General features: G+C 38.0%; 9 protein-coding genes and 1 non-coding gene across 13 annotated transcripts; 5 read left to right on the forward strand and 5 right to left on the reverse strand.

The window, feature by feature from the left end:
- The first annotated feature begins 8,725 nt into the window (after positions 1–8,725).
- On the forward strand, positions 8,726–15,460 carry LOC113149540 (adhesion G-protein coupled receptor F3-like). Its single transcript, XM_026341738.1, has 9 exons — positions 8,726–8,951; positions 10,327–10,566; positions 10,723–10,863; positions 10,955–11,154; positions 11,751–11,930; positions 12,429–13,760; positions 14,163–14,204; positions 14,394–14,420; positions 14,971–15,460. Exons 1-9 carry the CDS (start codon positions 8,732–8,734, stop codon positions 15,040–15,042), a joined length of 2,454 nt encoding a protein of 817 aa, XP_026197523.1. The 5' UTR covers positions 8,726–8,731; the 3' UTR covers positions 15,043–15,460.
- A 4,544-nt stretch (positions 15,461–20,004) lies between these two features.
- On the forward strand, positions 20,005–42,650 carry LOC113149606 (adhesion G-protein coupled receptor F3-like). Its single transcript, XM_026341816.1, has 23 exons — positions 20,005–20,022; positions 20,505–20,517; positions 20,698–20,853; positions 22,012–22,164; positions 22,359–22,420; positions 22,525–22,580; positions 22,771–22,889; positions 23,607–23,834; positions 24,518–24,757; positions 24,937–25,077; positions 25,932–26,131; positions 26,366–26,545; positions 32,985–32,997; positions 33,212–33,280; positions 34,963–35,193; positions 36,083–36,421; positions 36,587–36,727; positions 36,897–37,096; positions 38,256–38,435; positions 39,231–40,556; positions 40,909–40,950; positions 41,157–41,183; positions 41,868–42,650. Exons 1-23 carry the CDS (start codon positions 20,005–20,007, stop codon positions 41,943–41,945), a joined length of 4,212 nt encoding a protein of 1,403 aa, XP_026197601.1. The 3' UTR covers positions 41,946–42,650.
- Positions 42,651–44,139: 1,489 nt separating this feature from the next.
- LOC113149607 (adhesion G-protein coupled receptor F3-like) lies at positions 44,140–57,099 on the forward strand. Its single transcript, XM_026341817.1, has 16 exons — positions 44,140–44,292; positions 47,896–47,911; positions 48,194–48,349; positions 49,502–49,654; positions 49,849–49,910; positions 50,015–50,070; positions 50,261–50,379; positions 51,097–51,324; positions 52,008–52,247; positions 52,427–52,567; positions 53,422–53,621; positions 53,856–54,035; positions 54,638–55,948; positions 56,416–56,457; positions 56,740–56,769; positions 57,031–57,099. The coding sequence occupies exons 1-16, from the start codon at positions 44,140–44,142 to the stop codon at positions 57,097–57,099; spliced, it is 3,156 nt and encodes a 1,051-aa protein (XP_026197602.1).
- A 5,015-nt stretch (positions 57,100–62,114) lies between these two features.
- On the forward strand, positions 62,115–71,669 carry LOC113149608 (adhesion G-protein coupled receptor F3-like). The gene is made up of 13 exons (XM_026341818.1): positions 62,115–62,126; positions 62,392–62,450; positions 63,814–63,938; positions 64,662–64,892; positions 65,128–65,367; positions 65,572–65,712; positions 65,900–66,099; positions 68,085–68,264; positions 68,836–70,116; positions 70,568–70,609; positions 70,855–70,896; positions 70,977–71,048; positions 71,600–71,669. The coding sequence occupies exons 1-12, from the start codon at positions 62,115–62,117 to the stop codon at positions 71,034–71,036; spliced, it is 2,613 nt and encodes an 870-aa protein (XP_026197603.1). The 3' UTR covers positions 71,037–71,048; positions 71,600–71,669.
- A 63-nt stretch (positions 71,670–71,732) lies between these two features.
- Positions 71,733–76,486, reverse strand: mep1a.2 (meprin A, alpha (PABA peptide hydrolase), tandem duplicate 2). Its single transcript, XM_026340659.1, has 14 exons — positions 76,398–76,486; positions 76,270–76,294; positions 76,131–76,184; positions 76,008–76,045; positions 75,853–75,928; positions 75,649–75,766; positions 75,344–75,519; positions 74,954–75,175; positions 74,594–74,740; positions 73,936–74,151; positions 73,340–73,786; positions 72,969–73,142; positions 72,542–72,746; positions 71,733–72,075 (listed from the first exon to the last, which is right to left on the reverse strand). The coding sequence occupies exons 1-14, from the start codon at positions 76,458–76,460 to the stop codon at positions 71,913–71,915; spliced, it is 2,124 nt and encodes a 707-aa protein (XP_026196444.1). The 5' UTR covers positions 76,461–76,486; the 3' UTR covers positions 71,733–71,912.
- Positions 76,487–79,551: 3,065 nt separating this feature from the next.
- mep1a.1 (meprin A, alpha (PABA peptide hydrolase), tandem duplicate 1) lies at positions 79,552–84,053 on the reverse strand. The gene is made up of 13 exons (XM_026341485.1): positions 83,762–84,053; positions 83,645–83,669; positions 83,507–83,551; positions 83,314–83,354; positions 82,621–82,696; positions 82,392–82,509; positions 82,111–82,286; positions 81,666–81,887; positions 81,383–81,529; positions 81,057–81,272; positions 80,106–80,570; positions 79,745–79,918; positions 79,552–79,633 (listed from the first exon to the last, which is right to left on the reverse strand). The coding sequence occupies exons 1-13, from the start codon at positions 83,879–83,881 to the stop codon at positions 79,584–79,586; spliced, it is 1,875 nt and encodes a 624-aa protein (XP_026197270.1). The 5' UTR covers positions 83,882–84,053; the 3' UTR covers positions 79,552–79,583.
- Positions 84,054–84,648: 595 nt separating this feature from the next.
- trnas-gcu lies at positions 84,649–84,730 on the forward strand. Its single transcript has one exon. It is a non-coding gene; the product is annotated as a tRNA-Ser (tRNA).
- Positions 84,731–84,780: 50 nt separating this feature from the next.
- Positions 84,781–86,271, reverse strand: LOC113148980 (protein FAM177A1). 3 transcript variants are annotated; one of them, XM_026340774.1, is made up of 5 exons: positions 86,029–86,271; positions 85,661–85,824; positions 85,517–85,571; positions 85,332–85,426; positions 84,781–85,192 (listed from the first exon to the last, which is right to left on the reverse strand). In XM_026340774.1, exons 2-5 carry the CDS (start codon positions 85,811–85,813, stop codon positions 85,004–85,006), a joined length of 492 nt encoding a protein of 163 aa, XP_026196559.1. In that variant the 5' UTR covers positions 85,814–85,824; positions 86,029–86,271; the 3' UTR covers positions 84,781–85,003. The 3 variants fall into 3 exon arrangements, with proteins under 3 accessions (XP_026196559.1, XP_026196560.1, XP_026196558.1); XM_026340775.1 differs by having other exon boundaries at positions 85,661–85,834; XM_026340773.1 differs by lacking the exon at positions 86,029–86,271 and having other exon boundaries at positions 85,661–86,021.
- A 668-nt stretch (positions 86,272–86,939) lies between these two features.
- brox (BRO1 domain and CAAX motif containing) lies at positions 86,940–93,302 on the reverse strand. Of its 2 annotated transcripts, none has more exons than XM_026341920.1 (13): positions 93,208–93,302; positions 92,606–92,725; positions 92,269–92,375; positions 91,485–91,581; positions 90,941–91,036; positions 90,733–90,805; positions 90,527–90,632; positions 90,130–90,219; positions 89,926–90,011; positions 89,712–89,793; positions 89,397–89,547; positions 88,986–89,145; positions 86,940–88,834 (listed from the first exon to the last, which is right to left on the reverse strand). In XM_026341920.1, the coding sequence occupies exons 2-13, from the start codon at positions 92,704–92,706 to the stop codon at positions 88,751–88,753; spliced, it is 1,233 nt and encodes a 410-aa protein (XP_026197705.1). In that variant the 5' UTR covers positions 92,707–92,725; positions 93,208–93,302; the 3' UTR covers positions 86,940–88,750. The 2 variants fall into 2 exon arrangements, with proteins under 2 accessions (XP_026197705.1, XP_026197706.1); XM_026341921.1 differs by having other exon boundaries at positions 93,201–93,302.
- A 317-nt stretch (positions 93,303–93,619) lies between these two features.
- LOC113149706 (alpha-1,6-mannosyl-glycoprotein 2-beta-N-acetylglucosaminyltransferase) lies at positions 93,620–96,698 on the reverse strand. Its single transcript, XM_026341940.1, has one exon. The coding sequence runs from the start codon at positions 96,491–96,493 to the stop codon at positions 95,252–95,254; it is 1,242 nt and encodes a 413-aa protein (XP_026197725.1). The 5' UTR covers positions 96,494–96,698; the 3' UTR covers positions 93,620–95,251.
- Between the last annotated feature and the right edge of the window lie 26,229 nt (positions 96,699–122,927).

Raw genomic sequence — 122,927 nt, forward strand, 5'->3', positions numbered from 1 at the left:
GCAGCAGGAAACATTAGCTGGTCTATCTGAATTATAAAAAAAACATTACACTGACCAAAGGACAGTTTTCTACTTCACCTCAGTCTATTATGTGTGTCCTGGACAGTGTAATAGTAGGTTTTCTCACCCTTGTAAATGTTTGAATTTCTCACATTTTCACTTTTGTTGGTGCTGCTCCTCTATATAAAAGAAAAAATCACGGGTGGCACAAATAAAACTAAATTAGTCGTATTAGGCCTTGTCTGGATGACAAAACAATCTTATATATTTTAGACCTGGCAAGGGATGATTTCTGACTCGAAAGTGTGCCAGGATCACAGAGGCATTCTGGATCTGGCTTGGGAATGCTTCAGGCTTGTGCTGTAAACACTACCGGAGCAAAATTATAGCAGATCACAGTGAGATGCTCCCTCCTTTACAAAGCTCTGCGCATGTGTTCTGCTTGTGAGTGATTTGATTATTTGGTTGCACAAATGACTGACAGCACAGGTGGATTGTAAAAGGGCATACCTGAGTAAAGTACTGTATATGTGTAGTATATATTGAATTTTCTTGCTATAGCAGGTCCTTGTTCCAGGTAAGTCCTTAATGATATTTAGTATATACTTCAGGAAAACTTGACAAGATTGGGCCAGAATTTAGGCTGGCATAAGACCACAGATTACACATTTTATCCATGAAATCATGTATTATCCCCCCAAAAATGCTATAATATTTCATGTTGGTAAGTAAATTACATGTTTGGTCTGGAATGTAATCTCTCTCTTTTTAACAGTTGCATTCAATGTCTTCATCATTTTTTCAGCAACAATAACTTACTAAAAATGTAAAAGAATAAGACACATCATGTTGTTTTAGGAGATTACATTGCTGAGCTGATAGTGGAGAATTACTCCACAGTGGATGCCCAGACCATCCTGTCAATTTTGAATACAACAACAAGTCTGCATGTAAACAGTGCACAAGGAGCTGACTACACAGTGACGCTCTTACAAAATGTACTGGTATCAGCTAACATGTGGAGCACTTTCTTCTTCTGGTTATGACTGTGATAGGGGAGAGAAAGTAAGGACCTTTAGCACGGCCAAAGCAAACCAGGCTGCACTGCTGACATAAAACTAATATCCTCAAACAACAGCTAAAAAGGCAGGAACTCTCTCTACAGGACTCCATATCATGTAAAGATAAAGTGTAATTCATACACCAGGCAAAAGTATTGCAAGTGCGGAAAGATTTAGAATCTACAATCCTTCCTGTTCCCACAATTAGATGTCCACCTATATAGTGGGAATGGTACAATATTTTTACAAATCATGAGCACCAGACAGGAAACTGGAAACAGTTAAATATAAAATATACTTTGTGGTCATTTATTCTGACTGAATAATTATATGCATATTGGTACCTGTACTGCACAAATTTGCAACAGCAAACTCTCTTACTACACTATTGTTTTCAAGTAGCACAAAGCCTACACAGTATAGTATATTGTATATTATAATTTTCCAGAACTCCAGAACATTCCTGACTCCTCTTTCAGAATAACTCCTACTTCATTTCTCTTCCTATCCACACCATGGTAAAACAACTTGAACCCTGATGCCTTCAGAGTTTAATGTCAGATATATTCCTTTTCTTTTAAATATCATTTAGAAACATTTTTATATAAATAGGAAGTCTTAGAGTTCTACTGCACCTTTCAAAAGGATTTTGCTGTAATAACAAACTGATATGATGCAAACACAGAAGTCCATGTCATTACCCATATGAATATGATCTCTGTTATTCATCACTTTCTTCAAATATTTAAAGCGGCACCAACGCTGATTTTCTGCAAACCAGTCTGCCAGCTACAGTTTGGGTTAACTAATTAGGTCAGTATTAGGTGATGCTGTTATGTCCTGGATTTAGATCATAATGAATCTAATAATTTTGCTTTGCTGTGTAATACATGCTTACAGTGTAGAGGAGGTTTTGAGAATATTAATGTATGCAGCCATGATACATAAGAAATAGGACTCATAATCTGTTTGTCACTGTCATGGTTCCAGCTCTCTCCGGCTTGTTTCTGGTTTATCCCTCCCTGTCTCATGACTCTGATTATTCATTGGCTACACCTCTGCCACTCCCTCACTCCTCTATTCAAGCAGCTCCATGTGCCTCTCCACTCTGCCACATAGTCTCATATCAACCTGTGGAATGAAACCACCCAGCATTCGTTCGGACTGACGTCTTGTGATTGAACCTCTGCTCCACCCTCTGTAGGACCTGGACCATCTCTTGACACCGCTATCAGCCTTTTGGATTTCCGTTCTCTTTATGGCCTATCTGACCTGGATTGTTGTTTGGACCTCGGATTTAGCTTTACAGACATTAGTGCTTGGACAGCTCTTCTGTGTATGACCCTGGATTCGTCTCTCACTCTGCCCCTGGAATTATTGTTAAACTAAGCTGTTACTGTGTGTCTCACTACACCCTTTCTGCTTATGTAACATAGCTCTTTCCTTACTACATTTCATTCCTCCTCTCCAGAAGCTCCACCATATTCTCCGGTCTACAAACCACCATCACTTCACCACTCAACAATCTACAACTTCTCACAGTCTCCTCTGGTTCACTCCTCCCTGCTTTTGACCACAACTCACCAAGACTTCAGTGAGTACTCCACTATAAACATTACCCAAGATCCAGCCAGACTCAATCGAACTCTGTCTCCTCTTCTAGACTACCATACTCACCTGATGAGAGCTCTGTTCTGCTGCAGCTTCCTGAAATTAATCCACTGGATTATTATTAATAAACCTTCCTTATCCTACTTCACTTGTGTTGTGTGGTCTCTGGCAATTGAGTTGGAGCCTAGGCTCGTGACAAAAAGCAAGTAACAAGAAGTAACCTGGTATACACAGGTACTGGTCATATAATTAGAATATCTTCAGAAGGTTTATTTATGTCACTAATTCCATTCAAGATGTGAAACTTGTGTAATTTATACATTCATTCCACACAGACTGATACGTGAAGTGTTTCTTTTTAGTTTGATTATAACTGACAACTAATGAAAACCCCAAATTCAGTATCTCAAATATAGAACATTACTTAATACAAATAAAAGATCTTTCCACACTTTAATCAGCTAATTAATTCAAAACACCTGCAAAGGCCTTTAAATGGTCTCTCAGTCTAGTTCTGTAGGCTACACAATCATGGGCGACCTCCAAGATGGCGGACGGCGGTGGAGCATGTGGCGTTGCAGAGGCTGAGGAGACAAACTGGCGAGAGACCAAGTCAACAGTAGCACTACACCAGAGTCACAAGACCAAGCCAGAAATCAAGTGTCCAGGGGCAGTCCAGATCATACACAGAGTGGTTGTACACCAGGGGCTAAGGCAGAGCATCTGAGGTCAAAACTCACTCCAGGTTATACACAGAAAACGGTTCAGAGGGAAGTCCAAAATCCAAAACAGAATGCAATCCAGGTCATACACAGCAAGCCAATCCGAGGAGAATCCAACATCCACAGCAGAGAACAGTCCAGGTCAAAACATAGGGAGGTCCAAACAGAAACGGAGCAGATGGAGTCAGAACAGTGGAGAAAAACTTTAAAACACAAGGAGCAGGCGGCGGCGGGGTCAGGTCAGGCAGATCCAGTAACAGGTAGACAAGAACAAGAAAATGCTGGATAGTAATAATCCTCAACAAGGCATAAGACTATCTGGCAAGGGAAGCCAGCAGACAGACCTGCTTAAATAGGGAGAGAGGAAGCACAGGTGAGGTGGCTGACCAATCGGTGTGAAGCAGCAAGAAGGGGGAGGAGCCAACAACATGGAGGGCAGACAGGCAGAATCGTGACAGAAGACAGCTATGAACATTTTTCAATGATTTACAAACATCTGTAATCCTGGGCATCCTGTTCAGATGCGAAGACAACTCTCATCAAAGGTAGAAATATTCTATGCATTAATTAAATAAAAATACCTACCAAGCACATATCTATTTATTACATTTCATTTGGGGAAGTTACTGCACAGCAAGAAATATGAATACAGTCACTGATTCTATTTGTCATAACATGTCGGTTATTGCTAGTAGCAACAGTGCTGTCAAGCAATAACTAAATGTACCTGGTGCTAGTACTGTAGTACCACGTGATAACACATGAGACAAATGTTCATGGACAGCTGAAAGGTTCTGCACGTGTTACACATTGAAACTGGCATTAAGACACGTGATCAATGCAAATGGGCTTTCAACAGCAATATTCATACTATATATACATACTCTGTCCATCCTATCCTAGTCCTTCTGACTGGAGCTGATGTACTTTTACTCTAATCCTGATGTCATGGAGTACAGCCAGATTCATCACTGACTGCTTACTGCAGTAAAGTTGACAATTTAAAAGATTTCAAGATAAGGTGAGAATTTTCTTTATCATCTTTATGAAAGTAATTTGAACAGAAGCTAGATGTAGTACACATGACTTTACTGTAAAGATAACACTAAGGTACTAGCATAAATGTAACAATATGATCTGACGAAATGCGTGATCTATGAAAAACGTGTATGACTTGGTTTTAAAAAACCATTAACAATTTTCTCCACAAAATGATCAAAGTATTATAAGTCTGAACTATTCATCTCACAAGAAAACAGAGAGCTATATGTAATAACTTCAAGGTGGACTGCACTGATTTCTCTCAATTGCTTCAGTGGATTTATCTACTTTATCTACTACTATCTTACATACACATTTTTATTTTTATTTTTTCACAATACCACACTGTTTACACCTGCACAGATCAGTACTGGGGCATCCCCGTATTTACATGTAGATATATTGTCAACAGACATGTAGATTTGAATATGTATATATAACAGAAGTCTAAGATCTGAGGAGAATTTTCCCAGGGTTTCTTCTTTGAGAGATCAGAAGTCCAGCAAAGACCTGGATTAGCATCTGGCAGCTTCATGTGGATGCCAAGCTGGTCCTTCCGCAGCATAAGAAAGCTTGACCAGAAATCATTGGTCATGGAAGAAAGTACAGTATAAAAACATGGAACAACCTGTTTTTTTCCCACGGATTCTCACAATAGCACACTGTTTACACCTGCACAGATCAGTACTGGGGAAACCCCTTCAGCTTACAGGATATATATTTACATGTAGATATTTGTCAGCAGACATGTATGAGTGTATTTCCTCTTAGGACCCTAAGTACGCATGCGTGTACATCACATTTTGATGTACATGCAACTGTTACACAGCCTTTCAGAAATAGGTGTGTAAAGAAAAGGGGCAGTACTAGTTTTTAATGCACAATGTTTTGAATGTGTTATAATTTGTTGTTGTAGGCATATGATGTCTTCCTGAATGTAATGACAAACGGGTAAGTAGAAAAAAAGGTCATTTATTCAACCCGGTCCAAAATACAGGGGACACGTGGAACCAATTGATAACAGAAAACAAAACAAGCATGAATATACAGTAGCCAAGCAAAGTATCAGCGTTAAGAGACCTGAAAACAACATTGGAAAAATACAAACAAAACCATAAACAGACATACAACGTAACAGGTGACTGGTCATTGGGGCATTTCGTAGTTGGTATCCAAAGCCGACTGGCTATACCAGTGATGAGCTGGCTGAGGGGGTTCGGGCCTATGGAGAACAGCAGAGGGGACAGAGCATCTCCTTGGTATATGCCGCACTTGATGTTGACTTGGGCAATTGGCTTGAAGTTGGCCTCTAGGGTTGTTTTCCACTTTCCCATTGAGTTCAGGCAAGATGAAGGCTCTTAGAGTCCTGTTGATCTTGCACAGTTCCAAGCATTCCGTGATCCATGTGTGAGACATTGAATCATAGGCTTTCTTGTAGTCAATCCATGCAGTGCACAGGTTGGTATGTCTTGTCTTACAGTCTCTGGTGACTGCTTTGTCTACCAGTAGCTGGTGCTTTGCTCCCCTGCTGTTACTACCAATTCCTTTCTGGGCACTGCGCATGTATTGATCCATATGCCTGCTCATCTTGCCTGCTATGATGCCTGACATTGAAGCTACAACACAAGTAACCCTAGTGAGCGGGGCTACATGAAGAGGATGTGGGAACTATGGACACTTTGAAAACCCATCATCAAGGCTAACATCCGCAAGTAACACCACATGTCACAACTACAGATTGGAGAGGTACAGCACAAATGCTATGGCAAGGGGGAGCCAAGACAACAAGTCAGTGGGGACATATTACAATCATCCTCCCCACAATCAGAGATTGGGTTCCAAGCCGCAATAACAGAGCTTAGTGCAAGAGTAGCTAACCTAAGATTGAAGATCATGGCTAAGATGGACACCTTGAGCCCCCGAGGCCAGTTACCAAGAATTAGTCAATTCTTTCAGAAGGTACAGAATTTGTACCTTCTGAAAGTCTGCTAGAAGATGTGAATGCAGCACTGCAGCCAATACCAACTATGACCATTACTGAGACAAATCAGCTGATATACAGTACAGCAACCGTGATCCTTGAGGTACTTGGCTATAAGATGAAACGCAAGCCATAAGGTGCAGTATCGGAGGGTGGAGGACATATATATATATATATATATAGAGAGAGAGAGAGAGAATATATATATATGGAAGAATAACAAAAATTTGTGTGTATTTCTCGACTGTCCTTTGTCAAGACCTCCTTACACTAGGCTCTGCCTGTCTCCAATATGAGAAACACACAAAGAAAGTTATGCTGGCTCAGATGTTGCATGGATTTACACGAGCTGCACCAAACTAGGACAAACTGACAAAAAATAGACCACTAGAGTAAGAACTAGACAGTCATGGACAAGACACGGATAGAACCTTTGTGCTAGTGCTCAGGGGCTTTGATAAAAACGCCTCTACAATCACCTTAATGCACTAATCCACTCTGTCAAGTCAGCACTTTGGCTTTCTAAAATTAACAGAAGTGATCTAGTACATAAAATAACAAGGAAACTGCACCTTCCTCACACATTTCTATATTTGTTTATGGACTTGTGAGTTGTTTGCATTTTCAGTCTCTATAGTTCCATAATTGGTTTTCTTATTTGTTTTCTCCAGAGAAACCATGTTTTCCAGGGTTTTCATATTTTTGATCAGAGCTGTGTACGTCTGCTATCAGGTAAAGATGCTTCTTTGTGGGTTGGATAGAATTATAACCAAGTAAATTAAATAATAACAGTTAAATAATGAGTTGAATTTCAACCATGTTTATTTGTCACACAATGGAATAAAAAAAATAGTGTATTTATATTAGACGTGAAATTACAACTGTTTGGTAGAAAGAATAATTCTGTAATCGTGCCTTTTCAGCTCTTTGCAGCAGGTAAGTTATCTTTTATAATACCTACAAAAATGCACTGTTTATGATTTTTCATTAGAACCGTGACATCATGGCATTTCAAAATTAAATGCTTTACCATATTATGTAGGTACATACGTACGCTCTCTCTCTCCTCTCACCCGCACTTGCATGAATTAAGTAATTAAACACTTTAAAAAACCTGCTAAAAATGTAAAAAAAAATAACATAAAAATACATTTTGTTTTGTAGATATCTACATTGGGCCGATGACAGCGAATAATGTCACAGATCAATGCCAGATGTATTTCTTGGGCAAAGCTTTATACAAAAAAGACTTTGACCAGAAAGGTGACTGCACACTATTCAACTTACAAAATGAGGGCTCCAGGGGGGACAGTGTAGTACAAGATACACTGCTAATAAACGTAGAACAACATACAATAAAATCCTACAATGAAACTATACAGGGCTGTCAGTAATCTGGGTGACATAAGTCATGGCGAGAGGATGGAAAAGAGGATGGAACAGCACAGAAGGCGCAATACAGTGGAACCAATATCAGCAGTTTAGCTTTATCTATATAACAATGTACCCCTGTCTGAAGACAAAGTGTACACCGTCTCAACAGAGATAATAGATGACTCTATCCTGTGTTCAAAAAAAAAATCTTTAGAAATATAAAAGAAATATATAGATATATCTATTTTACCATGTGACGTGCAACAATCTCGTCTGTTGCAACTGAAATTGCATCCACAGCAAATATGTCCTACATAACATGCAGATGATTTTGTATTATATTTGCTTACATTAGTGACTTAGTGAGTGGCATAATGGAATAACAGGCACAATACTATGTGTGTTTCTGTGGAAAAATTGTTGCTGTTTGTTGTCATTCCTTTAGTTCGTAATTATATATATGACAGACGAAATTCGTAGATGTGTATGATTTGATGTGCATGATCCCTGTAGTTTACGCTTCCCGCACTGTATTTAAGTACGTTGTGGGCCAGGGTCCAGGTGGGACGGGGGGATGGGACTAGCCATGGAACCAGTCGAGGGCTTAACTGCTCATCACATCATACACTATAGACTGACATTTGGAATTAATTTCAGGGTAATAAAGATACCTGTAATCTTAAAGTGTAGTTTTTGAGATGCATTTCAATAGATCAAAGTAGTCACAAAACCATAAAGCTTGAATCAAATATTCAAAGAGGGACATCAAAATGTACCATGGTAATCTGGCAAGAAAGTGTCTCGATATCCTGCTTTGCACTAAAGTCAAACCAGTGAACCTATAGTTGTTGAAGGCCGTACATTCCATTTCTAATATTAACACTCTATATGTATGTATTCTTTTTTTTTTATTAAATTGCCTTCACACAGGAATGGTCACCATGTTGTCCCCAAACACTACAGTGAGCTATGGGTCCAGCCCAGTATTGAAATGTACTTTTGAGGAGGCGACAGACAGAGCTAACTGGTACATCTCCCACAATGATCAGCTTGTTGAACTCTACCCTGGTACTGTGGTCCAACTGGACAACAACTGTACCACACCAAAATACAACTCTTGTACCACGCTCACCCTCAAGAATGTGACAGGTGCCTGGGCAGGCAAGTACAGAGGTTTCACATTTATGATTTAACCCTTAAAAAACTGTAAAACTGAAGCACTGATTGGTTAATTTGGCATGAATATCTTAAACACATATATTTGTAGGCCTAGCTATTTCTTAGTGATCTGTTGTTGATCTGGAGTTCTTTTATTTTACATCTCATGCCTGGATTGAGGTTTTTCAGTCAAAACCATCTCCTCAAAAAAAAAAAAAAAAAAAAGAAATTACAAATACACAAATTTTTCAGTAGCCATAAAAGAACGTCTCAAGTTGTCTGTGACATTGTAAATATCTTGAGATTTCTTCTGAGAACATTTTAAGCTTCGTGCAAATCATCAAATCATCTTAATTGTAAGTTTAACTCTAGGTGGGTACTCATTCAGGTCTACATTCCCTCCTGTCCACTGCACTCAACCGGGGAACGTCGTCTGGTGGTACCAGCACCACACAGTCGACACCAAGGAAAACTGTTCGGCTCAGTGATCCCACGATGGTGGAATGAGCTGCCTATCTCTGCACGCTCAGCCTCCTCACTTGCAATCTTTAAAAAACTGCTGAACACAGAACTCTTCTGCATCTTCCTTTGCACAAAAAAAAAAAAACTTTCTACTCTTTTGTTGTCACATCCCTTGAAACAGAAACACTTTGCTTTGATGTTTTTTCTCCTTGACTTAGATTTTGTTTGCTTGCCTTGTTCCTCACTTGTAAGTCGCTTTGGATAAAAGGTCTGGGTGTGGGCTTTTTGCTATAACTTTAGAGGGCACATCCAGGTAAATGTAGAAGACAGAGTACAATCGGAAAATGTATAGTCAAGTGTAGTCAAGTGAGAGTTTTTGATGGCCACATTAATTCCTCTCATCCTCATTAACCGAAGGATGGAGGCTGAAGAGAGAAAGTTTATATATTCTACACAAAGGAAAAGGTCTGCAGAATTGTTTTGAAAAATATTTTCTCTGACCATAGCTGCAAATATTTTTAATAATTGGAATGAAACATGACCTTTCCTTGTTGTCTGTGATTGACATAGTTTTGCAAATGAATAAGGTTTGTATTAACATTGGGATGGCACCTGTAAGAAATTAGTTTATAAATTAATAGTAATTAAACAATGATCTGATTAGTATTAGGTGGGCAAGGGTCAAAGGTCACCGTTATCTTCTGTGCATCTGTCCCGTTCATTGTTGTGAATGTGATATTTCAGAAACCCTGAAGGAAATGTCTCTAAACGTGTCACAAAGGTCTCAAAGATGAACTGACTGTTACGATTACTGTGAACTCACATCACTGTAGACAAAATCTCTGGATTAGCACGGTCAAATACACGACACTGCCCATTTCAGCTTTGGGATATGATTCCTTTTTTTTAATTTCAGGTACATATGAATGTGGATTCACCAGTGGTTCAGTAAGACACACGGCAAGGACACACCTGAGTGTGGCACTCCTCCCTGATGTGATCACCATAGTAACCAGTCCTCTTACAGCCGACTGTTCACAACAGCAGACTGGCAGTGTTAACATCAACATCTCTATCACCATCCCACAAAGTACAGAGAGCTATGAGGTTTGGTGGAGCTACAATGGTACAGTGGAAAATCCTCTGAATAACACATGTAAGACACATTTACAGTATCTCTGAAATGTATCTGTTGACTTTCTTCCTGTTTGCTCCAACACAGCAGCATGTTTCTTTAACTGATGCAGACAACACAAATGAAAACAAAATGCTTACATTTAGCTGTGAAACTAATACCCTCCTTTTATTACAGCTTATAATGATTCCCTGGTCTATACATTCACTGCTCCCATCAGTTGCCAGAAAACATCTGATGCACAATATGTTAATGTGACCTTTAAAAACACTAAAGGCCAAGAAAGAAGCACAACAGTGGACATCCCAGTGATTTATGGTACATTTAAAATTAGTTTTAAATAGATTTTACCTACTTTAATTTTACTCAGTCTAACATGAACTAATGATTGTCTACATTTATCTGTCAGCGGATAGCATATTTTGTGATGAGGTTGTGACAGTTGGAGACCTTTGGCCAAAAACCCCAGCTGGAGCTACAGTGATAAATCGGACATGTCCAGAGGGCAGAGTTGGTTATAAATCCTGCACTTGTGATGGTCCTGCCTGGCAACCTGTCTTCGACTACTGCGTCAACAAAGAGCTGAACACACTTTTAAATAGCTCAGAAGTAAGTATGGACAGATCACAGAACCAGTGGTTTAATCAGTGGCTCACCTGGTTTGTTTTAGTAGAGATATAGTATATAGTATGTTATACTATACTAGATAATAGGACAAATTTTAAACGTGCCATATTCCTATCCTTTCTTGATGATGGACTTAACTGAACTCTGGAGATTGTTTAATGCCTTGGAGTTTTTTTTGTGATGGTAGCCTGGAATACTGATTAACCAGTGACTGGATTTATAATGTCAATACCAGAATTAAACATGAAACACCAAAGAGTTTATCTTTTTGTAAGCACTGTTTAGTAGTATGCATGCACTGTAACCTAATATCTTAAGTTTTGTTTGTTTGTTTGCTTGCTTGCTTGTTTGTTTGCTTTTTTGTTTGTTTTGGAGAGTACTATATGGTGGACAAAGTTCCACAGTCAGTCAATTCAGATGAAATGAAGAATTGAACTTAGAATTTAGTTTAAATATTAATTTCACTATGAATTTATTATAATTACCCAGATTAAAACTTACATGGCCACATCTACAGCTTTGACCTATATATGTTTTGGGTGGAGATGTTATACTTTGAACATTTTTTCTATTTCTAGAACTTCCTGCAGGGACTCGGGGCTACACAGGAGAGAGCCATGAAAATATTTCAAGGACTTATGAACAACTCTGCATCTGCTTCCAGTGACAATATTGCCGACATTACTGCATCCATTAACATTCTTACTATAATGGCCAATGCATCAAACAATATTGCCTTGCAGGAGGAAGTCTTGCCTGTAAGCCACAACTGATTATCATTACCTTATTCACCCGTTGAATAGGGAGTTTTAACTTCTCAACACAATACAAAACCACAAAACTTGGGTTCTGTGTTTTTTCAGTGTTTGGATGTAGATGCTAACTTGTCATTGTAATTTTTTTTAACGACATCACCTCAGTATGAAATGTCTGTCACAAGTGAGGGGCCACACAATCCTCACATCTAAATTTAAACTAAAAAAATGTTTAAAACATAAAAGATCAGCTGCCAGGTCTCTCATCGCATCTCATGGCTTCTGATGAGCTGAGTCTTCTCCATAGCTTTTTATAACTACAAAACTCTTCCATGGCCTGAGACAGTGCTTTTTTTAAAGTAGATAATAAAATTGCATTTATTAATCACACTAGTACTAAGTGCAATTTATGGACGTAAGCAATAGTTCCTGAGAAGATAGCTATGTTTAAATACAAGAAAAATGTGTCTTAAGATTAAGTTTGTCCTTTTTTTTTTTTAGAATTTTATCAATGCAGCAAGTAATTTGTTGAGCAAGACCTGGAATGTCGTCAACACATCTACTCTTCATAGCATGTCATCTGATTATCTTCAATCTCTGGAGGTTCTCATGAAGAATATTAAGTTCAACACAAGTCAAGGAGTCAACAGTACAAACTTACAACTCAAATTCTGTTCCAGTAGTGAATGTAATTTGTCTGTGTTTGATGTTGGTGTAAATATGAACAAGACCAATGGAACACTGAAAACTGTTGCTGTGAAAAATCTAACGGATAGATTAAGAAACATCTACAGCAACATGACACCTACCAGCCTCTTATTATTAGCCACACTGGAGGACAACAATGATCCATCAGTAAAAATTAGGCTAGAGTTTCCCAATGACCAACTGAAGAACACTGAAGCATTATGTGTCTTCTGGAACACCACAAGGAAGGACTGGTCAGACGAAGGATGCAGTGTTGACACTAGTTATGAAACTCAAACACTGTGCCAATGTAACCATTTGACCTCATTCTCATTACTCATCTTCAATAATGAAAAAATTATTTATGGAAAATCTAATCTAAAATTTACCGTAACCCTGGATATAATCACCAATGTGGGTCTGGGTGTATCCATCTGTTGCTTGCTGATCTTCCTCATCATTGAATCTCTAGTGTGGTCGGCTGTGGTCAAGACCAATCTTCTACATTTCCGTCACACAGCTATGGTGAACATCGCCGTGTTCCTCTTGCTCGCTGACGTCAGTTTTTTGGCTTCTACATCTCCTGATAATCTCTCTGAGACCTGGTGCCTAGTGTTGACTGTATGTAAACACCTGTTTTATTTGGCCATGTTTTGCTGGATGCTGTGTCTGAGCGTCATGCTCGTCCACCAGCTCATGTTTGTCTTCAGCCCACTAAGGAAAAGAGTTTTCATTGTCTTCTCCAGCTTTGTGGGCTATGTTTGCCCAGTGCTCATAGTGGGATCCAGCTATTTACACGCCTACTACAAGAAAAGGGACTACTATGATGAGGAAACATGCTGGCTAGTTTATGAAAGCCTCATGGAGGGATCCATACACGCTTTTCTCCTTCCTGTGGGAACAGTAATTTTGACAAATCTCATTTTTATGGGAATTGTCATTGCTACACTAGTGAAGTCCCCTGTTCCTAATGGCAACAAGACCGTCAATGAAGAGACAGCCAAAAACATCTTGAAGGTCGTTGCCATTCTAACACCTGTCTTTGGGGTAACATGGATTTTTGGCTTTATTCAGCTCATGTTGGACCAAAAAACTCCCATGTATACAGTTGTTGAGTTCTGTTTCACCATACTCAATTCCTTTGAGGTAAGTTGACAGCAACCTACACAAACATAATGCTGATGTTAGGGATGTACCATTACAAGTATGATAGCACCTTCATCTCTAAACACCCCCACATCACTTAGATTTGAGGAAAGCTGTATTAAGCTTTTTGTAGTCTGAGGAATGTTATGATGTGAGTATATTGTTGATGTTATTTAAGTTAGGCAGTTAGACGCAAGTGAACTCTGACCCTTTGTAGCTCTGTAGCCTACAATACTGGAGTCCAAAATATTGCCCCCACTGGGAAAAGACTGAAATAAGAGCTAAGTAGATAGATAGATAGATAGATAGATAGATAGATAGATAGATAGATAGATAGATAGATAGACAAAATATTTGTCATTGATTAAACCTTTTAAAAATGTTTCTTTCTTTCTGCCGCAGGGTGTTTTCATTTTGCTGACTGGGTGTTTAACAGAGCAGAAGGTGGTTTTTTTTTTTATTATTAATATGATATTGAATTATTGATAATTAATGTCAAGTGGGCATAAAGAACAAAATACTAGACTAGCCTTGTTGGAAGTCTTACCTGTGCCACAGGAGACATGGGTTAAACTTGGTGACCCATGAAAAGCACCATGCTTTAAATTTGACTATTTGTTTAATTGATTACAGATCCAAGATGAACTGAAGATACTTATGGTGAGTTTACCTTTAAGCTCTTAACTTACTTATGGTGCAGTGGCAAAAACAAGTGTGAGAACTCTATGGAATTTCAAAGTTTTATGCATTCATTTCTCATAAAATGTGATCTGATCTTCATCTAAGTCATAAATATGAACAAATATAACGTGCCTGAAAAAAGGAAAAAGAGATTTGGACCTCTTCTTCTATTCCAAAACCCTTGAAATAATATATAATATAATAATAAAAGATATTTATCTAGTCTGGACTAAAACTACTTTGAAACCACTGATGCACTGAGCAGCATACTGTAAATAGAACAAGTCAGGTCAAAGTTTTATTAACGTCAACTGACTTAATTACCTACAGGTTCCAATGCTTTTGTTCACCTCAATTTGTGTGATCTGATACAAAAGGTGCCATCATCTCTAAACCTTAGTGTAATATAATGAGGTTTGCATAGCATTAAAAAAAGCCATTTCTTTGTTGTACAACAAAATCAAATGAATAAGTGTCGCCAATCCAACTGTACTGTTTGTTTAATACATCTGTTTGCTTCTGTCCTCAGGCAAAATCAAAAAGTGACACTTTGAAGAATCTGATTTCAGCCACAGACCCAAATGTTAAAGACCAATATTGAAGGACTCATATGGACCTTTCCACCTCATACACAGACATACATACAACAAAAAATATATTTTTACTTCACATGTATCACAGATGTGTTAGTTTGCTTGTGTTTCTGTTCTAGCTTGTTTGATTTAAAGTGTGATTTGGTCTAACAATCATTATGTAATGTTATTGCTTAAAGTAAATAAAGAGGTATTAAGATATTTAGACGTCCTCCAGCAAAAAGGTTTGCCCAGGCCATGGAGCTACTACTACTGTGAGTGTTGTAATTGGTCAGAACCAAGTATGTACGATTAATTAGGGTGTTTTTCGTGTATAAATAGTTTATCAGTTATAACATTTATCAGTTAACATTTATCTTGTCCATATTAGCTTTCTATTTCTGTATAATAAATACTTATATATGGTGATGGTAACGCTGTTAATTGTTTAACCCAAAATATATATATATATATATATATATGTGTGTGTTTTTTTTTTTGTTTTTTTTTTTTGTTTGTTTTTTTTCTTCACTGCTCGTGGACATATCCCACTTTGTAAATTTGAGCTCTGTTATGGAAGGGATATTTGCAACATTTTGTTTTGACGTCATATTCACAATTAAGGACACATGTTTATGTTTTCATGATTACTGATATTTGGGTGAATAAAACCATTAAATTGCCCTGCCTCTCCTGTGCCTGACTTCTTAGTCCTTCATATGCAAAAAACTGCAAATGACACAAATTAAACAGAAGGATTCAGACAAATTTGTTTTCTGGTAACTACTGTATATATTCATGATTCAAGATTCAAAGAATTTCCTCCAATTTCCTTTTCCTAAATTCAGATAAGACAGAGGTTATTTTTGCTTGGGCCTAAAAACCTCAGAGATACTATGTCTTATCACACACTTACTGTAGATGACTTAGTATTGACCTCAAGTAATACTGTAATAAATCTCTTAGTTATCTTTGACCAGAATATCTCCTTTACTTCAGACATGAAATAAATGTTTAACAGGATGTCCCAGAAACTCCTTAAAAGGCCTCCAGTTAATGCAAAACGCTGTGGCCAGAGTTCTGACTGGAATTAGCAAGAGAGATCATATTTCTCCAACGTTAGCTTCTCTCCATCGGCTCCAGGTAAAATCCAGAATTGAATTTAAAATTCTTCTCCTCACTAATTTAAGATAAGATAAGAGAGATAGCCCTGGACTTTTTAGCTTACCCAATGTTTGGGCATTTAAATGTTATGAATGTTTTTGTTGTGATTAGGGTAAGGTGATAGAGAATGTAATATCAATATATCGATGAATTTCTGAATTTTCTAAAGTTTAGTGTGTTTGTTTTATTATTTTTTTTTATGCCTTGGTAATGAATAAACAAAGCAGCACCATCACTGGCATTTAGCCTATGTAAAACAAGTGTCGCACAAGGCCAGAGACATTGTTGACTGACTTGCTCATTTTTTACTCACACACACAACACACATTTTGTCCTAGTGCTGTTTCTAACAGTGGGTCACTAACAACACATTGACTGCAAGTGTCCTGTTTAGCTTGAGACTTATTTTGTGTTGTTAGTTTTCACCCATTAAGATGTTTGCATTGTCTGTACTCTTTGTCAACAAGGACAGCAAGCAATCTTGATACACCAAATCCTCCCTAACTGATTTGATGGGGAAGCTGTTTCTTTCACTTGCCCCTCCCCATTCCAAGCAAGCAACCTTATAATAAAACTGATTTTTCAATGGATACTTTTGATTCCCCTTAAATAAAAATAAATAAATAAAAAGAACAAACTTTTTTTGAAAAAGGATGTTATTAATATTTTTAACATTATATTATAATAATCACAATTCACCATTAGAAGAACATTAAGAATAACAAGAGTGGTGAAAGACTGATGCACCTGTGCACTTGCTTTTTGCTACTATACAAATGTCAAACCTTTCTGTCTTACTTTGCTAAAGTAAATAAAGGAAATGTAAAAATTAGATAAGAGATAGTTAATGATTACTCTGTCTGCTTTTGACATAAAAAGATCCAGAGACTACTCCAAGTTAAATGCTCTCTACTCAGTTGCGTGTTACTGTTAGTTCCATAGTTATTAGTGTATTTTACAATATACATACATACCTTAATAAGTCATCTAACTAGTACTAGCCAGGAGAAAAGCTGTACAAAGCTGTACAACATAGTTTAAAAGTAAAACTACTACAGAAATCTGTCAGTGCTGCCACAAACTGTAAAATTATATTACTTAACAAATTTTTAAAAGTATTTGATTCCATCTACTTTGTTACTTTTCACCACTATATTTTGATCCTTATAAACATTGTTGGGTATTGATTCAATTCTATTACATGATGATTACATGTGTTCAGCTGTTTACAGTATTGGAAATTGTTTGGTTTTCACTTTTGTTTAAGTAAGCAAATAACCAGCTTTATGATAGCAGAAGATCTGCAGCATGAGGTTTTAGGAGACTGACTCAGAGAGCAGCAAACAGAAATGGGTTCATGACACATGCATCTGTTGTTTGAACAAATATCCATGGAACCTGATAGACAGCTGGTACATGGCATTAATGCAAATGGTTTTTAAACATAAGTCACAGCGTCATGCCCTGTAACAACCTCCACACACACACACACACATACACACACACACAGGCACTGTCCACTCTTTCTGATTGATGTGCTCGTTATGATGATTTAAATTTAGATGTGCACCTCCAAGGTAGAGCACAGTCCTATTCATCTTAACTGCAGCAAAACTGAAGGGTAAATCATCTGCTTCTGTACGGTGCTAATTGTAAACTGAGGTGAGAACTTTTTATATTTTTATATTTTTAAAAGAGATGTGAAATTGTGGTTAGATCTAGATAGCAACTGTTGATGATTCTATAGTTTTATCTTAAAAGATGTAGGAAAATGTGTCTGATTTAATATAACAACCATCTTCTTCCAAACGTCACCTGGCCATGTGTTTATTGTTACTGTGTTGAAAACAAATTAAAATTTGGTGAACAATGTGTCATGTGGTGTAAAACTGCTAATCCTGTTAACAAAAAGTTCAATGGTTTCTTCATCAGCAGGACCTTCGAAGGGCCAGAGAACAGAGAGCTACTCTCCTGTGTGATCAGCAAGATGATGATGATGTGACTGGCTCTGTAGATATCGAGTAAGTCAAAGCGGATTTACTTTTAGTGGTTCTGAACGGGGCTCTTGGAACAAGTTTCTGGTGCTTTTTGGTTGTTTTTAAAAAGGGCTCTTACTGGGGTACTTTATGATAACTGGAACAACTTCTGTGCTGTTGTCCACAGTAGTAAAATCAAGCAAATTCACTTATTTACCCCATTTGGGTACAGTTCTGAGGTACTTTACTTGAGAGTTTCCATTTTCAGGTAAAACTATTGTACTTTTTACTCAACCCTAATAATACTAGTTCTTACTCTACTTTATTTGCAGCTACCATGAACTTTATGGATATGAAATATACAAAATACAAACTTCAACTTGATATTGATACTTTCACTTAAATACAGGATAAGAATGCTTCTTCAGCTACTTAGCAGTTACAGTACTGTCACTGATGCGTAGCCTCCGGCATTTGATCTTGCAACTAACTAGAGGGTCAGCTTCTGAATACAAAAAACGAAATGCAGGTTGACAGTTTAAAACAAAAATGTTACATCATTTATTAGTCTTTGCTTGAAAATGATTCACTTATTAATAATTTACTGGGATTAACGTGTCATATGAGGGGGAAATTAGAATCAGGCTTAATCCTCTGGGTCTCTCTCTGTCTGTGAATTTATGAAGTATCCCTACAGGAACTTGAGATGTACTTCTCTTATGTGCAGTTGGCCCTGTCAGACCCTACCAGAAGCAATTCATGAGAGAAAGCCAATCAGCACTTCTGAATTGAAGAACTTCTTTAAAGAGTAATGGACTAAAATACGTCCAAGATAACAAAAAATAATAATTAAATATTATATTAAATATTTTGTGCTGCAATAGGGAGTCACACCAGTTATTGAAGGCACAGGTTCACATTTGTCAAATTGGATTCTCTTTATCTACTACTATCTAGTACTATCATGAAAATATGATTGTGTTTTATATACAGAAGGTTCTCATTTGTGCAGGATTGAACAACACACTGTTATGAGGAGCAACAAAGAAACTACTGCTGGTATTCATACTTGAAAATGCAAAGTGATGCAAACAAATTGGATTAAAACATGAGCTCCACGTGCTGTGTAAGAAAAAACAGATAGCTGATGATAAGATCTATTATAACAATTAATAAGACAAATAAAACCATATGACACAAAGACTGTTGTCAAGTGATCCAGACATGGACGGTTTGTATTACAGTGCTCGTCTAATAACTTGTTTAAGACGTATTTCATTTTAAAGGCATTTTAAGGCGCTATATATAATTAATACAGGTAACAGGAGTATTCACTCATGAATAATGACAGACAGTGTTATAGTAGGAGGATGTGTACCCAGTGTTACATTCCTTCACATTCTCCTTTACGCAGTGGTTCATGTGAATCATTTTTAAAAATGCTCCATGTAGTTCCCTTTTCTCACCCCTGTAATAGTTTGAATTCCTCACGCCTTGTCTCTTGTTGCTGCTGCTCTTCTCTGTGAAATACAACATAACGGGTTGCAAACATAAAACTGAAAAATGAATCGTACTAGGCCTTGTCTGGGTGACAAAACAAACGTATATATTAGGTTATGCTTCCTTCATAGCCAACTTGTTACAGCCTAAAACTATTCAACTTGTTCATCTCTTCAGAAGTGAGCATGCAGCACATATTCATATGGTTTTCAAAAGGCATCTTATTACATTTCAAAATGAATTTTTACTTTACTTTTTTGACAAAAAAGTGACCTTTCAAGCTTCTTTACTTTTGGGAATCCCTTTTTGACCTGGCAAGGGATGATACCAGACGAAAGTGGATGAATTAGGATGTGGGCAGTGTTGCAGGTGTGGATATGCAGGTGAAGCCCGTTGTGCTACGTTCTGGTCTGTTTAGGTTTTTGGTAATTTCACTAACAGTTGTAATGAAGTTTTTCTTCACAGCTGTCAGTATGCTTCTTTCATTCACGCTTTAATTCCTTGGCTGATCGTGTTTTATAGAATACATTTGTATTTCAAATATAGTAAGAGATGCTACTAGTTGGTTATCTTTCATATCTTTCTCCCCACAGAGAAACAATGTGTTCCAGGGTTTATCTGTTTCTGTTAGGAACGTTGTACATCTGCTGTCAGGTAATAATGCTTCTCAGACTGTCCTATGTTTTTATAGCACATAGAGTTATAGCACACTAAAACTTTAACAAGTGAATGTTGTTAAAGTTTTAGCTATGTGTATTTCTTGTGCTGTAGATGTGTTAAATTCAACATATATATTTTACCCATGAGACCGAATAACTAATTCTGTTGTTTGCATTTTCTTGCTATACCAGGTCCTTGTTCCGGGTAAGTCCTTATAATATAATATAATATATCATGTTGGTAAGTGAATTGTATGTTTAGTCTACAATGTAATCTCTCTCCTTTTAACTGTTGCATTCAATGTCTGCATCAATTTCTCAGCAACAATAACTAAATGTTAACTACTAAAAATGTAAAAGAATAAGACACATCATGTTGTTTTAGGAGATGTCTACGTTGCTGAGCTGATGGTGGAGAGTTACTCCACAGTGGATGCCCAGACCATCCTGTCAATTTTGAATTCAACAACAAGCCTGCATGTAAACAGTGCACAAGGAGCTGACTACACAGTGACCCTCTTACAATATGTACTGGTAGCAGGTAACATGTGGAGCACTTTCTTCTCCTAGCCCAATCAAAGAAAACCAGGCTGCACTGCTGACATAAAACTAAGATCCTTTAAAGAAAATCGACAGCTAAAAGGCGAGAACTCTCACAACAGGACTACAAATCTTTTAAAGACAAAGTGTAATTAATACACCAGGCAAGTGTGGAAAGATGGAGGCAAAGAGTAACACATCAAATTTAGAATCCTTCCTATTACCACAATTAGATGTCCACCTATATAGTTGAAATGGTTTAATATTTCCACAAATCATGAGCACCAGACAGGAACCTGGGAGCAGGTAAATATAAAGTATGCTCTGTCTTCATTTGTTCTGAACCAGCTCACTAATTCTGCTCTGTTAAACAGACCCAGGTAGTTTTGTTTGCTGGTAATTAATATGGTAATTAACATATGTTCAACAGTCAGCTTTTAATAACTGTTTGTACGTAGACAAAATCTAAAATACATAAGTCTGACTACATATTGGTACCTGTACTGTACCACAAACTTGCAACAGCAAACTCTCTTAATTTACTATTGTATACAAGTTGCACAAAGCCTACACAGTATAGTATATTGTATATTATAATTTTCCAGAACTCCAGAACATTCCTGACAAACTCCTCTTTCAGAATAACTCCTACTTCATTTCTCTTCCTATCCACACCATGGTAAAACAACTTGAACCCTGATCCTTGCTGCCTTTCCACCTGGTCTCCTGGACATACAGTATGTCCACCTTTCTTCTTTGCAGTATCTTAACCAACCCTGTCATAATCTCAACACTTAAAGTCCTTCCTGTCAGTCCTGCACTCCTGCCTTTCCTCCTCTCTTTCTGCCTACTAACGCGCCTTCCTCCTCTGCTTGTTCAATCAACATTAGTCCAGCTTTCCCTGGTACCCTGTAGGTCAACAGCAGGGTGGTTGTTGTTAACCCGGGCAGTAATCCGGCATGGAGCTTGTGTTGATGATTTGCATGTTTGGTTTGGCAAATGTTTTACATCAGATACCCTTCCTGACACAGCCCTCTGCATTTATCTAGACTTGGGACTGGATTGTGCCCCCTTGTGGTTGTATTATTTGTGAATGATGTTGTTAAGCATGTTAAAACCTAGTTCTCAGGGACTTTTAGGATTGTGCTTTTCTTTCTAGATTGCCTTATTGATGGAAATGTCTCTAGCTGTAACTGCTCTACTGGCTACACTTGGAGCAATGATGTGTGCTACAATTACAGCTGTTGCACTGAAACTACTTGCACAGCTAATGTGTCCCACATCACACTGCTCTGTGTTCACAAAGTCAATGGTAACAGTTTATTTCCCTCTTTTTTGTAACATATTGTATGTGCTAATATCCTCTAACAGGCACAATAATCTTTGTATTTCTGCTTTCTACTGTGTTGTCAGATATTAGACATGTTCTTAACAGTTTTCCTGTATGGATAAATATAAATAAATATGTCATAACTTTAACTAATTCCAATATTTGTCATCACATAGTTCAGATAAGTGGATCAGTTAAACTGAGTTCAGGCACATGGGATACAAATAAAAATGCCCAGGTAACATCTTACACTCATCATAAATGAACACCTAAATATTCTGAAGATGTTTGCTAGTGTAACAACTCAAATTTTACAGTATGATTTATTGCTCTTTTTTAAAGCTTCAAAATGCCTTACAAGGACTAAACGGCTTACAGTACCTGAACATAACAAACAGGTATTGTACTTTGGAGTACTTTGAGGGGGGGGTTAACATTTTAATACAAAAAGGAAGTATTCAAGTTGCACCTGTCAAATGTTTTTGCTGTAATAACAAACTGATATAATACAAACACAAAAGTCCATGTCCTTAACCAAATGAATATGCTCTCTGTTATTCCTCACTGATACTCGTCAAATCTTTAAAGCGGCACCGGTGCTGATTTTCAAGCCGCAGTCAGTGTCCGAATGAGGACTAAAAAACTTCAAGACATAGTGAACACTCTGCAAACCAATCTGCCAGCTACAGTTTGGGTCAACACTTCAGGTCAGTATTAGGTGTTGCTGTTTTATCACAAATTTAGATCATAATGATTCTAATGCTCTTTGTAGTTTACAGTGTTGAGCATGTTTTTAGTATATATTAATGCATGCAGCCATGATACATAAGAAATAGACTCATAAACTGTGTTAACTAAGTAATCTGAGAAGTAACCTGGTAAATGTAGATCTGTATATACATGCAGCAGCTCAACAATAGGATTTGTTTGCTGGGGATAAGTTGTGATTTGTCTGTATAATTATTATAATTATTGTGTTTTGGGAGCAACTGAAATGCCGTCAGAGTAAAGAAAAGCACAAAGCCAGGAAATATCAAAGCACTTACAGTTAGGCTACATTGTGTTTCAAGTCTGACATGAACATAAGAATGCATGTAATTAATCCTGTTTCCTTCCATACACACTGCTATCACTCCACAGCCTGTGTTGAGTCAATGTCCTGCATTTGTGCACATACAAAACACACCTGGTACACTAACCTGGTTATGTCTATATATGGAGGAAAAGTGGCATCTGTTTTATTAGAATCACTGTGATCACTGGAGCAGTGAGAAATAAAAGAATGTAAAAAGCATGAGTGGTCACATTTTGGTAGTCATGGAAAACCACAGCAGTGAATGTGTCATAGAAAGGCTGTACATCCTACAGCTAGATTAATCATTTCTACTATTTTCTCATTTGCTCATATTGTGTAATTCACACAGGAATGGTCACCATAGTGTCCCCAAACACTACAGTGTGCTATGAGTCCAGTCAAGTGTTGACGTGTATTTTGGAGGAGGCGACAGACAGTGCTGGCTGGAACATGACCTACAATGGTCAGAACTTTGAACTCAACAATGGAACTGTGGTCCAACTGAACAACTGTATCACACCAGAATATGACTCTTGTACTGCACTTACACTCAAGAAGGTGACGAGTGACTGGGCAGGCAAGTACAGAGGTTTCAGACGATTTTTTGCTTAACTTAAAAAAAGCTGAACAGTTCAGGGACTGGCACATTGTACAATTATGATCAAAGATGTTAACCCACTCATTTTGACCCACACCATTTTGGTGATTGAGGCCTTTAATTGTTGCTCTGAAATTCTTTCTTTCATTCTTTCTTCTTTTTAATCTCACTGATGCCAAGTCAAATTACCTCTACCCCACACCTCCAATCTGGTTTCATTGACTGCCTCCAGGTTTGCTAACCTGTGATTCCAAATACCCTTTGTTGTTGTCATCAGCCAGTTCACAAACTTTTTTACTTTTATTTACTTCACTTTTTTTTTATTATGTTTGAATTATCTATTCAGTTTGGAAAAGAAAACACATTGATTTCTGTATAACAACAGATGTAAGACACATTTTGATTATTTAAAATATATTGAGTTTAATTATTCTTGTAACTTGTGATGTGTCAATATTTTAAGATAATGTTATAAGTAAATGTGGGCAATTCCAAAGTGTCCTTTTTCACCACTTTAATTCACAATGTAGTTTGTCCTAGGTCATGTCTATAACTCCAGAGCAATTGTTCAATTGATTTATGAGCTGAGTCATTTATTAGAGAGAAAAAGTTATATTCGCCCATTTTAGCTATAGTCTGTAACTTAACAACTTTTTTTTTAGGTATGTATGAATGTGGATTTATCACTGAGTCAGTGAGACACACGGCCAGGACACACCTGAGTGTGGCACTCCTCCCTGATGTGATCACCATAGTAACCAGTCCTCTCACAGCCGACTGTTCACAACAGCAGCCTGGCAGTGTTAACATTAACATCTCTATCACCATCCCACAAAGTACAGAGAACTATGACGTTTGGTGGAGCTACAATGGTACAGGAAAAAATCCTCTGTATAACACATGTAAGACACCTGCAGTATCTATTGGCCTTCTCTTTTTTATGTTTCTGTTGTTAGCACAGAAAATTGTTACTTTAATTGATACAGCCAGCACAAATTTTAATTTACTACATTCCTTCAAAATAAATATAAAACCAATCAAAACCATAACCCCTGAAACTAATACCCTCCTTTCATTACAGCTTATAATGATTCCCTGGTCTATAAATTCACTGCCAACATCAGTTGCCAGAAAACCTCTGATGCACAATATATCAATGTGACTTTTAAAAACATGGAGGGGCAAAAAGTAACTGCACAAGTGGATATTCCAGTTATTTACGGTACGTGATTTAAAAATAACGTGTAAATATACTACATTAGTTCTGTTAACTTACTCTTAAAAGAACACTTTAAAAATAAATCAGATCTCAATTTTGAAAGAAATCATGATGGATACCTATACTGATATGGACTGGGTCTATGTCACATCCTTTGATGGAAATGAAAAATTTCAACCTACAGAGCACTGAAATTTAAAGACAGCCCAAAAATGAACGTGAAAAGATTCTGTGGCAGGTTAGTCCATTTGGCTGAAATTTATTGCAGCAACTCAAAATGGTAAATAATCGCTTGTATGGCCTCCACATGCTTGTATGCATGTTGGAGTATGCTGCTAATGAGAAGATAGATGGTGTCCTGGGGTATCTCCTCCCAGATCTGGACCAGGGCATCACTGAGCTCTCTTCTCAAAACATAATGTCCCAGAGGTCTATCGGATTTAAGTCAGGCTAGCGTGTCTCTAGGAACTGCCTGCTTACTCTCACCACATGAAGCCAGACACACTGCACCAGGGTAGGGTCTGACAGTAGGTCCAAGAATTTTATCTCAATACCAAATGACATTCAGGATGCCGTTGTCTAGCTTGTAGACAGACCCTTTCACATCTGCCATGTGCTCAGGGTTAACCCCTCTAGTTCACCTGTTAGTAATTTCATTAACAACAAAGGAACAGGAACTAATTAACAACCCTCTGCTACTAAACTATTTCAGAAGGTTAATTGAGTTGATGCTACACTTTTAAAGTGTTCCTTTAATTCTTTTTAGCAGTTTACAATTTCCTGACTGTCAGAATACGTCATTTCTTTGTTTAGAGATACAAATGATCACTAACTAAAGATTGTCTATATTTAACCAGAGGATAGCACGATTTGCAGTGAGGATGTGACAGATGGAGACCTTTGGCCGAAAACCCCAGCTGGAGCCACAGTGATTATTAACAAATGTCCAGGTGACAGATTTGGCTATAAATCACGCACTTGTATTGGCCCTGCCTGGCAACCAGTCTTCAACTACTGCTTTAACCAACAGCTGAAAACACTTTTAAAAGAAGCAGATGTGAGTATAGACTTACAGGTGGCAGTGATGTGTGACCTTAGAATCCTTTAGAATTTAAATGAAATGGCAAAGGTCCCTGATATTTGACCATTAAAACAGAACTTTACTAAATATAAAGTGGAACCATATAATTCCAGGGTCATGTGAGTTAAGAACCCATCAACATTTTGTGTGAATATTTCCTTTGTCCTTTTGTTACCCATTATATAGAGTTACTGTGTTTTCTGTTTCTAGGACTTCCTGAAGGGACGGGGGGCTTCACAGAAGACAGCCATGAACATTTTTCAAGGACTTACGAACATCCCTAATTCTGAGCACAGCGACAATTTCGCTGACGTTAGTGCATCCATCAACGTGTTAACTCTCATACAGAGTGCATCAAACGATTTTGACTTACAAGAGGAAGTCTTGCCTGTAAGCCACTATCTGTTATTATCGCTTTTACTGGAAGCAGCTGTCATGGAGATACTTGCTTGATATCACACATGCAACATAAAAGATCAGTTGTCAAGATCCTTTAATACAGAGTTTAGCATCTTTTAACTTTGAAATTCCAACTGAAGGTAGTAACAAACCAGGTGGGAGCCAGGGGAGCGATAGGGACTGGCTGACTGCCACCAGCTTAGGTAGTGCAGCAAGATCTGGGTTCAGATGCAAAGACAACTCTTATCAAAGGTAGAAATATGCATTTGCATTATTTAAATAAAAATAACTACCAAGCACATGTATCTGAACCAATTTAATCCGTTCCAGTCACTGGGGAAATTACTGCACATCTTCACTCCCACAATTCACCATAAATGGAATTAGAAACTTCAGCGTGCATATAAATATGTCTACCATCATGTATCATCTTGGTTACCTTCTGTGAAAATTTTTTTGTAGTTAGTTTTGCAGAGATGCAATGGACAGTTTCTTTTTTTTTTGGCAATTCAGACATACTGTATAAGACAAACATGTATTATATATGTCTAAGCCTCAGCATTTATTTTTTCATTGTTTTTCTTCTGTTTCAGAATTTTATTAATGCAGCGAGCAATATAGTGAACAACACCTGGAATACAGTCAATGATTCTATTCTGCATAACATGTCATCAGCTTACCTTCAGTCTGTGGAGGGTCTGGTGAAGAATATCAATGTCAACATGAGTAAAGGAGTCAAAAGTCCAAATTTAGAACTCAAATTCTGCTCTAGTGCATAATGCAGTGTATCTGTGTTTGACATTCATGTGAATATCAAGAAGACGAACGGAGCACTTAAAACTGTTGCCGTGAAAAATCTAATGGATAAATTAAAAAACGACTACAGCAACATGAGACCTACTGGTCTCTTATTATCAGCCACACTGGAGGACAACAATGATTCATCTGTAGAAATTAGGCTAGAGTTCCCTAATGACCAGCTGAACAACACTAAAGCTTTATGTGTCTTCTGGAACAGCACAGCAGGGATGTGGTCAGATGTAGGATGTAATGTCACCACCAGCGATAAAAACCACACATTGTGCGAGTGCAACCACCTGACTTCATTTTCTGTGCTCATGTCAAAGGGTGAAGTACCTGCATCTAGTAAAGTCCTAGATATAATTACCAATGTGGGTCTGGGTGTATCTATTTTCTGAGAATGCCTTGCATATTTCTGCACAATGCTAAAGTGACAACCACATGGCTTTGTAGTAGAAGAAAGGCTCTTTTTACACAGCAAAGCTGCCATATTGGTGAGACGTTGTCCCCTTCTTTGAGGTGCCCTTGTCCATTTACGCTGCACTTTTGAACGCCAGTGTAAAAACATTCCTGTGTGTGTTTTACACAGGTAGCCAGCACTCCTACTTTAGCGGCGTGATGTTTAATGTGACATATAACTTGGACGTCAGTTACATGTCACCTTCAATACATTACTGGTGAATGAACCGTTAGGTGCTTTTTCTAGTTTTGTTAATGATTTGCTCTCAAAACACAGTTGATGCACATCGACTACAACATGAGTATAAACTAGGATGGTCACAGATTCAGTTCCCTGCAGCAACATGTAGGTGATGAGAGGCTAGAGGAGAAACATTACTATGTGCAGCTGTGCAGCAGGAAAGAATTACAGGATAAAGCTCGAATTGGTTAAAGTTTGAAGATTTTAAAATGCTATAAAATAAGAGTAAAAAATGAAATTAATCACTGACCAGGTGTTGGTTTTTATGTATTTCTAATAGTACTTCCAAATTGTGCTTTTATTAGGCCCTATTTTCCAGCATGCACAATGCCAAAGCACAATTCTAGTTAATATACAGTACACATGAAAATATATAACAAAAATTACCAACATAATTATAGTTGTAAGTTGGATGCTGTGGCATTGATTGATCCTGTAACATCAGCCCAGCCGTCTTAAAAAGTGAAATTATTTTTTGTGAGTTTTGTGAACCCAGTCTACACTAAATATTTGTCATCTCTATATTTCAGATCATGTTCATGTGGTTCTACTATATATGAGAGGCTGTAGTAGATCTTTTCTGTGTTAGATTATATTTAGACCTTGTGTTATATTATTTATCCTATACAGCTCCAAATATGTAGGATTGGTAACTGGAACTGAACTACAGCTACAGCTGATTAAATATAAAACTAATTTATGCAATTTGTTTTTTAATTCAATATTATAATATACACAAATCAGCCACATGCCTGATATCATGTAGACCCAAAATAGCTCTGATCCAACAAGGCATGGTCTCCAGATATGTAGCACCAAGAGCTCCGTTGTGTCAGTTGTGAGGTGGAACCATAGTGAATCTGGTACCCTTCCCTGGTAAACGACGCACACACACCTGCTAGTTCACGATGTAAATGAAAACCTGATTCATCAGACCTGATTGCTGCCTAACATGACAGATGGGACTGTAATGAGAAAATCTATATTCACTTAACCAATCACTTGTTTCTGTGGTTTGTGGCTGATCAGTGTATACATATTAATAAAATAAGTAGATGTTTGAACGTTAAGTTGTAATAATTCTAGTAATTTTTTACATTTGGGTATGTTTTTTTATATCAAGGACAAAGCAAGTGCAGATTTGATCTATATCCAAAATTATTTTTTATTATTGGGATCACCACAAACAACTTCTGAGGCTTGCTTGTTTCCCTCCATAATGTAGTGTGTATTTCAGATGTAACACTGTATGATTTGCATACTGTGGTTTTGTTTTTGTCCAAATAGCGTCAATGTGAGCAACAGTTTGCTTGTTAATGGAACAAGTATACATGTGAGGCATGCAATAACTCACAAACCTGGAGTGCTGTAGCTGTTACAATAAATATATGAATCAGATGTGACTGTTCTAAATGTGTTCACATTAACATTTGGGGTTTTTTTATTTGTTGTTGCTTTTTTCCTAGATAAGTAAAATAATTACATCTCTAAATTTGCTCCAACAGTGTCACAGTACAAACAATAGATTGTGTTACAACATACATACAGCAGACCATGTGAACTGTCAGTTAAAAAAAAAAAAAAAAAAAAAATTCATAGGTAAAACGTTTTAGAAGTACTGCACATGTGCAACCCAATGTGTCGTCCTTAAAGTTTTTGCCATCTCAAGTGTCAAAAAATTCTAATTATATTCATTAGCATGTATTTAATGTAATACAGCTACATTTAAGGTACCATGAGTCCAGTGCATTGTTCAGGGACACTTGATATGTGGCCAGCTGTAAGGGCTTCTAAATAATGCAGACCTATCTGAAACATTAACATGCACAAGGTTTTATTGCACCAAAAAGGGAAAGGGATGGCAGCGTAGAGAAGATGGAACCAGGTTTAGACACCAGGACCTCCTGTCCAGTAGGTGGAGCTCAGTCAGGATCAACAAGGGAGACACAGGTAAGAACATAAATCAGGAACCACAGAGGATTAAGCTGAAGGTAAGTAGAGGAACTTAGGTGCCAGTGCGGGTGGTGAGGTTGGACTCAGAAGGGGAGTGCACAAGCAATGAAAAAAGAAATAGGAGGCCGAGTGGAGTGGAGGGCTGAGAGTGAGACACAATGGTGGAGATGAAGAAAAAGCAAGAAGGTGAGCCCCTGGGTTGGCGTCTACTGCGTTAAAAAAAAAAAAAAAAAAAAAAAACAAGGTCTAAACACAGAGCAGAGATCTAAAGCCAAAGACAACAGTGGGATCAGAGGCAGAGGTTTAGAGTCAAACACAGAAATGATCAGAAACTGTCTTACAGTCAGACTGAGCAGGAGTCAGAGCTGGAGAAAAACACAGCAGCAGACCTTTTGTGACCTTTTTTTTTCCCTTATTAATTGTGGGGCTACTAGTACTGAGTACTAGTACTGAGTACCGGCTACTAGTACTGAGTACTAGTAGCAATAGTGTTGCAAACTAGACTGACGGGGACCAAACAGGTAAGAACAAAAGGATATTAACAAGAGGGCAGGGGACACAGGGAACTAACACAAACACTAACAAAGTATCAATGTAAAACACTGCGGTAACGCAGGCACAAACTCAAACTGAGAATCCAACAAAAACCTACAAAGTAACAAAAGTAACAAAACCCTAGACAAACATACAAAGTGACAACTGAACGCTAATGGAACACAAACAAAACTCACGAATAAGAAATACAAAGTAGCAAACAAAAACACTGCAGAACGCAGGGTAAACAGGGACAAACATACTAAGCAAACAAGACAAAGTAACAACGATGGGCAATATTCAGTATCACGTCTTGTAACACCCCAACACACCCACATACTCTGTCCATCCTATCCTAGTCCTTCTGACTGGAGCTGATGTACTTTTACTCTAATCCTGATGTCATGGAGTACAGTCCGATTCATCACTGACTGCTGACTGCAGCAAAGTTGACAAGTTAATCTTTGTGTAAAGCGTATAAAGACAAGGTGAGGACTTTTTTATTGTCTTTTTATTTTTATATGAGTAAAGTAATGTAATTTGAACAGAAGCTAGATGTAGTACATGCCACTTAACTGTAAAGTTGTATCCCTAACACTAAGGTAGCATAATATAAAAATGTGATGTGATGAAATGTGTGATCTATAAAATACATGTGTATGACTTGCTTCTTGAAAAAACTTAACAATTTTCTCCACAAAATTATCAAACTCTGTATTTCAAGTATGAACTATTCATCTCATTACTGCTGTTGTGTCAGAAAGAACAGTTCAACCTTTATTTAAAAAACAAAAACAGAGAGCTACATGTAATAACTTCAAGGTGGACTGCATATTGAGATATCTCTCAATATGTTATTGCTTCAGTGGCTTTATGTATGTGAAAGAGTGATTTAGTGACTCACATCATGGTATTTTTTACATTTTAAAGTTGAATTAATTAAAAGTAAATATTTTCTCCTTTTAAAATGTTGCAAAATGTTGATGTATATCATCCTGAATACATACTACATCGTGAGAATATCTATATATATATAAAAACAAAAAAAACACACTGGTCATGGAAATAACAGTGTAAAAACAAGAAACAGCCTGTTTGTTTTCATTGATTCTCACAATAGCACACTGTTTATCAGATCAGTACTGGGGCATCCCCTTCAGCTTAAAGGATATATATTTACATGTAGATCTTTGTCAACAGACATGTAGATTTGAGTGTGTATCCTCTTAGGACCTGGCATGCGTGTACATCACATTTTTGGGGTTCTTGTGTGTTCTAGCTGATTGCAACTGTTAGACAGCCTTTCACAAATAGGTGTGTAAAGAAAAGGGCATTGCTAGTTTTTAATGCAAAATGTTTTGAATGTGTTTGTTTGTGTTGGTTGTAGGCATATGATGTCTTCCTGAAACTGTTTGTGAGAAGATGATGCTTAGTTTTTATACTTATTAGGTTCCAATAAGCCCAAATAGCAAAGAGAAAAAAAAAAAATATATATATATATATATACAGTACAGACCAAAAGTTTGGACACACCTTCTCATTCAAAGAGGTTTCTTTATTTTCATGACTATGAAAATTTTAGATTCACACTGAAGGCATCAAAACTATGAATTAACACATGTGGAATTGAATACATAACAAAAAAGGTGAAACAACTGAAAATATGTCCTATTCTAGGTTCTTCAAAGTAGCCACCTTTTGCTCTGATTACTGCTTTGCACACTCTTGGCATTCTCTTGATTAGCTTCAAGAGGTAGTCACCTGAAATGGTCATGAAAACATTTTTGAAGGAGTTCCCAGAGATGTCTGCTAGGCTCTGCCGATCTCCAATATGAGAAAAACACATACTTATGCTGGCTCAGATGTCGCATGGATTAACAAGGGTTGCACTAAATGTTGTGGAACTAGGGCAAACAGACAAAAAAGACCACTGGAACAAGAACTAGACAATCATGGACAAGACACATCACAACCTTTGTGCTAGTACTCGGGACCTTGCTAAAAACACCTCTACAATCACCTTAATGCACTAATCCACTCTGTCAAGTCAGTCTTCTAAAATTAACAGAAGTGATCTAGTACATAAAATAACAAGGAAACTGCACCTTCCTGCATTTCTATTTTTGTTTGTAGAGTTGTGAGTTGTTTGCATTTTCAGTCCCTATATTTCCATATTTGGTTTTCTTATTTGTTTCCTCCAGAGAAACCATGTTTTCCAGGGTTTTCATATTTTTGATCAGAGCAGTGTACGTCTGCTATCAGGTAAAGATGCTTCTCAGGTTGTGTTGGATAGAATTATAAACAGAATTTCAACCATGTTTATTTGTCACACAATAGAATAAAATAACTTATTATTATTAAATACTCATTTATATTAGACATGAAATTACACCTTTATGGTAGAAAGAATAATTGTATGTTTGCATGTTCTTGCCTTTGCAGATCTTTGCAGCAGGTGAGTCTCTTGGCTGTGCCAGTAAATCTATTATAATACCTATTAAAGTGCACTGTTTATGATTTTACATTAGAACCATCATATCATGTAATTCCAAATGAAATGCTTTAATATATTATATAATTAGATACTCTCTCTTCTCGCCTGCTCTTACATGAAAAAACTTGCAAAAAAATGTAAAAGAATAACATAAAAATACATTATGTTGTTGTAGATATCTACATTGGGCCGATGACGGCGAGTAATGTCACAATGTCACCCAGCGTGAACTATACCAACAAAGGTAACTGCACGCTATTCATCTTACTAAATGAATGAGCCAGGGGGCGAGAGTGCAGGACAAGATACACTGCTGATAAACACATTTGGCAGAAATTTTCTGTATGTCCCTGATGTCAGAATGACAACTAGAGGTGACAGAGCTTTTTCAGTTGGAGCCCCTAAACTCTGGAACAACTTAAAATCAGCTGACTCAGTAACATCTTTTAAATCTCTCCTTAAAGCATACCATACAGAGAGTGGTCAGTCATGTGGGTGACATTATGAGTCATGGCAACTGGAAACAGGATGGAACAACACAGTGGAACCAAAATCAACAGTGTAGCTTCATGTAAAGATCAATGTAACCCTGTTTGAGTACAATAATGTACACCTTATGAACAGAGAAGATGGATGACTCAAGAGGGCCACAAAGGGAACCATCTAACCTGTGTTCAAAAGAAAAATCTCTCCTCAGACACAGTCTACCTCTAATTTATCACACTGCACTTTCATCGATCGGCAGGAACAGTAAGACCACTTTGAACCTAGCACTGAGCAAGTGTCCTCATGGTAACTCTCATCTATAATTATATCCTTTATATCCCCCCCAACAGGCCTTTTTAGATCAGGTGATAAGTGAAACCGAGCTGGAGGATAAAAAATTACTTGAATAAACTCTTGAGCTGCCTGCATTTTACTGTATTTAAGTGCATCGTGGGCATATTGTGGGCAATTAGATCAAAAGTGGACAGCAGAGACATCCCAGACCACATCAGCGAGTGGTGATTTGAGTCATGTGTTCACGATTGCGGTGGGTGGTTATTTATACTTCATTCATAAATTCTTATTAGTATTATTAAATTAACTAATAGCTAAGTTAAATGTTATTTATTTGCAGCATGATGTGGTTCTACTGTGAACTACAGTCAACAGCATCTTCCTGCAACTAGCTGCAGCTGGTTGTGTGGCATTGGGTTATTATTGAGTCAAACTTCTCAGGTTGTTATAATACATATTTTTCAAGTAGGTAGAAGAAATGCAATCAGTGAAGTTGCTCACATTTGTGTGAGATGAATGGTCTCGAGAGAGCTGGCATTGGCAAGAACATGAGGTCACAACCAAGTCTAATCTTATTAATCAGATCAAGAGGACACTTGGTGTTGGTGCGGAATCTTAAGTAATTCCTTCATGCTGTTCCTGTCATACTGTGTTGATTTTGAAGGACCTCAGAACCTTAGTAGACATTTGTACCAAATTTGGGGAAATTCCCACAGTAACCTTGATCTTTGACCGCCAATCAGGTTATTCTTTATTTTTTAATAATGAGTACTCCTTGAGGAAATTTGTTCAACGTAGAGTCAAGAAAGAATTAATTAGATTATGGTGATCAAATCACAATGGCGTAAAATACATTTCTTCAAATTCAGCACAAATATCCACTATGTTAAAAATATTATTATTTATTTTAGGCAGCTGCAGGTGTAGTGGGGTTTGTGGAGGGCACCATCAGGCCTACAGGCAACAGAGGGCATTTGCTGTCTGGTCACTTGTCATGCCCTGGGAATCACTGCAGTGCCCCTCAGGGCCACTGGGCGGGGGGATGGGACTAGCGATGGAGCTAGTTGAGTCGCTGAAAGGCTGTACCTTCAATTCCTAGTATAATCACTGTACATGTATGTATTCATATTTTTTGCTTTCACACAGGAATGGTCACCATGTTGTCCCCAAACACTACAGTGTGCTATGACTCCAGCCCAGTATTGAAATGCACTTTTGAGGAGGCGACAGACAGTGCTGGCTGGTACATCTCCCACAATGATCAGCTTGTTGAACTCTACCCTGGTACTGTGGTCCAACTGGACAACAACTGTACCACACCAGAATACAACTCTTGTACCACGCTCACCCTCAAGAATGTGACAGGTGCCTGGGCAGGCAAGTACAGAGGTTTCACAATTATGGTTCAATGCTTTAAAAAATAATTGTAAAACTGAAGCTCTGATTTGTTCATTTATTGAGACTAGCAGCTTCCTCCATGGACATCATGTCTGCATCAACACCATCTCCTCAAAAAAAAAGTGGGCACAAATTTTTCAGTAGCCATAAAAAAAGTCTCAAGTTGTCTGTGAAATAATAAATATTTTTATTATCTAGATTTCTTCTGAGAACCTTTTAAACTTCATGCAAATCATAAAATTTTAATTGTAAGTCAGTGATTTCTAATAAATGTATTTATGTATCAATTCCTTAATTTATTAATTTTATGATTTATTATCTTATGTCATTGCACAGACAGCATTCTGCTTCCAGAGGTTAATCTTCCCTGTCCAGTATCATGAGTCAGGTGCTGTAGTAACACAGTTGAGACTGAGTAAGAGGTAATTGTATAAGGTCGCTCCACAAAGGGACAGGTCTGCAGAATTGTTCTGAAAAATGTTTTCTCTGACCATAACTGTAAATATTTTTAATCATTGGAATGAAATACTGACCTTTATTTGTTGTGTGTGATTGACGTAGTTTTGTGAAAGAATAGCACGAAGCCACAACTCCAACACAAAGGTACTGTAAATCCAAAGGGCCCTTTATTTATACCTCCACAAGTCAGTGTATTTTTGGCCTGCCAGTCCATCCCGTTCTTGTGAATCTTGTAACTTATGACGGCTGTGATGATTTGTTTTGTTTTTTCTGTACAAATGCTTGCTTAGATAAAATAATGATCTGATTAGAATTAGGTGGTCAAGGGTCAAAGGTCACCTTTATCTTCTGTCCATCTGTCCATTATTATTGTGAATGTGATATTTCAGAGGTCAATGAGCATAATGACTGCAAACTCACATCACTGTAGACAAAATCTCTGGATTATCAGGCTCAAATACACGGCACTGCCCATTTCAGCTGTGGGATATGATACTTTTTTTTTCAGGTATATATGAGTGTAGATTCACCAATGGTTCAGTGAGAGACACGGCAAGGACACAGCTGAGTGTGGCACTCCTCCCTGATGTGATCAGCACAGTGACCAGTCCTCTTACAGCCGACTGTTCACAACAGCAGACTGACAGTGTTAACATGATCATCTGTATCACCATCCCACAAAGTACAGAGAGCTATGAGGTTTGGTGGAGCTACAATGGTACAGTGGAAAATCCTCTAAATAACATATGTAAGACACATTTACAGTATCTCTAAAATGTATCTGTTGACTTTCTATGTGTTTGCTACAACACGGCAGCATGTTTCTTTAACTGATGCAGACAACACAAATGAAAACAAAATGCCAACCAACATAATACTAACATGTGAAACTAATACCCTCCTTTTATTACAGCTTATAATGATTCCCTGGTCTATACATTCACTGCTCCCATCAGTTGCCAGAAAACATCTGATGCACAATATGTTGATGTGACTTTTGAAAACACCAAAGGCCAAGAAAGAAGCACAACAGTGGACATCCCAGTGATTTATGGTACATTTAATGTTAGTTTTAAATAGATTTAACCTGCTTTAATTTTACTCAGTCTTCAGTGTAATATAACATCCTTCACAATCACAATGCTTCTTTACTTTGTTTAGAATTAAATTAACTAGTATTGTCCTCTAACATGAACTAATGATTGTCTACATTTATCTGTCAGCGGATAGCATATTTTGCGATGAGAATGTGACAGATGGAGACATTTGGCCAAAAACCCCAGCTGGAGCTACAGTGATAAATCGGACATGTCCAGAGGGCAGAGTTGGTTATAAGTCTTGCACTTGTGATGGTCCTGCCTGGCAACCTGTCTTCGACTACTGCGTCAACCAACAGCTGAATACACTTTTAAATAGTGCAGAAGTAAGTATGGACCTACAGCTGACAGTTTTTTCAGGCAGCTACAGAAAAATAGCCCATTATCCACTAATCACAGGATCTGTGGTTTAATTAGTGGCTCATTTGGTTTGTTTTCTATGTTATCACCATTCCGTGGCTGTTTTTAGTAACACCACCATAGATACTGTACAGCCCAATAGGGGCCTGCTCCAAATTAAAGCAACAGAGACTGTTTAATTTTCTTTATAGTATAATCTCTGTTATACTATACTATGACTATAGGTCATTATAATGTGATAATGTGCTGCTTTGTCGCTTGGTTTTAGCACAAATACACACTTGGTTTGGCTTAGGCATAAAATTGGCCCGCCAGATCTGGAAAAGTCCCACTTATATTGTAGGTTTAAAAGTGCATACCCTATTTAACTGATTGACTGCTCACTTTAACATAACAGATACTCAATATTCAGGAGTGGACAGTAGATTCAGAATTCGCGAATAGAAAGGCAAACACTGATTTCACCTTACATGTTTTTATTTAATTGACATTACTTTGTAGAAATCTGTTTTCACTTTGACATTAATGAGGTATTTTTCTGAGATGTTTTTGTCGCTACCTTTTGTAATGTTATAATAACCACGCCTGGCTTATTGCAACGAGGAACTTTTATTAACAGTGCTGCTAACATACAGGTACTGCCTTGGCTGCCAGACTAACATGCACAGATACCTCAGAGTACACAAAAGCTGACACCAAATCACTCCGCTGCATTAACCAGTACCTCCTGAACTCCTCACATTACACTTTTTATTGACCATGATTGATTTATAATGTCAATACAAGGATGAAACATGCAAGGGGGTGAATATTTTTTATAAGCACTGTATATAGCAGTATGCATGCACTGTAACCTAATATCTTAAGTTTTTGTTTGTTTGTTTGTTTGTTTTGGAGAGCATTACATGGTGGACAAGGTTCAGGTTCAATTCAGATGAAATGAAGAATGTCATGAAGTGAACTTCTTCTAAAGAGAACTTAATTGAATATTAATTTCACTATGAATTCATTACAATTGCCCAGATTAAAATTTAAGTTACATAGCCACATCTTCAACTTTGACCTATTTATGTTTTGTGTGGAGATGTTATACTTTTATAGAGATAACATCTTTTCTGTTTCTAGAGCTTCCTGCAGGGACTCGGGGCTACACAGGAGAGAGCCATGAACATATTTCAAGAACTTATGAACAACTCTGCATCTGCTTCCAGTGACAATATTGCCGACATTACTGCATCCATTAACATTCTTACTGTAATGGCTAATGCATCAAACAATATTGCCTTCCAGGAGGAAGTCTTGCCTGTAAGTCACAACTGATTACCATTACCTTTAATGTGGTATATGAAATTTTAATTTTTCAACACAAAACCAAACTTGGGTTCTGTGTTTTTTCGGTGTTTAGACGTAGATGCTTATTTTTTTTGTTATGACATCACCTCTGAATGAAATGTTTGTCACGCAACTATTTGAGGTGCCACTTAAACCTCACATCTAAATTTAAACTAAACCAATGTTTAAAACACAAAAGATCAGCTGCCAGTACTCTCAACACAGAGGCTGGCTCCTGGTGAGCTCAGTCTTCTTCATATACCAGGTGAAGTTCTCCATAGCTTGATAAAGCAACAAAACTCTTCCATGGCCTGAGACAGTGCTTTATTTAAAGTAGCCAACAGAGACTGTTCAGTTAGGATTATTTGTTGGCTCTGTTGGCTAGGCACAAAATTTGCCTTTGTTAGTTTTAGAGTCACGGTAAACACAATAAAACCACTTGAGCTCTGACTCTTCTAAGATTAAAGACTTTAACAACACACCGACATAAAATTCAGACCTAAACTAATATAAGATGGTGGCCATTATCATCTTCTTTAATGAGGGTATTTACTGTACCATAGTGGTATATTTAGCCATTGCGGGGACGAGCCAAAAAACAAAAGTACAAAATCTTTCTTAACAAGGATTTAACATAGGTCTTGCAAGTATTGGCTCTGTTAAACTTATAAAAACTCTGAGAAAATTCAATTGCATTCATTAATTGATAGTTCCTGAGAAGATAACTATATTAACATGTAAGAAAATGTGTCTTTTTTTTTTTTTTAGAATTTCATCAATGCAGCAAGTAATTTGTTGAGCAAGACCTGGAATGCCGTCAACACATCTACTCTTTATAGCATGTCGTCAGATTTCCTTCAGGCCCTGGAGGTTCTAATGAAGAATATTAAGTTCAACACAAGTCAAGGAGTCAACAGTACAAACTTACAACTAAAATTCTGTTCCAGTAGTGAATGTAATTTGTCTTTGTTTGATGTTGGTGTAAATATGAACAAGACCAACGGAGCACTGAAAACTGTAGCTGTAAAAAATCTAACGGATAGATTAAGAAACATCTACAGCAACATGACACCTACCAGCCTCTTATTATTAGCCACACTACAGGACAACAATGATCGATTAATAAAAATAAGACTGGATTTCCCTAATAACCAACTGAACATCACTGAAGCTTTATGTGTCTTCTGGAACACCACAGCAGGGAACTGGTCAGATGAAGGATGTACTGTCATCACAAGTGATGAAAACCACACATTGTGCGAGTGTAACCATTTGACCTCATTCTCATTACTCATCTTCAATGATGAAAAAACTTCATATGAAAAATTTAAATTTACCTTAACCCTGGATATAATCACCAATGTGGGTCTGGGTGTATCCATCTGTTGCTTGCTGATCTTCCTCATCATTGAATCTCTAGTGTGGTCGGCTGTGGTCGAGACCAATCTTTCACATTTCCGTCACACAGCGATGGTGAACATTGCCACGTTCCTCTTGCTCGCCGACGTCAGTTTTTTGGCTTCTACATCTCCTGATGTTCTCTCTGAGACCTGGTGCCTAGTGTTGACCGTATGTAAACACCTGTTTTATTTGGCCATGTTTTGCTGGATGCTGTGTCTGAGCGTCATGCTCGTCCACCAGCTCACCTTTGTCTTCAGCCCACTGAGGAAAAGAGTTTTCATGTTCTTCTCCAGCTTTGTGGGCTATGTTTGCCCGGTGCTCATAGTGGGATCCAGCTATGTGTACACCTACTACACCAATAGGCCCTACTATGATAAGAAAACATGCTGGCTAGTTTTTGAAAGACTCATGGAGGGATCCATACACGCTTTTCTCCTTCCTGTGGGAACAGTAATTTTGACAAATCTCATTTTTATGGTAATTGTCATTGTTACACTAGTGAAGTCCTCAATCCCAGACAACAACAAGGCAGATGATAAAGGGACGGCTAAAAGCATCTTAAAGGTGGTGGTTATTCTAACACCTGTCTTTGGAGTAACATGGATTTTTGGCTTTATTCAGCTCGTGTTGGACCAAGACACTCCCATGTATACTGCTGTTGAGTTCTGTTTCACCATTCTCAATTCATTTGAGGTAATCTGACAGCAACCTACACAAACATAATGCTGATATTAGGGAAGTACCAGTCCAAGTATGATAGCACCTTCTTGTCTAAACACTCCCACATCACTTTGATTTGAGAAAAGCTGTATTAAGTCTTTTGTAGTCAGAGGGATGCTATTGATGTAAGTATATTGTTGATGTTATAGATAGATAGATAGATAGATAGATAGATAGATAGATAGATAGATAGATAGATAGATAGATAGATAGATAGATAGATAGATAGATAGAAAATATTTGTCATTGTCATGTGGTTTGATTGTTTGTTTTCATTAACTATCATGTAAAAACCTTTAAAAATGTTTGTTTTTTTCTGTCGCAGGGTGTTTTCATTTTGCTAACTGGGTGTTTAACAGAGCAGAAGGTGGGTTTTTCATTTTATCAATAGGCAGGTCAGACATGCTTTATTGTTGTTAATGTTCCAATTGAATGATTAAAAATTAAGGTCTACTTGCCTGTGCCACAGGAGACATGGACTTAACTTGGTGGCCCAACAAAACCATCATGCTTTGAACTTTTGTCAGTTATGTTACTTAATATAAATTTAACTATTTGTTTAATTAATTACAGGTCCGAGACAAACTTAGGATCCTTATGGTGAGTTTACCTTTAAGCTCTTGACTTACTTAAGCAGTATGGTGCAGTGGCAAAAGAAAGGTTGTGAACCCTTTGAAATTTCATGGTTTTCTGCATGAATTTCTCATAAAATGGGATCTGATCTTCATCAAAGTCATAAATGTGAACAGATATAATGTGCCTAAAAAAAGGAAAATTAAAGTTTGATCTTTCATATCTTGATTGAGAACAATCATAAAAACCTCATAGTGATAGACACATAAAAGTATGTGAACCCTTGGATTAATGACCTCTAAAAACCTAATTGGACAGAAAGAAAGTTATTTACCTAGTCTAGGCTAGAACTACTTTTAAACCACTGGTCTACTGAGCAACTTGCTGTAAATAGAATAGGTCAGCCATAGAAAAGACAGAAGCATTGTGCAGAACTGAGGAGAAAACCTAAGGACAACTGTCAGTGACATCACCAACAACCTCCACAGAGCAGAGGGAGAAAGAAGAATCAGAATACCAGTTTAGAATTTCAGGAAAAAAACTGTTTTGAGATGAGCCACAAAAGAAAAGAAAGAAACTGACTGAAATGAACATGTAACGTGAAGATAATTGAATTTGTAATCAAGTATAAAGTTTCTGTCATATCTTTAATGTACAACTGAATCAAATAAATACAGTTTGTTTGTTAAATCTTTTTACTTCTGTCCACAGGCAAAATCAAAAGAAAAAAGTGACACCATGAAGAATCTGACTTCAGCCACAGACCCAAATGTCAAAGACCAATATTGATGGAGTTATAGTTGACTTCTCCACCTTATAATTTTTTTATGTACACATACAACAAAAAATATATTTTTACTTCTATAACCATAGACGCTTTGAAGGTCCAGTCATACGTATCATAGGTGTATAGTTAGCTTGTTCTTATATTCTAGCTTGTTTCATTTAAAGTTTGTTCTAACAATAATTATGTAAAGTTAATGCTTAAAAGTAAATAAAGACATATTGTTTCATAAAACATATTTTGTTTGACATTACCAATGAGCTGAGATATTTAACGATACTAATGAGTTGAGGTATTTAGATTGTGTGGTAGTCCTCCAGCAAAAAAGTTTGGCCAGGCCATGGAGCTACTACTAATATGAGTTTAGAAGGAGGTCAGAACCAAGAATGTACATAGGACTAATTAGGGTGTTTTTTGTATTTAAATTGTTTATCATTTTTAACATTTATCTTTTAACATTTATTTTGTCAATGTTAGTTTTTTATTTCTGTATAATAAATACATATATATATTTGATGATATTGACTCTGTTCATTGTCTGGACAGACAGCTATATATTTTTCTTTTTTGTTGTTGTGTTTTTTCATCTTCACTGCTCATGGATATATCCCACTTTGTAAATTTGAGCTCTGTTATGGGAGGCCAGGAATATTTGCAACATTTTGTGTTGACATCATATTCAAAATTAAGTGTAATTGTAATTACTGATATTTGGGTGAATAAAACCATTAAATTGCACTGTCTCTACTGTGCCTGACTACTTGGTCCTTCACAGGCATGCTCTCTAAAAAACTGCAAATGACACAAATTAAACAGAAGGATTCAGGCAAATTTGTCTCCTTGGAACCATATACAGTATATTCAAGATTCAAGATTCAAAGAATTTCCTCCAATTTCCTTCTTCTATATTGACAGAGGTTATTTTGTTTGGTCCTAAAAATTTCAGAGACACTATGTCTAATCATATTCTTACCATAGATGACTTGGTCTTAGCCTCAAGTAATAGCTAGTAATAGCCTCAAGTAATACTTAATAATAATTAGTTATCTTTGACCACGATATCTCCTTTACTTCATACATAAAATAAATATCTAAAACTGCCTTTTTCCACCTGAGGAATATTGTTAAAATTACAATGGAATTAGCAAGATAAATTATATTTCACCTACGTTAGCTTCTCTCCATTGGCTCCCTGTAAAATCCATAATTTAATTTTAAATTCTTCTCCTCACATATAAAGCACACGTAAATCCCTTAATAATCAGGCTCCATCTTATTTTAAAAAACTCATTCCATTCTGTTCCATATTTTCCCACCAGAACTCTCCGTTCTCAGGCTGCAGGTTTATTTGTGGGTTTCCAAATGTAGAATGGGAGGCAGAGCCTTTAGCTATCAAGCCCATGTCCTGTGGAACCAGGTTCAGGTTCTGGAGGCAGACACCCTCTCTACGTTTAAGACTAGACTTAAAACTTTCCTCTTTTATAAAGTTTATAGTTAAAGATGACAAGACAGATGACTCTGGACTTTTTTGTTTACCCAATGTTTGGGCATTTAAATGTTCTTTGTTGTGTCTAGAGTAAGGTGCTAGAGAATGTATTATCAATATATCAATATGAATTTCCTCACCTTAAGATGTGAAACTTTGTGAAACAAGTTCAGTGCGTTTGTTTTATTTTTGTTTTTTTGGCTTGGAAATGAATAAACAAAGCAGCACCATGAAAGAAACAAATAAGATCACTGGCATTTGGCCTATGTAAAACAGAGACAGTGTTGACTGACTTGCTCATGTTATAGTCACACACACAAAATGCATTATGTCCTAGTGCTGTTTCTAATACTGGGTCACTAACAACACATTGACTCAAGTGTGCTGTTTAGCTTGGGATTCCTTTTGTGTTGTTTGTCTCCACCCATTAAGATATTTGTATTGCCTGTAGTCCTTGTAAACCGCAACAGTATATCTTAATACAGCAATGTGCCCAAATTCTCCCTAAATACAAACAGTTGTATTTAGTGTCAAGTCAAGTGTCAGACCAGAGAGGGGAATGTACTGAACCACTGCTACACCACCATCAGTGGTGCTTATCGTGCTGTCTCTCGTGCTGCACTGGGTCATTCAGACCACATCGTGGTGCACTTGATCCCAGTATACCAACAGTAATTGAAACTCTGCAAACCTGCTGCGAGGACATCCAAGAAATGGACCGCTGGGGCTGTGGGGGACCTGCAGGAATGTTTAGGCTGTACAAACTTGAGTTTTCAGGTCTGCCACCAATATTGGACGAGTACACGGACACTGTGATGTCATACATTAACTTCTGTGAGAACAGCGTCATTCCATCACACACTATGGTGAGTTACAACAATGATAAACCCTGGTTCACAGCAAAAGTGGGGACAAAGACAAATACAATACTTCACTGACAAAAAGGACCTGGAGACGTGCAGTCAGGATTGCAGCCGACCTTCAGTTTAATTTATTCTATCTTGTCTGCTGTTTACATAGTTTATATTTATATATAACATGTTCATCTTGTTTTTATTATCTCTCTATCCCCCTTGACTTCATATGTTTGAGTTTGTGTCTGCACCTGACATCAAGTCAAATTTCCAGTGCTGTTAAGTGTCTTTTACTGTACCTGGAAATAAACTGTTTCTGATTCTGATACACTGAGGTCCTCTACTGTCCTCTCTTCTCCTCTATCCATTTAAATGCCTCCATTGGATGTCATTAACTTCTCTCTGTCTCCCTCTCTCTGTTCTTTTCTGCAGGTATCCTCTTCCTTAGAGCTTTATATCTTCACAGTGCAGTTACTGGTCCTACCATCCTGCAAAGTGTTTTGTTGCTTGTTGTTCTGCTGTTCTTTTCTCTCTCCTCTTTCCACTTTCCCTAACCGGTCGAGGCAGATGTCCGCCCACCCTGAGCCTGGTTCTGCTGGAGAAGTTTTTCCTCTTCACTGTCGCCTAAAGCTTGCTCAAGTGAGACTGTTGGGTTTTCTACATAATTCTGTTTACAGTTATATTTTGTAAGGTTTTAAACCTTACACTTCAAAGTGCCTGAGAGAACGTTTTCTGGAACACCCTGATCAAATCCACATATTTGCACACATTCAAATCTGCAAGCTAAACTACAGTAAAACATGTGGCCACTGAGAAGCTCCACTGGAGCAGGTGAGATTCTTGCTCAGGGACACCACATTTGAGTTAATGTGGAGGGGGAGCTGTTTCTTTCACTTGCCCCTGCCCATCCCAAACCATCAACCTTCTAGTAAAACTGAGTTTTTAATGATTACTTTTGATTACCCCTAAATAAAAAAAAGGAATAATAAAAGAACAATTTTTTTAGACAATGGATGTTATTAATATGTTTGGCATTAATAATGACAATTCACTATTAGAAGCATTAACATTAAGTACAAGGGTGCTGAAAGACAAATGATCACTTGTGCACTTACAGTACTTTTTGCTACTTAATTTGTTAAAGCAAACAAAGGAAATGTAAAATTAGATAAGAGACAGTTAATGATTACTCTGTTTGCTTTTGATACAAAAGATGCAGAGACTACTCCAAGTCAAATACTCTCTACTCAGTTGCCTGTTTCTATATTATTTTTCTAAGTATTATAAAGTAATCTTTTTTTTTGTTGAAGTGTTAAACAATGGAATATTGAAGGTGGCAGGTGTCCGGTTATATTTCTTGTATCACAATATTTTGTAATAAAGAAATGTTTATTACTGGATTTTAAAATCTTAATTTGCAAACTGGGAAGTGTCAAGTTTTGGGTTGAAGTATTTGATTAAATCTACTTAGTTACTTTTCACCACTATATTTCAATCTTTATACACGTTATTGGGTATTTATTTGTGATCCACTCCTATTACAGGATGATTACATGTGTTCAGCTGTTTACAGTATTGGAAATTGTTTGGTTTTCACTTTTGTTTAAGTAAGCAAATAACCAGCTTTATGATAGCAGAAGATCTGCAGCATGAGGTTTTAGGAGACTGACTCAGAGAGCAGCAAACAGAAATGGGTTCATGACACATGCATCTGTTGTTTGAACAAATATCCATGGAAAGCTGATAGACAGCTAAGTACATGGCATCAATGCAAATACTTTTTAAACAAAAGTCACAGCGTCATGCTCTGTAACAATCTCCATACAGACACACACACACACACACACACACACACACACACACTGTCCACTCTTTCTGACTGATGTGCTCATTGTGGTGATTTAAATTTAGATGTGCACCTCCAAGGTAGAGCACAGTCACATTCATATTAACTGCAGCAAAACTGAAGGGTAAATCATCTGCTATTGTATAAAACTAAGGTGAGAACTTTTTTTATATTTATATTTTTGAAAGAGATGTGAAATTGTGGTTGAATCTACATAGTAACTGTTACTGTGATTCTACAGCTTTATCTTAAAAGATTATATGAAGATGCGTCTGACTTAATGTAACAACCATCTTCTTTAAAACTTCAGCTGGCCATGTGATTATTGTTTCTGTCTTGAAAACAAATTGAAATTAGGTGTAACAAATGTGTCATTTAGTGTAAAACTGCTGATCCTGTTAACAAAAAGTCCAATGGTTACTTCATCAACAGGACATTTTCTGAGGGCCAGAGAACAGAGAGCTACTCTTCTGTGTGATCACCAAGATGATGATGTGACTGGTTCTGTAGATTTTGGAACATGTTTCTGATGTTTTATGGTTGTTTTTAAAACGGGCTGTTATTGGGGTTCTTTATGATAACTCGACTTCTGTGATGTTGTTCACAGTGGTGAAATTAAGTAAATTCACTCATGTACTACATTTGGGTACAATTTTGAGGTACTTGTACTGTACTTTACTTGAATGTTTCCATTCTATTTCTCTATACTAATACTAATAGTAATTATTGTACTTTTTACTCAACTCTACTACTAGTTCTTACTCTACTTTATTTGTAGATACCAGTAACGTTATGAATATGAAATATACAAAATACAAACTTCAACTTGGTGAACAACACACTGTTATGAGGAGTAACAAAGAAACTTCTGATTGTAATTATACTTGAAAATGCAAAGTGATGCAAACAAATTGGATTAAAACATAAGCTCCACATGCTGTGGAAGAAAAAACAGATAGCTGATGATAAGATGTGTTGTAACAACTAATAAGACAAATAAAACCATATGACACAAAACCTGTTGTCAAAGTAATCCAGACATGGAGGGTTTGTATTTAAGTGCTTGTCTAATAAGTTGTTTAAGATGTAATTAATTTTAAAGGCATTTTAAGGTCCTGGTAACAGGAGTATTCACTCATGATTAATATAGGAACATTCTATTTTTCAGCAGCAGGAAACATTAGCTGGTCTATCTGAATTATAAAAAAAACATTACACTGACCACAGGACAGTTTTCTACTTCACCTCAGTCTATTTGAAATGAACTCAGACATTCTGATTCAGTGTGTCCTGGACAGTGATCTAATGGTGGACTATAATACCCTCCCCTCTGGTCTGTTTAGGTTTTTGATAATTTCACTAACAGTTGTTATGAAGTTTTTCTTCACAGCTGTCCGTTTGCTTCTTTCATTCGCTCTTGAATTCCTTGGCTGATTGTGTTTTATACTTTTGTGTTTCAAATATAGTAAGAGATGCTACTAGTTGGTTATCTTTCATATCTTTCTCCCCACAGAGAAACAATGTGTTCCAGGGTTTATCTGTTTCTGTTAGGAACGTTGTACATCTGCTGTCAGGTAATAATGCTTCTCAGACTGTCCTATGTTTTTATAGCACATAGAGTTATAGCACACTAAAACTTTAACAAGTGAATGTTGTTAAAGTTTTAGCTATGTGTATTTCTCTGTGCTGTAGAGGTGTTAAATTCAACATATATATTTTACCCATGAGACCGAATAACTAATTCTGTTGTTTGCATTTTCTTGCTATAGCAGGTCGTTGTTCCGGGTAAGTCACGTCGCTACAAAGTCCTTAATGATATTTAGTATATAATCCAGGAAAACTTGACAAGACTGGGCCAGGATTTAGGCTGGCATAAGTCCACAGTTAACACATTTTAACTATTAAATGATGAATTATCCCCCAAAAATGTATAATAGTATAATATATCATGTTGGTAAGTAAATTGTATGTTTAGTCTACAATGTAATCTCTCTCCTTTTTACAGTTGCATTCAATGTTAATAACTACATAAAAGGTAAAAGAATAAGTCACATCATGTTGTTTTAGGAGATGTCTACGTTGCTGAGCTGATGGTGGAGAGTTACTCCACAGTGGATGCCCAGACCATCCTGTCAATTTTGAATACAACAACAAGTCTGCATGTAAACAGTGCACAAGGAGCTGACTCCACAGTGACGCTCTTACAATATGTACTGGTAGCAGGTAACATGTGGAGCACTTTCTTCTCCTAGCACAATCAAAGCAAACCAGGCTACACTGCTGACATTAAACTAACATCCTTTAAAGAAAATCGAAAGCTAAAAGGCAAAGCAAGAACTCTCGCTGCAGGACTACAAATCATTTAAAGACAAAGTGTAATTCAAGTGCAGAAAGATGGAGGCAAAGAGTAACACATCAAATTTAGAATCCTTCCTATTACCACAATTAGATGTCCACCTATATAGTTGAAATGGTTTAATATTTCCACAAATCATGAGCACCAGACAGGAACCTGGGAGCAGGTTAATATAAAGTATGCTTTGTCTTCATTTATTCTGAACCAGCTCACTAATTCTGCTCTGTTAAACAGACCCAGGTAGTTTTGTTTGCTGGTAATTAATATGGTAATTAACATATGTTCAACAGTCAGCTTTTAATAACTGTTTGTACGTAGACAAAATCTAAAATACATAAGTCTGACTACATATTGGTACCTGTACTGTACCACAAACTTGCAACAGCAAACTCTCTTAATTTACTATTGTATACAAGTTGCACAAAGCCTACACAGTATAGTATATTGTATATTATAATTTTCCAGAACTCCAGAACATTCCTGACAAACTCCTCTTTCAGAATAACTCCTACTTCATTTCTCTTCCTATCCACACCATGGTAAAACAACTTGAACCCTGATCCTTGCTGCCTTTCCACCTGGTCTCCTGGACATACAGTATGTCCACCTTTCTTCTTTGCAGTATCTTAACCAACCCTGTCATAATCTCAACACTTAAAGTCCTTCCTGTCAGTCCTGCACTCCTGCCTTTCCTCCTCTCTTTCTGCCTACTAACGCGCCTTCCTCCTCTGCTTGTTCAATCAACATTAGTCCAGCTTTCCCTGGTACCCTGTAGGTCAACAGCAGGGTGGTTGTTGTTAACCCGGGCGGTAATCCGGCATGGAGCTTGTGTTGATGATTTGCATGTTTGGTTTGGCAAATGTTTTACATCAGATGCCCTTCCTGACACAGCCCTCTGCATCTATCTAGACTTGGGACTGGATTGTGCCCCCTTGTGGTTGTATTATTTGTGAATGATGTTGTTAAGCATGTTAAAACCCAGTTCTCAGGGACTTTTAGGATTGTGCTTTTCTTTCTAGATTGCCTTATTGATGGAAATGTCTCTAGCTGTAACTGCTCTACTGGCTACACTTGGAGCAATGATGTGTGCTACAATTACAGCTGTTGCACTGAAACTACTTGCACAGCTAATGTGTCCCACATCACACTGCTCTGTGTTCACAAAGTCAATGGTAACAGTTTATTTCCCTCTTTTTTGTAACATATTGTATGTGCTAATATCCTCTAACAGGCACAATAATCTTTGTATTTCTGCTTTCTACTGTGTTGTCAGATATTAGACATGTTCTTAACAGTTTTCCTGTATGGATAAATATAAATAAATATGTCATAACTTTAACTAATTCCAATATTTGTCATCACATAGTTCAGATAAGTGGATCAGTTAAACTGAGTTCAGGCACATGGGATACAAATAAAAATGCCCAGGTAACATCTTACACTCATCATAGATGAATACTTAAATATTCTGAAGATGTTTGCTAGTGTAACAACTCAAATTTTACAGTATGATTTATTGCTCTTTTTTAAAGCTTCAAAATGCCTTACAAGGACTAAACGGCTTACAGTACCTGAACATAACAAACAGGTATTGTACTTTGGAGTACTTTGAGGGGGGGGTTAACATTTTAATACAAAAAGGAAGTATTCAAGTTGCACCTGTCAAATGTTTTTGCTGTAATAACAAACTGATATAATACAAACACAAAAGTCCATGTCCTTAACCAAATGAATATGCTCTCTGTTATTCCTCACTGATACTCGTCAAATCTTTAAAGCGGCACCGGCGCTGATTTTCAAGCCGCAGTCAGTGTCCGAATGAGGACTAAAAAACTTCAAGACATAGTGAACACTCTGCAAACCAATCTGCCAGCTACAGTTTGGGTCAACACTTCAGGTCAGTATTAGGTGTTGCTGTTTTATCACAAATTTAGATCATAATGATTCTAATGCTCTTTGTAGTTTACAGTGTTGAGCATGTTTTTAGTATATATTAATGCATGCAGCCATGATACATAAGAAATAGACTCATAAACTGTGTTAACTAAGTAATCTGAGAAGTAACCTGGTAAATGTAGATCTGTATATACATGCAGCAGCTCAACAATAGGATTTGTTTGCTGGGGATAAGTTGTGATTTGTCTGTATAATTATTATAATTATTGTGTTTTGGGAGCAACTGAAATGCCGTCAGAGTAAAGAAAAGCACAAAGCCAGGAAATATCAAAGCACTTACAGTTAGGCTACATTGTGTTTCAAGTCTGACATGAACATAAGAATGCATGTAATTAATCCTGTTTCCTTCCATACACACTGCTATCACTCCACAGCCTGTGTTGAGTCAATGTCCTGCATTTGTGCACATACAAAACACACCTGGTACACTAACCTGGTTACGTCTATATATGGAGGAAAAGTGGCATCTGTTTTATTAGAATCACTGTGATCACTGGAGCAGTGAGAAATAAAAGAATGTAAAAAGCATGAGTGGTCACATTTTGGTAGTCATGGAAAACCACAGCAGTGAATGTGTCATAGAAAGGCTGTACATCCTACAGCTAGATTAATCATTTCTACTATTTTCTCATTTGCTCATATTGTGTTCTTCACACAGGAATGGTCACCATAGTGTCCCCAAACACTACAGTGTGCTATGAATCCAGTCAAGTGTTGACGTGTATTTTTGAGGAGGCGACAGACAGTGCTGGCTGGAACATGACCTACAATGGTCAGAACTTTGAACTCAACAATGGAACTGTGGTCCAACTGAACAACTGTATCACACCAGAATATGACTCTTGTACTGCACTTACACTCAAGAAGGTGACGAGTGACTGGGCAGGCAAGTACAGAGGTTTCAGACGATTTTTTGCTTAACTTAAAAAAAGCTGAACAGTTCAGGGACTGGCACATTGTACAGTTATGATCAAAGATGTTAACCCACTCATTTTGACCCACACCATTTTGGCGATTGAGGCCTTTAATTGTTGCTCTGAAATTCTTTCTTTCATTCTTTCTTCTTTTTAATCTCACTGATGCCAAGTCAAATTACCTCTACCCCACACCTCCAATCTGGTTTCATTGACTGCCTCCAGGTTTGCTAACCTGTGATTCCAAATACCCTTTGTTGTTGTCATCAGCCAGTTCACAAACTTTTTTACTTTTATTTACTTCACTTTTTTTTTATTATGTTTGAATTATCTATTCAGTTTGGAAAAGAAAACACATTGATTTCTGTATAACAACAGATGTAAGACACATTTTGATTATTTAAAATATATTGAGTTTAATTATTCTTGTAACTTGTGATGTGTCAATATTTTAAGATAATGTTATAAGTTAATGTGGGCAATTCCAAAGTGTCCTTTTTCACCACTTTAATTCACAATGTAGTTTGTCCTAGGTCATGTCTATAACTCCAGAGCAATTGTTCAATTGATTTATGAGCTGAGTCATTTATTAGAGAGAAAAAGTTATATTCGCCCATTTTAGCTATAGTCTGTAACTTAACAACTTTTTTTTTAGGTATGTATGAATGTGGATTTATCACTGAGTCAGTGAGACACACAGCCAGGACACACCTGAGTGTGGCAGTCCTCCCTGATGTGATCACCATAGTAACCAGTCCTCTCACAGCCGACTGTTCACAACAGCAGACTGGCAGTGTTAACATTAACATCTCTACCACCATCCCACAAAGTACAGAGAACTATGAGGTTTGGTGGAGCTACAATGGTACAGGAAAAAATCCTCTGTATAACACATGTAAGACACCTGCAGTATCTATTGGCCTTCTCTTTTTTATGTTTCTGTTGTTAGCACAGAAAATTGTTACTTTAATTGATACAGCCAGCACAAATTTTAATTTACTACATTCCTTCAAAATAAATATAAAACCAATCAAAACCATAACCCCTGAAACTAATACCCTCCTTTCATTACAGCTTATAATGATTCCCTGGTCTATAAATTCACTGCCAACATCAGTTGCCAGAAAACCTCTGATGCACAATATATCAATGTGACTTTTAAAAACATGGAGGGGCAAAAAGTAACTGCACAAGTGGATATTCCAGTTATTTACGGTACGTGATTTAAAAATAACGTGTAAATATACTACATTAGTTCTGTTAACTTACTCTTAAAAGAACACTTTAAAAATAAATCAGATCTCAATTTTGAAAGAAATCATGATGGATACCTATACTGATATGGACTGGGTCTATGTCACATCCTTTGATGGAAATGAAAAATTTCAACCTACAGAGCACTGAAATTTAAAGACAGCCCAAAAATGAACGTGAAAAGATTCTGTGGCAGGTTAGTCCATTTTGCTGAAATTTATTGCAGCAACTCAAAATGGTAAATAATCGCTTGTATGGCCTCCACATGCTTGTATGCATGTTGGAGTATGCTGCTAATGAGAAGATAGATGGTGTCCTGGGGTATCTCCTCCCAGATCTGGACCAGGGCATCACTGAGCTCTCTTCTCAAAACATAATGTCCCAGAGGTCTATCGGATTTAAGTCAGGCTAGCGTGTCACTAGGAACTGCCTGCTTACTCTCACCACATGAAGCCAGACACACTGCACCAGGGTAGGGTCTGACAGTAGGTCCAAGAATTTTATCTCAATACCAAATGACATTCAGGATGCCGTTGTCTAGCTTGTAGACAGACCCTTTCACATCTGCCATGTGCTCAGGGTTAACCCCTCTAGTTCACCTGTTAGTAATTTCATTAACAACAAAGGAACAGGAACTAATTAACAACCCTCTGCTACTAAACTATTTCAGAAGGTTAATTGAGTTGATGCTACACTTTAAAAGTGTTCCTTTAATTCTTTTTAGCAGTTTACAATTTCCTGACTGTCAGAATACGTCATTTCTTTGTTTAGAGATACAAATGATCACTAACTAAAGATTGTCTATATTTAACCAGAGGATAGCACGATTTGCAGTGAGGATGTGACAGATGGAGACCTTTGGCCGAAAACCCCAGCTGGAGCCACAGTGATTATTAACAAATGTCCAGGTGACAGATTTGGCTATAAATCACGCACTTGTATTGGCCCTGCCTGGCAACCAGTCTTCAACTACTGCTTTAACCAACAGCTGAAAACACTTTTAAAAGAAGCAGATGTGAGTATAGACTTACAGGTGGCAGTGATGTGTGACCTTAGAATCCTTTAGAATTTAAATGAAATGGCAAAGGTCCCTGATATTTGACCATTAAAACAGAACTTTACTAAATATAAAGTGGAACCATATAATTCCAGGGTCATGTGAGTTAAGAACCCATCAACATTTTGTGTGAATATTTCCTTTGTCCTTTTGTTACCCATTATATAGAGTTACTGTGTTTTCTGTTTCTAGGACTTCCTGAAGGGACGGGGGGCTTCACAGAAGACAGCAATGAACATTTTTCAAGGACTTACGAACATCCCTAATTCTGAGCACAGCGACAATTTCGCTGACGTTAGTGCATCCATCAACGTGTTAACTCTCATACAGAGTGCATCAAACGATTTTGACTTACATGAGGAAGTCTTGCCTGTAAGCCACTATCTGTTATTATCGCTTTTACTGGAAGCAGCTGTCATGGAGATACTTGCTTGATATCACACATGCAACATAAAAGATCAGTTGTCAAGATCCTTTAATACAGAGTTTAGCATCTTTTAACTTTGAAATTCCAACTGAAGGTAGTAACAAACCAGGTGGGAGCCAGGGGAGCGATAGGGACTGGCTGACTGCCACCAGCTTAGGTAGTGCAGCAAGATCTGGGTTCAGATGCAAAGACAACTCTTATCAAAGGTAGAAATATGCATTTGCATTATTTAAATAAAAATAACTACCAAGCACATGTATCTGAACCAATTTAATCCGTTCCAGTCACTGGGGAAATTACTGCACATCTTCACTCCCACAATTCACCATAAATGGAATTAGAAACTTCAGCGTGCATATAAATATGTCTACCATCATGTATCATCTTGGTTACCTTCTGTGAAAATTTTTTTGTAGTTAGTTTTGCAGAGATGCAATGGACAGTTTCTTTCTTTTTTGGCAATTCAGACATACTGTATAAGACAAACATGTATTATATATGTCTAAGCCTCAGCATTTATTTTTTCATTGTTTTTCTTCTGTTTCAGAATTTTATTAATGCAGCGAGCAATATAGTGAACAACACCTGGAATACAGTCAATGATTCCATTCTGCATAACATGTCATCAGCTTACCTTCAGTCTGTGGAGGGTCTGGTGAAGAATATCAATGTCAACATGAGTAAAGGAGTCAAAAGTCCAAATTTAGAACTCAAATTCTGCTCTACTACGGAATGCAGTGTATCTGTGTTTGACATTCATGTGGATATTAAGAAGACGAACGGAGCATTTAAAACTGTTGCAGTGAAAAATCTAATGGATAAATTAAAAAACGACTACAGCAACATGAGACCTACTGGTCTCTTATTATCAGCCACACTGGAGGACAACAATGATTCATCTGTAGAAATTAGGCTAGAGTTCCCAAATGACCAGCTGAACAACACCAAAGCTTTATGTGTCTTCTGGAACACCACAGCAGGGATGTGGTCAGATGTAGGATGTAATGTCACCACCAGCGATAAAAACCACACATTGTGCGAGTGCAACCACCTGACTTCATTTTCTGTGCTCATGTCCAAAGGTGAAGTACCTGCATCGAGTATAGTCTTGGATATAATCACCAATGTCGGTTTGGGTGTATCCGTCTGTTGCTTGCTGATCTTCCTCATCATTGAATCTCTAGTGTGGTCGGCTGTGGTCAAGACCAATCTTTCACATTTCCGTCACACAGCTATGGTGAACATCGCCGTGTTCCTCTTGCTCGCCGACGTCAGTTTTTTGGCTTCTACATCTCCTGATATTCTCTCTGAGACCTGGTGCCTAGTGTTGACTGTATGTAAACACCTGTTTTATTTGGCCATGTTTTGCTGGATGCTGTGTCTGAGCGTCGTGCTCGTCCACCAGCTCATGTTTGTCTTCAGCCCACTGAGGAAAAAGGTTTTCATTGTCTTCTCCAGCTTTGTGGGCTATGTTTGCCCGGTGCTCATAGTGGGATCCAGCTATGTGTACACCTACTACACCAATAGGCCCTACTATGATAAGAAAACATGCTGGCTAGTTTTTGAAAGACTCATGGAGGGCTCCATACATGCTTTTCTCCTTCCTGTGGGAACAGTTATTTTGACAAATCTCTTTTTCATGATGGTTGTCATTCTCACACTAGTGAAGTCCTCAATCCCAGACAACAACAAGGCAGATGATAAAGGGACAGCTAAAAGCATCTTAAAGGTGGTGGTTTTTCTAACACCTGTCTTTGGAGTAACATGGATTTTTGGCCTTATTCAGCTCATGTTAAAACCAGACCATCCCCTATATGATGCGGTTGAGTTCTGTTTTACTGTACTCAACTCCTTCCAGGTAATTTGACAACAACCTGCACCATAAGGATACTGTTGATATTATGAGCTCTGAGCATCCCCTGATACAGATTCCTGATCTGATATCAGTGATCGTTTTTTAATTTCTTTAATACGTAAACTTCTCTAGATGTGTGAAAAGGTGTCTGCTAAATTGCCTCATTTAATGTTATTCAAGTAAGTCAAGACTGCAAGCCTCATACGTTGAAGACTTGGTGGAATGTGTAGTTTAACAGAAGTCTCTATAGTCTACTCCTTATCTTTGCTGGGGTCCAAAAATGCTGCCGCTACTGGCGTATTACATACTGCAAGAAGCTCCAAATAATTTAAAGTTACAATCAAACAACACATATGACCATGATTTGAAAAAGAACAGAACCTACACAATAGGCTATGGTATTGTGTTTAAACAAAATTGTACCTTAACGATAACAGTTTGAAACCTGTTGCAAATTTCTTATTTTGCAGGGCGTGTTCATTTTCTTAATGGGGTGTTTTGCAGAGCAGAAGGTAGGTTTCTGATTCTCTCAATCGGCAGTTCTGAAATTTTTGTTTGTCATTGCACTGAACTATTAAAAATCACTGTCAGGCAGGCATATTAGACACAGGAAAATTCTAGACTGCAACAATAGACATTGCTTTGATGTTGGAAATCTAACCTATGCCAGTGGGAGGCATGATTTTATGTCTGGGCACCAACAAAATATAACACCATGCCCAGAAATGTTGCACTGTTATTTTTCACACATATTTTTATTTGCTATAAATTGAACTTTGTGTTGCTATTGACAGGTACGAGAGGGAATGGTTAAAATCATAATGGTGAGTTTAACAATTCTACCTGAAAACAAAACACATTGAACGCATGGGAAAAGCAAGTTGTTTGTTTTGCTGTACACCAAAGATATTTAAAATCACAGAAGGGATGTCAAAAAGAAATTCATGAATTTTAACTTTTATTTAATGCTCTGTATGTATGTTTTGGTATTAAGTTGAATATCTAAATCAAAGGAATTACTCTTGGCTTTTGGAGGGGGGCTCTATGTAAATGTGCAGAATAACTTTGTTAGCTTCTGTTCTCAGGCAAAATCACAAGGGACAAGTTACACCAAGAAGAATTTGACTTCAGCCACATACACAAAAGACAAGTGACCTTGAGGAAGCATGTATTGTTTTTTTTTTATTTACAATAACTTTTACTATATGAAACATAGTTATTAACAAAACCAAATTGTCATTTTTTGGATGATTTCATCCTTTGGGAACTATAAATATCTGTACAAGGACTGGTGGTAATCTACTTAAATATCAGGTGCAGATCCTCATTCTGCAGCAGCGACTTGTTGATCAATCTAGCACCACTTAGGAAAAGAAACGTAACATCACTAGTCTTCTTCTAACACTACTTCTCTTTTTCTGATTTATGGTAAACTAAAAATTGGTCATCTTTTTTTTAGGTTTTGGATAAGGAATCTCACATGTTCATGTATGCAGCTCTACTTGTAGGCCTGTGCAAGAAGATCTTAGATTTTACTTTGTGTTGGATTATATACATATATAATATATAATATATATATTGTATACAGCTTCAAATGTGTGGATAATTTTGAAAACCAGATGAATCATTAACTAAAACATATGAAATAGAAAAGTTTTACTTTGTAATTGTTAGAAAATAGCATGGCAATAGTAGAAGTATGGACATAGTAGAAGTATTTGTTGTATTCTTTCATTTGTTCCTCTCAGTAAACTGTGAGACTTAAAAAGATTCTTGTGAAGCCTACCTTTTCCCTTGTGAGAAAATGTATCAGACATATATCTTAGGGAGTCAGAGAAGATGTTCCATTGAGGAATTTACCTCAAGACGGGAATCAACTGAACTATCACACTGACATCTGACAGCCCAAACAAGAGTGGAACAGTTGCAGATGTTTGTCATTTTCTACTGAAAGTTCATGAAATGTTCAAATAAGACCTGTCAATTAAATCTGTGTTAAAGTTCAGTTTGTGTAATTTTATTAGTTAAATAAAGTACAGAATTGTTTTATTACTGTGGTTTTATCCAATTGATATTTTTCACAGTCTAATTGTACTTGCTCACCCACTGTTTGTCTAAATGCTGTAAAAATCAATATTTTTCTTATCCTGTTTATTTATATACAGTATAGCAATTTTTTAGATCAGTGTGCTTTACAAAAACTTTTTTTTTTTTTTTTGAGGACAAAGACAAGATATATGTAAAAATAATAAGATTACGTGGGTAAATACTAATAAAAGGGTTCAGGAAGACACCGTCACTATTCAAATGTGTTCTAAACAAATAGCTCTTGGGCTTTTCCTTAAAGGTTTCTACAAAGTTCACAGACATTAAGAATAAAGAGAGGAAGACTTTCCTGTACCTGGGGAAGGGGGCAAGACTGGAAGGGGCCCAAATAAGCACCTTGCTTTCATACATATTCAAGGCTAAAATATTCACAAATTGACTTTTATACATATTTGAATATACCCTAATAGCGGGCATTGCTAGACATTAGCACTTATTAGGCATAACATTATGACCACCTGCCGAATATTGTGTTGGTCCGCCTTTTGCTGCTTTAACAGCCCTGACTCGTTAAGGCATGGGCTCCACTAGATTCCTGAAGGTATGCTGGGAATTTAATTTCCATGAATGGATGTACATGATCTGCAACAATACTTAGGTGATCGGTACATTTCAAATGACCATCCACATGGATGGCTCGATCCAAGGTTTCACAGGAGAACACTGCCAAACCATCACACTGCCTCTGCAGGCTTGCCTTCTAACCATAGTGCATCCTGGAACCATGCTTTCCCCAGGTAAGCGGCACACAGACGCACCAAGCCACCCAACTTGATGTAAAAGAAAACATGATTCATCAGAACAGTTCATATTCTTCCATTGCTCCACGGTGCAGTTCTGACAATGCGCTCATGTGCCCATTGTTGGTGCTCTGGACAGGGGTCAGCTTAAGCACCCATACTGGATAAACTGTGATGTGCTCTGTATTGTGACACCTTTCTATCAGAACCAGCATTCATTTCTTTAGCAATCTATACTATAGTAGCTGGTCTGTTAGATTACACCACATGGACAAGCCTTCGCTACCCACATGCACTAATGAGCCTTAGCCACCTAATAATAATAGATAGTGACCACTGCAGACCTTCAACACTATAAGTTGCATTTGGAGATGCTCTGACCAAGTCATCTAGCAGTCACAATTTGGCACTTGTCAAACTAGCTCAAATCCCTTAAAAAAACAAAACTGCATAATTAAAACATATTTCAAAATATTGCTATTTGAAACTTTGTCAAGTTTGATGTTGTTGGTAACATAAATATATAATAATTCAAATTTCAATGTTTGCTGTCTGTTGAATCAATGTTCCCCCTAAGACATCATGTAATGGTTCAAAAATCAAACTTGAAGCAACCTCCTCCATGTTGCCTGGCCATGCATTCCACATTTTTTCTGTTTGTCCCCAGGACGTCATACCATGTCTTGTGGACAATCCAACGAACTGAAACCTTACCTTTGAGAGAGCTTCATTTTGTAATTGTTTGAGGTTGTAAATCCAAATAGGATCTTAATTTTTCACTTTGGTGAATGCACTGAGCTAATGCATAACTTTATTAACCAGCATGAAACTTTAGCTTGATTACAAACTGTTACAACAAGACCACGATTTCGACACCTTAATATGACCCTTCTTCATTTACATGAAGCAAGCGAGAACAGCACAGGGAAGTATGCACAGTGAGTGCTTACTAATGTGCATACAAATGTAAAATGTGAAATGTAAATGTGAATGCATACTAATACTGATACTGTTTTTGTTGTATCTATCTTCAACGTCTGTTTGATTTGGTAGACAAATGTCCATGGAAAGCTGAAAGATTCTTCGTACGTGTTACCTATTCAAGTTCGCACTGATGGAGATATGCCATCAGTGGAAATGCAAATGTACCGTAACACTCCCCAACAAGCCCACAACCCCCATCTCATCCTTATGATGGAAGCTCATTTACTTTTACTCTAATCCTGATGGGTATCTGATAGTCACATAGTCACATGTATATTTTCTGACTGCAGCAAAGTTGAAGAATCTTTAAGTGAAAAGCCAAGGTAAGGACCTTTTTATTTTTATGAACAGAAGCTAGATGTAGTACACAGCACTTAATTGTAAAGTTGTATCCCTAACACTAAGGTACTAGCATAAATATGAAAATGTGATATGATGAAATAAATGAAAACATAGGTATGGTTTTGAACAATTTCCTCTGAAAAATCATCTTGTTAATTCTAAATTAATTATTTTTTTACTGCTGATGTCTTCTTCAAGCTATGTATTTGTTTATTTGTTTTTTCGAGTGAGGCTGCAGTATTAGCAAAAAGATAGACAACTTGTACTGGAGTAAAATTAGGATGACTGCCCTCCTCTATGTTAGAACATGGCTCTGAATTTCTGAATTTTTTTTTTTTTTTTTTTTTTTTTTTTGTCAACAGCATTTTTGGATAAACATCTATTGTAGTGGAATTTTTATCAGGGGAAATAAAGTTCAGTACAATAAATTTGAATGTTACAAAAAGTAAAGTTTAAGTAAAGAAAAACTGTTAAATATTCCATTTCAACACATGTCAGAACAAGATCAAGCATGTGAGTGTTTATTTACATCTATCTAATAGTGATTAAATTTGTTATTATGTGTTGAGGCAGTAATTATCTACATGTATATTAAGGTCACCCACTATGATGACTTTATTTGCAATAAGAACTACATCAGACAGAAAGTCTGAGAATTCAGTTAAATACTTAGAGTAGGGAATCAGAGGACAGTAAACAATAAAAAAACAGGACTGGTTTTTGACTTCTTCACTTTAGATCATTGATGCTAAGAGTGGGGCTCTCAATTGAATTAAAACTATGTTTTATATGTATTTTATACTGAGGGTGAGTTGAAATAAAAATTAAAATAAGACCATTTTAAAATTAATGAGGTGTGACCTAACACCGAAGGCTTGTGATGCAAAGTTAATCTAGTTATGTGGTTTTATCTATTTCCCATTTTATTATCTTTCTATGTAATCACACCAAGATTTGAAACATATCATATTTGAAGAGTCTGGCTTGTGGATATTATGTGTAATTTCCAAATACTATATTTTCCTGGCTGACAAAACCAAGAGAATGATCCGAATAACCCACCCCCTTTTGACTACACTGATTTTATTGTGTAGGTTTTATGTCCTGAAAATGACAACTATATTATAACTTTGATTTAAACTTCTAAACATGTTTAAAGCTTGTTGCACTGCCTCAAGTTGAAGAAAGAATAAATTACTGCATGTTGTAAGATGACATTTTCCAAAACCAAGAGCTGTAAATTCTAATGCCTTTGTCATCGTGAGCTTTCATCCTTTGCTGCTGGGTTGACTAAAATAATCTTAAAATCATATCAGTCATCTTGACTTAATCATCCACAGAATCTAAGATATTCTCACAAAGATTCTTGATACTAAGAATAGTCTCTTTTACATGCTCCCCGCAGAGATACCATGTGTTGCAGGGTTTTCATATTTCTGATCAGAGTTGTGTACATCTGCTGTCAGGTAAAGATGTTTTTCCTGGTCTTCTAAATTCCAACCATGTTTATTTTTATTTTATTTACATAGATAAAACGTATGCATTTAAATTTAACATAAAATTAAATTACTTCCATATAATTTGGTTTTCCATGTTCTCTATGTTGCAGAACCTTGCAGCAGGTACTGTAAGTCTCTTGGCTGCACTGTTATATATAAAGTATTGAAATACCTCAGAAATGTATCTACTCTCTTCTCTCAACAGCTCATCTTACATCAATTTATTGATTTCAGTTCAAAAAACCTGCTATATGTGTAAAAGAATAACACATATATACATCTTGTTGTTGTAGATGTCTGCATTGCTGGGCTGATGGTAGCAAGTTATGTCACACAAAATCCTCAGACAACTCTGCCAGTTCTGAATACAACAGCTAACTTGCAGGTGAACACTACCCACGAAGCTAACAACTCAGTGACCCTCTTGGAAAATGAACTAGGAGCAGGTACTGTACCACATGGAGCACTTCGTTCTTCCAGTTGTTATTTTAAACTATGATGGGGGTCAAAGTAAGGGCTTGCTTGAAAAGAAATTTTGAAACTTGTTCTCATATTAACAATTGTAAACAAATGTTATTTATGTCAGAACAGCAACTAATGCAAATGTTTGCAATCACACAGTTCTAATCAGTGGATCAGTTATACTGACTTCAGGCACCTGGGATAAAAATAAAACTACCCACGTACGTCTTACTCTCATTCTACTTAAAGACTAACACATTCCTACAAGTTGTTTGGCAGTGCTCAAATACTCAAATGCGCTTTTTTTTTTAAGCTTCAAAATGCCTTACAAGGACTGAAGGGCTTTCTGTACCTGAACATAACTGGTCAAAGGTATTGTTTGTTTTTGTTATTATTTTTGCATTGTAATCAAATTCTATAAAACAAGACATTAGGAGTTGACAGGTTAGACCAGGTGACTAACCTGGTCTAATTATAGAAAGAAGGACAATATTTATTTACATGGAGTCAAACACTCTGATAGTGAGTGTTTCAGAAATGATGTGATTGTACATCAGAATTGTAAAATAGATACAAATATAAGTGTTGGTACCTGAATAAAGAAACACAAATGTCATTGAAATAACTTGAAACTGACAAAAGCAATAATACATCTAAAAAAAATACTCATGAAAATCATACAATGCTTTTCAGATGTGATTCAACAAAAGCATTTAAAAAACGAACAATTAAGACAGGCCCGGGCAACAACCCTATTTTGTTGAAGAAGTTTTTGAGGGAATCACTGCAATCAAGCAATTTCTAGGTATTTTGGCCTGCACGCAAACTGCACCAGCTGTCTCAGGTCCCTTCAAGGTCTTCTCCAAACTGTATATTTCTGCACTTCCCACAGAGCAGATGTTCAATATGATTTAGATCAGGACTCATAGAGGGCCTCTTCAGAATAGTCCAATGTTTTGCTCTTAGTCATTTTTGGTTGTTTTAGCTGTGTTTTGAGTCATTGTCCTTTTGGAGGACCATGACTTGTGCCTGAGATCAAGCTTTCTGACACCGGGGAACACATTTTGCTCCAGAATACTTGAATAGTCTTGAGGTTTCATTGTATACTGCACAGATTCAAAAGACCCTGTGCCAGATGCATCAAAGCAGCCCCAGAACATAACCAAGCCCCGTCCATGTTTTACAGTGAATTAACGTTCTTTTCTTTGTATGCTTATTTTTTGGTTCTGTGAACATAGAAGTGATGTGACTTGACAAAATGTTCTAGTTTTGTCTCACCTGTCGAAAGGACAGTTTCCCAGAAGTTCTGTGCTTTGTCAACATTAATTTTTTCTCTTTAGTTTGTTCTAAAACATTTATCTGTGAACTCAAAAAGCAATGTATGATTACATATTTGTTTTTATTATTACTTAATCACGTTCAAGTTATTTAAGTGAGTGGGTTTTTCTTCATTAAGATAAATTATTAAATTGAAGTTTAGACATACAATATATGTGCAGTATATTTTTTTGCCTCACTGCCGAAGTAAATTAAATAGCAATTCACATAAGCTAAAAATCATTCTAGCTTGAAATTTTTATATGACTCCAATTCATGTATCTATAGAGACCAAATGGAAAAGGGGAAACAAAAGTCACAATTTAAGTTGTCATGAAAATAAATACATACATTTTCCATGTAAGAATCCAAATAAATATTTCCCATGTTTATAAACAATTATCTCCAAACCTTTAAGGCGGAACAAAAGGACTGCTGACTTTGAGGCAGCAGTCAGTGTGAAATTTGCAACTTCTAGACTTCAAGGAATAGTGAATATCCTGGAAACCAGTTTCCCAGCTGTAATTTCGGTCAACACCTTAGGTCAGTAAAAAGATCATGATGATATAAATCAGAAATGTAGTTGTTAGCTATGAACTGCATGCTCTCTACAGTTTAAGCCTTTATTTTGACATTCATACATAACTTTTTCCTGTTCTCTTTCTATTTTCAACATGATGTGGTTCTACTGAAAACTCAACACAATCTTCTTTCAACTACAACTGGTTGTGAGAGATTGGTTCATCAGATTAGACTGATAGGCTGACATGATAAATTGACATTGCCTACTTTTTTTAAGTAACTAGAATTACTATATTGTGGTTAAATCCCTACGCCAGCCATTTCGGTCCAACGCGTGTTTGTGATAGATGTAATAAAATTCTTTTCTGAGACACAGCATTGAAAAAAGTGACGTCACAGTGACTTTTTGAGCCTTTCCAATTCAAATAGACTTTCCCAATTCCCACTAGAAGCTGAGTACATGTCAGAGAACATCTTATCCAACAGAAGAAATCAAGATCAAGAAATGGATTCCTATTTTTATGAAATTGCTAAAATCTAGTTACACTGCATCTGGTGTTGATTTTATGTGCAGTCACTGTATAACCACATTTATTACAGTCTCCTGTAAGTCTATATAGAATTGAACATAAGGCCCTCCTCAGTTGCTATCAGTGCCATAGATTTACCTTAGTAGCAAAAGTCATGGTACCTACGTATACTATTACTATATTGCTTGTTTCTGATATTGTTGTCTTCACACAGGAATGGTCACCATACTGTCCCCAAACACTACAGTGTGCTATGAGTGCAGCCCAGTGTTAAAATGTACTTTTGAGGAGGCGACAGACAGTGCTGGCTGGACCATGACCCACAATGGTCAGAACTTTGAACTCAACAATGGTACTGTGGTCCAACTGGACAAAAACTGTACCACACCAGAATCCAACTCTTGTACTGCACTTACACTCAATAATGTCACAGGTGCCTGGGCAGGCAAGTACAGAAGTTTCACATTCATGTTTTTTTCCATAAATTAAAAAACACTGGCAAACCTCTGTTCAGTTCATTAACATCTTGCAAGCAGATATATTATAATTCGAGTGATTATTTGTTGATCTGGAGTTTTTTAATTACATCTTCCTTTCCCTGTCAATCACCAGTGTCACAGTGTCAAGCACAGTAAATTCCAGTTTAGCTATATGCAGTTTAACTTCAAATCTATTTTTAGGTATCTATGAGTGTAGATTCACCAAGGGTTCAGTGAGACACACAGCCAGGACACAACTGAATGTGGCACTCCTCCCTGATGTGATCAGCATAGTGACTAGTCCTTTCAAAGCCGACTGTTCACAACAGCAGACTGACAGTGTTAACATTAACATCTCTATCACCATCCCACAAACTACAGAGAGCTATGAGGTTTGGTGGAGCTACAGTGGTAAAGTGGAAAATCCTCTAAATAACACATGTAAGTTGTTTAGAGATACTACAGTATCTCTAAAATGTATCTCTTGACTTTATTCCTGTTTTCTACAGCACAGCAGCATGTTTCTTTAACTGATGCCAGCAGCCAACACAAATGAAATTTAACTACATTCTTTCAAGATAATTGTAATACCATTCAGAACCATTAACCATAACCACTGAAACTAATACCCTCCTTTCATTACAGCTTATAATGATTCCCTGGTCTATACATTCACTGCTCCCATCAGTTGCAAGAAAACCTCTGATGCACAATATGTTGATGTAACTTTTGAAAACACCAAAGGCCAAGAAAGAAGCACAAGAGTGGACATCCCAGTGATTTATGGTCTTTAAGGTTTTTTTTGTTTTGTTTTGTTGTTTTTTTTAGATTGTACCTGCTTTAATTTAGTTTAGTCAGTAGTATAATATTATATCCTCTATAGTCAGAACACTTAATGTCTTTGTTTGGAATTACATAATTTTGGTCTGTCTACGCTAACATGAACTAATGATTGCCTACATTTTTCTGTAAGTGGGTAGCATATTTTGCAGTGCGGATGTGACCGATGGAGACCTCTGGCCAAAAACCCCAGCTGGAGCCACTGTGATAAATCGGACGTGTGCAGATCACAGAGTTGGCTATAATTCACGTACTTGTATTGGCCCTGACTGGCAGCCGGTCTACTACAACTGCATCAACCAACAGTTGGACACACTTTTAAATAAAGCAAATGTGAGTATGGACTTACAGCTGACAGCACTCCGTGACATTATAAGTTTCTAGTTGACCTTTGTATTAATGATTTCCATGCAAATAATAAGCATCGAACTTGTAAAAAAAAAAAAGAAAAACAATAATAATAATAATCTAACAATTCCTTGTTCAGGTAGTACAAACACAATATACTTCTGTCCCTTTAGCAAGTAACCTTTTGGTATACCGAGATGAACTTAGCTGACAAGATGTTGAAAACTAATGGTTTTATTCTGAAATAGTTGAAAATCTGATGTCTTTATTAGCTTCCATATGAGACTTCTAGCTTGCAAATGTTTATTGAAAAGCTCACGTTACTGTTTGTTAGCAAAATTCAGTATAACAAAAAACACCATTTACGTCTGAGGGTCCCCCAGGTGGGGGACCTGGAGAAGCATTTTACAAACACAGTGTGAAACAATGCACTAACCACAAAAGAATATCATTTTGCTGCACATTAAATTAAACAGAAGAACCTGGGCTAAAAGTATATATAAATGTTTTATACATGCATCAAATACAGCTCAAATGCCAAAAAAAAAAAAAAAAAACATTTTTGCACCACTTTGTTGTCTTGGAAAATTGTCTTGGCTGTAGTAACTAGAAGTGTCTGGAAGAAGTCTGGAATAAAAAAAAGTCAGTTGTGAATGCAGTTCAATTATATGTCATTGTGAATCATTATCTACAGACAAATGATTGTCTAATGTTGCCACCATAGATTTGGCTAAATGTTTGCCAGCACCACTTACTCACAACCTCTGTTTGTCAATAACCTGTGATACTACGCACACTGCAATGTCAAGTGGGTTTGACACCAAAATACAGTAAATGCTTATGGATAGGTTATGTACAAATTAAGAAGGTTGGGGTTAGGAAAACACCATGTTTCAACCATCCACCCACCCCAGCCTCCTCCTTACAAGGACTTTTATACTTACACTTGCATTTACAAGAAAGAGTAAATGAACTGTTTTCAAATTCCTGTTTTCTGCATAAATTGGTCATGATATGTGATGATATCTTCACCAAAGACGCAATATTTTTAAGCTGATGAAACACAATCAAGATTGGGCATTTCATATTGTCATTGAACACACTCAGTAAGCATACAGAGTGATGACGTGACAAAGTAGGTGTAACACATTTTCAGTAACTGGTTGAACCCTTTTTGGCAGCAGTTATGTCAAGCAAGCACTTCCTGTGCTGTGGAATGCATCTGAATAATGTCCAGGAGGAACTTTGGACCATCTCCATTACAGATTAACATCAGCTCAGCCATATTCTCAGAATGTCTGAGAGATGTAAACATTTTTTTTCATGACATTCCACAGAATATCTATTGGGGTTAGGTGTGGGTTTTAACCAAGGCACTCCAAACGGTGGATTTTGTGTGCCTGAGGTCATTCTGTAAAAGATTTACTTTGATGTTAAAGGTTATTGTCATGCTGCATCACCCAGATTTTTCTAAGCTTCAGCTTATGGACAGCCTCTCTTGCATTATCCTGTTGTATACCTTGATAAAACTAAGAAATCATTCTCCCTACCACAATGACAGGCAGTCCAAGTAAATCATGATGCTCCCTGAACCACACTTGGGATAATTTTTTCATCTTGGTACGCGTCTCTTATGACTTAAATAACTGGACCACTGTGAAATTATTATTTTCAGTTGATTCATAGTTCTCAAAGTTATAACATGTATTACTCCATATTAAGCAAACTGACATTTCGGACATGTAGAAACCATCAGAAACCATCAGTTCTGTTTACTTCAGTTAGTGTGCAGCATCAATTAACTTAAAATTATATTGTGTGTGCTATTTTGAGGCCGTTATATGGTAAATACGGTTTCACAATCAATTCAATTCAAACAATATGGAAGAAGGTTGAGTGAACTCTAAAATTATAACCATGTAACAAAAGCATTTGTGCTTTTATGGAGAAACTGTGTTTTCTGTTTCCAGAACTTCCTGCAGGGACTCGGGGCAACACAGGAGGGAGCCATGAACATATTTCAAGAACTTATGAACAACTCTGCATCTGCTTCCAGTGACAATATTGCCGACATTACTGCATCCATTAACATTTTTACCATAATGGCCAATGCATCAAATAATATTTCCTTGCAGGAGGAAGTCTTGCCTGTAAGCCACCACTGATTACCAATACCTTAATAGTACTAGATAGAGTTTCGACTTCTCAGCACAAAATCAAACTTGGGTTCCTGGTTGTTTCCAAAGGCTTTAACAGATGATTTCTTATTATCACGTCAACTCCATGTGAAATTGCTGTCACTTTAGAAATCGCTCAGTCCTCACATTTCAATTCAATCAGTTGTCAGGACTCTTTAAACCTTATTTCTTATGATTATCTCTTATAAATGACAATGTATGATACCATTGAGGTGTGCACCTTCTGCTAGTTAACTAGTGAAGTAGTTAACTAGCTTAACTAGTTAACTAGCTTAACTAGTTTCTGTCTGCTAAAAAGATAGGTCTGTTTTGATTTTTTGTTGTTTTTTTGTTTGTTTGTTTGTTTTGTTTTGTTTGTTTGTTTGTTTTTTGCCTTTAACCTTAATAAGTTGTGATTTAAATTGGATTTTTAAAGTACTCATAAAGCTCTCTAAAACTCTTGTGTTTTGGGCTAACATAAAGTTCAACATGTGAGAAAAATTGTATCTTGACATTGATTTTCTGATATTTTCTTTTCTTTTAGAATTTTATCAATGCAGCAAGTAATTTGTTGAGCAAGACCTGGAATGCCGTCAACACATCTACTCTTCATAGCATGTCATTAGATTACCTTCAATCTCTGGAGGCTCTGGTGAGAAATATTAAGTTCAACAAAAGTCAAGGAGTCATCAGTACAAACTTACAACTCAAATTCTGTTCCAGTAGTGAATGTAATTTGTTTGTGTTTGATGTTGGTGTAAATATGAACAAGACCAACGGGACACTGAAAACTGTTGCTGTGAAAAATCTAACGGATAGATTAAGAAACATCTACAGCAACATGACATCTACCAGCCTCTTATTATCAGCCACACTGGAGGACAACAATGATCCATCAGTAAGAATAGGACTGAATTTCCCCAATGACCAGCTGAAAAACACTAAAGAGTGGAACAGTTCAGTTGAAGGATGCAGTGTGTTGATTTATAAAAACCACACATTGTGTGGGTGCAGCGTAGGGAATTCATTGGGATCACTTTTATCCAAGAAAGGAAAATCTAAATTTGCCGTAACCATGGATATAATCACCAATGTGGGTCTGGGTGTATCCGTCTGTTGCTTGCTCATCCTCCTCATCATTGAATCTCTAGTGTGGTCGGCTGTGGTCAAGACCAATCTTTCACATTTCCGTCACACAGCGATGGTGAACATCGCCGTGTTCCTCTTGCTTGCTGACGTCAGTTTTTTGGCTTCTACATCTCCTGATATTCTCTCTGAGACCTGGTGCCTAGTGTTGACCGTATGTAAACACCTGTTTTATTTGGCCATGTTTTGCTGGATGCTGTGTCTGAGCGTCATGCTCGTCCACCAGCTCATCTTTGTCTTCAGCCCACTGAGGAAAAGAGTTTTCATTGTCTTCTCCAGCTTTGTGGGCTATGTTTGCCCGGTGCTCATAGTGGGATCCAGCTATTTATACGCCTACTACACCAATAGCCCCTACTATGATAAGGAAACGTGCTGGCTAGTTTTTGAAAGACTCATGGTGGGCTCTATGCACGCTTTTCTTCTCCCTGTGGGAACAGTTATTTTCACAAATATCATTTGTATATTAGTTGTTATTGTTAAACTGGTGAAGTCCTCTGTCCTACATATCAGCAATACAGAAAACAAAGACACAGCCAAAAGCATCCTAAAAGTTGTTGTCGTTCTAACACCTGTCTTTGGAGTAACATGGATTATTGGCTTCTTTGAACTCATGTTGAGCCCAGACCATCCCATGCATGATGGGGTTGAGTTCTGTTTCATCATCCTCAATTCCTTTCAGGTAATTTGACAGCAACCTTTACACCAAACATAATGTTGACATTAGGGCAGCACCAATCCTATAGTAGTATCATAGTACCTATCTATATAATATATAATCTCCCAATGCAAATAATCAATCTGATAACAGTGGCACAAGACAAGACATAAGAGCCTCAAATTAACTTGTTAAACATTAGAGTGGCAATGTGGTTAATGACAGTAAAGGGATTAATAAGGTAGAAGCAAGTAAAATGCATGAAATAATAAAGTGATATGTCCGGTTTGGTCGCATCAACTACTCATTATCAATTATGGCCAATATTGGCATTACTCGATAACATCAGATACTGACATCTGATAACATCTTGTTTTAATACAGAAAACTGTCATTGAACTTTAACCACGTATATAAAGAAATGCTAAACAATGAGATGTACAATATTTTATACAGTAATTTTTTTCTGTTTCAGGGTGTTTTCATTTTGCTAACAGGTTGTTTTACAGAGCAGAAGGTAGGTTTGTCATTTTATCAGCAGGCTCGATGTCTAGTGGTCACAAGCACAAAGAATTGAACTATTGCAACAAACCAACAATGCCTTGATGCTGCAATATTTACCTACTGTATGTCATGGGAGGCATGGGTTTCACTCCTGGGAGCTTATCAAAAGATTCCACCAATGGCCAAGCATGTTGTCAATAATTGTGTCAACAATTGTGTTGCTTACTATTTAACAACTATCCAATTTATAACAAACAGGTTAGACAGAAACTGTTTAAGATCATCATGAGGATTTTACCAGTAAGTGTAGTCTTCATTCAAAATTAGACTTTTAAACTCATGGAAATGTGCGTAATAACTCTGTTTGCTTCTACTTTCAGGAAAAAATAAAACTGAAAAGGAAAACCACAACTAATTTGACTTCGGTTACATTAACTTAAATCAAGACCAAGGTCAGTGATATGTTGTTAATAATAATAATAATCTCATTTATATGTGTGTCCATGGAAGATACTTCAGTGATACAAAATAAGTAAGCAGGTTTTCATAATGCTTATGATGTTCACCATGTTAGTAACTACTTATGCTGTATATGCAACTTAGAACTAAACACAAATAAATAATAAATAATACCATACCCGTAAGCTCCAGCTGTGATTTCCATGCACAAGTCAGCCAAAGATTTGTAATTTTAAAACTCTTTTAGAACACAGTTAAGAATAAAATACAGCACCATAGTTGTAGAATTTATCTAAACCTGACCTAGAAATTATGATTGAATTAATTTAAACTGTTTTACATTTCTAAAATATTCTAAATATTCTAAAACATTAGCTTCCCCCTGTCACTCGTGGATCACATATGTCATATGTAATCCTAAGATATTTTTACTTTTTACAGATTTTTAAGCAAATTTAGTTTTTATACTGATGATTTACCCAGTGTTAGTTTTCATGCTGAACCCAGTCTGATAATCTTCTAAATAATCATCTCTACATTTCAGATTGTGAAGATGGAAACTCACAATACATGCATGCAGCTCTGCTTAAAGCCTACAAGAGAAGACATCTAGGAATTTATTTTGTGTTAGATTATAGATCATAGATAGTTACAGATAAGTAGTTGTTTTTTTTAAGCTTAATAAATGGAACTAGTGTCTCTGCAATGTTTTTTGAATTGTTGATGATTGTATCGTAGCAGTCCTTCACACATTAAATCACATCCTGCTTTCCTGCATTATATGCAAATAAAGTTAATGAATCTATTAAGACACCATTTATTCTTTTAAAAATAAATGCAGAGGACATGTTAGTTCTCTAAAATGTGTTTGACTGAGCTCTCTTGATGACAGTCAAGATGGCCAGAGTCAGAACTACAGTCCCAGCTGCACCACCAACCAGCGCTCCCACAATGCCTCTGTTCAAGTTCATTTGGTCACATCTTTTACCAGTGTAGTACATAGTCTGACTTGTTGCACACCTGAAAAGGAGAAAACAGACACATATGTTTTTATTATGAACATTTCTTTCATAAATCATGATTAAATGCTCTTAACAATAAGTGAACTTTACCATTAAAAAGGTTAATTCCCCAACATGATAATTGTGGCCAGTAAATGTGAGTGGCTAGTGATGTCGGAAAACCAGTAGCCACATTAGCTAATGTGCAAAAAACTTAATGTCAAACCATGGACTCATGGCTCTAGTTTTATAGTTACAGCGAAAACAAGAAAATAAAAAATCTATCTCTAAAAGTGGGCACACAACCTGTTGTGTCAACTCCAGCTTTAGCCCATCACTAATTTTAACCGTGAAAGTTAATTTACTGTAAATTGATTTAAAGTGACAGTGGAAAAAAATTGTCCTCACTTTTTCAAACATTGTGTCCATGTTTCGAAAAATAATAATCTAGTAATGAACATACTGTACACTTTACAAACACGCACCTGCAGGTGGCTTTCCCCTTGCCCTCCACACACACACCTCCATTAAAACATGGATTGGGATGACAGGGGTTGGCAGACCGTGCTTCTCTGTGTTTTGGAACGTCCTGTCTCAGTTTCACCATGTTCATTGGCTTTCCGTCTGTAATATCATTGTTTCCGTTGGTTGGTATCACCGGTACCTCAGTCTTGATCAGGTGGGTTAAATCTAACAATAAAGGTAAATTTTAAAAAAAGGTTAAAAGCTTACAATAGCATGGCAAGCTTGAAATATAGGAGAAAAGAGAGTGAATATTTAAAGTTGTGTGTTGTATCAGAAATTAGAGCATAAATTGATCTAAAATGAAATTTGACAAATCATGATTAGAAATACATTTAAAAATAGTTGGTCAATGTGAGCATGTTAAGAGATAATATTTTCTGTCCTCACCATTGAAGTCAGCAGTAATGATAAGGTCGTCGTTCTTAAGGAAGCTCCGTCTGCGCAGATGCTGGTGAGAAATGAATGTGCTCCAGCCAAAGTCTGTACCGCGGTGGCACTGGCAGCTGTCATCCCACGTTGCTCCTGATGTGGCTGTTGGTCTGTTCCAACGAGCGTCAGCATCTGAGGTGGAAATCAGTAAAGACAAACATTATCACTGCAACAGAAGGCATTTGTACCACATCTGGATTTGTGGTGTTACAGATGGATTGGTTTGAGTCAAACCACTACACGTGAAAGGGGCCCTAACCATATATCAACATTAAGCTTTTCAACTTAAAAAAACTCATAATTCTTAGATTGCTATGATTGAAGCCTACCTGTGGTGAAGCTTCTTGTAGAAGACATTCTCAATTTGACATCTGGGTCCTGGTCCAAGGCAACAATGGTAACCTGCCTGTTCATGGCCGGCCACTCCATCACTGCATCATTTTCCCCACTGCAGAGGTGCATGGTCATGCCAACATAGTCGGAGTAGGCATCATCTCTTCCATTTGGGTAAACACTGATACCAAATGAGTAGCCCTCTGGATTGTAGAAGCACTCGCTTGTAAGTGGAGTGCCATTGGGAGTGGTGGCAAGGAGGCTGGTGAAATTGTGGATTTGCCAGACAGCACTGGGGCAAATGGTCTCAGTAAGAGTGATGTCATCAATTAAGATGGCGCCCGAGGAATTGGATGATCCTCTGATGCCTTGGAAGAAATAACGGAACTTCTCTGATACTTTGAGAGTAACGTGGGCAATTTTCCAGGCTTTGTCTCCATCACCTGGGAGACAAAATGCAGATGATTTAGCTTCCAACGTAATATTCATGTCTTAAAATCATGTAATAAAAGTTCTAGTGCAACACTGAAAGAAATAATAGTTGAAGGTTTAGCATAAGTTGTGATCTTGGCATTTAAGAATGACAAAATACCGGTGATGGTGTGGATTTTCTTGACATTGTGTACAGTCCCCGTCCCATCATCAGTCCTGACCCATATCACCAGTTTGTCCCCAGCTGCTCCCGTCATCTTGTAGAAGAAGTTCAGGCACTGTTCATGTCTTTTGGGGTACAGAATTCGTGACTCGAGCAAGGCACTGCTGCCAACCACACCGGAAGATGTGTCAAACTTCATGAAGTAGCCAGAATCTGAAAAAAAAAAGCAGTGATCAGTACATATTCTGGTAATGACCCCTTTTCACTGAATTTACTGTAACTGTACAGTATTTTTAATTTTCTGTACTATAAAATCCTCTTTTACTCAAAATCCCAATATTTGTATTCATAAGAAGCAAAAAAAAACATGTTAGAACTTATTTATAGATTAATATAATGTGGTTGTAAAGACTTATAAAATATATATACTTGTATATACTTATTAAATATAATAAGTATATAGGTAGACTTTAGGTATATATTTATAAATAAATTATATTTAGATGCCAGGGCAGAATGTCTGTCTGTATATGTATAAGACCTCTGTATAAAATATGTGGTGTGATAGACTCCATTGTTTGAATAAAAGATGTTTTCTTCAGTTTTCACTGAGATTAATGTTTGGTGTATCTAGAAAAGAGAATTTGACCAGTACCTCTGCAGCGCCCTGACAGTGTGTGATCGGTATCAGCAGGACTGCTCAACATCTGTACCCAATCTGCATTGTCATCCTCGTTCTGGATCATTCCACAGATGTTGTTTAGCTCAAATGAGCACTGGTCCAGAAGGGTGTGCGTGTTTGCTGCAACAAAACCGTGATCAAGTCACTCTACAAAGTTTAAAGTCAGGAATAATTAGTTAGCCACTGGCTTGATTGTAATGATTTAAAATACGCAATTAGGAACTTTATCCAAAAACAATATCTGAAGACATGAGGTAGATCATGAGTATACCAGGGGTTTTCAATCCTGGTCTTCCAACCATCTCAGCCCTCACCACAGGAGGAGGCACTCACCACAGTCGTACATGCGGTTGAGTCTGGTGATGTCTACAGCGCTGAAGTCTAGTCTCTGCCCTATGACATCATTAAAAAATGGTATGGTGGCTGTGATCGTGGGGATGCTTTCATTCTTGTTAAAAGACAGGGGCCTGTAGTGCATGATGGACTCGTAATCATATGGTGTGTTCAGGTCAGTGATGAAGTCATCCTCATACTTATTGAAATTGTGCTCCTTCCCTGTAAGGAGAGGGTAACACTGTCACTGACAAGTGGACAGTTAAGTATATAAACTCCTTAAACATTACTACTACGCAAAATGTTTTCAAAATGGCATATAGTCTTCTCACCATAAATACTAATAACTGTGGTCTTGAATATAACTAAGGTTAAGTATTGCTGACCCACCTTCTTCAATCTGGTCCCACCAGATCTTAACATAATCATCTCTGTCTGCGCGAGACTGTTCGTGGTAAAAGCCCAGAGCATGCAGGAGTTCATGCTCCACAATGGCCTTATTGTCACACCTCTCCCCAATGGACACATTCTGTCCTTTTTTATCATCCCCAACATATGACCAGCATCTGAAGTGACAGAATAGAAAATTCAACATTTAAGCTAATGAGCTTTAAACAGCATTTGATGCCTTGAAAGCGTGGCCCATAAAATTGCGCAACAGCCAAGATGGTTACTGAGACAATGCAAGAGCTCACCCAGAGAGCTTGGTGAAGGAGATGTAGGTGCTCTCACCCTCGTAGGGTTTGAAGTCCACGCAAGATCTCAAACGGTATTCCTCAAAAGCCTGGAGGATCACACCTTTAGCATTTAGCTCTGCAGCAAGAGAAATGACTGTCCCAGTCAGAAAATGTTTCACTTAATTATCAAAATTGAAATGTATTCCATGATGCACAGCGTACCTAATGAATCAGTTAATATAAAGGGAATGGGAAACTTCCATCTTCTCGTTTCATCGAGGATTGCATTTCTGCTGGGCTGCAAGACGCATTGACAACACAATATACAGGTTTTATGTTGTTGATAGACATAAACTTTATACAAACTGTACACTTACATTACCAGCGATGTCTCCCTCAAACAGGTGTTTTAACTCTAGAATTTAAAAAAAGGATTTTAGTTTGTATGGATATCATTTAACATAACATTTAAATGATATGACAGAAAAGTAAAAGTATACCTCTGTTGATTTCGGGTATGTCGTCCCTCAGTTCACCTGCATCTGCATTATCACCTGGAAGTTACATTTTAGTTAAAGCTAAAAAGTAACAGACAAAGAGCTTGTCTTATGAGCATATGAGCATTTAAAGGAAACCAACCATTGAGTGTCGGAGCAGCCAGCACCTGGCACACACAAAAAATAAATTTTTCTTAATTTAAGCCTTACATAGAAACATTTCTCTGAATTTCTTTTTGTAAGTACACGTGCATTTCGACAGCACTCTACCTTCACAGCCAAAAAGATGCCAATCAGCAAAGTAATCTTCAGCAAACTGTCTGTTGAGCCCATGTCTGTATCCAGGTAGACTTGTGTTCTTCTGCTGCCAGTACAAACACACCAATAAAGACAGCAATTGGAGAGGAACTTTGATCAGTGCTGTTGTGTTTAATAAGTAACAAAAATCTCACACGTGTCTTCACAGCTTGTTTAGATGCCTTATGATCAGGTGCTTGGCACTGAACAGTTGATGACAACAGTGCAACTGAGGCGACCGGAGGAGATTTGTGTCCAAACCACATCCTACTTTGTGCTGATTAAAGAAACTGTTTGTAGTTCAACTCCCTTGCAGTGTTTTGAGGTTTATTAATGTGATGATGCCTCCGAAGTGTTCGCTACAGCGCTTGATTTGGGAGTGAAGGTGAACTGAACACGGGACAGTTAATAAATTGCTGACAGCACCTCTGATACCTGATAACGTTCTCTATAACACCTTTATCTCACAACCACTGCACTGTAATGTCGATGCAGCTGATTAAGTTGATACTGAAGGAGCACTAGTTTTATAAAGTTCAGGGACAGACTTCAAAAGCAATATTCAAAGCTGAACCAACAGAGATCCCACATTTCTCTAGACACCGCTTACTTTTAAGCTTCTTTTTGTAAAACCCCTGTGTGTGTAATTACCAACAGTCTTCAAACTCCAGGTTTGTAACTCGAGCTTTTTAGACACAGTCTAAAATGTATTAGTTAGTATTAATTATTTCTCTTTCTTTCTTTCTTTCTTTCTGTATGGGTGTGTTTGTGTGTATGAGATCAAAATTAGAGAACAATTTCTGATATTTTTTTTTTCATAAATAAAATCTTTATTGCTCAACATTTGAAGGATTTTTAGTTTTTTGTTTTGTTTTCTTACTCTCTGCACTTACTCTCTGCATACAATGAGAGCGCCACTGCCATCTACTGTGCTGGATGTGCAATTACACTTTATTCGAGTACGGCCAAAAAGCACGTTTCCTGGGGTCACACGCGCCCCCCACTATTTGAGAAGCACTGAGCTAAAGTGTGTCCTGTAATTAGCATCACAGGTGTCTTCATACTTGTAACCAGTCAGTCTGCCTGTTTAAGGGTAAAAAGTGGTCACTGTGCTGTTTGGTATCATGGTGTGTACCTCACTCAACATGGACCACAGAAAACTAAAGAGAGAGTTGTCTCAGGAGATTAAAAAAATAACCTGGACAAACATGATAAAGGTAAAGACTGTAAGACCTTCTCCAAGCAGCTTGATTTTCCTGTGACTACAGTTGCACATATTATTCAGAAGTTTATGGTCCATGGGACTGTAGCCAACCTCTCAGGACTTGGCAACAAGAGGACAATCAATGACGAATTGAAGCAAAAGATAAAACTAATGTTAACCAAAGACACCAGAACAAAGAGATTAGAGATGAAGGTCAAGGTACATGAGTTTCAGATCACACCGTCAGTCGCTGTTTGAGCCATAGTGGATTTAATGGAAATGGATGACCAAAGAGAAACCTGTTGCACTCTTGAAAGCAAATCTTAATTTATTTTATTGACAAGCAACAAAGCTTCTCGGAGAATGTGCAAACAAAACTGGAATGTTTTGGTAAGTCACATCAGCTCTATGTTCACAGTCACAAAAATGAAGCATACAAAGAAAAGAAGACTGTACACTGGTTTACACTGGGTTACACTGGGAACGCTGTACATTGGGTTAAGGGTGCTATTATTTTTGTTAAGGTTTTTTTCAACTTCTATTAAACCACAATTGAAAAGCTGTGTGATTTGTATGACTTCTGTCAGTTTCAAGGTATTTCAGTGACTTTTGTGGGTTTTTCTTTCTTTAATGGAAGGGTACCAACAATGTTGTCTGTGTCTGTAAACACATAAGTCCAAGCTGAGATTATCCTGTTATCCAGTTTTATCAGGCTTCACTAGATGCTTCAGGTCTGCAGAAGATACAAGTTCTGTCTAATGTGTAAACTGAAATGACTATGTAAAATATGTGAAGTTCTTCATTACTAGTATAAAACAATTTGCCCGCTTATAAATAAAGACTGTTTTCTAATTGTGATTCATTTTAGCAATGGGCACATTCTGGCTTTACAAATTACCAACTTATTTAACAAAGACACAGTTTTTTAAAAAACACTAGAAATTCAAATTAGATAACCTTAACTTAGAAAAGTATCCATACCGACTGCCTTAAAAAAAACTAAATGGAACAGGAATTGTGTTTTGTATGAATGTAGCATTTTCTACAACTGAGAATTTCTCAGATGTATTTACTTGAATAACAATTCAGTTTACTGATTAAAACCATGTAAACCAGTTGCCTTCAAAAGACCAAGTAATTATTGCTTATGAAACCTCAAACATCCATTTTACATGTATTACTTTCTATGTCGCACAAAAATTCATGTATGTGCATGACCTTAGTGACTATACTAGTGACTGGGGAGCTCATCCAATTACATTATCAAAGTACAGGAATGGCATGACTGTTAATTTGTGTCTTGTTAGCTCAAAATAACTACTCCTGGGTTTTACAGTACCTGTGAAGACTGTATTGTTGTAAAAACAAAAAGAAGAACTGTGAGATTCCAACAAAAAAACAAACCTTATCTCTTAACAGCTCTTCTGAAATATATCGATTCCTGTTGTATTGCTGTGTTGAACCTACTACACGTTTTTTCACACGTGTTAAACAAGGATGCACAAGATTTGCCATTTAATTATATCTATCAATTCTAATTTTGTGGCCTCAGTGCCCATTTTAAGAAAGTGTCAGAAATAAACAGAAATCAATTTGTTGTTCAAATGAAAAAATGACAAACCTTCAAATCTTCTTATGTATACCGTATATGTTTAATGATATGCACATGATTATTATATGATTATAAGATTAGAACATAACATAAACATACATTCCACATTTTGAATATTATATATTATATTGTAATGTGCAGAATTCTGTGTCACAGCAGTTATCTTCCATCTTTTCTTCATCTTGTCGTGTGTTTTTCTTTTCTCAGCTGCATATGATTGTTTAAATGGGGGAAAAAAGTGAAATTTCATGTGATTATTAAGACTTGATGTAATCTTCACTTGTAAAGCAAAAAAGCAACTAATGTCTTACCTCAATTTTTAGCATGATGTCAATACACAATCTCATTCCTTTGGCTCAATGGGAACTTCAGTTTTAACGAGTGATGTTATATCTGTTGATATAGAAATAATTCAGAGAACTCTTCAGAACAGGACACTAGAAAGTAGAATTAATACACATTTTTGAAATATATTTCTAATAATACTGAATTTAGGCCACTAACCCTCAAAGTCAATGAAGATAATGAGGTCGTCATTTTTGAGGTAATTACGCCGTCTGAGGTCAAAGTGCTTGATAAAGTTCCTCCAGCCCCATGATTCACCTCTATAGCAATTACAGGAAGGGTCAAGCTTGCCCACCTTGGATGGATTATCCCAAAGCAACTTTCCATCTGATGCTAGAAAAAACAAAAAGACAGAACCATCATCACACCCAGTAATTCGAGGCCAAGACATTCATGCAAGCAGAATATGTCTATAATTTTGAGCACTTTAGAACAAATGTTATCCCCTTAAAACATGGACTGATATACATTCAAACATGAATATTCACTATGCAGAGGACAACAGAAAAGGAGTATTTACTTGTCACCATATCAGTAGTGAGGCTGCGGGCAGAAGACATCCTCCGCTTGATGTCTGGGTCTTGGTCCATCACCACCAAAGTGGCCTGTCTGTTCACCGCTGGCCACTGCAACACAACATCATTCTCCCCGCTGGCCAGGTGGAAGTACAGTCCAACGTAGTTCCCTGTGAAATCAGTGTAACTCGACAAAGGTATAACGCGGACACCATAACCATAGCCTTCAGGGCTGTAGAAACGAGGGCTGTCAATATATGTGTTGACATCAGCTGTTTCCATGATCTTGGAGAAGTTCTGGATCCTCCACACGGTGTTGGGGCAACGCGTCTCAGTCAGGCTGATGTCATCAATGTAGATGCCGCCGGCAGAAGCAGAAGGGTCCCCACGCACCGCTTGGAAAGCATAGCGGAACTTCACCCCGACCTCTATTGGCACATGGGCGATCTTCCATGTGTGGTCCGAGTCAGCTGGGTAACAAGAACAGGGACGAGATGACAAATCTTACTACGTGTGGTAGTAGTAGTGAAATGGTGAAGCAGTGAGAGTTTGCTAAACATTGGTTCTTACTCTTGCTGTTTACACTATAAAGGAACAGTTTTGAAATCTTGGATTTTTTCTTGCCAAGAACAAAATGAAAATCTCGTTATACTACTATCTCTGTTAAAGCCAAATTTAGACTCATAAGCTAAGTTAAGCTAATTACCTGCTGACACTTATGACATAATGACACAGTACCATTCACCACTGTGTGTGAGTGAAATTAGAACCTAACAGCCGTTTGTGTGCTCTATGACGTCCAAAGATAACTAGATTTGAATATCCTTTTTTGGCTTGGGAACAGGAAACAAATATTCAAATAAATATTTTCCTTAATGCAAAGCTGTGTATTCAGGCATATGCAGTTAACCTCCAGGAAGGAAATATGTAATATAAACATGGCCTTTAATAAATACCATTGAAGGTGTTTATTTTCTTCATTCTACGGATGGTGCCTGTGCCATCGTCCATTTTAGCCCAGATGACCAGCCTGTCTTCTTGGCTTCCTGTCATTTTGTAGAAGAACTGCAGGCACTGAAACTTCCTCTTAGGGTAGAGGGTTCGCGATTCAAGGAGAGCAGACTCCTGTGGTTTTCCAGTCATTGTGCTGAAGTGCATGAAGAAACCAGCATCTAGACAAAATAAGACAAGCTGTTATAGAAAGCAGCTTCTTCATGCTGTCTGAACTGACAAAAAAGACTAATTGACGAATTAACTTGAAAGAAATATGTTCATCTCTGACCTCTGCACTTCCCCAGGAGTGTGTGATCCTCTGCATCAGCCGTGCTCTTGGTATGAACCCAATCAGCATCATCAGTGGTGGACTGGATCATCCCGCAGATGCTGGCATACTCAAAGGCACACTGGTCCAGCAGGGTGAGGGGGCCCGCTGAAGTGGAGGAAGGTGAGGATTTATAGGTTTAGTCTGAATTTGTACCATTTTGAACACATTGATCCCTACATTCTTAATATTCTCTCTTCTCAGCTTTAAAAACTAAAAGAATTCAAAGCCAACATATACATACAGCAGTTGTACATCCTGTTGAGCCTGAGAGTGTCCATTTCGCTGAAGTCAAGGTACTGGCCAATGATGTTGAAGAATTCAGGGATTTTGGTGGTGACAGTGGGGATGGATGCATTCTTGTTGAAGGAGAAAGGCCTGTAATGCATGACGGACTCATAGTCGTATGCCGTGTTTTGATCAGTTATGAAGTCGTCATTGTATTTGTTGAAGTTGTGTTCAAGCCCTGCAGAAAACGTTATGGTCATTGAGTTTTCGCTACCAAACAAAATGACCTACTGTAAGGATTAGGCACGTGCTTGGCTATCATTGCTGGGTCGAAATGGCCTGTTCAACTAGACACCAATTTTATATCACTACTCCCAATAATAATGAAATATTATTGTTGCAGAACATAAATGATGAAAGAAAGAAAATAATGGGCCAAGATGCTCCTAGACACACAGTACCTGGTGTGACCTGATCTAGCCAGATGTCAACATAGTCGTCTCTGTCTGTGCGGGACTGCTCATGGTAAAATCCCAGAGCATGGAGAAGCTCATGCTCAATCACCGCTTTATGGTCACAGCCGGACCCGAGAGAGAGAATCTGACCAGTCTGCTGGTCACCAACACTGGAAAAGCACCTGGCAAACCAAACAAACAAACAAAACACACATAGAATAATAAGACTTTTGGATAATAAAAGCATTATCTCCAGCAAACAAAAAGGAAAGAAGCTCGAGCCATACCCCCCTCTCTTTTCAAACTTGATATAGGTCTTCTCTCCTTCGTAGGGTTTGAAGTCAATACAAGACTTCAGTCGATACATTTCAAAAGCCTGATGGACGCAACCCTTGGCGTTCAGATCTAAGGAGTGAGGGGAACAGCATTATGTGACTGTATGTACTTGGGAATTTTCAATTCGAAAAATGCAGTGTTCAGATTACAGTAAATTTGAATGTGCTTTTAACAACTCACCCAAATCATCCCCCAGGATGTACGGGATTGGAAACGTCCATCTGTATCTTTTGTCAATCAGTGCATTCCTTCCTTTCTGTAGCATAAACAAGGAGTTAGGGAAGAACTGTGACCATAAACCTAAATTGTGGCTAGTAATAAAATAAGATCCTATAAATACTGATACACAATCTATTAGATACCAGTGTTGATACTTAAAAGCAAAATAATTAACTATCCCATCAGCACAGCAGTGGTACAGTTTTGAAATACTTGTACTATGTTTGAGTATTTCCATTAAATAATTCTTTATACTTTATCAATCTACTACATTTCTTTCTTGACTATTTCTACTGTATCTCACCTCTCTAATTATATTTATTTATTTGTATTACTTCTATCATTCCCCTCTTCTGTATTTTTGTACCATACACCACATTTATTCTATTTTGAACATTTTGATTTGATTTTTGATGTACTGTTTATTGCTGTGGCACCTGAATTTCCCCTTCAGTGGATCAATAAAGTGTTACCTTATCTACATTTATCTGATAGCTGTAGATATCTGATTTCTCCTCCTACTGTGATGTAGTATCAGAAAATAGTTAAATGCATATGTACAGCAAGAGAGCAAAGTTGCCACTAAATGAGTAACAATGATAAGACTTTCATTAATCTACAAATATTATGACTCGGTAAAACATGTCAACTTACTGGAACTAAAATGTCCCCTTCAAACAGGTTGGCATCTGAACCTACACAACATGTACAAAACAGCTTTTGAAATATGTTGCCATCTCCAATACTATTCCCAGTAACAAGAAACAGAGTTTCTTTAGTATTTTACACATTATATCAGTGAATACACTATGACTACATTGAACATAATCCAAATGCTGTAGCTCACCCAGGTTTAGGATCGGATTCTCGTCCTCACCATTCTCATATACCTCTGTAAAACAAAACAGACGACAGTCTTTTCACACCTCTAACAACTTTTATTTCTTTCACTGAAGGCAATTTATTTTTTATTTATTTGACCTACCATGAACTTCAGAGGAAAGTGGTATCTGTAAAAAACAAAACCAAAAATGTTAAGTCATGGCACACAGTTACTGTGGGCATCACGCTCTCTAAAAATAACTAATAAATAAATACTTACAACGTAGGAAGCAGCCAGAGCCGCCAGTCCAAACAATAACAGCACTCTCTCCATCGTCGCGCTCAGTGTTGCAAAGTAATTATTGCTGCTTTGGTTTAAATGTGCACCCTGACAAGGCATGACCTTTGGCCCCTGAGGAAAGTGATACCAGTCATAACTGCAGGACTTTGACTTAGAATTGGTAATGATTGGTGGGTTTGTTTATCTGTGTAAGCTGTTTTTATACAGCCTGAGACTGTTATCAGGTTTATTATCTGATTTTGTTAGCATGTTTGATAGCTCCCTTAATTCAGAACTTGCTCTCCACTTCATGGGTGATGTATTAAATGCAGACAAATAACAGGTGCAAGGGATCCTTTAAAATAGTGCAGGTGTCACTGCAGCACACAGCGCTTTGCACAGAACACAAATCAAGTTTACCCCTGATGTTAAATTGCATGACATGTGCAACTGAATGGACAGAGGATCAAACCATGACTCTCTCTGAGAACAGTTTCCATGTTTTTCCGATCATGCCTCCAAGTATTTCAAGATCAAACACCACAAATGGTGTGCATCCACATGCACAGTTTACATTAGTTGACTACAACTGACTTCTAAGGAAGTCCAGTTGCATTGACTCAAACTCCAGGTAACTGCGGGTAGTTAACTATCGTGACATATGCATGCATTTGCATCACGTTTGTTTCATTTTTCACTAGCCGGTAGCGTTAGCTCACGCTAGCTGAATATAGCACGGCTAGCCCGTTAGCGACAACAGTGAGGTTCGGTAACACAAGATCTTTAAAGTTTGCTGAATTTCGCTCCCGAACTGATTTACCTACGTGTATAGAGCTACACATAAAGTGATAGTTGATATAAGGCTGTGGTTGATGTGGCAGCATAGAGACGAGGTGGCCGAGTGGTTAAGGCGATGGACTGCTAATCCATTGTGCTCTGCACGCGTGGGTTCGAATCCCATCCTCGTCGACATCTGTTTGTCTTTTCTTTTTTCAACCACGACATTAAAACTGGACAGTGTGGTGTTTGTTCTCGCGGTTAGTTTATTGTTTTATTTTATATTTAAGAATTTATTTTAATACAGCTCGTTCACAGACCATGAGCCTACGCCATTCAAATCTCTACGCCTGCAGCGTAGGTCTGGGTTTTACTTTTGTTCACAGCTGTGGTAACATTACAATACCATGTAAACGGCATCACAATACTTTGTAAAGCAGTATGCATTCTGTCTGTTTATCAGTTTTATTTCAAACAGTCCTCCTCCGCTTGATAGCCCTTGTTGCAGTAACCTTCTCCTGTGTGTTCCTGGGGATCAGCCAGGCATCTTGCATCACTTGTAGCTCCATAATGAGTCCCAGTCTGTCCACAGGAGAGTTGGGTCGCCTCTGCCTGTCCCTCCTTCTGGACATCTGTGGCATGGTCACTTTTTCTCTATGAGTGAGACACAGATAAAGAGGTGACCACATATAGTGAATAGTTAACTACGACTTCCTGCTGCTCTGACAAATCACACAGTGGAGTTGACTTTTTGCCAGTACACTTGTTTTGTTGCCGTTGAATTTGACACTACCTTGCGATCGTGATGATACTGATCTATGGCGTACTGGTATTTGGCTGCATTCAGTCCGAGTGCTCCAGCCAGTCGCTCTCCAAGAAAATCACAAGCTTGTGTTTGTAAGGAGACATAAAGAAAAGTCATGAGACGTGCATACATCTCCTGTTTATTCAGCACACTCTGAATGTCACAATACGTACTCAGCAGGGAAACCCTCCCGACTAGAACGGCCAAACTCTTGAAGGAGAACCTAGTCTGAGACAGACGAGACAGACAAAACAGACGTGACTTCCCTGCTACTTGACACTCAGCATGAATGTCCTCCCTTTTGAACAGCGTCTCACGGTTTCTGTAGGTTCTGTGAAGGGCGGTGCGCTTGATGACCTCTCCTCTTCCTCCTCGCTGTCCTCCAGCTCCAGGGTATCACCGCTGGAGAAGTGGATGATCCTCTTTTTGGACGGGGCGGGATCCTCGAACTGGGTTTCCTGGATGTCCATGACCTGACAGACTGGAGAGGTCTTTATTTGGAGTGAAGTACTACTCATTAGTTACTGAAGGTACAGCATGCTGTCAGTCCGCAGGCTTCTTTATAAACCAACTTGCATTAGGCTCAAAGCTTAGTCACAAACAGCTGCACCTTTGCTGGAGTCTTAGTCGCACACAACCTGAGCCAACAGCTTTGTTTGTCTTGCATCAATATTACAACACTTACTTCCTGGTGGCTGTTCACTCCTCAGATACTATAGGTCTGTTTTCAGTGCTCCAGTGTCGACTCTGTCTTTCACGTCACGGCTGGACCACACGTCAATCCATGCTGACTCCGCTACAGTACGTGGAGAAGAACAACAGCGGAATATGGGATCCGTCTTAAAACCTGAAAACACCAAATCCAGCAGGGCCAAACCTTATCACAAGCAACTAGTGCGGGAGCTGCCACTGTAATGCAATCAGTTTCACTCTTGAGCTCAAAGGGGTTGGACATGCTGCGTGCGTGTAGAATGTCATTGTTTATTGCAACTTCAGCTGTACAAAGCTTATTGTTTCCAATATTATCTTTACATTTGGTCCTAAACTCAGATAAAACATTTAACACTCACATTTAATTGACTCATTTTTTACTGTATTGCTGCTTGTTACTTAAAATTTAAATAAATTATTATAAATAAACTATTGACTAACTTTCCAAAATTCCCCTAATAGCACAGCAAAGTGTCATCCAGGAAGTCACCCAAGAGCACAGGAAAGTTTCCAAAGGCCTGCAGGCCTCACTCACTTCCACTGAGGTCAGTGTTCAGAAAGCGTCTGTTAGAAAGACTGTGCTCTCTACCTAAAAATTCTGAGTGAGATCATCCAGTCATCAGTCTGTGACTCAATGCACAGGCACAGTTGGGTTATGCAGCAAGATGGTGATCCAAAGCTCAAGTGCAAACCCGTCCTGAGTCACAAGAGACAAAATGAGGTTTTGGAGACTATAAGTCTATTGTAAACCATTTAGCATGGCTATATGACTTAAAGCAGTTCTACAAAGAATGGAGTCAAATGTCACTACGGCAACATCATCATCGAATTATTTGGAGTTAGAGTAAAAATACATGCTGGTATAAACAAAAAGACATGGAAGAGTGAAGTTTTACCGATGATTTAATACCGTTTGGAATACATTTTACATGGACACCATTAGAAGAAGAATAAAGAGCTACAGGAGTGTACACTGTAATGATGATCCAACACATCCTTTCAACAACATCTGCTTTGGAGAGAAGAAAGAGCTAGCCCCGGTCACGTTTAGGCTTTTCGATTAAGTCAATCGCTCCATATAAAGTATTTTATCCTGCACAACTGATTATAAAGTGCGAACACATTACTATGTGGGGGAAATGTGGGGATGGGGGGAGTAAAGCATGTCCGTCTGCCAGTCTAGCTCAGCGTTTATCTCTAGTGATTGGTAGGCATGCGTCATCTCACGGGTTTGGATAGTACTTCTGCAAAGCAGCTGGAGCAGCTCTTGAGCCGCACATGAAATTCTTATGTGTCGACAGTCGTGCCCTGATCTTTGTCTGCAAGGGAGGGGACCCCGTTAAATACATGTTCCGTCCACACAGTGTGATAACTATTGACAACTCTTAGCAACAGAGAAGCTGACAGGAGTACCTGTGAGTAGCTATTCTGATTTATCCACTGAAAACCAACATCACCAAAAACATACGATTCTAATAACGCACAAGTGTTCACTGTTGTAAGTGTTTTAAGGTGTCAAACAAAATATCATTATAATAACAACAGAAATAAATTAAAAACTATCCAGGAGAATATCCCCAAATGGGCACCATCATGCTGAAGAATGATTCGACCTCATCCAGTAACAGGACGTTCTTTTAAATGAATGGTCAAAGTACAAAAAAACAACAAAAAAAACAAACCTACAGTACATATGTGATCTAAATTAGATGATTGTAAACTGCTACAGCTAAAACAATCCAATGACAGCATATGCAGGCTGGTTCAATATGTCTGTCTACTGCTGATTTACATTTCTATTAATTATCATAAGTATGTGTGGTACACTAGTAAATTACAGCCTGCTCATTACAGAATAACTTTTCTACAATTTAAATGAAACTACAGCCAATTACTGTTAAATAAGTTTTAAACTGTAATATAATTACCTAGAAATTTGGCCACATTGTATTTTGATATTAGAAACATATTTAATATTTACTTTTATATTTACTTTTTCTACTTGAATTTTCAGAATTACGGTAATTGGTTGTTAGTTAACTGTATAAAAATTTCAAACTTGTTTCACACATTATAATTTCATTACCATTGTGGCGAAATTACCAGGTAATTATATTTAAAAAAATCTAAAACTGTTTCATATTTAGTAATTTCATTTAAATTGTGTCCAAATTACCACGTAATTATCTCAAAATGTCAAATATCTTTCATACTAATTTACTGCTCCTGTGTCAAAAGGGTTAAAACACATATGCTTGTGTAAGAAGACACAGTGAACAGGTTCACACTGCAGCCAAAGGCACCATTAATAGCACTACATTACCCATAAGGCTAATAATATAATCAGGAACTAATTGAAAGTAATCTGATCAGCTGACGTGTGGCTATTAACCATCACCTGAGAGAACATTCTGATCACTTCTTTTTTTGTTCTAATGTTTCAGGTTTACTTCATCTACAAGCTGATTAAAGGTCAGTGTGAGCTGTTGTTGAGGGTGATGTTTGACTGGAGTAAATGTGGTGATAATGGCTGTCATATCCAAAGACCACATACTTTTCAGCAATAATGTAAAACACCATGGATTTATAGTACAAAAAATACATTTGTCCTATGAAGGTTTACATGGAAAGAAATATGGTTGCCAGCATTTCTAACGGTACTGCAGCATGAGGGTGAAAGTGGAATCTGTGAGAGTTTAAGAGATGACGCAGCCTGTGTCCTTCTGAGGCTTCAAATCGGGCTCCTTCACTGGTCTCACCTCCTCTTCCTTGGGTTTGGCCTGGAGTTAAAACACAAATACAAATACAAAAGGCATGTGAACTTTTAAACATAAGTTCACTTTCTTTTCTCTATCTTTTGGTTATGTATATATATATATATAAATATATATATATATATACATATATAACCTTTGTGTTATGATGTAGTACCTTGTCATTTTTGGGCCCCTTGGTCAGGTCAAAGGTGGCATAGACTTCAGCAGTGCACTGCTCACTGAGAGGTGGCAACTCAAAGGCAACTGGCTCGGCCAGGCCGTAGCTCGCCTTCAACTCTAGCTGGGGTGCCTCAGCTGGGACCTTGTGGAAGTATCTGCAGAAATATGTCCAGAGAATTTGAAAGAGGAGTGTTTACAATTTAATATCATGTTAATATCTTATAAAATCTCTAATACAACAGGGTTGCACCAATCAAAAAACTACAACTGGACAAGATAGAGTATGCGGCTCTTAGCTAGAAACTAGACAGCTAGTGGAAACATAAGCGCCTCTGTGAATGTGTACACTGTGTACAGTATTTAACTCTTTAAGTATAGGTGTGTGTATCTGCCCTGGCTGACTCACATGAAGCCATTTTCTCTCTGGCACTTCTCCAGTGTGTTTTTAATGACGCCGCCCAGTTTGAGAAAGAAGAGCTGCTCTGAAGGTTTGGCCGTGGTGCCCGGGCCCTTGGTCTGACGATACTCTTTACACAGCGCCTCGGCACGGGAATAACCTAAACAGTGATGTCACAAGAGAGGAAGCGAGCAGAAACCACAACTGTTCATTACGTGATACGATTCCAAATAGTGCCGAACACAAAGGAAACAAACACACGGGAAGCATCTGAAATATGACTTTAAGTGCAACTCATTTGTTGCAACAGCAAGCAATACATACACTTTTCTGCTTCCTGGAGAGATCTTATAGCCTCGCCACACTTGTCACTTGCCAGCAGTGTTTGCCCGTTGTAGCAGTATGCCTGCAAACACAGAATTATATGATGATGCACACTGAGGTTCTTTCTTTACATAACTACGGTATAAGTCAGTTATTTAGTAGTTATGTAAGACTAGTAAAAGACAACTTTATTCCAGCATGTGCATGAACTCACATAAGCCATGTAAAAGTGCTGCTTCAGCTGAAAGTACTTCCTCCACTTGCTGCTGCACTCTGGCTCCAGGGTGTTGAGTGTGTGGTCTGCAGACAGCATTATTGATTCTTATTGAGACGCTGTTATAAAGTGCTAATGACTCCTGCTAAAGTCATTGCTGTAATATTTGGATATTCGTTCAAGCATAAGCACAAAGATACCGACCAGCTTTTTGATAGAAATTAGCTGTTTCAAATGAGAGCGCTGCAATGAGTGTGGCGTTGTGCTTCAGCTCAATTGCTCTGGCAATCGTCACTGTAAAAATGAGACAACACGTCAGAGAACTCCACTATTAATTCATACAAATTTAATAAACAAAAGGTGTGCGTCCTGACCCACTCATGGCACTGGACACCAGACCGTGAGGACATCCAGAGAACAGTGAGGACACTGTTCTCTGGATACAGAGTTCACTGAACGAGTAACAGTATCCCATACATGATATGGTATAAACTATGAAATACTATACTATGAACTACAGTACAACTTCCTTTTTTTTTTATTTGATCTTCCACCATTTGTAATATCAGGTCTCCACATAAATGAAAATGTAAATATTCACCTTCTTGAGCTTCTGCTTGACACTGGATGATGTAAGCATCGATCACTCTGGGGTCCAGGTCTCGGCCCTTTTCAGCCGGGGTGATGAGGCGAGGGATGTGGATCTCCTGCAAGGAACACACTAGAGCTTTGTTTGTTTTCTTTCTTTTAATGTTCTAATAACTTACTCAGGGAGAAGATATATACATATACGTAGATATACCACACCTTGAGGTTTTTGAATATTCCGGCCGCAACCTTCAAGCTCCGGTGAACTTCTTTCGCCTCATCCTCTGTTATGCTGTTAAACAGAGAAACATGATGGTAACAAATTTAGAATGTAGTGACAAAGTAATGTATGAATTTTAAATACTGCATAAATTCATGTATGATTGATGTAACATTAATTGTTGTACCAGTCTGAACAAAAACATACTTTTCCTTTCCTGCTAGCCTCGAGGCAAACTTGGTGTACCAGATGGCTACATTGAAGGCCATAGACACTAGCTCAAAGACTGCATCCTGTTGGGCACTGAATGGACAACAAGGAGATACAGTGGTTTACACAGACTAAACAACTCTGTTCAATGTATTGTTGATCACAATGTCTAACATAATGAAATACAGCTGTTCTGAAAACAAAACAATTTAGCTTTCACAGTACGACTTAGTCAGCTGGAAACTTGAGGCACAGTTGTATTTCTAATAGATGAACTGTGGCTGCAAGTTGACTAACTCTGATGAGTAGATTAAATCTACCTGTGTGTCATTTAAAAAAGGTGCTTCAGTGGATAAACTTAAGGAGATCTAACCCTTGGTAGAAAGCACCTAACATAGTCAATGTTCTTGACCATGTTAGGTGCTCTTAAACTCTTTATACATTTGTTAATCCATCACTCAAAGCATTCAAAGATGAAAAAAATTGACTGTTTCTACCTAATACAGGATGGAAAGGACACATTCCTTCTTTATCTTTCTACCTTGGTGTGTTTCCTTGTAAAGTGTCAGTCCACTTGAAGTTCTGGATGAACCTCATCTTGTTCTCCTGTGTAGTTCCATCCAAGGATGAGATAAAGCCTGTTGTGTCAGAAATATCATGACTATCATATGTATTTAAAAAAAAAAAAAACACAATACAACAACTACAACTGTTTACAACTAGATTAGAAGTGTATTTTTTGTAATAATGTTCATATTATACAGTAGGTAAGCAATTACTTTTTTGCAGTTGCTGTGTTTTCAGGCAATGTCATGCCAAAATGTTTATTAGGGTTAGAGTTGTAAAAAATATTTTCTGACAATATCATATACTGTATATTCTCTGCCTGTTCCTTCAGTAAGGAATGTGACTTTTATCTGCAGTCACTCTGCGCTGCCTTTTTCCATCAGGTGCCTTGTCTGTTATTTTCTGACATTCAAAGAACCCAAATTAAGCTTTTTCTAACTTCACTGTTGTGATGACAGAGGTCCATATTGGACATGGCCAAATTTCTAAAACATAAGCTGAGAGTATTGTTCAAAACTATGTCAGTAGAGTCTCAGAATACAAATCTGACCCTAAAATTATATCTTATATGGTCTCTTGCCTTTTTAATACAGTACCTTGGGAAGCTTTGGATCTACACTAGAAGGTATAAAGCGTTCTGTTGGTTTGAACAATGTTTGACTTAACAGCATTTGTTGATAATGACCAACCACTGTATGTTAATTAAAAGCCTAGAAAAACACTGTAAACCTGACTGATCTATGGGAGCGTAAACATACCTTGTAGGAGGGAGAGGTATGCATCTGTGGCACTTTTCATGATCTCGGGGTTGCAGGTGACATCAGTAAACATCTCCAGGAGTCTTGCTCTGGTTGTCCTCAGGTCACTGAATGTGTCAAATATAAACCGATGCTCTACATTACACTGATTATTATTAGTATTCAGAATGATTATATTCAACACCTCATTGCCGTTTTATACAACAAAGAGAGAAGAATGATCATGACAGGTGTTCTACCATGTCATCGATACTGTCATGACATCATCGTGAAAGGCAAAAGACTTGTAACTAACTAACAACGTAATGGCTGTGTATTAAGCAGAGATAAGACGTACTTGCATATCTTATTGGCAGCGGGGCTCCCTGCCACTCCATAAAAATTAAAAGACACAGGCGCCGTTGCCTTCAAAGGGTTTCTGTGAAACCAATGTGCCATCCTGTGAATGAGGACACACCTAAAGTATACGCAGAGAAAGACAAAGATGAAAGGCAGTTAATGTCCTATGTTAATACATGTTGGACACAGTGGAAAGTACGGCCTCCCAGTAAAGTAACAGCGGATTAGTCATTTATGAAGTATGTACCACTATCTGCTAATTAATATGGCATCTTGGCTAACGTCAGCTTAGCCATAGCGCTACTGGAGCTACAACTCGCTAGCGGCTGTGTTAGCTCACTCTCAAGGCACAATCATTTCCACATGTCAAATGTTGTTGAATATTTGATACAAAGCCTCTGACGTTACTTTGGGCTGGTATGAAGAGTTTTAATCTCATTTTTTCTCTGTTTTTAACAAAACTCCATTACGTAAGCAACGATGAGCAACAGCTAACGGCTAAGACACACGTAAACACGACAAACTGAGTTAATATATGACCCAATAAATTGATACAAACATTTTATTTTGTCGTTAATATAGTATATTTTTACCGTGTACCTGTTGTTACGCCGCTGTAGAGCGTGGTTTGATAGTCCTTAGAGAAAGTCTGACACTGTCAACAACTTACTTCCGGAAATAAATACGGAGCAGACGTTAGCCAATCAAAATAGGCCATTTGGTCACATGACGTAGCCCGGAAATTCTCTCAGGTCATCGATGGACTTCTTTTGTTCGAGGTTTCTGTGGCTTCACTACAATAAACACTTCCAACACTGTATGTGTGTTTTTAACCAGATCAGTCACTGACATCCTGATGTCTGCAACTTACTTTAACTTAATTCAATTATAAATCAGTATTAAATGCATCAATTACAAGATATAATATAAAATGCCTTACATTCCTTTCTGGAAGATTAGTAGAAAAGTATGATAAAGTGTTACAATTTTTTTATTTATGACAAAAACAAGCTTTTAACATTCAATTTTTCTTTTATTTTTTCCCCATTTGGCAAACATTAGGTGAACAATGCACAGTTATTTCAAGTGATGACCAAAAAAAGATTGTTGCAACATACAAATTGTTGGTCTCATTCTCAAATGTGCATTTCACACAAAAAAACAAAAAGAAAAAAGAAAAGAAAACAGGAATTAAAAAACAACCACACATCAAAGAACATAATTTTTTACAAAGTAAATCTTTGTGACTTGGCTAAACTAAGAATCTTTTTAAGGCAATATATCACATTACTGCACTTATCTGGAGCCAGTGACACCTGAACAAACAACATAAACACAATAATTTAATCATTATAATTAAATTATTGCTCATACATAATTTTGTTTCTGTGAAATTAGAATTTACATTTGATTCCTCCTCAAAATCTTAGGAATGAACAAAGATAAAAAAAAATATCCTTGGCTTTAGTCAAATAAGTACTAGGTTAACGATGTCCTGGGTTAAAGGATAAGGCACTTTTGGTCAGCTGGAAGGCAAAGACGGCATCATTACGATAAACAAGTAGTATCATTTTGTACTTGAAAAAGGCAATGTCACCAACACATAGGTTGATATATCATATGTCATTTCTCTAAAGTCTCCAAAAATGTTTTAAAGTTTTAACAAGGAAGGTGCAAATATAGAAACACAGAATCACATACAACTGTGATGTTCACAGAACGAAAACTGAACAAAAGAAAAAAACTCCAAAAGGTCAGTATTCTCTTCTCTGAAAGCAAATATGCACTGACAAACAAAAAGGAAGAAATCAATATCAAGCATTTGATGTTGCAACCAGTGAACCAAACTGTGCGGAGCAGGGTGACTGACATCGAGTCCGTCAACATCTCCTCAGAATGAAAGCCCTGGTTATGACAGACAGAAAACAGGAGCATTCAGTAACACGTACTCCATCATGGTTACAGCCTATGGTACAAAACTACCAGCTCTCAGAAAACTTAATTGTCATACACATTTCGATTAAAGCTTTATGTTACATGTCCCACTTTACTGTTAACTTCAAATAGTACCATAAACCACACATGTAAAATGGTTTCATAAAAGCACTTATTCAGCAGACATGCTAAACTTCCTCCTGTGTATTGTTGTCGTTCTAGGAAATATATCTGTAAAAAAAATTTGAAAAAATTGTGTGTAAATGCAAGTGGTTCACTTCTACTACCTATCGCTGTGTAGCAGTACATCTAATCTACTGTTTTGGTTTGTACAACACCCAGAGGAACACAAACCTGATGAACTCAAATTGAACAGCAGGACTCAGCTTGCACGCATTACACACAACACAAGCATCAAGAAAATAAACAAAGTCTTTGGCAAATGTGCAGCTTTGGTGATTTACAAAGAAAAAAAGGACATGATTTTACAACAAGTAAAACTCTAGCTGTTGGTGAAGTTATCTGGAAGTCCAGTTGCCATGACTCAACTCGGCTCAACAAGCTCCAGTTGTGTACAAGCAGTGTCTTTGGCTCGATTTGGTCCTATTTCTTGGAAGACCTTGCTAGAAGTGAAAAGGCAAAAAATTACAAAAACCCTGAAGAGTTTGTATACACCTGCACAATTCCAATAACGGAGGAAAGTTACAGTTCAAAGACGTGTGACATAGTTATTGCATAGACTGTGGTCTCGAACGTCTCCCCATCCTCCGTTCTTCATGTGTGCCTTGTGCTCCACTGCTTCTGCGCCGTTTAAGACAAGAGATGGAGGGAAAAGGCCATCCTTGGCTGACCGAAGCCCTTCCTCAACCTTCTGTAAGGCCATTTCTGGCCTGCAGTTCTCCTTCCGGTGAAGGCCACAGTCTCCTGTGTGAAGCACCCTGGAGCCCTGTGCTACGAGCACTTTGAGGGGTTTTGATATGCACGTTCCTGAGAGGTGCTGCAGAGTCCAGTCCCAGTTGTAGTCGTCATAAGTGCAGAACTCATTGCTGCATCCCATGAGCTTGTAGTACACCTCCCTGGAGATGGCCATGCCTATGTTGTGTTTAGTGGACATCCAGCTAGTGGTCAACACCTTATTAGAGAGTCTGGTAAAGTCAGTGAGGCCATTGTGGTTACCCACAGCCATCATGTCACAGTCGGTGCAGCTGTTCTTCCTGAACTCTATCATTGATTTATAGAAATGGAAAAAGTCAGGTAAGATGTAATTGTCCTCCTCCAGAAAGATAGCAAAGCCGCTGTAACCCTGCATCGCATACACCCGCTCCCACACAAAGTGCAATTTCCACCACCAGTGGTGTTTGGTTTGCGTGATGAAGGCCTCCCTGTAGTGCCCATAGGAGTCAGGGTGCTCCGCGTTTAGGCATTTTGTTTTGAGAGCGTCGTCCTTGGATATGTCTCGAGGGCAGTCACGTGGATCCTGCCCAGGAAACTCGCTGGGATACAGCTGAGTGCTGAAAGGGAAATAAATTTGCAGCACTTTGCAAAAAGTGATCCCTTGAACAATGGCGTTTATTTCCTCTGAGATATAGTCATGGCTGAAGATAAGGAGAAAGCTGTGGACCTCAGCAGCTTTCTCCAGTGACTTGATGAGCAGCCTGAGGTATTCTGGTCTGTTGTGGACCTGCACAACCAGCACCAGCTGCGGGTCTCCTGGAAACCTGTCGGCATTGTGAACAAGCTGTTTGTAATTGCCGTTGTAAACAGTCTGACTGAGTCCAGGGTGAAACTTCACCCCTGCACCAAAGTCCACGTCGATCTGACCGCTGTCAGAAGCTCCACGTTGGTCATCATCAGAAACTATCAGGACACGTGTTGACACAAAGAGAGTGGCGACTACTAAAACGACACCCAGCAGCACCAGCACGTTCCTCCTGAGCAGCCGGAGCCTCATTGTTCTCCCGGCAGATCCAGACTCTGGAGGAAGAAACGAGCGCGGCTCCCCCTTCACCTTATCACGCGCGCCTTCATCGTAGGCTGGCTGTCCTCGCGCGCGGAACTCTTCTCACAAACAGTCGCGTGCCTCGGACCAAGTGTGGCGCGTTTGTCGACGGCTGCTGTCTGTCTGTCTCTCTCTGTCTGTCTGTCTCTCAGTCTGTCTGTCTCTCAGTCTGTCTGTCTCTCTCTCAGTCTGTCTGTCTGTCTCTCAGTCTGTCTGTCTCTCTGTTTGTGTCTTTCCGCTGTGGAAGCCGCGTCATTTGTCAAACCGACGCTTCTTTTCAGCACCTGTGGGAATAATTAAAAACACACACACACAAACAGGACAAAGAGAAGTGAGTGAGTGAGGGAGCGTTGGTCGGACACCGAGCTGCGAGCCCGCGCTTCGTGTCGAGTTTCCCTTAAAGCGAACTCTTGAAGTGTAACTTACCCAAAACGAGCTGAGAGGTGTCAACACGGCCGCACCAGGAAGGAGCTGACGGGACTCTGATTCATCTGCTGCTGCTGCTGCTGCTGACGTGTACAATCCAGCCAACTGCGGAGCGCGCGAGCTCCTGTCGACGAATCAGTGTCCCACCTTTAGATTGTGTAACACGAGTAGGAAGTGGAAACCAGGCCCCAGAGAAACACTGAGAAACACTGAATCCACTAAAAACACGTGGAAAGATCTAATAAGATCAGCCTCGGTTAGCTCATCTAACTTATATCATTTCTTCATGGTGTATACTTTAATATCTACAGAGATTGTGTGTAACTACACAACTTGAAATTGTATTAAAAAAGCTATAAATATCTATATTTGACAGCCTTAGTTTTTTTTATTTATGAAAAGTATTGAGGTGCCAGTGTAACATGATCTAGCTTTAAATTAGTGAGGATTTCCCACTGTTCTTTCCAGTATTTTACATTAGTTATTAATCATTTTGAAACTTGGACTGTTGGTGGGACAAAACTGAAAACGTCAATCTGTTTTATGGATATTTCTCTGTATTTAATTTTTTAATCAGTTAATAGAAAAGAAGAAAATTATGCTAATTTGATGAGTTAATATCTATAATGAAATAATACAATACACACATAGTCATAATACATCATTAGTATAATTACTTTACTTTTACCACCAGTGACTTTATAGAAACTGGTCAGCCCTGAGATGAAGATTTATCAGGGCTGAAGTTGCCAGTTCAGGTTTGACGAGTTGAATTGGTCGTTACAGGTCTCAACGCAACACATAACAAAAGTAGCGTAATGTAAATGGCTGGAAAACTTGATACCCCTGCTAGGAGTGGACTTTACAACACAAGATGGAACTAGAGATACTCGGGCCGGAGTTGCATTAAATAGGAGACCAGCTGAACAATACCGGCACTATTTGTTAAGTGTGTAATATGATTCAGTGATTCTGTGGTGATGACACAGATAAACTCAATAGTTTTGTTTTCTCCATCTTAAGAGAGAGCGAACTGGAAAAACTCTAAAAAAGAAAGGTTTGTTATGATGACAAAAAAAAAACAATGGTAAATAATGAGATCAAAAGTCATAAAGTTTTAGATAAGTTAAAATTATAATCTTAGAATTTTGACAATTTAGATTTTTTTTATCTCATCATTTCTTAATCTATTCAAAAATATGACTTTTTAACCTCAGAAATTTGTGGTGGGTGTTAAAAGCGATAGCAGTGTGTGTGATGAAGACCTGGAAAGAGGAAAGTCTACCCAAACACACAAGCTGCAAAACCCAAGCACATCATTCACACATCTGGAGAAGAATTAAACACGAGACAGAGACACAGCAAGAAGCTGAGGCTGCAGGGAACGAAGATCCAAATCCGGCTCTCTGGAATGAGGTGCTGAAAGCCAGGAGGGGGGGGGAGAGAGGTCTAACACATCTTAAGTGAAGAGAGGAGACAGTGAGAGTCCCGCAGCTGCTCATGTTTAAGTATGATGGATTAATAGCGTCTAAAAGCAACCCACTGTCCAGGGAATGTTAATAGGTAGGCTACAAGCCTTAAATAATATGTTAAGAGATATAAATGAGATTTAAAGTCGGATTAAAAAGCCTTTACAGAGTCAGATTGTCTGATGTCAGCAGAGAGGATATTCCAGAGGAAGTGGGCACAATAGGAAAAGGCCCTGCAGCCAGCTGGCCTCGCTTTAACTGTGGGAACCAAAGGAGCCCTGCATTCTGAGAGCAGAGGATATAAGGGGAAGGAGAGCATACTATATATAATATAACCTAACTGAACGATATGTCTAATGCCGTTAAATGTCTCTCATCTGTTGTATTGGCTCTAATCTTTCTGAGTGTCTGTCTTACCTTCTGCTGACATACGGCTGTAGTTTGTTTAAAATAACACGTTCTATGGAATATTGGATTGAAAACTTAAATTATACATGTAATGGCACTTGTTTAATTAAATGTTATCATCTCCACCACAGGTCACTGTCTTATCTGAAGAATGCTCATAACGGGCTGTTGTTTAAAGTGACATTTTCATTTCATGATCACCTCGCAGGCTGTCATAGTCTGTTTTATTGTTTATTATTCATACAAATTCCACTTAGTGACAGAAAGTTTGATTTCATTGGACGCTGATGCCTCCCTGTGGTTGATCAGCAGCAAAGCAGACAAACACAAAGCCATCAGAAAAAAAGATTTAGCACTGCCAGTAACAACTGTAGCAAAGTTAGTTTGTGAGCGTGTTCTTAAATGGAGCTATTTGTGGATGATTACTGGAACATCTTTCATCTGAGATGCATGTGCTTCAGGTTTTTTCCACCACAATAGTCAGAGGGATGTCATAATACACATATCTAGTTAGATCAGTAATAATGTGTTCATGAAAGTTCAGAAACAGGAAGTGATCTTTTGGGTCTATTCAACCACAAACTGTGAAGCAAACAGTAGCATAATTTAGTTGTCTGTGCTTTTTTTTAGCAAACAAAAAGAGGGAAGTTGAACAGCTGTGCTTTTCCACGTATTAGTTTGAATATGGTGAGAAGAGCAAACTTATTTGAATGATGTGTCAGTAAAAGACTACGAGGTACATAACTGATAGCAGTATGTCTAATAGGCCCCAAACTGTGGCGCCTTCCAAGAATTCCTGAATCCCATTCGAGCAAAGCGACTCCGACATGAGCCAGTGTCATAAACAGTCCCATGTAAAAGTACTGGAACTGCAAGGCCAACTCGTTTGGACATCACTGGAGGGAAAAGGTTGAAGAGGTCTTATGTTCAGTGTTGTTTAATGTGTCCTGTTGGACAAACCACTTTACAGCTACCTTCATGTGAACAACAGGGCTCGACAGCCACCCTCACTGTATAACTGGTCCGACCAGTCTCACCAATGAACTCTAGTTAACAAACCCTCTGATGTGAATTAGGTTGTTTAACCTGTTTTATCGTAGAAAGAAAAACTACACACAGCATACAAAGATGTGGGTTTGTTTTCCTTGGATCAGCATTTCCCAGGCTTCGGTCCTGCCCAGTCTCTTTGCAGCTGGTCTTTCTCATGTCTTGTAGCAAACCCCTTGTGTAGCATCAACAGCCCTTTGAGCGTCCGCCAGGGAAATTTCCCATGCTTCTCCGCCTTTCACTAACCCGCAATTCACATTGGGTTTAGTAACACTCGCACACGCCACCTGGTGTCTGTAAAACTGTCAGTCTTAACCTAACCTGTCCACGGGGAGGGGGGGGGGGGGGCACGGTTGAGAGAGTCTCAAGTCTCCATCCACAACCATTCAGGGGTATTAGTTTGACTTCTCTGAAGCTTTACACACATCTTGTTATGCAAGTAATGAAGTACATGGTGCTTTTCTTTCCAGCTTCCCTGGCTGGAGACACAAAGACCACAGCCGTCGTCACTCCTGTCCTGTCTTATTTAATTTTCACGGGACTGTGTCTGTTTTTCTGTGTTTTAATGTGATTAATGCTTCTTCTCCGCTTCAGGGAGGCAGTTCGCAACATGGAACTTCACCACCTGCAGAGAGAGGATGCAGCTGGTAGCACATGCCGGACTTCACTAGATTACGGATTGACTACACCATCTGAAATATATGAAATATATGTACAATATGCTTCTTGCTTCTCTTTCTGACAGCCTAGCTCGAAACCTTCCGACGAGCACCATATGTTTGCACATCTCTGAAACTTTCTCTGCGGCCGTTCAACTCTGCATGCACTGAAGCAGGAAAAAGCACCTGGCAGTTCCAGAGAAGGGTTTTGCATAGAAAACACACAGTAGGATCAACTCATTAGGTATAACTGAATCCACAGTTTCTGAAATCGTCCAACCAGCCCACACAGGCGTTTTCAGATCCCCGTGCTGACTGCTGCTGTTGGAAGAGTGTATAATAATAACATGAATGGTTCAAATTATTGATAAGACAGAAAGTTCTCTAGTTAAAAAAAACCCAAAGCAAACTGATGTTAGTGTTATTCTTTGGGGTTGGGTAGCAACCAGAAGCACAGATCGAGGGATGAATGGTGGATGGAAATCTGTGAAGGTGTGACAAACGTTTGAACATCCTACAGGAATCCTACTGTTTTTTTTTCTTCTACCCTTTCAAGATGATGAAATAAAACAGTAATAAAACACAATTAGAGTTCATTATTAGAAACACACATGCACTCAGTGGTAGAAACAACTGTGCTCATACAGAGTGCAGTTGCTTATTGGAGCCACTAGGTGGTAGCAGTTGACTGATCAATGTGTCTTCTGAGTTTTAATCAAAGTAAGAAGAAAGCAACTTCTGGTATTGTATCTCATTAAAGTCTAAACTAGGTGCACACAGCATGGTGTGGTGGTGTTTCCAGTGCCCACACGATAGGTAAACCATTCACACTATTCATCTTTTTATCACTTTTATCCCTGTGTGTCTGTATTACACACCACACGCAACAGCTTTTTCCAATCTCAAGTTGGATCAGAACCTCATTCAACAGGCTCTCGACAAATATTACCCTGCGCAAGCTGCCAGCGGCTGCATTTCAACAAGCTACAGCGTGGAGCCAAGAGCAAGCACAGCAGAATCTCACTCACAATTTAAAATCCTGAAAGAAATAAAGGCGCAAAAGCACAAATGATGGGAACCTCAATACATCATGAGTATTCTTCACATAGAGACGGAGCCTCCGTCTGCATACTGCATACTTAAAAAGTACACAGTGTTCTCGTCCTCAAAGCAAAAAAGAATGTGGAACTAATCAATAGATGGCATCAACTCTCCTCCTCTGGAGTGAAGTCAGAGCACAAACTGTTTGTCATGTCTCAAACTGCATGCTACGCATGACATCCACGTGAGATGCAGAACAATTATTAGAATTTCTGTGTTTCATTTATTTAGTGGTGTTCAGCATACAGCACAATCCCCAGCATGCAAACATCAGCACCACACCAACTGAATTTTCAGGGCTGTGCCCTGTGTTAGTGCTAACTCTCTCAAAGATAGATCAGAAGGCTGAAAACCTCACCATGCACAATCTTTACCAATATGACAGCTGATTGTTGGTTGACATGTGTGTTCTACATGTGGTCTGCTCCCTGCACCAATAAAACAGCTCCACATCCAGATGGTTTTCACTCTAGATGGAGTTTTCTCTGCAGCACGACATTTATTGTCCCCATAGGGGACTTTTTCTTGAACTATCTACAACTTACTCTGACATAACTGAAGAACTGAATAAAACATAAATAAATTCAATTCAATTCATAACTGGCTTTGTTTTTATTGATTGATTCAACACATTATATTAATTAATACAACGTGGAAATGAAAATGTTCTTGACAAAAGTAACGGGACCCTTAGCTCAGTATTTTGTTGCACAACCTTTAAAGTCAGTCCCTGCAAATGAGAGGTTTCGAGTCTTCTCCAGCCTGCATGTCTCAGGTCTTCGTACAGATGTTGGACAGGAAGTCACTCCAGAATAGTTCAATGTGAAGCTTTTGGCTGTGTGTTGTGTGTTTCAGTTTATTATCCGTGCAGAAGTCCCATGACCTGCGACTGAGCCAGAGCAGCCCCAAAACATGTTTTATGTATTTCTGTGGGTACGCTGCTCTTTTCTTTGGAAATATATTTATTGAATCTGTGAACACAGAGCTGATGTGACTCGCCAGAAAGCTCCAGTTTTGTCTCAACCTTCCAAAGGACATTCTCCCAGAAACACTGATAGTCTGTAGATGGTCTGTTTTTCTTTCTGCAGCACAGTGCTCCATGGAGACTGATGGGGCGATCAGGCACTGGTGTAGCTTTACTTTGAACTTTGGACAACCTGTATCTCTTAGGACGTTGTCCTTTATTCTTTGTCTACCAGTCTTATGTTTTTGTGGAAAAGTACCAGCAAACTAATAAGAGAAACAAGAAAAGGAATGCCGAACAATGTAAAGACAGGCAAAAGAGCTGCAAAGAGACACAAGGTGACTTCACAAACCTGAACACTGACTATTGACTACAGAGGACACGGTGGTGTTACTTGGTTGGATACTGATAACCTATCAAATCAGCTTGAATGGATAAACATGACCTGATCTTAACAAAGGAACAATGGTGTAAACATGGATTTTCCACAGCATAGAGGTTAATGTTTATATGATAAATATTAAACTTATTCTCTTTGGCTTGTTCTGACTCTCTGACTAATATGAAAATAGAGTTTTTTATCTAATTACCAAGCAGGCGTTCTCTGTATCTTAGCACATACTGTGAACAAAGGCATTCTTGTCCTGGATTTTGTTCCATATTTTTTTAAATACTGTATGTCGTCTCTAGTCTAGATGCCCCTGATGACATCGCCAGGGTTGTTTTCTGAGATTCCTTCATTCAGCTCACAGAGCCACAAGCAGTGTCCCACACGAAAACGAAGCCCCTGTAGGTCAGGGCTTGTCATGTGGGTTACTTGTCGTTAAAATCCCACGCATGCAGCTTTCTTCCAACAGTCTTGGGAGGTATAATGACAAGGCACAGTGTGATCTTGATTCCTTTGTGTTTTAGCATTTAGAATAAAAATGTGGATGAAAACACTTGAGTTCCATAAAGGGGGGTCAGCTGAAAAGACTCTAGTAGACGTGTGGTTGTAGTTCGCTGTCGTGATTTCCAGGATTTGTTGTAAACACTTGGCTTAATGTATACTGCAGTATTCTACAAACAGCATTCCTGTGGAGGAAGGGGCCCAACACCCTCATCAGAGGTACTGTGCATTCTCAATATAGTTAAAGACACATCCCTAACAATCGCTGCATTAAACACTTAGTTGGTGGGGATTGGAAATACGCCCACAAGAACACCAGAACAGTCTTATCCTAATGTACATGCTTCCTGCTGCTGCAGAAGAAATGTTACAACCTCCATGGAGTCCATGAAAATAAACTCGAGACAGACTGAAGGAACAACAGGATACTGTACGTGTGTGGAAATCATTCTGAGTGATGTAATGTGTTGCTCTCTCTGTGCAAGTCAAATCAAAGCACATTGTCTTATTCCCCATGTGCAGAACCAACTGTTTTCCTTCACTTCTCAGGCACCACGTCTACAGTCCTAACACAATTACTGCACCTAATGCAATAAGTGTGAATTACATAACGATTCATGAAGAATAGTTATTGCAAAAGGTATCACATTACAATTCTGGAGCTTTTTTTAACAAGACCATTGCTCCGCTCAGTCATAAATCACTTCTAAAAGCAGGAACTCACCGAATGAATAAAGACTTCAACGAATGAAAAAGTACTTTCCACTCTGGAGAAAGCACCGTGTGCCTCAAAGTTCAAATGTGCAAATGTGATGGGAGGTAACAGAGCTGAGCTGCTCAGTCAGTCAGTCAAATAAGAGAAAATGAATCACAGAGGAAGTGATAATCAGCTAGTGAAATTGGTGATTTAGCAAGCGTCATTGTTCCCATCTTGTCAAATCTTTCTTTTTTTACTGAGAGATTTGTTCCATAAAAAGACTTTGATCAAACAGAAGACTTTCACATGCACAAGACGTCATAGGGCCGTATACATGCACGGGTTCAGCCCTGTGTCTTTGTCAGATTCTCCTATTCTGCATCACAACAGAAAACTTTCAAAGAAAGCTATAATTACTGCCATGCTGGTGAATGTCTCTGCCAAAGAAAATGTCATTAATTTATCCTTAAGTTCAATCATGGCAATTTCAGAGTGAGAACATAATAAAACGAAGGCCAATAAAACAAATTGTTCATGTATTAAACAAGTGATTAATAATAATTGCATCGTACAACAACAGAGAGGAGGTTTGCAATGTGCAACTGAAAGTCAAATTAAACAACCCGACAGGTAAAGGACGGTGGAGGTGGAAAGTAAAGTAAAGTTCTGCTGTTTAAGAAGGAAACAGAGAGAAATAGAGTCATTTAAAGAGTGTGTGGGCACAGCAGGATGGTTTAACTATGATGCAGAGCCTGTGATGTCCACTTTAATTCATCAGAAATAGGGTGCGTAATGTCTTATATAATGAGAGCCATACTTCTCTCTCACTGACTAACTTTATTCTCAATATCTCAAGTTTTTATTTGCTTTCAACTATTATTGACTCATTTTGCAAATAAGAAGGGAGTTTGTAAGTGCTGACATGCAGGAGCTGTAGAACTTTAGTATTTATTCGTCATATTAGCTTCCTGTTTATGCACAAAAACTGATTTATTCATGTCCCCAGGTATGCTCCAAGAACAGTCACGTGTTTCGCTATTTTCAAAACTTTTTCCATGTGCCTGGAACACCAGTCTCCTCGCCTCTCTCTCTTTTGCCAGTAGAAAAACTGGGAATTGTCTCTCACACAGCATTTAGAAGTATTACAGGGTTTTTATTGAACCCTTGCTATGATGTATTTACACAGCAGAGGACAACATCTTTTCTCCACAGTACTTAAGTAATGCCAGATGTGAAAAATTCCCACAACAGATGACTATAAAAAACACACTGCAGCCAGGAAAGTCTTGCCCATCCAGGACAAGAATACCTTTGTTCACAGTATTTGTATTCACTTAATTAGCTAAGATTGCCTGCTTGGTAATGAAATAAAAAACTCTATTTACATATTAGTCAGAGAGTCAGAACAAGCCAAAGTGTATGAATTAAATTTATCATTTAAACATTAATCTCTATGCTGTGATGTGTGTACACCATCGCTCTTTTGTTCAGATCAGGCCATTTTCATCCATTCAAGCAGATTTGATATATTATCAGTATCCAACCAAGTAACTTTCCAATGTGATTTATGGTCCAAAGGCAGTAATCAGACAGAAAAACATACCAGGCAGCTTTTCTTTTGTTACACTTTTACTGCAATTTATTTCTTCTACAACATCTAAGTCTGCTTCAGAAAGGAAACAGTTCTCATGTTTTTTCATCCCATTGTGAAAAGTGTTTTGGACGCATTGCTCAGTGCTGACAAAAAAGACCAGTTAAAGATTTACGACTTGACAGAGACAGAATACTATTTGGATTTCATCATAACCGACAGTTGTTCCTGCACACAGTTTAAAAAGGAGATAAAAAGTCGAACACTGATCTTCCAGGCCTGTCCAGAGATATTTGGAGGCCACAGCGGAGGATTACATAACGGCACACAGAGGAGTTTCCCTGATTTATCCTGCTTGTGTTATGGCATTAAATTACACACTAAATCAAGAGCTGGAGATCATGAGGAAGGCTTAAGTCTTAAATCCTGCCAGTGAAAATATTATGTAGAGTGTGCAATGCTTTCATCTTTCAACCAAGATTCAATTCTTTGTAGCAGTTTTTACTAAAAGAATTACTTTTACTTTTATCTAGACTTTTAACAAATATTTTTTTATCAGTGGGTAAAATTACTCTATTTGATGTGGAATGTAATTAGCCCACCCAAAGAGCATGGCCCGGATATGCAGGTTTTGTTGCTTTAATGGCTCTTAGCAGTATCAACCTTTTAAAATGAGTGTCAGTGTTGTCTTTACAGCTCATTGCGCTGCCCTCAAGTGGCCAAAAACTAAATGAATGCTGCTTTAAAGTGAACCTTGTCTCCTGAAAATCATGTTTCTATGCAACTTAACTCTAACCACAGTTGGTCCAATGTCAGACTGGATTTAGGCAACAAAAGCACTTTGGTTAGGGTAGAGAAAGATTGAGTTTTGGTTAAATCTGAATAAAGACATTATGTGTAAAGTGATTGAGTCAAGTCAGGCCACAACCTTTCTTGCATTTATGTTGATTGTACAATAAAATCATTAAGTTGCAGTGTAGTTGTATAAAAATTTAATTTTTAGTAGATTGAAATTTCAAGCTGTTTTTCTGCTGCAATTTTTCACACTCATCAATTGAATTTGAAGTTTGTTTTTTTCAAATATGTGTGTTATTCTGAATGTGAACAATCTATACTTAAAAGGATTTCTCGAAACAGTACTGGAATGAAAATCTGTCTGGAGCCAACTTCATGGATACACCAGCTGACATGGGAATAGAAATTAACAGCAGTACAGCTGGAATGTGTTTTTGACTAATTCCAGTGTACAAATTATGAAAACATCGCTTGCGTGATGGACTGATGATAAAAGAGATGACCTCATTAAGTATAAACCCACAACACTTAGTCCTGCTAGGGTTGAAAGCAGCTGGTTTTGTTCAGAGGAAAACTGTGAGTTAACTGCTGACGTCATATGTCTGTCTAATTATCCTAAAGCGCGTTGTTGAATTTCTGCTCTCACTATGAGCAAATGAGACAATAGAGTAAAAGCCTGTTTTAGGGTCAAGGGTTATTGAGATTACATACTGTACAGTTCTGTCACTGACTCCATAGCAACAGTGTACTTCCTTGTTTGGCTTCCGCCACAGCATCAAGGAAAATGTAGTTCGACATGTGTATGTGTGTGCGCGCATGGATGTGAGGCAAAATATGAGAAAATAAAAATAAAAAAAATAACAAGATGAGAGCAAGAAAAAAAGAGAATCATGGGACCCATAAAAAGCAAAGAGATTTAGACTCAGCCAACAGAGCTGTGTGCCAGGGTCATGACATGGAGATGGTGAGGAGTAAGGAAAAGCAGATGAGAGGCTGCTAGTCATGCAAAAACGCCCTCATCTAACACATCCGCTCATGGTTCAGGCCAGGAAATAAGAAAATGGGGGTTTACATTTGTACATGTGTGTGAGGTACTCCTCTCCCCGTGGGCCTTGTGAGTTGAATCATATACACATACCTCTATATAAAACAAAACACGAACATGAAACCTGGTCCTCCCAGGTTTGGTTAAGGTATCCATCCTTTGGAGTGAACGCCCTGGGAGTTGATGGTGTGTTTAGGATCTGTTATCGAAAGCCGTTTTCACATGATTCTCCAGACGTTGTCTGGAGTTGCTCTTTCACACATGTAGCACGGAACAGGAGATTGTGTCCGTGTCCGACACATTCTGAAATCAGTCCATTTAGTTTTCGATGAGGGGTGGATCCTTGAAAGAAGCATGATGTGACACAAATTGCAGCATTTAGTTTACAGCATGTATGATGGTGTAGTAGTTACCACTGTCTCCTCACAGCAATGGAATTGGAATATATGCGGCGGATGGGTCCCTTTTGGTGTGGAGTTTGTTTGTTAACCACGTCTCTGCTTGGATTCTCTTCATGTACTCTGGCTTCCTCCCACAATCCAAAAACATGCATGTTAGATTAATTAGTGGCTCTAAACTACCCATAAGTGTGACTATGAATGGTTGTCTGTCTCTATATGTGACTGTACAGGGTGTAGCCCACCTTTCACCAGTGACGACTGGGACCTTTAAGAGGACAAGCAGTTAGGATAATGGATGGATGAATGGATGCTTACAGCACATCGAAGCAGAGCTAATCACGTGATGTGTTTTACTGTATACATATAATCCGTGACGAAGGACACAGGGCAGTACAACACCAGAAAGCATGGGAAATATGCCACATGCTTTGTGATGTAAGACGTATTGTGGTAGTTCCTAATCAAGTCTGTCAACACTGATAAGAATTTTTGTTTTATTCCTATAATTTTGTGCATAAAAGAACATTTCTACATATTAATTTTATTAAAAATATCACACAAAGACATCACTCACCTGCTGCAGGGAATTCTTATCCTTAACTGACAAACTAAACCAATACTGTAGATTCAGGGACACTTCCCAACCCTACCTCTATCGAAAAACAAAGATATTTTACTAGATATGTCGAGTTGTAGTAGTGCGATGAATGTTCTGTGGAGGCCACAGCTGAATCCGAGAGGCTGCTTTTTCTCCAAATGTCTGATACAGCATTTCTCTCCGTCAGCCCTCCCCTCCAAAATTCCTCTATCCTATTTATTCTTCTCGGGAAAAATGAGGATAACAGCCTGTAAACCATTGCTTCTAACTTATTATCACCAGTCAGCATTGTGTAACCATGTCGGTATCTGTAGCTCCAGTTGTGATAAGTCTTCTAGGAGTGTCTTCAAAGCAATTTACACTGAAGTTGATTCAGCAAAAATTAAAACTAACACATGCGCTTACAGTCTGTAACACCCAGCTGTTGCTCCAGTGTATCATCTAAACTGAGAAACAATGTGGCTCACCCTTTCCCTGAAAGCAGAGTTTGATTATACATCAATCTGCATTTTGGCAGATGGTTTTATTGTACTGACCTCGCCAGTCATTTCTAGAACCACTTTTGGGGTGGGGTGTTCCCTGTCTACAGGAACATCCCACAATGCCTGCTGTTTTGAAAATTCTCGGACCCAATCATGTAGCTATCACAATTTGTATAAATCCATTTAGAGTGAAAAGGTTGCTTTACCACAACAGGCATGACTATGTTTAATAAGAACCAGGAGAAACCGGATGGAGTGGCAGTGGAGGAGCATGAGAACAAGGAGAGGAGAGGGCAGCTAGGTGAACACAAGACGAAATCCAAAAACACAATGTTCTTCAGACACTTTTTATCCCAAGTGACTTACAAGTGAGGTACAAGGCAAGAAAAATATCTAAGCCAAGAGAAAAACATTAAAGTGCTACAGTAAAACATGTTTTTGTTTCATGAGGTGCAAGTTTTTTGAAAATTAGGAGTGAGGCTGATGTCATTTCACCAACATGGAGCCACTGAGCTGAAGAGCTTAGCCTGGGACCTTTAGAGGGGAGGCGAGGGGACCACTAAATGCAGTGGGTGGCAGGGATTGTAGACCTGGATGAAGGAGTTGACCACTCTGTAGGCAAAGGTCAGGGCTTTGAAGCCAGTGCAGCATAGCGATGATAGAAAAAGTCATGTAACTGGATGATGGAACCTAGGGGATGTATTAGATGGAAAAAAGTAGAGAACCAAGAACAGAATCCTACAAAATGCCAGTGAGTTAGAGACTTGAGAGTTAGAGACTTGAACCTGCCAAGATACCTTGAAGCTTCGTCCAGACAAGTAAGACCTGAGCCAGGCCAGAGCTGTACCAGTGATGCGCAAACCACTTACTTCTTGTAGACGGGGTTCAGAGGCAGGATCAGAACAACATGGTAAGATGCTTCTTAACAAACAATCAAGCTGATTACCAAAGTAAAGGTACAGGAAATGAGGGTGAGACCAGAACTGGAAGTGAAAAATGTTTCAAAGTAAAACAGGAAGTATTTAATGACCATGACACAAACGCACATGCTCTGACTCTTATACTAATCCATTTTTCCTGCTTCTAACCGATCAACTTCAAGAACTGACTGTTTACTTGCCGGCTAATGTATCCCAACGCTTCACAGGTGCCACTGTTATTGAGATGATCAATGTTATTCACTTCACTTGTCAGTGGTTTAAAAGTCTATCTATCTAGAATCCCACAGGACTAAAGCTTTTGGCCACAAGCTTTCTACACCCAGATCGAATTCAAGATCCACTGTCCAGCAGTTGAGGAGAGTGAAGCCATTACTCTGTTTGTGACTTGCAGATTTCATGGATTTCAAACTGGACTTTGAATCATGCAGCTTAAAATTTCCACAGCCATCACTCATTTCTGTCAGCAGCATACATTGTATGTACAGGAAGATGTAAGGCTTGTATCTTTTTTTGACATAGCCACAGGGCACTGTTTAGCAAAAGTTCCACATCTGGTTTCAGGCCTCATGGAGTATCCATGGGGATACAGTTCATTTTTAAGAGAGCTTTTGCTGATTCCCATATGTCAAAGCTACAAGTGCTGGACACACACAGCTGTGAGGCAGCGAGATGCCGAGCGGTAACCCGGTGCTGTAAGTCACAGAGGGAAGGCATGTTTGAAAACAATGGAGTGTGATTGATGGAAGTGAAGCAGAAACCACGAGGGGGGGGTGGTCTTGGGTCCTCAAGTGTTGAATCTTGAAGAGCAATACTTAAGGAACCAAGTGTGGTAAGCTTTGCCTTAGATAGAAAGGGGGAAGTCATGAATGTATTTAATTAATCCCCAGAATCGAAAAAAGGGATACAGATAGGATGGAAACAGAACAATTTACATTATAGCATTTGCAAATTAGCACTAAACCCAGCTGAGGCTGATGGGAGGGCCTTTCAAATATTTGATCACAATCCAAAGTATAAAGATAAATGTGACCTGGTGAGGATGTAAAGTGATCACAGCATGATAACAGTTCAGAGGGGACAGTGTGTACCAAACGTCACCATAATCCAAGACCACCCTGTTCCCAGCTAGTGTGTCTACAATTCCACCCAATTTACGAGCTGTTTGTCTTCCATACAACTCATCCCATCTGGACTCAGGCTTGTGACTCGTTTCAGAGGCTTTGTCAACTTGCAGTTGGTACATTCTCAGAATTTCCACAGCTGATCGATGCCCCTCAGAGAAATCGCCACTTCTATATATGCAAAAGATCACAAATAGTTGTTTTTCATCGGGCGCTTAGAAAAAATGACACATAAAACATGAAAAACGCGCAGCACCAGAGAAATGAATCACAACAGCAAATATGAAACCACAGCGACAAGTTACATCACCACAGACAAAACACTTTTGTGGTGTGGATAATCTGATTTGGAGAAAAAAAATGTGCAATGAGAATACGATCAATTCACACAATAATAATCAATCAATAAACGAAGATGACTAAAATATTCAACTGACAAACTGGTAAAACATCGGATTACAGCTCTTGGCCTAGTGCATAATTAGACCAAATTTATGATGCACCTCTATTTAATAATAAAATGTATAATAACATGTCCTCTCCACTGTTGACCTGACAACAACATGTGTACATGTGTTGTGCTGCTCAGATATCATATTCAGACCGGTCACTTTAGTAGAGTTACTATTAAAGTAAGGTGTTTTGCAATTTAACCAAAAGCAGTGAGATATCTGCAAGTCACAAGTTTCAAAATAAAAACTGAACATGTCACTGAACTAGAGTTTATTTGTTGTGATAGTGAGAGTTGCACATTTAAAACAGGAAGGTTAGCAGCAGGGCAGCAGGGTCGTAACCTCGTGTTGGCTGAATAGAGCCTGGTAAAATAATTAGAGGTCATGCAGGCAGAGTGAAATCGAAGGAATGCTCACAGTGATTATAGGCTTTGGTTGGGGATTAATTATCACTCCATGAATAAGTCAGATGAATTCTAACAGCAGGCTGGGGATGGAGACTGGTGGCTATAGAGATTAGACTTGATTTGTTTATTCGGGTATTTTTTTATCAACTTTCTAATGCTGTTAAAAAACAGTACTGCTCAAAGTTAGACGCTGTCACTGCAGGGATTTAACATTTAAAGGCATCTGAACACACTGGGCAGTGTGATGTACTTAAAAAGTTAGTAAAAAAACATCTTCAGCTAAGGTTCAGCCTCTTTCTGAACCCTAGAGCTGGATTTCAAAGTATGTAGTAGGACCCCTCTCTGTTTGAGTTATGCAGCACAGTCAAGGCCAGAGCCTAGTGATGTAAACCACGTGGTGTTATTTTACAAGACTGGGCTTTATATGGTGTTTTATGTAAAAAGCACTCTAAGGTGAACACTGGATGGAGTTGTACTCCTCCTGTTGTGCACCTATAAGCCAGCGAGGGCTTTTAGCACATTTCAAACACGCTATCCGTTGTTGCAGAGCAGCTGAGAATCCTGCTCCTCCGATTCCTCTTCCTTGCTCAGGCCTCACACTGTCAGCCAACACTCCAGAAAATGATACTGTACCGTGACATTAATTCCCCCACATGTTTTGAATCTGCTGAGGTTAAACAGTGAGCAATGTGAATTCCACCACTACTGAATCTGGTTTACAAAGGCGGTCAGATCACCCAGAGAAACAGAGAACAACATGACCTGCAGAAAATTAAGCAATTTAGGAGAGAATGGAAAGGAATGGAATTTGAAAAGGGCGTATACGACAGTTTTATGGACCCTTTTCTTTCTCTCTCTTGTCTCGACATCACAGCAGATGTCAGGAAATTCTATTCATCTTTACAAATAGGAAAAGTGCAACAATCTTTAGTGCAATTATACTGCTTCTGCTTCTAGAGAAAACTATTTTTATATTCTCTTATCTAACTTCTAGTCAGCTGGCCACATTTCAGTCAAGGTCTAATTTGGGTTAAGGTTATATAACCCTACTGTAAGTGTATGTGGTTGAATGTCATTTCCTTCAGTGAGCCAGTTGAAGCCACTCCTGCATGTGTGAACACACAAGAAAAAACTTTCTTTTATCTCATATCTCCAAAAACTCCTCACCAACATTTTTCATTTAGTGATTAGCAGTTTACCACCTTGTTGAAAACAGTGAATCAGAATCATCAAGTCCTTAAACCTTAACGTCCATTTGTTAGTTTTCCAGCTGGGGTTGGCACCCACACCTCTGCAACCCTTAAAAGGAAAAATGGTTAAAATAATGGATGGATGGATCCAACCTTTACAGTATTTTAGTATTTTCGGATGACAATAACAAAGGATGTATTGGTACTATATTCTAGATTTATTCCGGTCCAGTGTTTTTGACAAACTTCCTACTCAGGGAATCATTAAAGTCTTATAAATAAAGTCCAAGAAGTTAAAAAGCAATAAAACATCTTCCGTTTTTCTTTAATTTAAGACTGGTTAATGCTTCTTAGATGAAGTGCCAAAGGAGATTCTTTAAAATAATTTCTTTAATTGGTCCTCTGACTGGTCTCTTTGTTTATGGATTGGTACAGTGGGAACAAGTTCAGCTTCATCTTTGTCCAGAGACCAGAGACCGAGCACAGTTCTTAGCAAAGCTGCGGTGTTGTGGGAAGTTTTATGGGAAGACTCGCCTCGCCGACCAACCAAACCCTGCTGTGTGGAAAGTTGTTTTTCAGTGTAAATCAGCACAGCACTTACTGCTGATTATTCCACGAACTAATTCCAGTGTGAGACTTTCTTTGCAGCGACGGCTGTTTTTGTGAATTTCCTCATTGTAAATGCAATATGGGGAGTTTGCTGTCTCCCAAAAGAACCCTCTAGAAAACAAAGGTTGACGTCTGTGAGGGTCCAGGAACAATGGCCTATGGCTGTCGGAAGGGCTAAATTAACTCAAACTTTCACAGGAGAACATCCATACATAGAACTAAATGAAACTGGCACTGGAGCTAGCAACTGTCAGACTGGATTTATGACTTGGCATATTAGTGGTGTATTTTAATATAATGAATAAGTTGCTGCAATGAAATGACCTCCATAGCGACACAAACAACATTGCTGCCAAAGGGGATGTGTGGACAAAGACTCATTTTCCTCTCACATTATCACTTAATAAAAATCATGTCCAAGTATTAAATGACCTGTGAGAATCAGGTACCCTCCTCCGCTAGGGAGGGGTCAATTTTCCTGGCCTTGAATATGTTGACTAACAAGCACTGAAAAATTATTGTCACTTTTTGTTTAAGCTGGCACACTCATCCGGATAAGGGCTCAGGGACACATAGGTGGAACATTAATGGCTAAAAATATTCAATATGTCACTGATGCTTGAGTGATTTACTTGACAAGCTAAAAAATTACAAAGAACAGAGTGCGATGACATATTTGTAACGGCAAGATGGAAGTGCTTTTCTGTGGAACTCGTGGCAATAAGTGACAAGGGATGGCCATTCTTTCAGCTCTGGGTACAACAACACTGAAAGTTGTTAATTAAACATCTGTTCTTTGACAACTTTGCAGTGTGTGTAGCCCCAAATAACAACAGAAATGATATCATTGCACTTTACAGAAGAAGAAGATTAAAGACCTTACCAAATTTAAATATATACTGAATTATATAGAAACCCCAACAATCCTACTTGAGCAGCACTGGGCAACAGTGGAGAGGAAAAACTCCTTTTAGAGGAAGAAACCTCCAGTAGAACCAGGCTCAGGGTGGGCGGCCATCTGCCTTGACCGGTGGAAATGAGAAAAGAACAGCTGGCAATAAAAACAACAACAAAAACAACAAGCAGAAAAAACATTGGGCAGGTTCGTAGAACCAGTAACTGGACTGGAGATATACAACTCCAAGGCCGAGGATACATGCAGAAAAGTTCAGAGAGCAGGAAGCCAGGGCGTCTGTAATCTTGTCTTGCATCTTTGAATCAGTGTATTATAATTTTGTATCACTTTTTAACTCTATATGTTTTGTACTTACACATAAATTACTGTATGCCGGTGAAGATTCTGAATTATCTGGGTAAAGTAATCTGTAAGTTAAATCATGGCAACTGGACTTATAAGTGCAAACACTTGAAAACCTGAAAAAACTCTTCCTGTTATTCTAGTAAAACTGCTCTTCATGCTGAACTTTCTCTAGTGAAGGCCTCTAGAAATAACGTCCAACTTGGTCTGACTTGACACTAAATTGAACTGTCTCATGTTTGCTGCCAGGAGAGGTTTCCCAGGAAGATGCTCCAAAAGTAATATTTCAAATTAATCGTCTTGATAACAAGGTCAAGAGAATCCCTGGTGGTGAAATGTGCTTTTTGTCTTCATTATATTTGAAATGGAAAAATGAGTCCTTTAGTGATACAATAGGCATGGCACTTGAGAAAATGTAATTTCCTGTGAGAGTAAAAAGGAAGCGGCTGCCAAAAATTCTAATGCACTATTATTGACGTCAAATCATCTGTCAGACAGAATTCAAGCATGAATTACACATCGTATACTCTCACACAGTCAGACTTAGTCCTCACACACTGTCCACATGCAGACTAAACCACTGTTCACTGACATAAACTGAGCAATGATCCAGGCCAGACAGAGGTAACAGTTCACACATGACGCCAGTGGCCTGCCAGTAAAGCTTTCACACAGGGGACTTTCTCCTCTCACAGACAACGTCCTTTTTTTACCAGTGGAAGAGTAGAGGCCAGCTCACTGTTTATTATATGGTTAGCAGATGACTATGCACTATAAAAGTTTACATAAAAGCTCAAATTTGACGCCAAAATATCATAAGTTGGAAAAGTGTTGAACCTGGGATGGAAATGTTTTTACTTTGATTAAGGCAAACTGTCCGTACTTTTCAAAGGAAATAATCCACTATGAGACAATTTTTTATAAGATAAGATAAGATAAGAAAACCTTTATTAGTCCCACAATGGGGAAATTGCATTTTTACAACAGCTTAAATACTATAGTGTCAGAAAGACAGTCTGACCAAAGGAGACGAAAGATGATACTGTTTCCAGTAGCATGATAACATGAGCATTAGTACTTTTTTTAGCACCTAAACCTCTAGACATCTTTGTGCCTAATCCCTCGCTGGTGAATATCATGTGAAGTTAAGGAAGCAGTCACTTTTAATGCAAATGTACATTTGTACTGAGTTTAACTATGTTTATTTAGTACCTAAACCTAACCCAGGCATTTTTGTGCCTACTCTTAACTAAATCGCATTTTTTGCACATTTAGGGCAGAAATAAGTGTCAAACCAGCTGCTATTTTAGTGTCATTATATGAGATGGCATCATTTTCACCTGCTATTAAAGAGGTGCAATTTGAAAAAACGTATGCCTCTGTACCTGAGGACACTCGGTAGCATGGTAACAACGAGATCATAACATTATTACACATGAGCAGTGTTAATCGTGAAATGTCATAGAAACCAATGTTATGTCAGAATTTAGATTTTGCAACTCCTGAGGAGAGGAGTCACTAAGGACAACATTTAGTTTAGTTTAGTTTAGTTTAGTTTAGTTTAGTTTAGTTTAGTTTAGACGTCTTGTTTAAAGACTTTTGATGTAACTCTTGGTACGATAGATAGATAGATAGATAGATAGATAGATAGATAGATAGATAGATAGATAGATAGATAGATAGATAGATAGAATAAAATAATAAAACATAGCCTAAAAAACAATCACTAAATAATAACTTAGTCATCTGTCAAGAAGCTGACTTTCAACATTCAATTTCTTTTTCCATTTCCTTTGTCTGTGGTCAGAAGTTTCTACTGTAGCTCAGTGGGGTTCGCAGACATCAGGCTTGTGTAAGTAGCTGAGTCATTTAACTGTGCAACACCATGCATCACAGAGATTTATATAGAGCACATGTGTCGACTAGCAGCCGAGTGCCTGACAGCGTGATGAGGTCCAGTAGTGAAATGAATAAGTTAGACACTTCTTGTCGACACTGTAATTTATCTTCAGCTTCACGACAAGTAAAAAAAACATTAGCATGAAAAAATAACATATTAACAAGTTAAAAATATATTTTTACTTATATATATATTACATTTTTTACGTAGCTCGCAAGAAAAAAAAGGCAATTGAAATTAAAATTCATGTAAATGTAACTACTGCTAACAAGTGATTTTACCAGTAAGGAACAAAGTCGTGAGGCAACCTTGTCTCCTAAAATTTACGTTCCTATGCGACTGCAAGCACAATTACGTTTTTATAGTGAGCCTGATGGATCATGTGGAGTTAAAATATATTTTCAGAATAAATGAAGAGCTACATTTACTCATAGAAAATGAGTTGAGAGGAGGTGGTTGGGGTAGAAGGTAGGGGTATACCATACAGGGTCAAGACCAAAGTCCCACATCAAGTTAGGTTTAGGCAAGAAGATGTACTTAGGTAAGGTTTACAGCAAGATAAACCTTTAAATAATTAAGTTCAGTTAAATGATGTGTCATTTACATTGACTTAATAGGGTTAATATGGTTCATTACGTTAACAGAACATGAGTAAAACCAAGTGAGTCAGTGCTGACGTCTGTCTTGTTCTTGGCCACTGGCTGGAGTGCAGAAAAATGTCTGGCCAAAGCCAAACATGGCCATTTGAACAACACATATTACTGTTTAATCATCTAACAACTGCAACAAACCAAGAGTTGTGTTTCATCCTCTTTGACTGTACATCTGCAAATTTACAATGCGTAGGGTTCATGTCCTCAATTGTGAAAAAACGTCAGCAGTAATGTCTCAGCTCGATGACTTGGGAAAAGGTTGGACATCCAAATATGTTACATTAACAAAAGCGAGTGCATCTAGTTGCCATGTGTGTTTGCTCCGTTTAAAGAAAGTCATAATTTAGATTTAACAGACTGTTTTTAAGCTTGTTTAATATTTCCATGGAGGATTTTTTCTGCTCTATTGCTCATATTTTATACAGCTGTCATCCAGCCGCTGTTGCCATATTTTTATGACTTTCTATTGAAAATATTTGTACTAGATATCTTGCCTTCAACAGTTCCTCTATTAAAGTCACAAAAATAATTTTTATCAGTCAAAGTTTTCCAAGATTTATAAGCTAAACATCCTTCTTCGGCACCTCTGACCTAACATACTGGTTATAGCCATTTATAAACAGCTACTGAGTCTGTGCCAGCCAGCTCTTGAATATCCAAGAGTTGTGTTGATGGCACAATCTCCCATAGCGTTCAGATAGAAAATAGAACATAAATAAAAGGAAGCACAACTAGGAATCAGTATGTTTACAACAAGACAAGGAGCACTGATTGAAACAGAAGTCCAGCAGCTCATTGGAAAAGAAATGAAGATCAGTTTGCAACACATAATGTGAACATGTCAACGCTGGGGAAACAACAAATTAGAACAACTGTTCGAGACGTCTTGCAGAAACTGTTTACTTTCACCAAAGATGAAGCATAAACAACAAGATACAGTTACAGATACAGCAACAGACTTTGAACTATGCTCAAACGCGACTTTTAAGTCAATAAAAATAAAAATCATAGACTTTTAAGTCAATAAAAATAAAAATCATAAATCAATCGCACAGAGGGCCAAAAAAAAAAAATCTCCTGTCAAAATTATACAAATTCAAAATATGAACATGCTGCAAATAAAAAATAAAAAGAACCTGGAAATAAAAATTGTGCTTATAAAAGTAAAAGGTAAATTAATAACAAATTATATTCTTTAATTACAGCCACATTAGTTCTTCAAATAAGCTAGGAGTTGTATTCAACCAGAACACAACTCCACAGTGTCTGTCTTTGTTCTTCATCAAGTTGAAACTAGGAATTAGATGTCCTACTATACAAACTTCATCCTTTTAAGCCTCAAAACGTCAGTTTCATTTTTAAATCTGTCTATTTTATCATGTCACTTTCAACATGACTTCACCATCGTCGCACTGTGACGACCCCAGTTAGGGGGGAGTTTCATTCCTACTATGCTTTATCTGTACTTCAGTTGCATCGCAGCCAAAGATATGACACAGAATTTCCCCTTTCACTGTGCCAGGGTGCATGTTGTTGCCCCCTCAGCTCAGATCCTGGTAGAGTGTTTATGTAAGAATACACCCATCTGATAACTAGCCTTTAGCACAAACCCTGCATGAATAAGAATAAAAACAAGAAATAATCCCACACTAAGTGCTACTTAGTGACTGTGAATGAAAGATTCTATAAGGAAAAGAGCCAAAAGAATAATGACACTCTATGTGCATATTTTACTGCATTATCCAATGCGTCCTTCTAAGGGGACAAAAGCAATATCATTTTACTTAGTGATACATTTGTGCCATAAAGTTTACAACCCCATACAATATAACACTTCATACTAGTAAATACTGAATATAAACACTCTCTTCTCTATGTTTCTCAGGCTTTTCAAACTGCAGATAAAATGGATTCCAGCTTTTTGTCTAGTTGGAAACACCCTGTCTCTGCAGGTTTCTTCCTTCCTGCTCATGTTTGTAACAATTCATGCTATAGTAGTGTAAGTTATAATATAAGTACATTGCTATATATAGTTTAACCTTTCCAGTACACAAGGGGTTTATGGGGAGGCTGTGGCGTGTGGGAAAACCAGGTCAGGCTCACGAATGTATTGTGTAAGAGAGGACCGGAGGGAATTTCAGCTCATTACGACCCCATGCAGGAGTTCATATTCTGAACATGAATTTGGGAAAACCTTCCAAGCAACTGACTTCCCCACAAGTTATAGTTCTCCAGCTATTTCGTCAGGGAGCTTCTCAAGAGGCTAAACCATGCAGATGGGTCATTTCCCATTTAAAAATAGAAATTTAGCCATCCTCTCTACCCATTCCCATACGAACAATATGTAATATGTCTACATTAGGGAGTGGGAATATTTGTTTCACGTGTGAACTCAACCTGGTGCGTGAACATGAACTGAGCGGTCACTGAAAGGTCACAAATTAAGACGAACTCAAGACTCTACATACGCACATACGCACATACGCACTCATTTCATGATTAAGCACTGACACATGGAGTCAAAAGCCATGTTTCCAGTATGTTCTCCTCTGCAGATGGCTCGCGGTTTTGAGAACCAAATAACCATGTGCATTGGAAGAGTTTTAAAAAGGTGTTTTTCAAAACTCATCCAGACAGCTTGTGTTGCCTATATGGACACTGTCACATACAAAAACAGATATGATACAAAAGTAAGGCACAGATTGTGAAACTTTGCACAGTATGTGGGTCTGTAACCGTCCTGATTTGCAGACTTCCACTCTCATGCTTTTATTCAGATTTTACTCCAGCGAGCGGCATAAAAACAATCAACAAGCCAAGTGTTATCATAGGTCTATGTTGACTTAGGTGTTCCTGTGAGTAGAACAAAAGGTGCACAAGGGGCCAGAAATTGAATGTGTGCACCAGTCCATGGAGGTGGAATGTGGAAGGTAGAAATGACAAGCGTTAAATGAAAAATGAATGTGTATGTGTGACTGGTACTTACAGTAAATTCACCTTATAAACATCCAGAGGGTTTGTTCTTGTTTCTGGAGTCACAGGAAGTTCAGAATATTTCTGTCAGAGTGCCAAGATGGCCTCCTCAAGGGTAAAGTCTATTTACCACAGATGTAGAGACAACAGTATAAGGGTTCCTGTGCAAAATGTCAATCAGTCTGTCGCTCGGCTGCTATTTCCAGGTGGGACTGAGAACAGCGAAGAGGAAAGTTGAGGGGAAATGCTGGGCTTTGTGAAGAGGCACAGGGGAGGCTGAGTTTGGCACTAATAACACAATAAGGTAGAGTTTCCTTTCAATCAAACTGTCGAGATCAGCATTTTTGGGAGCCATTAACAAACTGTGCTATTGTCTTCTTTTCACAGGCTGAGTATTGTTAGTGTATCTGTAAAAAAAATGTTAAACATGTATCAGAGATGTTCATATAATACATTCTTTAGCCAAGTATTCTTGGATTATTTACATATATGTGTGCGTACAGTATTGTGTTAATCTTATGTTAGAAAATACCAGTTAAACACAGGCAGTGAAAACACTGAAGCAAAATGGGGAAGGTAAATGCAATTAAAGTTTTCTTTAAAAAAAAAAAAAAAAAAAAAACTATACTGAGTTTATACAGAGGCATGGCAAGCATCGACACAAAGGAGAAAGAGGAGAAGTCCAACAACAAAAGCTAAAGGGCAAAATGAACAAGCAGGAGGTAAAGCTCAAAAAAGGGTGAACGACGAAGCCTTAATCCAGGTGTTGGAGGTGGGGACAAAGTCAAATGATCAGGAACAGAGGGAAACGCTAGGGACACCTGGTGGCAGCATGGGTAAATGGCAGATATAAACAAACGACAATCTAACAAAGCCAGGACAGAAATCATGACCACTTCAAAAGTTCTATCAAGTTTTCGTCTTATCCAAATTTCACCAAAATAACCCAACACATGGTAATAGAATTAATCCATAACATCCATAACCCTAGAAACAAAACACATCTTCTGATAAAGTAATAGTCATGAACAGTTGCCTAGCTACAACCAAAACAAAATGCTAAAAGGCTTCATAGAGCTGAGAGTTTCTAATAATGTAAATTAGTGTCTATAAATGATTTTATTTATGATTTTATGTATTGTTAATATGAAAATATTGACTATTGCAGCTTTAAAGACAATGTATTTAACTACAGGTGAGAAAATAAAAAAAATAAAAAATATTTTAGTACAGGACATAGGAAACTTCATGATGAGGTTTTATTTGTAGGTCAGAAAACTCTTACTCTTATTCTCAGTGCTGGCATATATCTGTCACCTCATGAGAACCGTGAGAATTTACAGCAGGTAAATTATTACTGCAGGTCAACATAACACATCAGACAGTGAGTTCAATTACCTGCCTTCTCTGCTCCTTTCTGACATGAAACCAATAGCAGGAAATGGAGTAAATGTGCTAATAAATCCACATTGTGATTGAATAAGGCCCCCCAGTGTTTTCCAAGCCATAAAGCTTAACAGACAATACATTTGCAACATCTTGCTGTTATTTCCTGTGGGAAGGAGGCGAAGGAGGAGGATGGGACCCGTACAGGAGCTTTGGTGTCTCTGGGAGAACACATTCTTGTATTAGGCTTGTTTTCTGTAACTCCCGAAACCTCTCCGACTGCGAGTAAGCTGGCTTTACGTGGGATTCCAGCAATTAACTGTGGCATGAAGAGAGCAGCTGCAAGACTCCAGGCAACAGGGAGCAGTAGGAGATGGGCTTAGTGGGATTCGTGTGACAGCTATTACCATCCACCCTGCTTCATGTCTTCAACAAATATTACAGGGCCAATGACTCCACTTAACAAGAATTCAATATGAAGTAAATATATGCTATTGTACATTTAGACATGATGAAATGAGATTTTTTTTTGTCCTTATATTGTACATAACAGACAGCTGGGGCTACAGTCCTGCACTATCCAACTGTATTTTTCCATTGCCACTTCATCATAATTGAGATTAACATTATCGGAGAGCAGTGTGTAACTGCTGTGCTAACCAGCACACAGCTATAACTATGTTTCATTTAACAAGGCAGCCTTTTATTTGACTAATGAATTTGGGATTGCAGTAATGCAACAGTTTTAGGCAAGTTAAATATCTTGGTCACACCAGGGAAATATTGCAGCAATTGCTAAAACAAATCTAAGAGCGTTAATAAAGAAAAAAAAAAGGCCGCATCTTTTATTACAAACCCTTCAAAGTGAATTGCAAAATCTTCAGCTTGATTTACACAGGAAAGCCCGAGCCAGATAACTTCATG

The sequence above is a fragment of the Anabas testudineus genome, chromosome 24, assembly GCF_900324465.2.
Source record: "Anabas testudineus chromosome 24, fAnaTes1.2, whole genome shotgun sequence".
NCBI classification, from domain to species: Eukaryota; Metazoa; Chordata; class Actinopteri; order Anabantiformes; family Anabantidae; genus Anabas; species Anabas testudineus.

Excerpts from the sequence above, each read along its gene's own strand:
- LOC113149540 (XM_026341738.1), top strand. The coding sequence starts at position 8,732 with ATGTTGTCCCCAAACACTACAGTGAGCTATGGGTCCAGCCCAGTATTG. Across the intron at positions 14,205-14,393 it reads GGTGTTTAACAGAGCAGAAG|ATCCAAGATGAACTGAAGAT; the intron begins GTGGTTTTTTTT and ends AATTGATTACAG. Across the intron at positions 14,421-14,970 it reads ATGAACTGAAGATACTTATG|GCAAAATCAAAAAGTGACAC; the intron begins GTGAGTTTACCT and ends TTCTGTCCTCAG.
- LOC113149606 (XM_026341816.1), top strand. Across the intron at positions 22,581-22,770 it reads TACCTGAACATAACAAACAG|CGGCACCGGTGCTGATTTTC; the intron begins GTATTGTACTTT and ends AAATCTTTAAAG. Across the intron at positions 37,097-38,255 it reads CACTTTTAAATAGTGCAGAA|AGCTTCCTGCAGGGACTCGG; the intron begins GTAAGTATGGAC and ends TTCTGTTTCTAG.
- LOC113149607 (XM_026341817.1), top strand. The coding sequence starts at position 44,140 with ATGGACCGCTGGGGCTGTGGGGGACCTGCAGGAATGTTTAGGCTGTAC. Across the intron at positions 49,655-49,848 it reads CTGTGTTCACAAAGTCAATG|TTCAGATAAGTGGATCAGTT; the intron begins GTAACAGTTTAT and ends GTCATCACATAG. Across the intron at positions 54,036-54,637 it reads TACATGAGGAAGTCTTGCCT|AATTTTATTAATGCAGCGAG; the intron begins GTAAGCCACTAT and ends CTTCTGTTTCAG.
- LOC113149608 (XM_026341818.1), top strand. Across the intron at positions 63,939-64,661 it reads AATTTCGGTCAACACCTTAG|GAATGGTCACCATACTGTCC; the intron begins GTCAGTAAAAAG and ends GTCTTCACACAG. Across the intron at positions 65,368-65,571 it reads AAATCCTCTAAATAACACAT|CTTATAATGATTCCCTGGTC; the intron begins GTAAGTTGTTTA and ends CTTTCATTACAG.
- mep1a.2 (XM_026340659.1), bottom strand. The coding sequence starts at position 76,460 with ATGGGCTCAACAGACAGTTTGCTGAAGATTACTTTGCTGATTGGCATC. Across the intron at positions 75,520-75,648 it reads TCCTTCACCAAGCTCTCTGG|ATGCTGGTCATATGTTGGGG; the intron begins GTGAGCTCTTGC and ends CTGTCACTTCAG. Across the intron at positions 74,152-74,593 it reads ACTGTCAGGGCGCTGCAGAG|ATTCTGGCTACTTCATGAAG; the intron begins GTACTGGTCAAA and ends TTTTTTTTTCAG.
- mep1a.1 (XM_026341485.1), bottom strand. The coding sequence starts at position 83,881 with ATGCCTTGTCAGGGTGCACATTTAAACCAAAGCAGCAATAATTACTTT. Across the intron at positions 83,552-83,644 it reads ACTTTCCTCTGAAGTTCATG|AGGTATATGAGAATGGTGAG; the intron begins GTAGGTCAAATA and ends TTTGTTTTACAG. Across the intron at positions 81,888-82,110 it reads GCTAGATCAGGTCACACCAG|GGCTTGAACACAACTTCAAC; the intron begins GTACTGTGTGTC and ends CGTTTTCTGCAG.
- LOC113148980 (XM_026340773.1), bottom strand. The coding sequence starts at position 85,861 with ATGAGTAGTACTTCACTCCAAATAAAGACCTCTCCAGTCTGTCAGGTC. Across the intron at positions 85,427-85,516 it reads CGGGAGGGTTTCCCTGCTGA|CTTGTGATTTTCTTGGAGAG; the intron begins GTACGTATTGTG and ends TACAAACACAAG. Across the intron at positions 85,193-85,331 it reads AGTATCATCACGATCGCAAG|AGAAAAAGTGACCATGCCAC; the intron begins GTAGTGTCAAAT and ends TCTCACTCATAG.
- brox (XM_026341920.1), bottom strand. The coding sequence starts at position 92,706 with ATGGCACATTGGTTTCACAGAAACCCTTTGAAGGCAACGGCGCCTGTG. Across the intron at positions 89,794-89,925 it reads AGCACTTTTACATGGCTTAT|GCATACTGCTACAACGGGCA; the intron begins GTGAGTTCATGC and ends CTGTGTTTGCAG. Across the intron at positions 89,146-89,396 it reads CAGAGAGAAAATGGCTTCAT|ATACTTCCACAAGGTCCCAG; the intron begins GTGAGTCAGCCA and ends ATATTTCTGCAG.
- LOC113149706 (XM_026341940.1), bottom strand. The coding sequence starts at position 96,493 with ATGAGGCTCCGGCTGCTCAGGAGGAACGTGCTGGTGCTGCTGGGTGTC.